Here is a 144179-nt window from a genome sequence, read left to right on the forward strand (position 1 = left end):
GAGGCAGAGGAGCTGGGGCTCATACCGGACACTATGATATGGGATGCCAAGTGGTGGCTAAACCTCTGTAATGTTCTTGAGTTTTAAGCTAAACGTGATATAAATAAGTCAGCACAAATTCCATTTTGTTCTTAGTGTAGTGTCTGCTATCAACCTATGAGCGGAAATCCTGTTTGGTTGACCTCACAATCCTTGCTTTCTCCCTTAGCCATTGAACCCTTTGGAGGGAAATACATGTAGGCGTTCTTTGATGCAGTCTTTTATTGTCCACTCCTCCTGTCAGTCGAACGACTCCGTGGGCACCTTCTCTTGGGGGCTCTGAAGGTAGCTTAAAAAATCCATGCGCTCCAGCGTGACATGCTGAGCCACCCTAAGTGCCCCAAGGCTGACATGGGGTTCCAGGCAGACCATCAGAAGCCAAGATCGGCACAAAGAATGAGGGAGGCTGCAGACAGAGGAGGCTGGGGAGGTGTGGTGTGGGACAGCGGGCTGGGCCCTGTTCTGCTAAGTAGGTGTTACTCAGCTCACCCGGGAGAAGCAAAACTTCTCAAGAACTCCTGTGCTGCACGCCTATGCCATGACCTTGAACCGTCAGTGCCCTATACATGGTTGTTGCTACGTCCCCAAGGTGACTCACTTCTGCTGGCATAATTGTTACAAACACCAATTCACCATTTCAAAAGAAAGTTTCAAATCACTGTCATAAACAAAAAAGCAGTATCTTGCCATTCTTGGGAGGAAACCACAGAAGTCGATGCCAAAGCTCGATTATTAAATCTCAACTCAGAAAATGGAATGAGTTAGGACGCCTTATTAAAAATACAGGCCGGAACATACGCTCCCTACTGAGGATGGAACATGCTATGCTTCTTCACGCAAGAACACTGGGCCTGATGTCGTTCAGTTCAGGATGAAATGAGGTCTGGGATCAGCATATTTTTACTGTTTGGTTATTACGCAGCACCAGCACACCAGCAGCTTACTGAGATGGCCTAAACTTCGTTAGCTTTTTCTCTTTAACAGGGTTGAGCACTGAGAAGTTAATTCTTTTTTTTTTTTTTAAAGATTTATTCAGTTTATTACAAAGTCAGATATACAGAGAGGAGGAGAGACAGAGAGGAAGATCTTCCGTCCGATGATTCACTCCCCAAGTGAGCCGCAACGGCCGGTGCACGCCGATCCGAAGCCGGGAACCTGAAACCTCTTCCTCCAGGTCTCCCATATGGGTGCAGGGTCCCAATGCATTGGGCCGTCCTCGACTGCTTTCCCAGGCCACAAGCAGGGAGCTGGATGGGAAGTGGAGCTGCCGGGATTAGAACCGGCGTCCATATGGGATCCCGGGGCATTCAAGGCGAGGACTTTAGCCGCTAGGCCACGCCGCCGGGCCCTGAGAAGTTAATTCTTAGCCAACATGAAGTAAAAACACTTGGAAAGTTTAGACCCCTCAAAAGAGGTGTAAGAATTTTCTTGCTGGGAGGTGCTGGGATAAGCTGCTTTTCAATTTCATTGTTTGTTAAAATTTACAGCGAGTCATCTTGGAGAGGTCAAGTTCAAAGATTTCTTTCATAGTAGAGACATTTTTGAGGCAAAAAACACTTTGATAATCTCTACTGACTTCTAGATAAAGTGTATGGTGTCTGGCTATGGATGTGGCTGGTGTAAGCAGGCGGGCAGTCTCAGAAGAGTTCTCATCTGGACCCATAAAGACACACAGGAATTTCATCAGGAATGCTAACTTTCTCCTTCCAGAAGGTTCTATCAGGAATTTCTCCTTCATGAAACGAGGGGCAGCGTGAGAAGGTATTATTATTGGTAATAATGCGTTAGAAACACTGAGCTTTGAACCAGGTTCAGGTGGCTCATTGTGTAAAAGAATTTAAGGTGGTGGGCATTTGTGACATGGGAGCTACAGTGCCTATCTGAAATGCCAGCATCCCATATGGGTGTTGCTTTGTGTCCCAGCTGCTTCATGTCCTGCTAACACACCTTGGTATGCGGTGAAAGCTGGCCCAAGTGCTTGGGCCCTTGCACCCACACTGAAAACCCAGAAGCTCCTGGATTCGACCCGACTTGGTGTGCTGGCTGTTGTGGCCATCTGGGTTCCCTTCTGTCTGTCACACTTTCAAGCAAATAAATCTTTTCTTTTCTTAAAGAAAGAAACCAAGGCTCTTTAGAAAGTGTGTACCTCGAGCTACCGTCTTTTAACTAAAAGCAGAAAGCCTACTGGCTCTCTACTGACCCCTGCCATCTGACTTGAGGAAGTACATCAAGGGTTTTCTTCTGTAAATAACTCAAATATTTCCAGCAAACTTCCTAGATGAGTTCAGAAGTAGGAAACTGAGGTTTCTAGTGGCTTGTCCATATGGATTGATCTCTGGGATTCTAAGCACGGAGGCTACAGGGACTGGCAGTGAGGACTCCGCTGCAGCCACCACAGGAGCCACGGTCAGAGCCAGAGCAGACACTGCGTGGGTACCTGAGTCACACTTCCACCGAATCCTCCCCAGCATGCCACACCACACACAAATGAGAGAAAAGCCTTGGAGTATTCACATAAGACTATTTGGAATGCAACCTCTTCCAGACGGCCTGCACTGCTGCAGAAATGGTAGTCTGCAACAGAAACCGGGAAGAAGCAGTCGCCCTCCCAACACCACGGGCCACACTCGGGGACAGGTGAACGAAAAGATTCTCTCACCTGATGGTTTCGGCAGAAGACCTCCAAACAGACCAAAGCCGCTGGCTCCTTTACCAGGTGGGCAGCAAGTCCTGGGGTACTGGGGACTGTGAGAGGAAGAGGAAAAAGAATGACAAAGGATCCTGCTTGCCGGTCAGTCCCCCAGCCTTGCAGCCTCTTGGGAAATGACTTTCCAGAATTTACCACTGCATTGGGGTTGGGGACATTGCTGGATGAACACAATGACTGTGGGACGAGTGGCACCACTGGAGGTCAGCATGGACCACCTGCCACTCCCTCCGGGTTAGCTGGACAGACGACCTTAGTGCTGGGGACAGTCCACAAGCCCACCTCCCCCGGTCTTCTGAGGTTAACGTGCCTGCAGCGCAGTCAGGGCACTACCTTTTGTGGAACAGGAAAGAGCTTCAGTGTCCTGCGTGCCTGTTGTTGGGCAGGATCCTTCCTCGCTGCTGCTCGCACAGCCAGCGCTCCTGCAGAACCAGCTGCAGCCATCATGCCCAGCACCACAGCTCCACATCCTGCAGCTGCTTCACGCTTCCTCTCTTCTTGAAACACCGGCTACAGTTTTTGACTTTTGATCATCTGTGGTAGTGAAAAGCCTTTCCCATGAGAAACCATCTACGATTCCTTTGGTAGGTTGTATTTCTCATTAAACAGATCTCTTTCAATCTTTTTAACAAGATTGTAGGATTTTTTTAATCTAAAAAATGCGTTAAGTGCCATAATGGAGTATTTCCATTTTCACCCTTTCTTGATCAATGGAAGCTTTTAAGATTTGTTTGAAAGGCAGAGTTGCAGACAGGGAGAAGCAGAGGTCTTCCATCTGTTGGCTCACTCCCCCAGTGGATGTGATGGCCTGGCATGGGTGGGCTGAAGCCAGGAACCAGGGGCCCAGGCACTGGTGCCATCATCTGCTTAGCAGGGAGCTGGGTCTGAAGCGCGGGAGCTGGGACTTGAACCGGCACCCACACGGGATGTCACTGTCTAACACCAGACCTGGAACTTTATTCTCAGAACATTCTATTTGTTCCTAGGGCTGGTGTTGTGGCACAGCATATTATGCAGCTGTTCAAAACACTGGAATCCCATATCAAAACACGGGTTCAAGTTCAGGCTGCTCTGATGTATTTGGATCCTTACTATGCATGTGGGAGACCCAGGCGGGATTCCTGGTTCTTGACTCCTGGTTTTGGCTTGGCTCAGCCCCCAGCTATTGTGGCCATTTGGATAATGAAACAGTGGATGAAGATCCCTCTCTTGTCTTCCCTGCTTTCAAATAATCCTAGGAAAAATCAAATTATTCCTAAGACATCAGGAAACATATTGGCTGATGCCAAAATATTGGAGTGTGAAATTGAGTGGCTAGAGCTGTGGCAAAAGCAAACAGCAATCACACTTGTAGGTCTGGATGGAATAAAAGTTGGGGTCGACTTTCTCAATGGGCTACCAGGGCAACCCCAAATATGGGTGGCAAGGCTGCTTCACCTCCCCTTGGAAGGCTTTCAGTGACCAGGAGGGTGTGCACCTGCCTCGGGTGGTTTGCTATGGTGCGTCACTTGAAGCTACTGGACAGGCACTCTGTCCACAGAATTGGGCAGATGTTACTGGAGTTCTTTGAAAGTTCACAAAAAGCAAAATTTAAAGAAGCTTGTCAAAAATTTAGAAATGCAGTCTTCTAAAGTTTATGGAAAATGTGTGAGATGAAAAAACAAAATGAATGGACAATTTCAAGACATAGTGATAGCAACAGAGGAGTGTGCAGGCCCACAGGGAGTGACTTGCAGGAACCTGGAGCTGGGAACTGAACCAGAGCTGACATGTAAGCACCCCCATGGTGTCCGAGTCCCAAGCGGTAACTGCACTCCAAATGCCTGCTGGATGCCCACTTCTTATTGTGGTTTGCCATGATTTATTTCACGTCCTAGGAACCCTCTACTTCACCTTGTAGTCTTCACTGAGTCCCCTATCAGCAAGATCATGCCAGGCTGTTTTGGTCTTATAAGACTCAAACTATTGCTAACTATCCGCATTTTCCAAGGTGTTTGTATTTTATGACAATTGATTTGTTATGAAGATATTATATGAAGCCCCTTCTATCTTTCCAAGTATTTGTGCCCTTACATGCAATTCTGCTAGGCACCGCTCCTGCTTTCTACGCTATCTCAAACCTCTCAAACATGCAGGTGGCTGTTAACTTTGTCAGGGAATAGGGGACGAGTAGGGAAGGCACCCGGGGAGCAAGGTTTCCACCCTCAGGATGGCCTTGACAGTGACTCATCCTACACAGATAGCACATTCAAGTCAGCACAGGGGTGAAAGTACCCAGTGACACTGAGCTGTGTCCAGAACCAGCTTTCAGTGTCCTCTCCCGACACGGCCAAAGTACCCTGTGATTACGGAGATCCAGGTAAGGCTGGCGTGCTTAGAGGACAATGTCATTTTAACATCAAATATCTTCAAATACCAGTTCACATAAGCTGGTTATGCTTCTGAAGCAACTTACAAAAGGCTACTTACGCCATGTTTTGGGATGGTAATAGGACTAACGATAGCCAACACTCCATGTAGCAGCTTCTCTCCTAAACCTTCTGTGAAGTGTAAACAGGACTAAGGAATACAGGGAAACCCAAGTGAACACAAGCAGCCAATGGTCTTAACTGGCTGTCAACAAGCAGCCTGCCGGGTCTGCGTAATCCCAGTGGGACACAGCCACACCTACTGGCCATACTGGCTGCAGTCCAGCTGCTCTGCCGACTCCAGGGCTGACAAGCCTGCAGTGCTAATGGTCCTTTTATCAAACAGGTTGCTCAAGGCTTACTTTGGGACTACAGGACCATGCTGTCAGGTGGCAAAGGACAATTTTTGTATTTTCTATTCATCTGTTCTGGAATTAGGACTATGTCGTGAAGACTTAATTCTGATCCACAACCCATGTTAAGAGAACAAGATCCAGCACATTCCAAATGAGGAAAACATTCCAAATGATACTCTGCTGCCTCAGCTGCAATTGTGAGCTACACCCTTGGGATCAGCAGCAAAACACTGCTCCACTTTTGGATGGATTTTGATATGAGTAATTCAGCCTCAAACCTGTTTGTCTGAACTTGGCTTCAAAATTTTTTTTTTGTGAAAATAGATCAAGTATTGTTCATCCTTCATTAGAGTTGTGTATCACAAAACGGGGAAGTCTTTTCACTCCTCCTCTCCCAACTCCATCTCAGAACTGGTGTTGGACACGCGTTCCTTCCAGGTCAACTCACCTTCCGCAGCAGTGCTGCCCAGGTTTCCAGAGCTGGAGGAGGAAGAGTCAGCTGCTCTGGGCTACTTCCTCCTTTGTGCCAACACTACTAACAGGCAGAGCGATTTCTACAAAACACAACCGAGGCAGCCAGATTCCTGGAAAGCAGGAGGCAGGACACACGAAGCCAAGCTTCCAACCCCTTCTGCAGTCCTCCTGCCTCCAGGGTAAGGGGCCACCGCCATCAGCTCACAAAAAATAGTGTTGATAACACTGTTATCTATGCACCCCCCCATTTATTTCAACACCAAGTGCATCAACAAGATTTATTTGCTCATAGATTTACTGATGGCTGTGAGTCACACTACAACTCCAGAGTTACGATAAAATGGCCTCATTACAGAAATGTCACATCAGCCTTAACACAATTTTACTTTGAACTTAACAGCATTAAAAAAATACTCCAAGTTGAATTTTGCTAAAAATTTCTAACACTTGTGCGTGTAACTTGTTACAAAATTTCTGGAAAGTGTAAGGGCCACACACATTTATTTCTCCTTCCACAAATAGCTTGGATTCATAAACAACATCACCCAATGACATGCAAGGTCACTACACCTGGTACAAAGGCCAAGGAAAAACAGCATGAAGTGTCATCTTGCATAGACAGAATGAGGTATTGAGAATGCGTCTCCGCGTGACTTCAGTGGAGTATCAGTTCACGGAGCAACATCTTCTAGTTCTGAGCCCTGGGCTTTGGGATCCTGGACATTCCCCTCTCTAGGAACTGGACTCAGTTCCTCTCACTCCTCTGCTCGTCAGCTTGGTCCGCACAGACCCCGGGACCACACCGAAGTACTTCTTTTCGAAGGTCTTAGACTTGCTACATCTCATCAGCCCATCTGTGCGTAAACGTGAATGTAGGGGGAAATTCTTGCTTCAACAAGGGCTCTCCAAAAACACCCTAGTCTTCCAACCACAGTGACAGCTCAACTCAGGCACACTTGTCACTTTTCCATTTTTCTTCTTAGGGCTGCAGTACTTTCAAAAACCACAGCACTCCTGCTGACTGCTCGGGCTGCTCTGACACATGGATCTCCAAGTCCCCTCCCTCCCACAGGAACACAGGTATAAAGCAGCTGCAACCATCCCCACACACCACAGGGGTCCCAGACGTCCCCAAGGAGCTAGGAACTGCATTATCACGCCACTCACTAGCCGCTGCTGCCTGAAGCCTATCTCACTGAAGGGTGTCTGCTCCAAGTGAACCATCCCAACACAATCCACTCCACTTTCTATTACATTTCAGACTGAGTCTTAATAAAGTAATACGAATCATTTAAAGAAAACAAATCTTTAATTTTAAATTCTGACCTATGCATAAAATTCATTTTTATATCACGGTTAAATTTAGTACAAACTATAAAAATGTTAACACTGAAATTTTCAACAGAAATCTAGTTAAGATCCCTTAGGAAAAAAAAATATACTTAAGGAAAACAATAGCAAGTCATATACTGTTATGAGGTGAACACATAAAAACACTCGGATTGTACTGAAATTTTAAATAATGCCAGCCATTACACATCATAAAATTAGAGTTCAAAGGCTGTATGTGACTCTATAGCAATTACAATTTGCAATGAAAATTCCAAATCCAAATTGTTTTTCTCATTTAACCAAAACAATTCCAGGAAAAACAAGTATCGGCTGGAAAATTTGCAGACTTTAAAAAGAATATCAACTGCAAATGGAAAGGGATATCATAACTTAGCTTAAGCCGAAGCAGAAGATGATAAAAACGAGATGTCCTTGTTTGAATTGTATAAGGAAAATGGGGGGAGAGGAAGGGGAGAGGGCCAGGGGACCATTCAGAGCCACAGGACTACTTTAAAAAAATACTAGATCATTCTTAGAGAAAAAACATTAAATGAATCAAGGCCAGACAGTACTGAACTTTTACACATTACTCTTGTGTTTCAACTTTGTTTATTGAGGAGTGAATTAGACTACTGCCAGACATGCCAACGACACTTCACATTCAAGGGCTGGAAGCTCAACGGCCTCCACACCGAGTCACTGCGCTTAGTCTTTCGGGAAAAAGAACCGAAAAGTGGCATCAAATAGGACATCCTCATGCTTGCTCTTTGTCACTAGGTCTTTCAACTTTTGGGTCTACTGCTTTGCTGGGTAGGTTTCTTCCTACCCTACCAAAGAACTCATTCTCCAATTATGGAATGAACACTAGGTGTAGAGCAACTGGTTTCAACACACATCTGCACTGAGCAACTGATCTTAAAGCTGTTTTTTCTTAAAATTCCTTACAACTAATGAGAAAAATTAATTTTCTTTCCCTTTCCCTTCACTTGAGTAGCTTACACCAATAGAAAAATAGTCTTCAGCGCTACTGCAGGGCTGACAGGGAACTCTTGAGTGGTGTGAGAGGAATCCGCGGGCTCACTGGGCAACACAGCGCTGCTCCACCTGCTGCGGCTCCCGGAAGAATGGCCTACACAACTCTACCGCTCTCCTTTGCTCAAAAACAAAACAAAGAAACCTAAACAAAAGGGTCAACGTTTATTTGGAGTTAGTTTCGCGGTGGGTGGTGCCAAGCCCTTCAGGCCGAGTGGAGGAGCTCCTGGATGGCGGCCTGCTGCTCGGGGCTGAGCTGTGCGATGCACTCGGCCCACAGTCCTCCAGAAGTCTACAAGAGAACACAAACATGGGCACAGACTCAGGGTGGGGATCACCCACGGAGGGCGTCGTCACCCACACGGGCACTAGCAACAACCAACAGCTTGATGAACATCAGGAAAAGCAACAAATTTGCCGATTTCTTAAAGCTCCATTGGCTCACTGGCACGTGAGTTTCCTTCATTTCTGCACTGACACAACTTCACTGGAAGATGGTAACTTAAAGTCACCTACACATCATGGGAATTTAGAAAGCAAAAACAATTTAAGTAACCTTTTTGTAGCTGATAACTTTTTCGGACTTTCCCAGTCAGCTTACCTGGACTTGGCGAACCACATTAGCCAGGCGCTTGGCACAAGGGTCTGCATGTTTAATTGCTTCGTGCATTTCTCCCTCTGCAATTATACTGAATATCTTGGGCAGATTGGTATTGTTTGGGCCAAGAACGATTGGGTGATTACTGACAAAAGAAAGAAAACTTTCATAAGTGAAACTTGTAGGGAGAAATCATTGAGGTTTTTCTATTTATACACAGTGCATTTTGTTCTAAGGTCTCTACAAATGATTATGTATTCAGTAAAATCAAAGCTCTTCAGCTTTTTCCTATTTGAATTAGAAAAAAAAAATCCTGGTTCATCTTTTTGGATTACAGTAGAAAGAAATCAACTGAACGAACTACTTGAGAAACGGTTTTGCAATGTGCTATAAAAACACAGTATTTACCAAGAACAATTTCTTACTACAAATTTAACTTTGCTATTACAAAACAATCTCTAGAATAAATCTGATGTTCAAAGAGACTATATGGGCATTTCCAGAGTAAGCAGTAATGTAACAAAGTCTAAGAGTGAACTGAGTAGAGTTCTTGGTTTTTTCATTAAGAGAATTTCATAACAGTCAACTCCAAAAGAGACACTCCAACAGCATGCTGGAAAACTGGCCATTTCAGATGCAGGAGCAGGTGACAGTGTGGCCTGTGGGATGGCTGTTACGTTCTTTCATGATGTTCTCAATGGAAGGACACAAAATACAAGCATCCCATGAACTGGAACTTCAACAGATGGGAAGGCATCTATGCCTGTGGGCCACTTGCCCAAACTCCAGAGGTTCAAGAGCTTGGGTTTATTTACAAACAGTAGAAACACTAGTCAACAGGAGAACCCAGTTATGACTAATATTTAGGGAAACGTGGACTTAAGAAAACAAAATCCTGGATCCTCATGGCCTGGCCAGCATAGCGCTTCCCTCTTCCCACTGATTCTTGAATCCAAAGAAAAACAACAACAAAAATTTTTTTTAGTGTTAAATGATGACACTAGCAGTGTATGCTGATCTTATCCTAAAAACTGTACTCAATGAAACAAACATGATGCATCAAATGGAACAAAGCACTGTCAGAACCATGACAATATCCGTAAAACAGATTTTCTCAAAATAATGTCTCCAGAATCCAGTTTCATTCCAATAAAAACCCTAAAAATTAGGTATTATAAGTTAACATACTCTCAACTACAGTTTCTTTTCTAAAGATTTATTTACTCCCATTGGAAAGGCAAGAGACACAAAGAGAAAGATCTTCTGCCTGCGGGCTCACTCCCAAGCAGCTGCAATGGATGAGCTGAGCTGTTCTGAAGCCAGGAGCTAGGAGCCTCCTCCAGGTCTCCCACCTGGGTGCAGGGTCCTAAGTTCCATGGCTATACTCCACTGCTTTTCTAGGCCACAAGCAGGGAGCTGGATGGGAAGTGGAGTAGTCGGAACATCAGCTGGTGCCATATGGGATTCCAGTGAGCATAGGGTGAGGATTTAGCCACTGAGCCATTGTGCTGGGTCCTCAACTACAGTCTGTTCACATGATTTATAAAGATAGCCTCAATATAAACCCATAAAACCACAGGGCATACAGAGATTGCAGAGTTTATCAGATTTTAGGAGATGGCCAGGGTTGCCAAGGTAAGCTAGGAAGCACTGTTCTCCATCCAGGGAAGGAAATGGGGCCAGCCTGGGGTTGCTTACCTTTCAATCAGGTCACACAGGTAATTGAAAGTCTGAACAGCTTCTTCTTTGTCTTCATGCAGTGGTAGCCAAGACAGCCAGTGCGGTAGCACTTCCTCCACATTCACACAATCGGGTTTGAACTTCATGATTTTTCCCACGGCGGAGATGCAGTTCTCGGTAGCATTGACATTTTCTTTGGTCTTAGAATCTGCAGACTGAATAACTCTTACAAGCAGTGGAAGGGCTTCTGAAACACCATGTGGAAAATGAGGTCAGTTGAAACCTTACGGTTGCATGTAAATGACCACAGATAGTTTTATTTTTTGTTCAGTTACTGATCACAGCGGTTCATTTTAGTCAGTCAATAAATCTCATTTCAGCATTTCAGAAAACATGCAGCATTAAAAGAAGTGGGAGTCAAGTTTTTACCTTCCTGCTCCACCATCGTTCAGCGGTCACAGGCATGGGCAGCACTATTACACTGCTGCCTCAGAAACCCCACTGCTTCCAAAGCAGCTGACCCCCACCCCCAAGGCTGGGGTGTATGTCCCCCAGCTTTCAATTAAACACACCTGGAAGGCTGGACAGGGCAAAGCTTTGATCACTCTCATTTTACTTTATTATTATTACTTTTTAATCACTCTCATTTTATTTCCACTTCTATGAGAAGACAGTAAACTTCTAAATGCTATGGAAGGGGGTTTGGCAAAAGGGGAAGAGAACAAAGCAGAAACAGACAGAGAATGTCTTGGGTGTGGCAGAGGAGGAGGTAGGGATAAAAAGGATGCGGGAAGGAGACGCAGGTTATCACCCCGGTACCTGTACAGAAGGGGCGGTAGTTATCTCCCCCGTACTGCGCCATGACGCCCAGGCCGTAGGCAGCTGCCTGCCTGACTTCCGGGCTGCTGTCACACACGTACTGCAGCATCGGCCTCAGGAAGTATTCTGCATACTTAAATGAGGCTGGACTACAGTGCTCGATGACATCATCAAAGATGCACAGTCCCCACTGTCTATCTGGCCAAGGCCGATGTGGACACTACAAAAAGAAAAATTTCTGTTTTAATCTCCAATACTAGCACTGAGCAGGAAATATGCCAAGTCCTGTGTGTATAATCTTTTATTCATTATGAAACAAATACTTTTCTGGAAGAAGCTACTGATACTAAAGGAAATTATGAATGAGTAGGTAAACTTTGTATTTTCTGATCATGTTGGTTGTTAATCTGAAACTGAACTATAATGTCTATAAGAACACAACAGTCCTTTATCCACAATTCCCGACTTGTGGCCATTTCATTAGCAAGGGTCATAAGTGAATTTCCACATTTATTAATGTGGCAGGGCACAGATAATCTGAAATAATGCAGATCACTTGTAAGCCTTTATAATTGGCCCATGGAAAATTTTCACTGGCAACACAGCAACCTTGATGACATTTTAAGATACTCAGTGGAAGACTTGGAGGTAAACCACCCAAAATAACCATTAAAGAGTTATCACTTACAATCAAGTTGACAATTAACGGGAGCAGCTGTTCAAACCACGGTAACACCTTTTCCTTGTAGCTACTGAATATTGAATGTAAAATATCTGACACTTTGGTCAGAATATAGACATCATTATCATCCTAAAAAAAAATCCATATGGATTAAAAATTAATCTATTAACAATGCAGCATTTATGAAAAGTACAAGAGAGGTAGACACATTTCTCATTCCTGTCTTAAGGGTTTATTAGAAACTAAAGATGGTAGTAACCTTAAGATTGGGTATTGTGCCTCCTACCTGCCACGTGGCAAGTACTGTACTCTCTGAAACCCAAGTGTTCTTATTTGACCATTACTTTTTGTTTTCGGCAGAACCTTCTCCTGGATGAGAGACTGGGGTCTCACAGTTGGTGCCAGTTTGGGCCTAGCAGGAGAGCACCTGCCAAGATCTGGGAGCCAGTCCAGGGCAGCACTGGCCTTGCCAGGGACAGGCCATAGGTGCCTATGTGACACAGTCCACACGAGTTGGGTGCTACCATGCAGACTTTGGACAACCATTTAACTAAGGTTTAAGGTGATTTACCCTTAAGATGGTTTTGAATGCACCACCAGAAACAACATGCAAAGAAAAACAATGGGTAAACTTCCGAGCTGAGGTGTAAGGGAATGCAACAAAAGGCAGAGAATTAAAAACAAAACAAAACAAAACAAAAAACCCCCCAAAACAAACAAAAAAAAGCCTCCTAGTTAATTTCAAGTTACTTATTATGCAAAATGAAAAAGATCACCCTTCTAGCGATCACTGGTAATGCCTCAGACACGGAAGCCCTGAAGATGCACACACTGAGCTCTGAAAGGAACGCTCTACCTCATCTTGCAGTGACTCTTCCACCTGTTCGTCATAGTCTTCATCTTGTCTTTTCACTAAAATGTACCCAAAGAAACGTTTTAGAAGGATTGCCAAAGTGGCGCAGGACCACATTCAGAAACAGAAGCATGGAGAACATACCTTGCCGCAATTCTTGATTTTTAAAATGTTCTTCAAGTTTTGCTTTCAGTATTCCTCCCAGTTCTTCAAAGTGTTCATTATTAAGGCAGCCATCTCCCATTACTTCAACGCACTAACGAGGCAGAGGAAACAAGGCAATCTATAAGGGGTTTGAACAGCCAAAAGGCAAGCTTCATTAAGTGTCAACTGGGGAACTGAGCTGTGGCCCAGTGCATTAAGCTGCCTTCTTCTGCAACACCAGTATCCCCAGTCAGGGCCAGTCTTCGATCCTGGCTGCTCCATTTCTGACGGGCCTCTGACATGTACGGGGAGTTCCCGACTCCTGGTTGTGGCCTGGCACAGCCCTGGCCACTGCAGCTATTTGGGAGTGAAACAGCAGATAGATAGTCTGCATTTGTTCTCTCCCACTCATAATTGCAAATAAATAAATACAGAGCACTGAAGGGTCAATCTGTAGAGGGAATGATCTAGGTGTGAAAGGAAGCACAAATGAAGGCAGGGGAAGAGCCTTTGTACCTGTGTGGAACAAGCCATACAACGTGCCATGAGGATGGCAGGTGGCATTGGGAAGGAATGTTGATTCAAAAAGAGCAAGTTTAAGCTTGGAAAAGGAGGATCAACGAGGAGGGAGAGATTTGTAGAGTGTGCTGAGGACGTTTGCATAGCAGACAGGAGAAAAGCTAACCGGTATTAGGAGTGGGAATAACAGTTCAGGAGGGAGACTTGAACTGGTGATGGGCCTTAGGCTGCGGTGGCTGGACCTCAGGTGACTGATGACTGAAGCCAGTGAGATGGGCAGAGAGCCAATCATGCCCTCCACCTATCTAATACCAGCTTCCCGGGCAGATTTACCCTGTGCTCAGGGTCTTCTCTTAAATAACACTCTTCACTTACGTTCTAAGAGGCAACCAATTACCTTTGCAAATGAATGCATAATTTCTGAGAGGACATCCGAGTCTGGTTCTGTGCCGATGGCCTTGATGAGAGCATCACACATGAAATGCCACATCTGTGTGAGATACTCTGGCCCCCGGACCCGGGCACACTCCAGGAGAAGGGGCATGGATTCTGCGGCTGCTACACGAACACGTTTGATTGTTAAGGAAATGCAATCATCAGGGAGGCTCAAAAGACTTTCTTTTTGTTATCTGGTTTGTTCACTAAGTTAACGGAAGTGCTAGGTAAGAGTTTGTTAAATATAAAGTAGGCATCCAAGTGGAAAGTCTCCTTCCCCTGGAATACACTCCCTGCCTGTCACCTACAACACAGCAGGAAGTTGGGCAGCTCACATGTACCAACACAGAACGCCCGGGGGGAGGTGGGGGATAAAATGCTGCTCGCGTGCCAGCACCTCACACTGGGGTTCTGGCACCCACAGGGAACACCAGATGAGGATGGAGTTTCTGGCTCCCGACTTCTGCCTGACCCTAACCTGAGTACAGTAAGATTTTGGGGATTGAAGGAGTAGCTGGAAGATCTCTCCATCATCCTGCCTTTTCAGTCAATCAATCAATCAATCAATAAACGGTAAAGTAACTGTGAAAGGGCAGAATGTTGGAGCACATCTCAAAAGACAAGTCCCGAAACTTTCGGTAATGTTTCAAACAACGCAACCAAAGCTATGAATTTCCTGAGACTACTGATCTTTTCCTAGCCTAGCTTTGTCGGTTTTCAATGAACATTAAGTCGCATCCCTCTCTCTAACACCAATTAAACAAGAGCCTGATTCATTTCCTCAAGGAAGCACTCTGATCTGCCTGTGGCACCATGGCATGTACCTGCTGGACAAAGTGGGCTGGCTTCAGGAAGCCCACAGATAGAGGAGCAGCGACAGCGGAGCTTTCAAGACAGGTACAGGTAGGTTTGGCTCCAGGTTCTCACTCCTCTGGCTTATCTCTATTTTGCCCACCCATGAAGTTGCGTTCATTGCAAGGGCTTAAGAATGCACCCATAGACATTTCAAGATGAAGATCTCCAGATGTTGATCTGCTAAAGGTGCTATATTTGAAACACAGGGTTATCTCTGCACTACAGGATGTTAAGTTCCCAACTCACCATGAAAGCATAACCTAGGAAAGTTAAAGCAGCAACTGTATAGAGTTGTAAACATCTGCTAGAACATTCACCCTTACAAATCTGAAGGCATGACAGAAAGCTGACAAGAAACACTACTCCTTTGTATTACTGGCACAGGTGCAAAGGGCACACACAGAGTTTACAGTCCACAACTAGAACCACTTATAGTGAGAGTAAAACATACTCCAGTTAAGTCGAACACCTAAAGAACAACCAGGAGCAGGTCTATGCTTGGCAGCTGCAGGTGGGGCAAGTGCTCGGCACAGTGGTTCAAATGGTCACGTCCCATACGAGCGCGTCCTGCGAATGCACATCCTGGGAAGCAGCACTCCTCTCTCTTGGAATTGAGACCTGGAATGTGCTTCCAGCTTAAGCCCAGAACTGGCCATTTGTGGGCATTTGTCTCTAACAAGTAAACCAACAACATGTAAGAGTTGCAGGATATCATCATGGAAATAGAATTTCAGTAATGGGACCATCAGCTTGACAACCTGTTCGGTATATTCCACAAAGCCTTCCTTTAATTCCTTAGCATAGCAAACCTGAAAACAAAGTATCGGGGTGAGAGGGAGGAGACAAGCAAGATGCATGTTACTTTTTAATAGCAAAATCATAAAACTGTAATTTAGCTCCATTTAAAGTACATAGAAGATTATCAAATTAATCCTCCAGGCAGACAACTTTTTCAAATGAGCAGGGGTGTTAAGTGACTACATAATATACAATCATTCAAAAGCTAGATTTGTTTTTTATTTCTTGCTTGTAGCAGAATTTAATAAGTTTCAGCACCATAAGAATATTTTAAATAAAATGTAATAGTTTTAAGATTTAAAGAAAGAAAATTTCAGTTAATTGTATTCATCACTTTTGTGCATCTACCAACACTTGTATTGTGTTTTTTATAAATAATCAACTGAGAATGAAAAAGATGGTGCAGTTTTTCAACAATTACTTCTTCATTCTCTTCTAGTACAGTAATAGGTAACTGTCTATGAATGTTCGTTTTATTTGCTTTCTGGCTGAGGAAAAAAGATACTACAAAAATTCAAAATGTTTATGGAGTACAAGATTAGAAAAATTACAAGACACTTTTAAATGTCAATGAAAACACAGTAACCCATTATAAGGCAAAAAAAAATTTAAGGAACTTTTACTTAAGTTAATAAATTTGTAATTACCATCATTTCCTAATTCGAAAACATACTTCACTGTGACTAAAGTACACAGCAAAAAAAGAAAACTGGAAGAGAATATAAACCACATACTCCTCCTGACAATTACAACACTTAAATTTTCCCACTGGGCTTTTTTTCTTTTGCACAACTAAAATTATACCCATTCGTTTTACCTTTAATATCACGCACATGCACACACTGTACTGAACTAAATGAGGACATAACTAAATGACTGGTAAAAGTATGATCTCTTACCAACATCTGACAAGCAGTGGATTTTTCTTCTAGTCCTGCAGTTTTAATACCAAAACTCTGCTGATCTCCAAGGTTTACAAATTCCCAACCATCATCATCACTCATATTCTCCATGTCTTGTGCTATTAGAAGAAAAGAAAATTGCATCCATGAGCTACACCAACGAAGATGAACTGCACCACTGGCACACGCTCCCAAAGACACCTACTATCTAACAGGGCTACTTCAGGCTTAATGGAAGCGGTCTTCATCAAGGGCCCCATAACCACAGGAAGGTACTGCTGAAATTCTTTTCCAAGGATTTTGCACATTCTGGCCCATGCTGAGATCATGTAAGAGATCTGGGGAAAAATTTAAAATGAAAATTATTTTAAAACAATGGGTAAGGCATGATAAAGAAAGCTCTCTTCCCCTTTATAAGACAGCATTTTACTGGTATGTCCATGGCATACACAGTCATACACTTAAAATGTTCAGACTCAACTAGGAATCCCCTGTGAACACTATTAAGAAATGGAAAGCAGGTGAGGCAAAAACAATGCCCTCCCACCCCCAAAACCAAACCAGGCTGTGCTCATTTCTGCCCAAGAAGCAAATACAAGTAGCTTTCTCTAGCATCATGTCAACTCCGAGACACTAATTTGCCTTGCCTTCTGTGTCTATAACTTGGTTAACCTTAATGTCTGGCACTCTATTCATTAAACATTATGAAAACCCACCAAGAATACCCCTAATAGCTGCAAGGGTTTTCTGAGTTAAATGGCTGGGTTCCACAACTGCGCTTTCTGTTTGCAAGGCACTTGAGTATTTGCTGATACAAAGGTAGGCTGCAGCCACAGTCCTTAGCCCTCTTTAAGTTTACAGTCCTGAGTCTCCCCCCAGTGAGCAATTTGACAAATATTCACCCAATCATTTATCTGTTACCCCTACATGCAACGCTATGTGTACATTTATATGACATTTTCCAAAGAAAGCAGAAAAAGTTTCTTTACAAAATATTTTCTTACGTAAGCTTTGAGTGTACTGTTACATCAGACCCCGTGAACAGTAGTATTAGGATGAGAGATATTTAAGCAACATTGAGACCAATCCATCAGCGAAAGCAGAATCGCATGAGTCTGTGACAAGAGGGATGCAGGCCCAAGCGTGCCCAAATGACAGTTCAGTGGGGAGGAAACCAGGGAAACCTCAATTCACAATAGAGGTCTGGAAGTCAGAGGCACAAGGGAAACATCTGAAGCCAGCAGTGTGGAGAGTGGGAGAAATGACTCCAGAAGGAAAACTCCAGAGCAGCTCTCTGAAACCAGCAGCTGACAATAGTTCAAGAAAGCTATGCCCTATTTTTTAAGTACATGAAACCACGTAATGCCTACAACATGTGAACAGATCGAGGCCAATGTATTGAGACTGCTTACCTGAGGATCGTCATCTTCCATATCGTTGAAGTCTGTCTGAGTCTTTAACAACAGCTGCATCACATCCGACGCGTCCTGCATGAACTAGAGGAAAACAGGTGGGAAAAGCAACACCAGTATTATCACAGTCATTATCAGAAAGGTATCTGCTGATACCAAAATTTTGTTCCTGGGTAGTAACAAATGATCCTGGTAGTTCTGAGGGTCAGAGCGTGAGGGGGGTCTATGAGGGAGCACCTCTGGATCAGCGGTGCTCGCAAACCAAGCACAGGAGACCCTTCTCAGGACACTTAATCCCTTTTCCATCAACAGGAAAGCAAGTGGAATGTTTCCAAATGGAATTAAATGTACAGATACTGCATTCTACATGTGTCATGGAAGAGAGACTGTATGTGGGGTAAAGAAAGGAGGTACCAAGATCATACCTGAATTAAAAGAAACCTTAACAGTGAAAAAATGAAGGCAACAATTGGTTTACATACAAAACAGGAGTAGCGTGAAAGAACGGACAGTCAGATGAAGGAAAAAAGCGGCTTTTCAGGAAGTCTGCTTTTCAGTGTCTGGGGCCCTCAATGCTCTCACGACCACAACATGCATTCAACGCAACGACAACACCGTTCTCCTCACTTTCTCCTTCCCAACGGCCAGGCCGATGAGGCTGATACACTCGATTGTCTTTCCTCTCAGAAGGCGGAGCTCCTTTTGAACTGCATTTTCAACAATGTGCTTCAGTGATGGCATAAACAAATCGTAGTAGGGAACAAATTTTTCTTCTGCAGTATCTGCAACTGATGCAATGGATGTTACAACTTGCTCCAAAACTAACTTGGTGCCTTTCTGAATCAACTAGGAGGAAGAAACACAAAATAAATTACTTCAGATGATAAGCCAGAAGAAACATATCTATAAAAATAATCCATGTTCATGTGGAGCAATCTGCCATGGGGGGAGGGTGTGGGGAGGGGCAGGGGGAATCCCAGTGCATAAAAAAATGTATCACGTAATGCAATGTGATTAATTTAAAAAAATGAAATGCAATAAAAATGTTTAAAAAAAATAATCCATGTTCAACTATTTATGTGGAATTGGCTTTCTTCCCTTGAACACAGCCCTCCCTACTCACTTCTGCTTTATCAACGCACAGCCAGCTGTGAGCCACAGCTCTGGACTCCTCCTAACACCGACTAGTCTCCTCAATGGAGCTCTTGGCGGTGAATCACACACCCTAACACTTGGTCAGCCACTCCTCTCCTGGGATGGTCAAGGTTCCATCCTTGCTGCTGATCTCACAGCAGTGTCCTTCCTCCTCCACAAGGTCACCCTTCTTGGTGCAAATCCTCCTCACAAACATAACCTTCCTCCAAACCATCTCAGCAGCTCCTTCCTAAATCTTACTTGACACCCAGACAGTGCCCAGAGTGTGCTGGATCCATCTATTCCCACTGTAACTGGCTGAACACGGGTCACCTGTCTTCAGACACAGGTACTTTCCTTTATCTTACTCTGCTGAAATCTGAGATCGAACCCTTGGGCCCCTGTTTGGAACTCCTTTTTCCTTGGCATTTCTTGCTCTCCTCTACTCTCTGACCAGTCACTATGTCTGTGAACTGTTATAGTCCACAATGAGTCAAACAGAAGAATCATAACAAAATGACAGTAGGTGTGTCTGCTGAATACAGCAGTGCAAAGAGGCCCTTTCTGTGCATGTTCCTTAATAACTCACTTCCCGCGATGTCTGTGATCTCATCTCATTATCTGACATCAAGCCAGGCTTCGACCCTTGCTTTCTCACCCTCACCTCTCCCAAACGGTGGCACTCACATCCTTGGATTGTTTCCAGGCTGCATCCAATACGCAAACTCTAACTATAAACCATCCTCTACCTGGCTACTTAGTCCTTGTTTTAAAATTCAACATCCAGGGCCCAATATGGTAGTCTAGTGGCTAAAGTCCTCGCCTTGCACATGCTGAGATCCCATATGGGCGCCAGTTCATATCCCGGCTGTTCTACTTCCCTTCCAGTTCCCTGCTTGGGGCCTATTAAAGCAGCCGAGAATGGCCCAACACCTTGGGACCCTGCACCCATGTGAGAGACCCTGAAGAAGCTCCTGACTTCAGATCAGCCCAGCTCTGGATGTTGCAACAACTTGGGGAGTGAACCAATGGATGAAAGATCTTTGTAAAATCTGACTTTCTAGCAAAAATAAAAATCTTAGAAAACAAAAGAAAAAACATGGAAAACAAAACAGATACTGTTCCTTCTATCCTCTCTATTTCTGTCACCTTGTTTAGATGATCACTTCTTCTTTTTCACTGTTTAAAATTCAAATTGGCAGAGAGAAATTGTTAATGGTTACTGTGAAATGTCTTACAATTTCATCTTTTTCCCACATTCCCATTATCATCATCTAAGCTACTTGGACAGCAATCCATAAATCTGCTTCCTCTTCTGTTGATCTGTTACAATGCTACCACGCATATTACCTTAACCATTTTATCATTTCGAATGGTATACGCGAGCATAGGATGGTTCTTCTACATTTACACAAACCAGAACTGAGAAACTTCTCTGCCATGTTTTCAAGGCAATTCATTCAGTGATCTTATTTAACCCATAGCTGCCCTCTTTCTCAGCTCTAGCACTTGCTCAAGCTGTGGGGCTAATCTGAATCACTCTACTAAAAACATCCTGCAATGTCCCTCTTGGATTTTCTATTCTGTATGACCTTGCTCACCGCTTCTTCTTCCAGTTCTCACCTATCAAATCAGCCCAAATTAACCTCTAAATATGGAGAGAAAAGATCTTTTGGCTCACCTCTTGAAGCTTAAGGACCATAATAGAATGCAGATGCTTCACCAAGTTGTCTAGGTACGGAATAAGCAGCGACTTGGGGCAGTCTTCAGTGAAGTTGATGAGAGCCGCGGCGGCATGCGCCTGCACCCGCTGGTTGCCTTGGTCTTCCATCGTCTGCAGCAGGGCTGCAATCACCTGGCAAGTGACACCAAGTACACGAGGCTCTTGCAGCTCAAACATCCCTTCCCAGCATGAAGATATGCCAGCCCAGGGATTTGCCACTTACCTTCTCATGAAATTTCTTTTGGAAACAAGGGGCAAAATCGGTGGCCATCTGTCCCACAGCATTACAGGCTGCATACCTTACTCTGGGATGCTGGAACAGAGTTCCTTTTATTAGTTCAGGGCATAGGTGACCATGTGAAACTAGGGCAGTAACTGTGAATCAAGTATCTACTGATACTTACAGGATCCTGAAGGAAAAGCAGAACAAAATTTACAATTTCGTTTAGAATTCCTTCCATTTGCTGGTGACAGCCTTCACCGATGGCAGACAACGCCATCAGTCCCGCATGCCGGTACTTCCAGTCAGCTACAACAAACATCGACACATGAAGGACAGCTGAGAGACACCATAAACATGCCATTCCGGTAGCGACGTGTCAAAAGAGCTTTTACTTTTAAAAATATCAGAAAATAATTCCCATAAATGAATATCTTTAAAAATCTTTTTCAAATAAATAGTAAAATAAAACAGAAAACCAAACTTGGTTTCTTGGACTGAAAAAGCAGTCAGCCGTATAGAAACAAGACTATTTTCGGCATAAAAGCTGAAATGTTTCCCTCAATGACATCACTACAGAAAAATAAGCCAGTCTCAAAAAGACTAATGTCATGCGCTCTCTGAGTGGCAGTTACTACGGAAGAGAGGGGCAGGCCAGGAGCCCTGGGGAAGCAGTGGAGCCGAGTGAAGTGTGACTATGCAATTTATACGTATCAACAGAGCAAATCTGTACCCTTCACCGCCATACAAGAGCTCCAAGCACAGTGAACACACTTCTGGGTCTGAACTCCCATGCTGAGGGTAGGGCACACATCACTTTTCTACTTCAAAATGAGGAGACTGAGGTGTAGCACTTTTGCTAAGCCATCTGCTCAGCAACAAGCGGCTCACACACGCAAACAGCTTTGCAGTGAGCTGGACTAGCTGAAGTCTCTAAGTACAAATCACAGCCTCTTCCAGCACCTCTGAAGAGTAGCGTGAACATGTGCAGGGACTGACTCCTAACTGAGCTGCTCCAATCACCTAGTGACTCTGGGCCTCACTAGCACCATCTTAAAAATGGAATGTCAAAAACAGGTTTTCCAGGTCTTACGGATCTTGCAATCTGGCTTTATTCAGATGCCTGAAAAGTGCAGGCTATTCAAGACCCAGATATGAAAAGGTGAGGCTTCTCACAGTGAAATGATACCCTGCTGAGTAAAAGCTTACATCGTCTCTATCATGCATATAAGAGGTCGGAGAAAAATCTCAGCAACAGGTTCACAGTGAATCCCTCTCAGTACGAATAAAGGGACTTATATACCTCTATATTTTGCGGATAATTAACACATTAATTTTATAATTAAAATTAAAATATGCAATACTCTTTGCTACTGATCCAGACAACAGGGTCATTATTAGGAAAATATTCGTAAAGAAACAAAGTGGCCCCTCACTAAGGAACAGTATATGAATCAAGTATACTTCGGCAGTAATGTAGAACATTCTTTCTGGCCTAAGACTAAAAGGTCCCAAAGATGATTTAATGGCATTTTATCAAGACAACCTAAGAATTTGGTTAAATATTGATCGAAAAAGGCAGAGACATTTTTCAAACAGTCTAAGTATGTTAAAATTCCCATGATCTGAAGGACATGTTGCTTACGATTTTGCAGCATTTGCATAATGTGTTCCTTAATCATTGGCAGAACGAGCTTCCCACCAAGTCCACACGCCATTCGGTCTAAAGCACTCTCACCAGCAACTGCGTTGCTAAGCATAGAACAAAGGAACATATTTAATACATTAAAATTTGCCAAAAATTACACCGCAGAGTTTTAAAAAAAAATCCTAAACTAGCAGCAAGGAAAAAGCTTAGTCTTTAAAACAAATATTTGTTCATTTTTTTTTTAACCAGTAGAATCACAGACAAGAGATGGGAGAGATCTTTCCTCCACTAGTTTATTCCCCCAAATGCTTACAACAACTACAGCCAGGTCAGCTTGAAACGAGGAGCCAGGAACCTCACTAAGGTCTCAGGTCCAGGACTTGAGCCATGACCTGCTGTGTCCTAGGAGGACACTTGCAAGAAGCTGGAAGCCACCCATGCACTCTTTCTCTTGGTCTTTCTCCCTGTAAACCCAAGCTGCTTTTCCAATAAAACTAAAATGTGTATTTATTTTGACTTGAAAATAGAAGATTACATTTGCCATGGACACGATTTATAACTCCTTGAGGACACAACTGCAAAGGTGAAGAAGTAAATAATCTTGCAGCAGGTTGTTAGCCCTGAAAATCTGATTTTGCATGGTCTGTACCAGCAATGTCGGGGTACGCTTAAATAAGAGACTGATGGAATTATGATTCCTTATGAAGGACTATACCACTGTAGTTACAGGGGGAAACTCTGTCGGGGGGGGGGTGGGAGTTTGGGGGGAACCCCAGTCTACACAGAAAAAGAAAAAAGAAAACCTGATCTTGAAGGGCGGATGTACAGAAAGACATAGGGAAAGCTCTTCCATCTGCTGGTTGACCTCACAAATGGCCACAATGACTACTGCTGAGCCGATCCACAGCCAGGAGCTTCTTTAAGGTCTCCTATGCAAGTGCAGGATCCCTAGGTTTTGGCCATCCTCAGCTGCTTTCCCGGGTTACAAACAGGGAGCTGGATGGAAGTAGAGAAACCGCAAACAAACTGTGGCTCTCGAGGATGCCAGATCTTGCAGGTGAAGGATTAGTCAACTAAACCATCATGCCCGCCCTGAAGGATCACTTTCATATATATATTCTAACAGTCAGGGGCTGGTGGATGTCCTGGTGTAATCGGTTAAAAACCTCTGCCACAGAAAGGATACCGGTGCCATAACATGGCAGGTTGGCTGCTGTGATGTCAGCATCCCATGTTGGGTTCCAATATCAGATGCTTTGTCTCCAATCCAACATCCTAGTAAGGTGCTTGGGAAGGCAATGGGATGATGGCTTGGGCTCCTGCTATGCATGTGGGAGACCTGGTGGAATCCTAAGCTCACGGTTTCAGATTAGCCCAGCCCTGGCTGCTGTGCTCATTTGGGGACTGAACCATCAGGATGGAAAATCTCTCTCCTCCTCCCTTTCACTCTGTCTTCAAAGTAAATAAATACATATATGCATTTTTTAACTCACAAAAATGTACACAACAAAAAGCAAAATGTTCCATGTTTCAAATGGAAGTTCAGCTCTCAGGGAACCACGGTGGAGCACCGGCCTGGAAGCCCTGAAGCGTCCTCCGCTCCCTTAGGCACACCCTATTCATCAACCACAGCCACACAGCAGCAGGCATGGGGTTACCTGTCAAAATCGTCATCTTCTAGTTCATCAGCATTTGCCCAGTCCTCATCTTCTTCCAGGTCAACCATCATTGCTAACATCTGGGGAACTAAAATAAGTAATTATTTCATACCTGAGAACCAGGACTTTACGATGTTGTCATTATCACCACTCACAAACAAGAATTTTACAGTATGCTACATCTTGCCTCCAAAAGAGAGACAAAACCATTAGTCAGCTGTCTGTATGTGCAGCTCACATTTCAAATGCATGATGGGAAACAAGCTATGTAATCAGCAGGCGCAGACCTTCCCCCTTTCTCTTAGTCCCGCACTCAAGCAGTGTAATGGTACACACAGAGCGCTGACATTGTAATCTAGACACACTGAAGTGGACTACGCACACAGGTTACATGCAATGCTCCGTATGTCATTTCATGTCAAAGACTTGAGCATCTGAGTTTTGATTTCCTGATGGGGGTTTCCTAGAACCAATCCTTAAGGGTTCCCTGGGAAGATTATATTTGCCCATGCACCTAAAATATGGTTTGTCATATTTTAACCTTTTGTTATAATTGCTTTAGTATTGCTTAAAACAAAAAACAAAACACCCTAACATTAAAGCGTTGAACTAATCCCAAATCCCACTACTCTTTCCCTTGCTCACCAGATAGTACCACAAATTAATGGTCATCATTCCAAAAATACTTCTAACCCTTCAAGTATAGATTTCTGCATTCACATACACAACCATGATGTTCTACCTTTGGCAATTAAGTTTTTTCAACACATACAGATTCCAATAATTACTTCCTATCATTCCAGAATACAGACATATTATCCGCTGCTGTCCTAAGGAACCCTTTGGTCCTGCAACAGTGATGCCAAATATATCCCTCCTGTATTTGGCCTGATGAAACTATCACACATCTTGACAAGCCTGAGTCTGGACATGAAATCATGGCAAGTATGCTCAAGATTATTTAAAAATCCCCAAACTGCTCCCTACCATTCTTGAGTAATCTGCACTCTAAGAAGAAGTGCCTTTGTTCCCAGCACTGTGTGAAGTGACCTGCAGCTAGAATCAGATTTCTTGGACACCAGCACCTACCAACACCTTATACAGCCAAAGTTGCTGACAACTTGTACCCACAATCACACTTGCTAGTTATTTTACATCTGTTAATTTCCTTTTCAAAGCCTCTATTTCCTAGGTACCAAAATTTTGTTTATAGTATATCTTGTAATTACTTTATCTCAGTTTGTGGTTTATCTTTTAATTTCACTTATGATATATTCGGCTGACAATTTTTAGTTTTTGCAAATTTAACAATATCCAAATGGTTTCTGAGTCAGTCTTTAAAACAATTCTATGCCATTAAGCTTTACTTGTGACATACATTCATAACAGAGTAGTGTTTTTTTAAATAGGACACTGAGGCTGGAACATGCTTTTTTTGCATAGAAATAACTGAATGTCTCAATAACATTTCACAAATTATCCTAACAGCTTATAGGGCAACAGTTCTGCTCTGTGCACCAAAGTTGCTTTAGTTACTCCAGGCCAGGCCCATGTTCTGTCGAGAACTTCACAATCAGCTCTGTAATGAGGCCATCCTTGCTGGAGTTTTGACTGAAATGGCCCTGAATTTATGCAGCTGAGGGAAACTTAGTTCTTCCATTAATTAATCAGTAATGTTTAACTGCTTCCATAAAGCTCTTCCACATTGCTTGGTTTATCCCCAGACATCACAGGCTATGCCTAGCGAAGCTTTTTTTCCCCCTGGTAAAATTTCCATCTGATTATTATTGATATATAGGAACACTATTTTTTAATGATTTCATAGCTAACAAACTTGCTTTTGACCCTAAAAATTTATCTGTGGATTATTTTCTTTTTAATAGAGAACGACAGAGCCTACAAATAAGGAATAATTTTTGCTCGAATCTCTTTATTCATATTTTATCTCAGTGTATTGTGTGGGACTATCAGTATGATATTAGCAGGAATATTTTTCTTGCCCCCTGAGTTTAACAGGAAAGTTTCTGAAATGCTAGCCACATCTCGGTGTAAGTTGTAGGTGCCACTACATACTACACAGTACATATTTTGTTGAAATGTGCGCTAATGCATAAAGAAATGGCCAGGACACAACATGGTCACGCAACTTTCTATGCGATAAACCCCCGCAGGGAGCCTTCTAGCATTTCTCTAGCACACTAATCACCGAGTTTCTCCTGCAGAGAGCAAGCCAAAACACCAAGCCCAGCGAGGTGAGCCCAGTCCAGCAGAGCTGTGTCCGGAACCATCCTGACCGCTATGTGCCAGTTACCTTACCCCAGTCTTCAGTTTGTTACTGGATGTCTATAAAGTACCTTAGAATTACTTCGCTCAGTATTTGACCTGAATGATAGAATACAATTTTAATCCACAGAACATTTTAAACACCAGGTTTTGGAGGCTTTGAAAGCATAAAGTGTTGGACATGTACCCATGCACGGAGATTGATTGCTCCAATTCTGAGGCTACTCCTATTCTTAACCAATCCGGGAAATGACACAGTTCTCTGAGTTTACGCCAGTTGTACTACATTCCCATAGCAGCACGACCCCGACTTACTAGTTTGTGCAACAATATTAGTGTGCTTCCTTAACATAGCAGCTGCAGTCTCGGACAGGGTCACAATGACTTCAAGGGCGAGCTGGCGTTGCATGTTATTGAGGCTGGTGTCTCCACACAACTGCAAGTAAGACAGATTTGTCTGCATTTAATAGTGTGAATTCTCTGCAAGCCACAAACAGAGCTGCACAGGGCACTTCCCGCACCTTCAGACTCAGCTGCAGAGTGGCTTCCAGGTGAGGACGCAGGTACTTCGGAACGGTGTCTGCAATCTCCACAAGGGACTTGAGGACTGAATCGTCATTCTGGTAGCACGAGTCATTTACAGCCTAGCAGAAAAAACACAAGTGTGTAAGACGCACACTAGGATAGTAAAAATATTCCTCGGAGGTAGACACAATAGTCCATTTTTTCATTCAATACTTCAGCAATCTACATTATGCAAACATTCTACCTACAGCCTTATGTACTGTCTTTTGATGAATGTTAACTAGAAACAAAAACCAGAATTCCAAGTCAAAATTGATACCCACAATGAAAGTTAAGGCTGTCAAGGAATTCTTTGTTGTAACCACAAGGAATCCCTTGTCTTTATGTTGTAGGCTTTTTTTGTCTCCACACACAGCAGTATCACTCACTTTTTTTCCCTTTTCAAAAATGGACTTATTTTATTTGAGGGCTTGGTGGCATGGCCTAGCAGTTCAAGTCCTCGCCTTGAATGCCCCAGGATCCCATATGGGCGCTGGTTCTAATCCCGGCAGCTCCACTTCCCATCCAGCTCCCTGCTTGTGGCCTGGGAAAGCAGTTGAGGACGGCCCAATGCATTGGGACCCTGCACCCGCATGGGAGACCCGGAAGAGGTTCCAGGTTCCTGGCTTTGGATCGGCGCAGCACCGGACGTTGCGGCTCACTTGGGGAGTGAATCATAGGACGGAAGATCTTCCTGTTCCTGTCTCTCCTCTCTGTACATCTGACTTTGTAATAAAAACTAAATAATCTTGGTGGCCTGATCCACCATCTGCTGCACTCCTTTAAAGATTATTTTTATTTGAAACACAGAGCTGGAGAACAGGATGAGATCTTTCATCCACTGTTTCACTCCCCAAATGACTACAATGGCCAAGAGTTGAGCCAGTCAAAGTCAGGAGTTTTTTCAGGGTCTCCCATGTGAGTACCAAGAACTCTGGCTATCTTCCGCTGCCATCATGGCCATTAGCAGGGGGCTGGAGTGCAAGCGGAGCCATAGGCAGCGGCTTAGCCTGCCATGGTGCCTCCCCCTGCCTCTCTCTCCAGCTGGTTGCTCTGCCAGGCCCGGATCCAGGTGGAAGCATTTTTAAACTACCAATGTCTACTCCAGAATAACACATGTTAGGGAGTCTTGAGCATTTTAATTCACTCTAAAAATCTAGAGGAAGAAAAAATATGTAGGGTTAGATTTGAACAATAATTTGAGATTTTTGGTAACAGCTAAAATGACAGCATGTCACAGTTACCTAAACTATCTTTTCAAAATGACAGCAGGAGAGAGGATTCACCAAATCCTGACAAACTTTTTATCATACAAGGAAACCATTCCAGCTCCTCACAATCCCTCTTGGCTGTCACGTGGCCGAGTGGGCACAGGCCAAGGGGTCCAGATGTCCTGCATCCCACACAGGCATTTTCCCAGGAACTCACATAATCTTATCAGCATGTGTTTTGTATAACCAATGTCAGTAAACATGGAAAAACTTATGAATAGTTTAAACTTAATCCACAGATTGCTTATTGTCTGGTTTTAATGTACAGCTGGCCTTCCTTATTATCTGTAAAATAATGGGGAGCTGAAAATATATGAACAAAAATACTGCATTAAATATTGACCTTTGTTTTTTCTTGTCAGTATTCCCTAAAAAAATACAGTTTAGCAATTACTTACATAGCATTTACAATGTACTAGGTATCAGAAGTAACCTAAAGAATATTGAATGCACACAGGATGATACACAAGGCTTAAATGTAAACACTACACATTTTAGTATAAAAGATTTGCGCACTCTCACATTTTGGTATCCATGGGGATTCTGGAACCAAACTCCTTTGAATGCTGGGAGACAACTGTGCTATGATGCCCCCGGCCTCCTATTCATATAGGAGTAACGTACAGGAAATGTTACTTGTATATGAATCTGCTTCGTTCAGCAAATCTCGTCACAAGAGTAGCTGTGCTGCTATCCACTGCCCTTGTCCGTCCAGTTTTAGCTGCTGCACTGACTCACCCAGCAGTCACCTACTCCACTATGCCTTATGTATAGTAATGGCTCAGCTTTCACACGTGGAAAAAGCAGCCCTTTTTAACATGATATTCTTTTTAATTCTTCATATTTACTCCTCTCCAGGTACCTGAGTTACATTATTTTACATTTCATTTTAGGATGGCATGTGGGAAGTTGTAAGTATCTGTCACAAAGGAAATTACGTCTGACAAGGTTGAAAATCACCACTCTAAGCTGCCCAACCCTGCACTACTTTAAGGGTTAAGCCAGAAGGCATCTTCCAAACACTGACTTATCTTGGGAAACTATTAGTACCAGCCAATTAACCATAAACCATTCACTCCATAATACAAACTGCTAGAAACCAGGACATAATGGCAAGAACTCTGCAGCCTGACGTGAGCTCCGGTTGGGATTCTAGCACTTCCTGAAGCTGGGATCCTGGATAGGTTCTCAATCCTTTGTCAGTTTCCCTTTATGTAGAATGGGTATTAAACCTCATGACAATGCTGTTTATTTCATGAAAATAAACCATGATTCATTCAATGATAAGCATGACTGTTTATCCCATTTGTATGAAAGGGAAATGTTCTAACTAAATATTTCAAGAGATTAGCAAAGTTCTTCTGAAGTAACACATGTGTGCTCAGGGGACAAGGGCTACGCCTGCTTTGTTCACTGCCAGGTCCTGAGTGCCACCACGTGACAGACAACACCTACTGACCAAATGTATTGCAGAATTCGCATGAGAATTTATACCAATTAGGATGAAAAGTAGGATTTGTTCTATACTGTTTCCTCACCTGTAAGAATCCGGGTAACAAGTCTGCAAAATGTTTGAAAAGAGTAACATTATGCTCATTTGCAAGTATAAACGCAGCAGTAGCTCTAGCAGATAACGTCCTGATCTAAAATGTAGAGTAAAAAATGGAAAATATGAGATATTTTTGATGGAGACAAGTTAAATTTTCTTAACATTATACTTTTAAAATCAGTAAAGGTAGCATGTGTATTATAAAGTTCAAAAGTAAAGCCAATCAACACACTTACAGGTTTCACAAGTCAGATTAAATCATGTGCTATTATTAATGGGGCTCAAATTACTTACTGATGGATGCTCCTGATCTTGCATACACTGAACTAACATTCGCTTGATGACGTCTAAATAGTGCTGCTGTTGGTTCCCAAAAATTCCAGGAAAGTTCCTAAAAATGATGCAAAGCACAATTCATCTTAGCAACACGAGAGCTAGATCCAGACTGCCAACAGACCTTCCCGACTCAAGTGTTCCTGGGCTGACCATCGCTGCCCTGTGCTCTGGCTCCAAACCAGGCCGTGTTTGAGCTGGCCGAAAGGGAACAAGCACCCTGGAGAAGGCGGCCAGGACCGAGGCCCTTGGCAGCCCATTCTCAGCCCCACATTCTAGTCTGACCACCAGTTCTGCTGGGCACCGACCTGGAGGTACAGGACAGGACAAGAATGACCGTGTTTTTTGATTATCTGCTCCTAGTCCTGGTGACCCAGGGAACCCAAGTTCTGCTCTAGATCAGAGTAAGTGTGCACTAGATGAACTCTCTATCATGGTTGGCTGATACAAACAAGATACACCTGACAACTAAAGCAGAGAATCATGTAATGTCTAAAACGGATATGATCTTGAAAAGTAGCAAATCCAACGTCAACCCTAACATAAATTTCACAGAAAATTTTAATATAGCAGGGGGCAAAAACAGTCATCTAATTCTAAACCTAGCCAGTTTGTTTATAAACATGTAGGAATTTGTTAAAACATTACAAAGCTTAGGGTTGGCACTGCAGAGCAGCAGGTAAGGCAGCTGCTTCCTATTCAAGTGCTGGCTCCTGTTCTGGCTGTCTGCACTTCCAATCCAGCCCAAGCTAACGCCTCCAAATGCACAGAAGGCAGCAAACATGGTCCCTGTCAGCCACATCCAAAGCTCCTGGCCCAGCCTGGTCCAGCCCTGGCTATCTGACTACTCTGGCCATCTGGGGGCAGGGGAAGTGTGACACCAAACGAAAGACTTCTTTCTCTTTGTGTCTTTCTTTGTGACTCTTCAAATAAATACATCTTAAAACAAAACATTTACTTATTTGCAAGCCAGAAAAGAGAGAAAGAAGAAAAAGATCACCCATCATTTGGTTCATTTCCCAGAAGGCCACAACTGCCAGGGTTGTGGCAGGACGCAGCCCAGGTCTTCCATGGGTGCCAAGGGTCCTAATGCTCGGTTCCTCTTGCGCTCCTTTCCCCAGGGCACTAGCAGGGAGCTGGCCTGGAAGTAGAGCACCAGGCATATACAACTGCACCCATACGGGACACTAGAGTTGCAGGCAGTGGCTTACCCCGCTGCATCAAAACAAGCCCCTAAAGTGGTTTTCTAAAAGCTATTATTGGCAGGGTGTTAATCTCCAAACACAGGGTGAAGAAATAATTTTTAAAATTTTCAGATCAAAAGTAACAAAAAGAACTTTCATAGCAAAAAAAAAGATCACAGTATGAAACTGCTTTCAGGGCCCGGCGGCGTGGCCTAGCGGCTTAAGTCCTCGCCCTGAACGCCCCGGGATCCCATGTGGGTGCCGATTCTAATCCCGGCTGCTCTACTTCCCATCCAGCTCCCTGCTTGTGGCCTGGGAAAGCAGTCGAGGACGGCCCAAAGCCTTGGGTTCCTGCACCCACGTGGGAGACCTGGAGGAGGTTCCAGGTTCCTGGCTTCGGATCGGTGCAGCACCGGCTATTGTGTTCACTTGGGGAGTGAATCATCGGACGGAGGATCTTCCTCTCTGTCTCGCCTCTCTGTATATGTGCCTTTCCAATAAAATAAGTAAATCCTTAAAAAAAAAAAAAACTGCTTTCAGAATTTTTTTCAACACAAATATAAACCTTACTTCAAGAAATCATTCTAGGGCCCGGCAGCGTGGCCTAGTGGCTAAAGTCCTCGCCTTGAAAGCCCTGGGATCCCATATGGGCGCCAGTTCTAATCCCGGCAGCTCCACTTCCCATCCAGCTCCCTGCTTGTGGCCTGGGAAAGCAGTTGAGGACGGTCCAATGCATTGGGACCCTGCACCCGTGTGGGAGACCTGGAAGAGGTTCCAGGTTCCCGGCTTCGGATCGGCGCGCACCGGCCGTTGTGGCTCACTTGGGGAGTGAATCATAGGACGGAATATCTTCCTCTCTGTCTCTCCTCCTCTCTGTATATCTGACTTTGTAATAAACTGAATAAATCTTTAAAAAAAAAAAAAGAAATCATTCTAAAAAATGTTTAGTACTAATTTAAAACCTTATTTTTACTTGAAAGAGTGAGTTTCTATCTGTTGGGACCCTCCCAGACCGAGCTGTGGTCTCCCATCTGAGCAGCGGAGAGTCAAGCCCCGGAGCGATCATGTGCCACCTCCCAGCGCTCCATCAGCAACAAACGGGAAGAAGTGGCGTAGCAGAGACCTGAACCCCAGGCACGAGATGTGGACACAAGCGTCTCAGGTCAAACACTGACCCCTAAAGGCAAGATTCTGCTAAAGCGATTCACTGAAACGCCATTTCAACATAACATATTGCAGAGCCTCAGTTAACTGCATTTACCAGAAAATGTGCAAGGCAGCCTCACGCAGACCCATATTCTGAGAGCTGACTGACTCGAAAAGAAACTTCAGCCCTTCAGGCCACTGGTTGTTGCCGTCCTCATCTAAAAAGTAAAGAAACCTGGGCATAAGGTACAGGGGGCAAACTTCACAAGGGCAAAGACAACTTCCTTCAAAACATGCAGTAATGGAACATGTCACTTCCCTCTGTTCCAAAACATTCGGGAAAATGAAGTTTCTGAACTACAATTCAGTCCCAACTTAGTTAACAAAACTGTGCATCTGTGTCAGGAGCACAGACACAACAAGTGAGCTCATCTGGAAAGGGAGCATTCTTAACTGCACAGAAATGCACCTGGATGCTTCCTTGATACACACTACCGTAATCAAGTTTCATCAACCAGGTTAAGGTGCCACTGGAAGCCACCATGATGGTTAGTTTCTAACTGGGGCAGGAAACCCGGGACCCAAAGAGGCTGCTTACACTTTACAGACACTCTCTTAAAAAAGGATGGAAAGGGCCCGGCGGCGTGGCCTAGCAGCTAAAGTCCTCGCCTCGAACGCGCCGGGAATCCCATATGGGCACCAGTTCTAATCCCGGCAGCTCCACTTCCCATCCAGCTCCCTGCTTGTGGCCTGGGAAAGCAGTTGAGGACGGCCCAATGCATTGGGACCCTGCACCCGCGTGGGAGCCCCAGAAGAGGTTCCAGGTTCCTGGCTTTGGATCGGCACGCACCGGCCGTTGTACCTCACTTGGGGAGTGAATCATCGGACGGAAGATCTTCCTCTGTCTTTCCTCCTCTCTGTACATCTGACTTTGTAATAAAAAATAAATAAATCTGAAAAAAAAGGGCTGTAAAGTTTTTAAAGAAGCTACAAAATCCACGGCACTATTTATGAGACTCACTGGTTAGTCACAACTCGTTGTAGCAATTAAGAGATAAGCTATAATGTTTTTCTTATTAAAATGTTCCCTGTAGTCACTGAACCTTCCAAGAAAGGATACTTCTGCTGCTTAGCTGACATTTAAAGAATAAAACATCTTTTACTCTGTCTCTTCAACATATAGCTAATGCCTTGAGGGGGGCTAAAAGAATGCTTAAAAATAATCTACCAAAGCGGGTGGGGAAATAAAAGTACTTTGAATTACTTTCGGGAACATTTCCATTAAGTGAGTTCTTTAAAAAATATGTTTATTTGATAATGAGAGAGAAAGAGAGTGTCCATCTGCTGGTCCACTCTAAACACCTGTACCAGCTGGGCCCGGGCTAGAATCCCAGCGCAGAGTCCCCTCCCGGGGATCACTTGAATCAACACCCCTATCCCCGGGGTGCATCAGCAGCGAGGATCAGCAGAGTCAAGGCCGGAAGCCAGGCACTGCAATATGGGATGTGGGTCCTGCCCCGTAAGTGACTTTGAATGAGAAATAATGTCACCTATAAAAATTCCTACCTGCCTCTTAAAATCTGAGGAATATCCCGAGTTACCCCTTGTATTGGTGAGGTATCCTTTTTAACTATTAGTAATTTCCCTAAATGAACTAGGTTTACAATTAAACATATGGATCTTGTCAAAGGAATGTGCAAAGAACATTTGATTATATTTTTAGTTGACTCGAAGGATTATGATGTGTAACTGTTTTTAAAATGTTTTCCTTTTATGCCATTATTTAAAAATAATTTTGTACATCTTATACATGGTGGCAATAACAGTCACATATAATTGATCATATACACATATAATATCAAAAGCACTTGATGTGCACAGATCCCTTTGCAACCTGAAGTTACGATGCAGGTGGTATCATTAAGTAACTCATGCTTGTAAAGCTACAGATTGAGGAGGAAACTTAGCGGTAACTTTTAAGCAAATTATTTTTCCATATGTATGTTTGGAATATCAATTAAGTATTATGACATTTCACAAACATCTGCAATTTTTGGCATCAAAAGCACAACTCAAAAACACTCCGCGACGTGAGCGGTACTTGACGCCATGAGTGCATTCTCCAAGGGACACAGGGAGTACCTATCAGGTTCCTGGCCAGCTCGGCAGCGATGTCACAGATCTTCTTCCTCATGCTGGACTGCGTCTCCAGCTGTATGATGAGCAGGAGCTCACTCTTGATGGCGGCCTGGACCTCGGAAGGCAGAGCAGGGTAGACTTCGTCGAAGGCAGAGGACAGAAGGCGCCTGAGGAGGACTGCAGCCATCTGTCTAGCCTAGAAACGGGCAACAGCGGCGACCACGTCAGCTCTGGCGGGAGCGAACTGGGTTCACTGTGCCACCGAGGTACTGCACCGCTGCTATCTTTACAAATCATCTTCACAAGCACTGTTTCTACACAACAATGTGAACTCTATACAACTCTTAGTCTGTTGTACAGCCAAGTGCCATCCAATGAGCCTCTGTGGGAAACTCGCGAAGTGTTCACTTTAGAACAGACACGTCTTTACCACCTCACCTCAGGCTCAGAGCCTGGTCTGTCCTTTCATGCCCACCTTTGATAAAAGGCTATGACATCCATCTACCTTCACCCTTTCATGCAAACATGGTAAGTTCCCCATACCAAAACAGTGTCCACCAATCTGAATACTTTCAGAAACTGGCTTGACACTCTGTAAAATCTCTTGAAATTACCGAAAGAGAAGCTGAGACAAGTACAATTCTAGAAACGTTTCCTGTCAGGCCTAGCCTCTGAGTGAACTCTACCTCTCCCATGGAGTTTGCCAGCTGCTGCCGCTCAGCATTACCATGCTCTGGGACTGTGACCAGTAAGTGAAGCTTTACAAACAAAATCCGCTATCTTACTCCTCCATTACTTTTCACCGAGAAATCTTCTGAGGCAGGTAGCCAAAAGTTTTTGAAGTCTAATGTATGATCCATATGAAGAACTCAAAATGGGGCCCAGCGCAATAGCGTAGTGGTTAAAGTCCTTGCCCTAAACGCACCGGGATAACATACGGGCGCCGGTTCTAAACCCAGCAGCTCTACTTCCCATCCAGCTCCCTGTTTGTGGCCTGGGAAAGCAGTCAAGGACGGCCCAAAGCCTTGGGACCCTGCACCTGCATGGGAGACCCAGAAGTTGTTCCTGGCTCCAGGGTTTGGATTGGCGCAGTACTGACTGTTGTGGCCACTTGGGGAGTGAATCATCAGATGGAAGATCTTTCTCTCTGTCTCTCCTCCTCTCTGTACATCTGCCTTTCCAATAAAATAAGTATATCTTAAAAAAAAAATTCAAAATGGTTAAAATTATTATAAAAGTGTTTAATGATCACAAGCAATTCTCACACACACTAAAACCCATTAAGCCACAATGACTTAATAGTTTCATACAGGCTAATCTTCAAAATAGGCTCAATATTTATTTAGTACCAAATTTAATTTTCAAGTATTAAACTAACCATCTACCTTTGGTTACTGAAGTTACCTAGTACATCTCTTCTGCATCCAGTTCACTTATAAAGTATACATGGAACCAGTATAAAGGGGAAAGTGGCTGCCAGGACTGCCAGCATCCCGTTTTGGCACAGGTTCAAATCCCCACTGCTTCACTTTTGATCCAGCTGTCTGCTAATGTGCCCAAGAAAGCAGTAGAGGATGTCCCAAGTTTTTGAGCCCCTGTACCTATGCGGAAGACCTGGAAGTAACTCCTGACTCCTGGTTTCAGCCTGGCTCGACCCAAGCTGCTGCAGCCATTTGGGGAGTGAACCAGCAATGGAAGATCTTTGTCTCTCCTCCGTAAATTTGCTTTTCCAATAATAAAAAATAAACCTTTAAGGGCACTTGTTCAAGGCCCAGCTCCACTTGCCAGTGCCTGGGAAAGCAGTAAAGGATGATATCAGCGCTGGGGCCCCAGTACCCGCTCGGTGGGCCTAGAAGCTGCTCCTGACTAGCTCAGCTCCTGCTGCTGTGGCCATCTGGAGAATGAGGTAGCTGATGGAAGACTGTCTCTCCTCTTTCTGGAAATCTTTCAAATAAAAATACAAACGCATCTTTAAGAAAAAAAAAAAAAAAAAAAAGAAACTCTCAAAAAAAAAAAAGAGACCTAATTTATCAAAAGGTAAGAAAAATCTTAAAAATTCAATCAAATATGATTGAAGCAATTCACTAAAATCCACTCAAAAGATTTACTTACTCATTTGAAAAAGTGACACAGACATTTTCCATCCACTATTTACTCTCCAAATGGCTCCAATGGACAGGGGCTGGACAGGTGGAAGGTGGGAACTTTAGCCAGGTCTCCCACATGGGTGGCAGGGGCCCAAACACATGGGCCATCTTCCGCTGCTTTCCCCAGGCCATTAGCAGGAGTCAGGAACTCTATGGGATGCTATCAACAAAGGCAGCAGCTTTATCCACTAGCACCAGTCACTAAGATGCATTCCTAAAGAATTTTAGAGTGTGTGTTCCTAAGCATATCTCCAGCACACGCTTCAATCAGAGAACGCTCCAAGCACCAACTTTTACAAACAAGAAGTATTTTTTCAAAACATCCGGTAGAACTCATTATGTCAATAGAAATAATTTCTAAAGCTGTAGAAATTACTTGAGCTTATTTATAAAACTGCTCAATTCCTCTACTCTGGGAGTATCATCTTCCATGGAGAACATTCCCACACAGCTTGTAGCAAAGCCTGGTAATGTCTGCAGTAAACCACACTCGGTCTCTGTCCCGATCCGTCTACCGTCCCCGCATCCAGGCAGTACCTCCTCAGCGGCAGCTGTATTTCTGATGGCTTGTAAGAGGAACGTGATCTTTGACTGGCCTGGGATATTCTCGTAGGTTTCCTGCAGAATAAAGGAAACTGGAGGTTAGAGTTGGTCAGAAAACCTCAAATAGTAAACTAGCAGAAGAGATGAAAAGCAGAAGGGACCGGTGCCTGAGAACATGCGTCCCTCAGCCTGGGCCTGGTGCCTCTTCTCCCACGACTGCTCCAGCGACATTTGCTATCAGTTCCTTTGTGCCCATCCCTCCTACATGCACAGTCGGCATGTGCCTGCCTTCCCAAGGCAGACACCCTGGCCAACAAAGCTCGAGGGCAAGAGGAACAAACTACCCAATGTGGTTTCAGCTGTTGAGCTAGAAAATATAAAATATGGGTGCATTTAGTAGCAAAAAACAATATTCAAATTCTTAAAGCTACATTTTTTTTCAAGCATGGATTATACTAAAACCGTAGCAAATACACAGATACATGAACACAGAGGGGAGAAATTTGGCAATATCAAGTCTACATATATTTAACTAAAAGTTTTCTGTGACAGGATATATTTTCACTTTCCCATTAATAATGTAAAATTAGGACAAATTAGCAACAAAAAGTTGACATCAAGAGATTATTAAAATGGGCCAAAAACCAAAACATTAACTGTATGCTATCTGACACAGTTAAACTGAGGCAAAGCATAAATCCACGTGCCACTCCAACAATAGCAGCCCTTGCTCCGAAAAAGGAGTGAAGTGAAGTACACAGGAGTCGCCTTCCCTCTGCAGCCTCTTGCCACGTCCTGGGCCACTCTGGGCTACCCAGCCAAGGGTGCAATGCAGACGGCAATTTCTTAGCAGTTGTGTGATTACTGCCATTCTGCCATCTACCTGGCTGCCCTGGACAAAAACGACAAGGGAGGAAGACTATGGCTACTTCTGACTCCATCTTTTTATGCCATCTAAGTGCTCCCTGCCATCCCGCAGACAAGGTAACAAGACTTCCATGTTAAATGACTTGCCAGGATCCCAGGTAATAAGCAGCAGCAGGCAGCACCCTAGAAGCCAATCACACTCAAACCCCGCAAAAGGCGAGCGCTGGGCTTTTACCCCACTTAGCCGTGCTTCTGAAACACAGCTCAGTGTGGGAAGAACAGGTCTAGGGGGAAAGGAGAAGCTCTCAAATTCTCCGTTTCCATTCTAGTAAAAATCCCACAGTATCCTAACGGTGCTGAAAACTGCCGAACAATGTTCACAACTGAGAGACAGTCTGAAATTACTCATCCAGAAATGAGACAATTTATGTAAAGATGTTCACATATCAATTCCAAAAATGATCACGTACCTTGACAGAATTCTCAATTTTTACCAAAGTTAAATAAGAACAATATAACTATTATTTTTAAAGTGTCTCACAGTGCAATACAAATCTTTTTCTTGGGGCCAGTACTGTTGCACAGCAAACTAGGCTGTAGACTGCAGCGCTGGCATCCCTTACTGGTGCCAAGTGCAGTCCTGAACACCCCACTTCCAATCCAGCTCCCTGCTAGTGCGCCTGGGAAAGCAGTGGAAGACGGTCCCAGGACTTGGGCCCCTGCACTCACGTAGGAGATCCAGAGGAAGCTCCTGGCTCCTAATCACCTCAGCTCTGCCCGTGGCGCTGAGGAGTGAGCCAGAGCACTGAAGCTCTCTCTGTAAGTCTGACTTGCCTTTCCAGTAAAAAAATGATAAATCTTAAAAAACAAACAAATGGCTGCACAGAAAGAACACAGCACGCAATGAAGTACAGCCGAGATGTCCCGCCCTCGGAGTCCTGCAGGGCTCAGTGAGCACCAGTGTGGGGGGACGGCCACAGCAATCCTGCTTGATCCCAACTCACGCTGCCGGAAAGACGGTCCCCCACTCTGCCCTCATTCCATACCTTCTACGGAGGTGAACCTAACTCGTGTGAAAAAATAGGATAAGCAACTTGTCCCTCCTGAATATCCTGGCTCCTCAACAAGCAGGGATAGTTTCCTTACATCACCTTCTGCCAATTCAAAGAACAATGAAGCTCTACGTCAGAATCAATGTTCGAGCACTAGAAGAAATACACAGTCCATGCAGGCTTAATACATGAGCTCAGGTCTCACAAGACTGTGCGGGGACAGGAGCAGGGCTGACGGTCCTAGGCCGGCCTGCAGGGCTCTAGTCCTGCCTCCAGGCCCCGACTCCAGCTGCCCGCCTCACAGACCTTGTGAGGCACACGGCTCAGGTCAGGGCATCCCTGCACCCCTTGGCAGAGGCGGCCTGAGCTCCTGGCCTCCACCAGCACTGGGGGTGAGCCGGTCCCGGGAGCTCTAGTTCTGCCTCTTGAATGAAACCAGTCCTGAACGCCAGTCCCCAACACCATGGACAGTAATCCCTGGACTGCATGTCAGTCGTTCAGTCACATTCATTGCATCATCTTGTGAGTCACAGGAGCATTCAAAGATGAGAAACACCGCCTGCAAAGCTAAAAAAACATTTCTTGGAGATGTTTAGTGGAATAAAGTATGGTTTATCAAGTGCTGTATACAAGGGGAAATATTTTGATTTTGCATAACTTTAAAAAGTATTAAACCCTTCAATGATATTAACCAAATTTAACAAATGAAAGTCTTTTATTGTATTAATTTCATATTAAATACAAAAGAAATTATCTCAGTCAACAGTTTGGTATTTATACGTCAACTATTTTTGACTGAGTGAATTACAAAAATATTTACAGAGTCCTTGCCAATTCTTTAGCTAAAAGAGAAATTCTCTTGGTATATCAATGACTTAATGTTTTTTAGGTTACTGATATATGGTTTATTTCATGTCTCAGAAAGAGTGGGATATTAAGTTGTGTTTATGTGCAGCCATTTCTTTTCTCAAGTATTTTTCTGTCCTAAGAAAGTATTTACTGACCAACTTAGTGCTACAATATATGGCAGAGGGGCCTTCCTTCTGGTGTTTTCTGGTCAAATTAAGAAAATTCTCTGCCACATGACTTCTTTTACAAATCAATACATTCTCAAGTTAAAGAAAGAACATAGTAGACGACTGTTTGCACTGACAGTAACAGCACCTATGTCCAGTTGCTCTTTATAAGACACTGCTGAATGCTGCTAGTTCTCCCCAAAGTGATACCAGGCTTTACAGCAGGCACCAACCGGATCTGGGAACTGAGGCTGAACCAGACCCTGGCGTTAGGGTCAAGAGATTCCCCACTAGGCTTGACCATGGAGACTTGAGGGAAGGGGGGAATTACACTAACTTTCTAATTACACTTCCTTTCTGCTTTGTCCAGCACGGGCATTCTGTCACGGGCTGGGATTTATAACTTTTTTCTGGCCAAAATTCTCTACAGAGTTAACAGAAAGCCATCAAAAGCCATTTTTTAAAAAGCATCATATCCCAAGTGCTAACTAACTCCTGCCTATCACTTCCACAGATACAAAGAAACCCAGCAAAGCATGCAGAAGCAGGTAGACTCAGGGCCACGTAGAGAACCAGGCTTCGGAGTGCCCACTGCGAGGAGACCCAACACCATCCAGCCCGCTCCAGCATCAAACAAGACTCACGTGGCCAGGTGAAACACACACCGAGCTGGAAACCAAAGCTGCAGGACATGGGGGAGTGTTCCCATCCAGGTACAAATGAAAGGTGCGGGGAGGGGAGTTGGGAGGAAGTGGACTGTCAATTTTTACCTTTAACTACACACCTAAGAGAATGGAAACTTCCTAGAGTCAACAGCTTAACGTTCCTCCTGCAGAACCCAGTCTCGAGGGTCTTGAGGCAGCGGAGTGGCAGTGGCGTGTGCCTTGGCTCATCAGCCGCACACCCACAACCAACCCCGGCTCTGCCCAAACACTTCGCCGCACATCCTTCAGGGAGTCACAAGACTCTTCACGTGGCTGCCACAGGCTCCCCTCCCGGGCAGTGCCCACACAGCCCACGGGCACAACTGGCACTGACAAACGCACCAACAATCTCGTAGGGGGCTGAATCGCAAACTGCTACTTGGTAAAAGTGCCTGCAGGTTGCTTGGAAATAGTCTTTCTGGAAATTAGATGCCCAGTTGCACGTGTGGAAAGCCGGCAGCCAGAGGCGGTAAGAGCAGAGACCGCAGACACTGACCGAGGCTACAGCGAATGGTCCGGCTCAGTTACACAACAGAAGTTGCAAGACATCCCACGTATGTTGGGGGACACGCGAGTCTACAGAGTTCAAAGACCATCTGTCTCCGGAAGCCGCAGAATTAAGAAGGAAACTGCTTAGAAAGAAACCCTGAAAAGCAACTTTGGGGGGCTGGGGAGACGGGGAAGAGGAGGGCCAGGGGCACGGCGGGGACCGGCAGCGGGGCAGCGCCGAGCCGGGCGGGCAGGGCCGGCGGGCGTGGGAGGCGAGCGGGGTGCCGCTCGGGTGGCCGGCGGGCTCCGGGGGAACGGGGGACCGGGCCCGGGTCCCCGCCGCCGGGGTGTGTGTGTGTGTGTGTGTGTGTGTGCGCGCCGGGGGGCGGCAGCGTGGCAGCAGCGGCCGCACGTGTGCGAGAGGCGGCCGGGGAGAGGGAAACGGGCTCCGGGAGCCGGAAGGGCCCGGCCAGCCGCCGGCCGCCCTCCCACGTGGGCTGCGGGGCCGCCGGGGCCGGGCCTGGCGCGCCGCCGCCGCCGCCCGAGGGGAGCCGAGGCCCGGCGGGGCCGGGCGTCCGCGGAGGCCGAGGGCGCGGGGGGCGCGGGGGGCGCGGGGGGCCGGGGACGAGGGCGGGCTCCGTTACCTCTGCCTGTTTCCGGACCACATTGTCGGGGCTGAGCAGGTTTCCCAGGAGCAGGTAGAACTGCTGCTGCTCCGCCGCGGCCGCCGCCATTGCGCTAGGCGTGAGAGAGAGAGGAGAGAAGGAGGGAGGGGAGACGGGCGCGGTGAGGCGCGCTGGCGGGCCGCGGGAGGGGCGGGGGCGGGCCCAGCGCGGCGACCGGCACCAGCGGCGGCGCGGGCCGGGGCGGGGCCGAGCCGAACGGGGAGGCCGGGGCGGGGCCGCGCGACCCCTCACCCCGCCGCGGCGGCCGGGCGCGAGGGGCGGAGCTCGGGCGGCCCGGTCGGGGGCCGCGCCGATTGGCCACGCACCGGTGCCGCGCCGTCACTGGCCGGGCGCGCCGGGCGGCGGCGTGAGGGGGTGGGGCGGCGGCCGGCGGCGGGGCCGGCGGGCCCGCGGCTGGCCGAGCCGAGGGGGCGTGAGGCCGGCCGCGGAGGAGGGGCCTGCTCCTCAGCGCGGGAGATTTCGGCGCCGCGGGCTGGCCGGCCGGCCGAGTGCCTCGCCGCCGGCCCGAGCGGCGGGCCCCACACCTCCTCGGCTCCCGGGGCTCCTCCGCCCGTCTGGGAAGGGAAGCTCCGTGGAGGCCCACTCCCGGCCTCCCCAGACCCCGGCCTCCTCAGGCCCGGGGCTTGTCCGGAAGAAGGGTTACTCAGCTCCCGCCCGCGGTCATCCCGGGCCGGCCACGTAGCGCACTCGCCACCGCCCCCTGGGGTCCTGGTCTCTAATGGCTGAGCGTTGAGATACAGAGACACACCGGTTGGTGCGGCTGAGCTCTCGGGGTTCACAGACGCTCCCCGGGACTGAGGGACCCTGGGCCCTGGTCGGCGGCGACCCATTATACAGAAAAAACAAGCTTCCTTGCTTTACCGTCGCGGCGGCTAAGCGCCGGACGGCAGTCCAAGTCAGCGTGCTGTGTCCCAGGCCCTGGACTATGCACCAGGCGATTCCTGGTGAGGCAGTGTGATTCTGACGCCCTGGCAGCTCTCTGTCCTTATTTTAAGGAAATTTAGTTTCTGGCTGCCTATGGTAATGTGGTTCTGGCTCTTTGAAGATCATCTTAAAGCTTTTCCCCTGAGATCACTTTCAACTTTGGCTGTGCTTTGGAATCACCCAGGCCACTGTGTCCAAATTGGGCCGAGGCTTTCGCGCACTCGGGATGCCCAGCCAAGACTTTCTTTTTTAAGGACTCCGATAGATTCATAAAGAATATTTTCTCAGTTTTAACTGTGACCTCAGGAGTTCCCTACAGGAGGCCTGCAGACTTTTCTTTGCAGAATTTTTCTTGAATGTAACACTTCATTCTTAAGATTTCTTCCAAAGCAGACCTTTCATTGGGGACTGTTTTTTGGTTTGATTTGGTTACAGTTATTTTGGGGGTGCTTAGCATCCTAGGATTCTGGGATGCTGACTTCTTACCGAAGGTTAATTTTGGAGGGGTGAATTTCAATGCAGAAGTTACCTTGGACTCTGGAGTGCCCGTGTCCCACAAGGGAGTGTCTAGGCTAGAGACCCACTGGGCTGCCTGCTAAGGTGCACCCTGGGCAACCGCAGGTGATGGTCCCTGGATGGTCCCTGCCACCCACATGGGGGATCTGGATGAAGCTCCTGGCCTTGTCCATACTCAGCCCTGACTGCTGTCAACGTTTGGAGAGTGAGCCAGTGGGCAGGAGATTCCTGTCATCTCTTTCTGCTTTTTAATTACCAAAAACCAAACCCTTGTATTTAAAGGGTGATTTTTAAATACCAGATTAACAGTGAAATAAATCGCCTGGAGGCAGATTGAAGAAATTTTTTAACACCTGCTATGGTATGTATTGTTGTTGGCCGTGAGTCTATTATGTTCACTTAATATTTGATAAATAATACAATTTTGACAGAAGTTTGTGGATATGTCAAAATAGGGGGTTGGTATTTTTTGAATGTAAATTTAGGATTACATCCAGCTAGCAACAGAACAGTGTTACCTCAGGCCCTGATATCAGCCTCTAGGTCCTGGGATCCCTCAACCCTTTGTTAGCATTCTGGAGAATTTCAAGGTTAATGATAAAGAGGTCGAGGTCGCCCAGTGGGAGAAACCAGATTAAACTTGAGGCAGATAGCAGATGTCCTGGTGGTGGAGATCAGCCAAAGAGCCCTGAAGACTTGGCTGTGCGGGAGTACGTTTCCAGAGTGTGTTTTAGGGAAATCACTCCACTGAGAAGCCCATTTTCCATGGACAGAATCCTGTCTGTTTGGTAAGAGTATACCTTCCTCTAAGAAAACAGCTCAAGTGTTATCTAAAGGTAGCCCATAGGAATCGATGTATCAATTTTTAAAATTTCATCAAACTTCAAATTTTTCATCTCTAAAGTGGGATTGATAAGAAACACCATAATATTATTACCCACAGACATTCCAATATTAGGGTAGAATTGGGCGTGGAATTCAAGGCTGGAAAACTCGAGTCTCCCTGGCTCCTCACCAGCTGCCATTGCTGTTGGGAGATGAAGGGAACGGCCAGCTCAAAATAACTTCCCCGCATGCCTGTGGGGCCTGGCAGGACCTCGGCTACAGGCTGTCGCCATGCTTGCTTAGGTCACCTTGCAAGAAGTGTGAGGCTGGGAAAAGGGAGACTGGCAGTTCTCTCGGTCGGTTCATGTCATCAGGTGGTTGAGGATTATTTTTTTAAACAAAGATTTAGTCATTTGAAAGGCAGAATGGCAGGGAAGGATAGATTTTCCATCTGCTGGTTCACTTCCCCGAATTCCCGAAACAGCCAGGTCTGGGCTGAATCAGAGACAGGAGCTCCTACATATCGCAGTTCCTGAGTTGGTGTAATATAAATGAAAGTCGTAAGCTGAAGCTGTTCACAATGTGAGGCTGTGGTATTATTTACAGCTTCTTGGATTTGACCTGGTACATGGACAGAGAACATTGCCTTTGTTTTGTCATCTGTGAAGTGGAAGGAATAGTTCTTCACAGGGTGTTGTAAGATTGTGGAGAATCCATGTGAATTCACATAGTGTGGTGCAAAGCAGTTAATGTTATCAGCTGTAATTAGGTGAATCTAGGAGTTAGATAAGAGGAAAATCTTAAGTCCTCCTAAACCTACACATGATAGGGTAGTTGTGTGCCTCACATTTAAGTGTGTATAAAGTATATTTCTATCTTTTCTTTTAGTTTTCTAATCTGCAGAGAAAATGTTTTGTGGAATATGTTGTGACTGCTAAGTCTAAGGTTGACGTCATCTCCCGCCAGTAAAAAAAAAAAAAGAATAAAAAGGAAGTGTTAGTGAAGTTTTTTTTAACTGAAAATAAACATTCCTAACTCTTCACATTTTTAAGCTGATTCTTATCAAACCTTCCAAACTCCTGCTTTGAAGTCCTCCGTCCCAGGGAGAGCAGAGCAGCCTTGGGCAAGTGGGACCCTGCCATTCCTGAACCCTAATATCTCACACAGTGGGCCCTCAGCCAGCTGCTGAATTGAACAAGCAGGAGCCATTGGGACTCAGGTGCACCCTTTTACTCTCCGTATTCTGGCTTTATATTTGGGGTTCACTGAATATCTGCGGGTGGCTGAATTTATTTTAGGGGGGCAGGAAAGCTTGGAGGCTAAGGATAGAGGCTCCAGAGTCACCCCAGGCTGAGAGTTCAAATAATGGGTGCACGATTTACATACTGTGTGACCTTGTCCAAGCAAACTGACCTTGCTCAACCTCAGTTTCCATTTCTGGGAAACAGAGATATTAGAATCATTTTTGACCACTTATTCAACTTTGGCATGGGGCAAAGGCTTAATAAGGGTTAGCCGATTTTACTAATGTAGACTTAAATTTCTAAAGTTTGTAAACATAAATCTGATTGCATGTTGACCTGTTGGATTTTTATATTTCTGTTTTGTTTGTGCTTCTATTACCTTTATTATAGAAATATATAATTACAGAAAATTAATTTTTATTTTTCAGGGGACATGTTTAGGCCACTTCTATCTTGAAAACTACTTATACTTGCACTCCAATATGGTAGCCATTAACCACTTGAAATACAACTAGTTCAAAGTGAAATGTGTAAGTATAAAGTGCGCATTAAATTTTAAAAACTAAATAGGAAATTGTTACCAATTTTTTATTAATCACGTGATACTAGATGTTAGATCATTTGATTTATATTAATTTTATTTATAACATACTCTATTATTAAGATATATTATTCCCTTTATTTTACTTGCTAGCATATGGCTACTAGAAACTTTAAAAATGATATCTGATTTACATATGTAGATCACATTGTGTTGTATTGGACAGTGCTTTCCTAGAGAAGGACAGCCACCCAGCTCTACAGGGGGTCCCACATCCTTTGCACATTTACATGGAGGGAAGGGACTTTGCACCCAGAGAAATCACTCACCTTACAGTTTCCGTGGCTTCCAGTTTTTCAACTTGACCCTCAGGGATGTAGAGACATGGTACAGTACTTTTTGAGCAGTGTTCCTTGCCTGGGAATTTCCTTCCCTGCTGGTGTGATAGAAACACAATTGTGTACCTTTATGACTCTAGATTTTATCTTGTGGAATAAATGCTTATACATTAAATCAAGGACCTGCAATCCTGTGTTTACAGCAGCACAATCAATAATCACAAAGACATGGGAACAACTCAGGTGCTTGCCAAAAGAGGAATGAATAAACAAACTGTGATACATCTACTCCAGGGAATACGACTAATATTTTTAAAAAATAATAAAATGGTTCCATTTTTAACAAAATGATCCCATCTTGAGACTATTATGCTCAGTGAAACAAGCCAATCCCAAAAGGACAGTATCATATGTTCTCTCTGATAAAAGCAAACTTTCATGCAAAATACAAGATAAGTAAACACATACATACATATATTCACTTAGATGAAGTATATAATTTTCACTTACTGGGAAATGAAGATACTTTGCAGTATGCATCTCTACTCCAAACTAAAAGGAGGACTTCAGGTGAAACTGTTAAATATATCTTGGCTATAGGATACTGGACTTTCTACTATTGTCTGTACCTCAGTGTGAGTATACACTTAAATAGCAGAATTATGGACTTGTGACTGTTGCTGAAGGACTATATTATTGTAAACTCTGGGAGAAAACAGTGATGGGGAATGAAGAAGTGGGAGGGGAAATCCCTGTGCCTATGGAACCACATCATGAAAAATAAAAAATGAAAATATGAATGAAATAGGTTGAAAGCAAGAGAACAAAAAAAGATACATCATGCAAATGAGAATTGATATTGTTATATTCATATCAAACAAAATAATTATGTGTGTTATTAGAGACAAAGGAGGAGATCTTTACAATGGATTAACATAAGGATTATAAAGTAGTTTTATTATTTGCATATACCTCATGGTAGAACCTCAAAATACATTAAGCATAACCGGATAGAATTAAGGGAATAGACAAGTCAGCAAAATTAGACATTTCAGTTCCTACATTCAATAACTGCTAGGAACACTGGGTAAATCAATGACACATGGAAGACATGAAGAACTATAAAAGCCGTAACACACCTGAGAGATGTAAGACTACCCAGCAAGAGCTGAACACACATTCTTCTCAGATACAGAGGGAGATACTCCAGGATGGACCATGTGTTAGACCTTAAAACCATCCCAGACATACTCTCCAACCACAATAGAATGAAATTAGAAATCAAGAGCCAATGGATATTAGAGAAATTCACATGGATGTGGGAGAATAAACAAACACTCCTCTAAATAACAAGTGAACCAAATAATCACGAGAGAAACTAGAAAATACTTTGAGAAGAACAAGAAAAGAGCTGTAAAATGCAAAATGTAATGGGTACGATGATAGCAGTGCTGATAGGGAAATGTAGTTACAAAATTCTAAGAAAGGGACTTATGAGAGAGATAAGATGACCAACTGATCTCCTAAGCTAGTTTCCCAGAAAATGAGAAATGAAGAGAAAAGTCAGATTTTCAATAAAGACTGCAGTGGAAATAAAAGAGATGGAAATGGAGAGGTGAAATATAATGAAGAAAATGGGAAAAAAACAGGTGAAATTGTTTCTCTGAAAATATCAACAAAATTGACAGACCTTTGACTATATTGACCAAGAAAAAAAGAAAGAAAGGAAGAACATATCCCAATACTAGAGTGGGGGATGAAAGTGAGGACATAACTACCAAGCCTTTAGAAATTTAAAAAAATGTATAATAAGTGTATTCCAACAAATTAGATAGAATAAATAAAATGGATAAATTTCTAAATGACAAGTTTTCAGCACTGTTAAGAGAGAATAGGAAATCTGAATATACCTGTAACAAGAGATAAAATTAATGGTCTAAAGACTTCACCACCACCAAAATCCAGGAGGAGATGGGTTTCACTGGTGAATTCTTTCAAACAAATCCAGGAGGAGATGGGTTTCACTGGTGAATTTTTTCAAACATGAGAAGGATTAGCACCAGTCTTCTCAAATTCTAGTAACAGATAGAAGTGGGGTGAACACAGACTAAATCATCCTATGAGGTCAGTGTGGTTCAGATAACGAACCCAGGCAAGAAAATTGTAGATCAGTGTCTTTCAGGAATATCGATAGAAAAATTCTCTAAAAGGGTCAGTGTGGTGGCACAGCACATGAAACCATTGTGTATGGTGCTGGCATCCCATGTGAGCAGCAGCAGTTCAAGTCCTGGCTGTTCTGCTTCCTGTCCAGCTTCCTGCAAACATTCCTGGATGGCCAGTGGAAGATGGCCTTGCCACTGATGTGCGAGGCCAGGTAGGAGTTCTTTGTTCCTGGCTTAGACTCAGCCGTTATGGACATTTGGGAAATGAACCAACAGATGAAAGATCTCTCTCTTTCTTATCTGTCTGTCACTCTACCTTTCAAATAAATAAATCTATCACAAACTAGAACAAAGTATAAAGTCTGTATAATCATCTCAACACAAAAAGCTTTTCACAATATTTAATACCTTTTCATGATAAAAATACGTAGCAAATTAAGAATCAAGACGAACTTCCACCACCTCAGAAAAGCTGTCAATGACTAGCATAATCCATGGAGAAAAATAATGCTTTCTCCCTGAGATAAAAAATATGAGAATGGCCATCCTCACCATTTTTTTTCAACATTGTACAGGGGTTTCCGTCTTTATTAATAAGCAGCATGATTTTTTACATAGAAAATATTAAGCATACACACACAAAAAAACAGATCAAATAAGATACAGCAACGTTGCAGGAATCAAGATCAATATACAAAATCAATTGTATTTCCAATAGAAATAAATTCAGTTGGCAATAAGCTAAAATGAATTAGGGAAGCAATTTGATTCGCAATAACATTTAAAAAGGTGGTCAGAATTGTTGGTATAGTGGGTAAAATCTCTGCCTGTGTCATTGGTCTTCCATGTGGGTGCCAGTCATGTCCTGGATCCTCCATTTGTTATCCAGCTTCCAGCTAATGGCCTGGGAAAGTAGTGGTTGCTGACCCAAGTGGTTGGGCCTCTGGTACCCAGTAGGAGACCCAGTTAAAATTGTTGCTCCTGGTTTCAGCCTGTCCCATCCCTGACCATTGCAGCCATCTAGGGAGTAAATCATTGATGTAAACTCTTTCTCCGTTTCTCTCTCTCTCTGATTAGCAAATAGATAAAGTGAAGCTTAAAAAATTAATAAAATGCTCAGAAAAAAAATTTCACAGAAGAAATCTAATACTTTAGAAATTAGAACACATGGTTGGAAGAAATGAAAGATCTAAATAGATGGGAGCATGTTCTGTACTCATGTCTTAGAAGATTTAATGTGATTGATCTGGGAATATTCTCTTCGATAGGTCAGTACACACAAGGCAATTCCTATCAAAGTTCTAAACATGTCTTTAGTAACAGAAAAGTCAATGCTAAAATTTATATGAAATTGCCAGACTCAGGGTAGCCGAAACAATTAAGAAAACAAGACAAAACAACAACAAAAACACCACACAACAAAGTGTGAGTTGGAAGACTCACACTTCTGGAATACAGAAATCGCTATAAGAAAACAGCAAACAAGAACCTGTGGTACTAGCTTAATGACAGACATATCGATCGAGGGAATGCAATGGATAGTCTAGAGATAAAACTTCCTTGGTTGTCAGTTGACTTTGGCAGTTATGATGATGGCTTTTGTGCTTCAACTTGGCTTAGCTATGATACCGAATTCATTGGTCAAAGACTAGTCCAGATGTTACTGTGAAGGTATTTGTAGATGTGATTTAACATTTGTAATCAGTTGACTTTAGGCAAAGCATGTTATCTTCCAGCAGGTTCTGGACTTGACAGTGTTGTGCAAGTTTACTGTGTTTTAAGAAATTTGTATAACACAGAAGGAATCCTCAAAAAATCATAGAAAATCCATGTTGTGAAAAACTATGCATGTATTTAAAAATGTACTGTAAAAAAGTATCTATTTGCATGAAAGGCAGAGTGATGGAAAGTGTTAGAGAGTGATGTTTCATCTGCTGATTCATTGTCCGGATTCTGCAACAGCCAGGAATAAGCCAGGTGCCAGGAAATCCATCCTGCTCTCCCGCGTGAGAGTTAGGAACTCAGGTGCGTGGGCTGTCTTCCATGCCTCCCAGGCACACAAAGAGGAAGTTAGATCAGAAACCTGGAGTAGCCAGGATTCAAACCAACATGCTCTGATGCGGAATGAAGGCATTCAAGATAGCAGATTAACCTGCTTCATTGCAAATACTTACGCCGCTAAATAAATTATTTCATTGAATTTTCTGCAAACATGTTTAAGTATGTGTGTGTGTGTTTTATGTGTAAAAGTTCTGTTTTTCTAGAAAACTTTAATAAATACAGCCGTCAAGATCATTTGATTTGGAAAAACGACTGTTTTCTACAAATGTTTCTGGAACAACTAAATATCCATATGCAGAAGAATGAAGGTAGACCCACCTACCTCATAACATGTGTACAAACTTCAAAATGGACCATGGGCCTAAAATGTGATAAACTGCCAAAGTTCTTAGAAGGAAACATATAGGATTTTTTTCCATTGATCTATTATTTATTTATTTATTTATTTATTTATTTATTTTATTGATTACATTGCATTATGTGACATAGTTTTATAGGCACTGGGATTCCCTCCACTCCTCCCTAAACCCCCCATATAGGATTAAATATCTTCATTACCTTGGATTAGGCAACTTTCTTAAAGAAATGAAACCAAAATCAAAACAGACAAAAAAAAAAAAAAAAAAGAAAAGAAAAACTGGACTTCACAAAATCAAAACCATTTGTATGCCTAAGGACAGCGTCAACAAAGTGAGAAGACAGCTCGCAGGATGGAAAAACGCATATGCAAGTGGTGTATCATACTAGAGACTTTTACCCAGAATCTATGGAGGATTCTTACACAATGACAAAGACAACCCAATGAAAAATGGACATTTGAATGGACATTTCTCCAAACCAAATGTGCAGATGGCCATCATTAATTATTTGGGAACTACATATCAGAATCAGGATGAGATCACTTCATATCTACTAGAACGACTTTAATAAAAAGGCAGTAACCAATACTGGCAAGAGTGTGGAGATATTCGGCCTGTCATTCTAGAAGCTTCCTGCTTCACTGATGGGAATGTAAAATGTGTAGCCAATTTTGGAAACAGTCTGACAGTTCCTCAAAAGGTTGAACACAGTCGCCATATGACTTAGCAGTTCTACTCTTTTTTTTATTATTATTATTGATTACATTGCATTATGTGACACAATTTTATAGGCACTGGGATTCCCCCTACCCCTCCGCAACCCGCCCCCCCCATGGTGGATTCCTCCACCTTGTTGCATTACCACAGTTCAAATTCAGTTGAGATTCTTTCATTGCAAGCATCAACCAAGCATACAGTCCAGCATCTTATTGTCCAGATAAGTTCAACGGTTTCTTGGGGAGACCATCTCTGGTCTGAAGGTAGAGCCCGCAGAGTATCATCCCGATCAATTAAAAGCCCCGACATAACATCGGTAACAATTTATAACGTTATGGAATTAGTTGACATGGTATTGAGTAACCAATATGTTAAAAGAGAAAAAGAAAAAAAAGAATATAAGTTCTGAACCACATCCTGTGACTTCTACATTGATATTTCTTTTCTCTTCTTTTTTTTTTTTAGATTTTTTTTCTTTTTATTGTATTGTTGACAATCTACATAGTTAATTACAGTTAAAGGAAAAAAGAAGAAAAGAAAAGAAAAAAAAGAAAAGAAAAAAAAAAAGAAAAAAAGGTTCAGGGGGATAGGAAAGTGGGTAATGCCATTATGTCCATATTGTTTCCATCATGCATCTGAGGTAAAGGGGGACATTGAGGGAGAAGCCCCACCCGGTTTCCCGCCCACCCCGAGTCCCGGATGTGGGGCATGCTCTGAGATATGTGCCCAAGTGGTGTTAATAGTTCTCCAGTTATGAATCGCTGCCAGTTTCGCTCGATGAGGTCGTCCACTGATTGACATGGTCCATCATAAAGTCTCCGTTTGCCCCATAATTTGCTGCCAACATATAGCTGAGATGAATGACCCGTTCTGTCTTCTGTCTTTTCTTGGTTAGAGTTCTGAGTCCAGCAGTTCGATTGGGGAAATCTCCAAAGATACTTTGAGGTATTCCCAGATTAGTTTTTTGTATGTTCTAGCAAGCACAGGGCCCGGCACAGTCCATCACCCCGATCGGCTGGTGGTTGCAATTGCTGGGTTGGTTCTGTTTTCAGTCCCGAGTTGCACTGGAACCAATGGGTGTTGCAGTCCAGTCTGGTTCGGCCCTTACATCAACCAGTGGGAGCTGCAGCCTAGTCGGGGCGACCCACAATAACCCCCACCAAGCCTGCCCCCTACCCTGGTTTGCCAGTATGTGTAGCAGAAGACCAGTCTGTCCCCCATCCCATTTGGCTCTGGTACTTGTCAATGGGTATTAAAGCTTAGTTCTATCTAATCAACTCAACCATCCAGCCCTCACAGATGTTGTTGAGTGCCTCTCTATCTAGCCATCCCAGCCCCCGTCCTAGTTTTCATGCCCTCCCACAGGAATAGTGATCCAGGAAGGGGGAACCCACTTTTTCCCTCCCAGGTCTCTCAGTTCCGGTTTATGCACTCTTTAGGTGGTCCTGTGATTTGACTCTACAGAATTAGTCCCCAGTGCCAGCTTCTGCCAGCTGATGCTGCGGCCCTGATCTAGTCCACATGCAGCGCACAGGTGTTATAGCCTTGCTTAGTCGGGTACATTGATATTTCAATTATTAGTTTATATACAACCGGGTTCTATACACCTTAAAATGGCTATAGATTACTATTCAGCTGTCTCATGTCTATTTTAATTTTAGTATTTAGCAGTTTATTGTGTTGAAGCATGATTTTGCTGAACCTGGCTGTTTTTCGGGTAGTCTAACTCTGTAACTCTAACAAGACATATGTCAGCAGTTTAGGTGAACAGTTTTAGGAGGGGTGTGCAGAGAAATCTTCAATACCCCAGTGAGGAGTAACTAATCTTTGTGTCCCACCCAGTGAGTTATAAGTGCATCCCTGCTGTTTCCTGTCTGTTTCTAAGCTTTCCTTGTTGTTCTCTATTCTAGTTTTTTTGTTAATTTGTTTGTTTTGAGGGGTTTCTGGAGCGATCCTGATGGTCATTAGGAGAGAGGATGGGGACCCAGAGTCGGAACCAGGCAAGGACCAGAGAAAGCTCCTCTCCCTAGTCCCTAAGGAAGTTTATTGTTCTTCTGTTTCTGCGGACTACTCAGTGCTCCTGGTTGTCGTTCCAATGACCTTGGATCCTGCAAGGCAGGATTTGGGTTTCTTCCATCCCATGTGGTAGATCCAAATGGGGGTGGGTAACCTCAGAGTTCTTGGCACTCCGAAGGCACTCCAATTCCCCATGGTCTCCTTGGCAGTTGGGATGTAGTCCTGATAGTCCTTGGTGAGGATCTGGGAGTCTTCAGGGTTGGGATACAAGCCTCCTTCTGCCTGCCTGCTCCACTCTGGGGTCCCCCCTGCTCTGTGCTTATGACCTCCTGTTAAGAGGTTGTTAAGGAGCCTGTTAAGGATCGCTCCTGATTCCTGCCATATGCCTTTGTAGTTTTACTATTGTCTAATGCTGATTCGAGTCTGTTGTCTATGAGTTACCAGTTATGATCCTGATAGGTTATACTTCCTGTCTTCCTCACACCTTCTAGGGTGATGAAAGATTTTTCTGCTCTCCCTCCTCATTATGGAACAACATAGGGTATTAAAAGTATGTTAGGTTTTACAGTTCTTTGATGTAGAACATAAGCAGTCTGACTCACATTGATTGTTGATTTATAGGTTACATCACATTATCTTATTGCATTAGATACAGGCTGTTTGAGGTTGAAATAGTATTACAATGTACAGGTACTATTTTCTGGATTGACACAATTTCATCTTATATTAGGGCAAACATGTGGTATTTAACTTTTCGGGATTGGCTCATTTCCCTTACCATAATGGTTTCCAGTTGGGCCCATTTGGCCACAAAAAACTGCATTTCATTTTTTTAAATAGCTGAGTAATATTCCATGGAGTCAATGAACCATAGCTTTCTTATCCAGTCTTCTGTTGATGGGCATTTCGGTTACTTCCAAGTTTTTGTGATTATTGATTGTGCTGCTATGAACATGGGGGTGCATGTAGGTTTCTCGTGTAACAGGTGTTTTGGATATATTCCTAGGAGTGCTATTGCTGGATCATATGGTATGCTGATTTTCAGTTGTTTGCGTGTTCTCCATACTGATTTCCATAGAGGCTGTACAAGTCTGCAGTCCCACCAGCAATGGAGTATGGTTCCCTTTTCCCCACATCCTCGCCAGCAAGTGTTGTTGGTGGTTTTTTATATGTGTGCCATTCTTACTGGCATTAGGTGGTACCTCATTGTTGTCTTAATTTGGATTTCCCTTATTGCCAAGGAACTTGAGCATTTTTTCATGTTTGTTTGCCATTTGGGTTTGTTCCTTTGTGAAACGTCTGCCCATTTCCCGTGCCCACTTCTTCAGTGGTTTGTGTGTTTTGGTGTTTAGGTTGTTCTGGAGATCTTTGTATATTCTGGGGATTAGCCCCCTATCACCTATGTAATGTGCAAAGATCTCCCATTCTGTGGGTTGCTTTTTTACTTTCTGGATTGTTTCCCTTGCTGTGCAGAAGCTTCTTAGTTTGATAAAGTCCCATTTGTTTATTTTGGCCTTGATTGCTAGTGCTTTTGGTGTCCTTTTTAGGAAGTCAGGGCCGACACCTAGCTCTTGCAGGGTGTTTCCAACATTTTCTTCTAAAAGTTTGAAGGTTTCTGGGTGTAGGTTAAGTCTTTTATCCATTTAGATTTAATCTTAGTGTATGGTGAAAGATGTGGGTCTATCCTCTTGTTTCTGCAGGCTATCAGCCAGTTGTCCCAACAGCATTTATTGAAGAGACCTTCCCATTTAGCAGTTCTACTCTTAAGTATATTTCCTGGAGAAGCAGGAACATGTTTACACAAAAACTGGTGAATATTCATAGTAACATACTCAGGACAGCAAAATAGTAGAAGCAATGCAAGCTTCCATCAACTGGTGAATTGAGAAACAAAATGGAATAAAACTATTCAATGGAATATTATTTTTCAATGAAAAATGGAATAACAGATACATGGCATAATGTGGATGAACCTTAAAATCATTATACTAAAGAAATAAAACACACAAAATACATTTGAGGGGATTCTATTTTATATAAAATGTCTAGCATAACCAAGCCTCCTGAGACAGGATGTAGGATTGTGGTTGTCATTGTGGGGCTGTAGTGGGGTAGGGGAGAGCAGGGAGGGAATGAGTAACTGCTAATGGATATGGAATGTCTTTCACTCTTTTTCTTCTTTTCCTTTTAATGCTTATTATTATTTGTTCTACTTGAAAAGAGCAACAGAGAGAAAGAGGTATTTTCCACTTGCTGGTTCACTCCCTCATTGCCCTCACTAATCAGGGTTGGACCAGGACAAAACCAGGAACCAGGAACTCCTGGGTCTCCAGTGTGGGTGTCAGGGAGCCAAGTTCTTGAACTACCTGATGCTGTCTCTCAGGAAGCCTTAGCAGGAAGCTGGGTCAGTAGCATGGACTCAAGTTAGAGCTCTATTGCTGGTGGGAATGCAGGCTAGTGCAGCTACTATGGAAGTCAGTACAGAGAATGCTTAGGCAACTGAAAATCCACCTACCATATGACCCAGCAAAACTACTTCTAGGAATATATCCAAAAGACTTGTTACATGACAAACCAACATGCACCCCAATGCTTGTTGCAGCACAATCAACAATCGCAGGAACATGGAAGCAACCTAAATGACCATCAACAGAGGACTGGATAAAGAAACTGTGGTTCATCTACACTATACTACTTGGCGATTAAAAAAATGAGATGCATTACTTTGTGGCCAAAATGGCCAAGCTAGAGATCATTATGCTGAGGGAAATGAGCCAACCCCAAAAGGTCAGATACAAGATAATATAATGTCAAATCTAGAGATATTATATATGAATCTTACTCTATGTCACTTCATACTTACCTGTACCTTCTGTAACAAGATCTTGTGATGTAATTCATTAATCAACCATCCATAAGAGGTTGATTGTTTATAATCACCTGAGATAGTCAATGTCCCCTTTATCACTATTATTGGTACAGCCCATAAACAACGAAGACCTAATCCTCACTGTACCTACATTAGGGCCTCAGGATACAAAATTAACCTACAAGGAAAAGTTATTCTCCTACATGGCTCCAGAGGAAGCATGATGGACTTTGGAAAATTCATGATAGACACACGTTATGAACCTAGAGGGGAGAACAGAGTGGGGGGGGAGTTTGGGGGAGAAGGAGGGGAGAGCCACTGCCAACTAAATTGTATCAAAAACAATAATAATAATAACAATAATAAAAAAGCTGTATTTGTAATGTGGGTGTCCCAATCTGCTGTGCTACAACCCTAGCTCCAATATGGATTTTATCTTTTTGGTGAAGAAACTATTCTTGATTGTGATACAGGTTGTGGGTGTTAAATTACAAATTGTACACTTCAAAAGGTTGAATGTTATGGTATGTAAGTGGTGTCAATAGAGTGATTTTTCTAAAATAAAGTGGTCATTAAAAATATTTTTTTTGTTAGAGATATGGAGCAAGTTGAACCAGACCTTAGTGACTGAGTTTTTCTATATTCACAATGTTTTTATCTGATTTCAGAATATATGGATGATATTCATGACCTGCATTTTTAAAAGATTTATTTTTATTTGAAAGATCAATTATGGGCCCAGTGCAGTAGCCTAGCTGCTAAAGTCCTTGCCTTGCATGCCATGGGATCCCATATGTCTGCCAGTTCTAATCTTGGTTGCTCCGCTTCCCATCCAGTTCCCTGCTTGTGGCCTGGAAATGCAGCTGAGGACGATCCAAAGCCTTGGGACCCTGTACCCACATGGGAGACCTGGAGGAAGTTCCTGGGCTCCAGCTGTAGTGGCCGCTTGGAGAGCGAATCATCAGATGGAAGATCTCCCTTCCTCTCTATCTCTCCTCCTCTCTGTATATCTGGCTTTCCAATTTAAAAAAAAGTCTTTAAAAGAAGAAAGACCAATATATGAAGAGAAGGAGAACAAGGAAAATATATTCCATCCACTGGTTCACTCCTAAAATGGCTGCAACAACCAGAGCTGAGCTGATCCAAAGCCAGGAGCCAGGAGCCAGGAGCTTTATCTGGGTCTCCCACATGAGTGTAGCGGCCCACTGCCTTCCCAGGCCACAAGCAGGGACCTGGATGGGAAGTGGAGTAGCCTGGATTTGAACTGGTATTCATATGGGGGTGCAGGCACTTGCAGGTGGAGGATTAGCTTATTGAGCCATGGTGCTGGCCCCTATGGGGCCAATAATGAGAGAGAAAAGAAATAGGAATATTCAAATACAATTGAGCCTATGTGTCTTTCTTTTCACCTTTTTGCTATTTATAAATATGGCATCTACATTTTTCCTCATGCATGAAGTTGACATACTCAGTACAGTATTAATTGTAACATCAGTCCCCATCTCAAATTCATAGCTACAGGCCTGGCACAGTGGCCTAGCAGCTAAAGTTCTCACCTTAAAAGCGCTGGGATCCCATACGGGCGCTGGTTCTAATCCCGGAAGCTCCACTTCCCATCCAGCTCCGTGCTTGTGGCCTGGGAAAGCAGTCGAGGACGGCCCAAAGCCTTGGGACCCTGCACCCGTGTGGGAGACCCGGAAGGAAGTTCCTGGCTCCTGGCTTCGTATTGGCTCAGCACTGGCCGTTGTGCTCACTTGGGGAGTGGATCATAGGATGGAAGATCTTCCTCTCTGTCTTTCCTCCTCTCTGTATATCTGACTTTGTAATAAAAATAAAAATAAATCTTTTAAAAAATTCATAGCTACTGGCAGCACAGATGTTGAGAAAGACTATACTAACTGTTACTGAGAAGGAAATGAAAAGGACTTTACGGAGGTCGGTATCTTGTAATGCCTCCTCTCCTATGTGTAGTACTTCTTTCTGCTGCGCTTGACTGCACATGTATCTATTTAGTGAACCTTTCATTCATTCATGTGGCTGGGAGTCCTGCTGGGCTCTGGGATTCGGTGGTGAGCTTGCTGATAGGATTCCCATCTTCATGACCTTACATCTTTTGAAAGAAGTGAGACACTAATCAAAGAAGCCAGGAAGATAATTGCATGCAGTGATCAGTGGAAAATGGATGAGGAGCTCAGAAAAGACGAGTGTGCTTGGAGTGCTGCTAGGGAACATAGTCTTCTGAGGGATAGTGATGTCTGAGCTGAAAGATGAGACAAGTGAAGAAATAGGGGAGGTTCTACCAAGCAGAGAAAACACGACAAAAACTCCCAAGTCCCAAACAAGCTTCGAATATTCCAGGAAGGAAAAATACAGCTGGAAGAGAATGAGCATGGAGGGAACGAGCTGGGAGGTAGAGGCCAGCATTGCCATTGGATGGTTGAGTAAAGGCTGTGATGTGTGTGGTCACACCTGGGCTGTTATATAGGACACAGGACCTAGAAGGGGAAGTAAGGAAGCTGCAGGAATTGTAGGAAGCCATTACTGTGTTCCATAATAGATGATGGCTTGGACTATGATGGAGGCCTCTGATGGTGTCCACAGTGGTCAATTTTAACTAGCTTTCTTCTGAAAATGGTGTTGGCCTTGGATTGTAGAAGCAGACCCAAGTTCCATGACATTTGAAAGTTACTTGGTTTGGATGGCTCTTGAATAACTGAGGGGGCCCTGATGCTGTTCAGCATTAGCTCTTTGGCAAATCCTTTGAAAAGGTTGAGGTTCTAGGCAATTGGTGAGGAATCCTGAGGTTTTAGGCAACTTGTGAGGCATTATGTTGTGCAGAGGTGTAGGGGGAGATCTGGAGAGACGAAAAACAAGAATTGGATTTCCTTCATGATAACCTGGGATGCCCAGCAGACAGTGCAAGGGTGAGGTCCAGCAAGCAGGTGGACAGAGAAAACTCCTGGAGTCCAGGGAGAGGGCAGACCTGGAAATGTCCGTCAAGCCATTACTTTTACGGCACTGAAAGGTGTGGAAATGGGTGACACCTTGGGATGAGAGGAAAGTCAAGGTCTTATCCCCAAGGTCGCTGGTGATTTAAGATCAGACTCAGGAGGTTTCCAGATAATTATAAAACTCAAAGATCTTAAAAGAAAACTGGGGATGATACACTTTACATTAGTCACTGAGGTTCCAATTCCCGGCATCCTCCTGATTGCAAAGCTTGCTGTCACACTTAGAAAGCCACTAGTGAATGTAAAGTTAGTTGGCTAAACAAGCAAGCATGAAGGATAAGAAAAAGTGAACTGTGCAAAAATCATCAGCCAAGAAATTTGTTTTTATGTTTTCCCTGGTAGACTTGACTTGGTGCTAAGGAAGTAACCACCATCTAACTTACTTATTCACCTTCTCACTTAGAAACTGCATTGACAATATGGAATTTTGTTGATCACTGAAAGAATTGTATGACAAAATAATGCTGAAATATCAGACACTGTTTTCATCCTTCTCAATGTAAACATTTATCTAATTAGTTTTGTTTATGCTTAAGTTTGTGTTTGATTATTCAGAGATATAATAGCCTGTACTTTTCGGATTATGGAGAAAAATTGGGAAAAGGAAGAGAATGTTTTAAGGCTCATCTGCTATGTAGAATCGTGATTCGGGGTAAATCCACGCGTTAAAATGCAACGGGTACATGGATTCTGCTATTCTCAAAGAAAAGTGTTGTCTCCAGAAATGTAACTACATACTTGATGGACTAGAAATATTAGCGCTTGTTCCCAAATGTCTTTACTAGAAAGGGATCCCCTTATGTTACTGTTCAGACTGGTTAGGCTCAGTTTGCAGAATCTTGCTCCACAAGTGACTTGGTCCATAGTAAGTTGACTATTTAGTGCTTATAAAATAGTGAGTAAAAGCTAAATCATTTCTGTGGAAGTATGATAAATACTCTAATTTAAAACTAGAAGAAAATGAAAGTGGTTAAGTTATTAATCATTATGTAATGTTTAAAGATCATATATATTTATCCAGCATCTTACATGGTCGTAGATTCTAATACCAAGTCAAGATAAAGAGGTTAGACTGTGAAATAAGCCAGTTGAAAAGGACAAATACCATATGTTCTCTCTGATATGAGACAGTCTTCATGCAAGACACATAACAGATAGATAGACAGGTGAACAAATATATACATATATTCTCCTGGGTGAACTGTGTGATGGGGGCTAACACATGGGAAGTGAAGGTACACTACAGGATGCATCTGTACTCTTGAATAAAAGAGGACTCCCAATGAAACAGTAAAAAATACCATGGCAATGGGATGCTAGATATTCTACATTTGCCTGTACGTAGCTACAGTGCCGTGATACACTTAAATAACAGAATGTTAAACTTGTCACTGTTGCTAAAGGACTACACTACTGTCATAATATGGGAGAGGGCAGGATTGGTGAGAGGCAAAATGGGAAGGGAGGAAGGGGAAGGGAAGGGGATCCCTAGACCTACAAAACTGTATCATGGAAAATAGTAATGACAATTTTTAAAAAAGAAAAGAAGGATACAGTGACCAGAGTACACATGAAAGCTCTTCTAAGAACACCCTTTGCTTCCAGCTATTGATTGCTTCCTGAAAAATTTTCTGGCAGAGTGAAATACTTTAAAGTATTATTATTAAAATGTTAAATAATTTTACATTTCAGATTTTTTTTTTAAAGATTTATTCATTTTATTACAGCCGGATATACACAGAGAGGAGAGACAGAGAGGAAGTTCTTCCATCCGATGTTTCACTCCCCAAGTGAGCCGCAACGGGCCGGTGCGCCCCGATCCAAAGCTGGGAACCTGGAACCTCTTCCGGGTCTCCCACGCGGGTGCAGTGTCCCAAAGCTTTGGGCCGTCCTAGACTGCTTTCCCAGGCCACAGGCAGGGAGCTGGATGGGAAGTGGAGCTTCCGGGATTAGAACCGGCGCCCATATGGGATCCCGGGGCGTTCAGGGCGAGGACTTTAGCCACTAGGCCACGCCGCCGGGCCCACATTTCAGATTTTTAAAATCATAATGACAGCTAACAAAAGTTGGGCCTCTTTCTATGCTTTAGAATCTTCTATGTTATCTGGTCTAATTCACTTACATAACCAACTCAACTGCCATAGCATAAAAACATCTTAAACAGTGCATTCTATATAGTCTTTAGAAACATGAAATTACTTCTGAGGTCGTGTGGAGAGGATATGAGCTGGCCTTCTGTGTCCGGAGGGCCTGACTGTCCTTGTCATGTCACCGCTCACCCACTCTCATCCTGTACAGGGACTCCAAGCGCATCCTCAGCTGTAAACTGACGGGGCTGGACAGGGTTCCAAGGGTTTCTGTCTAGTTCCAACACTACATGGTCCCTTATCAGTTATCACAGCAAAGTGAAGACTATGGGGGCCACACCACATCACTCTCCATGTGATGAGATTACTCTAAATCTCTTGCATCTGAGCTCTAAAGTGTCTGGTTTAAAATGCTTTTAAAAATTCATTTGAAAGGCAGAGAGAGCTAGAGCTAGCAGAGTGAGAGTAAGAATGAGAAAGAGAGATCTGCAGTGTGCTGATAACTCTTTAAACAGCTTCTCTAGCTTGTCCAAGCCCATGCTGAAGGCAGAAGACAGAACTCTATCCAAATTGCCTGTGTGGGTGGCAAGGATGCAAACACCTGCATCGTCACCTGCTGCCTCCTGGGGTGAGCGTTAGCAGGAAGTTGAAACTGGGAGCAGAGGTGGGACTCAAACACAAACACTCCCGTATGGGTGTGGGTGTCCTGAGCCCAGGTGAAGCTTTGCAGCTAGTGAATTCCCCGTTTGCTTGGTTTTTAGAAGTATTTTCTTTCCAGTGCCCCTGCCTGTCAGCTGTCACTGTAGCTGTAACCTAAAATGACAGCTGTCTGCACTTGTCAATGCTTTCACTCCCTGCTTTGCTGTGTGTTTGGGAACCTGGGTAACCAAGCACAGCAGGAGATAAAGGAGCAGGACACAGGGAAGGGACGGACTCCGAGAGACCTACACCAACCTCATGGGAAGTGCATGTTGTAAAAGTACTATGCATGGGGCCCGGTGCAGTAGCCTAGTGGTCGAAGTCCTCCCCTTGCATGTGTCAGGGTCCCATACGGACACTGGCTCATGTTCCTGCTGCTCCACTTCCCTTCCAGCTCCCTGCTTGTGGCCTGGGATGGGCCTTGGGACCCTGCACCTGTGTGGGAGACCCAGAAGAGGCTCCTGGCTCCTGGCTTCAATTGACTCAGCTCTGGTTGTCGCAACCACTTGGGGAGTGAACCAACGGATGGAAGTCCTTTCTTCTTAATTGCATTTCCCACCATGCACGTGTTGAAGTACCCTCCTGTTTCCTATCGATGTAAGTAGTTTTCATTTGGGATTTATAACTGTGTCCCAGAAGTTTAGCTCCTCTGGAGTACATGTTTCCTGTAGTGATGAGGACGCCCCTTTAGATGCTGGCGTCCGTACTGCAGGTGCCTGTCCCTGAGTCCCTGGTCTGCCCCAGATCCAGCTTCCTGCTGGTAGGTAGGAAGCAGGCAGCCAATGCTGGCTCAAGGGACTGGCTTCCTGCCAGGAGTCCTGGTCCAGCCCTAGCTGTGGTGGGCAGCTGGGGAGTAAACTGGTGAATGGAAGATCCCTGTCTTGTTCTCTTCTGCCAGTTGCTCTTTCAAATAAATAAACAAAACTTGCTTTAAAATGAACAGTACACACACACACACACACACACACACACACTGAAAGTACCACTCATACTAGTGCCGTTAATGTTTCTACATGGATCTGTTTGAAGTTTTGAATGATCGAGGAATAAAGCAAAATTTGGAAGGTCTGAATTAGACTGTATGTAAGAAGGGCATTGTCATTTTGCAAATCCAACCCAACTCTTTTCTTTGTAAGATGACATTTTGGCTTTTTCACTCCCACTGAGGGGTAGTTACATAGTTGCCTCATTCCCCTGGCTGGCAGGCTTTTGATCACAGAGCAGTAGGTTTCTTCACAATGAGATGATGTTTTCCATGTTTGCTTGGTTCCCGGCTGCTGAAAACTAAGCTGAAATGTACTCATGTTCAGCCTCTCTGAGGACTTCCCTGTAATGCACGCAAGCCTAACGCACTGAAACGGGTGAGCAAGAAGAGCCACTGAGGAGCAGAGTACTTTCAGGCGGTCGATAATCCTGGCTGGTTGGATTTTAGTGAACTGGGCAGTAACAGGTGAAATGAGCAAGAAATGGTTACCGTAAGTCTAGCAGATAAGAGCAGGAGCTTTTGGTTCTAAAGGAAGTGAGGACCTGAGCTTGTGGTGGTCAGACACGATAAGATCTCTGAAATAACTGCACTTACGTGGGTGCTGCAAGGACCCAGATCAGGGAAAACAGCTGTGGCCGTACATGGGTCCTGGACAGGTTTCTCCCCGGAACCACCTAGAGGAAATGAGAACGCATCTCTGAGGATTTTGCGATTTGTGGACAACAATCTTGGGCTATGGAATTGAGTGATGCTCTTTAGGCCCTCAGAGGCCAGCCCCTGCTCATTTACAGCCCAACACCCAGGCAAATGTGCAACACTCCCCTCTCTCATTCTGGGTTTCTGTCTGGAGCTTCTCAGAATCATGTGCTCTGACCTGCCCTCCTTCCCAGGTAGCGGCTTTGGTGACACCAAGAGCGCTAAGGGGACCACCTGGATCTGCTAGAGAGACACCTGCCCCTCCAGGGGTCGCCGCTCTGTGCCCAAGCATGGTGCACATTCTTGGCCTTTTCATCCAAGTGTGAGGCTGGGGGATTACTTACAGTAGTCCAAGCTGTTCTCAGCACTCTGGTCACTCCAGTCGTGGATGTCATTAAGCCGCAGTTCCGACCTCATGGCTTAGAGAGGTCACCGTGGAGACACCTGAGGACAATTGTGACCCGCTGCAGCAGGTCAGCAGTGTCAGGCTGTTGGCTACTTCAGCCTGAGCAGCACCCCAACCTCACAGACCTGAGCTGTGCAGGGGTTCCCAGGCTAACCCAAGTGCCCCTTAAACCGGAGAAGGAAAAGTGTCGAGATTTGAAAGCCATGCTCTGAGGACTGCTCAGACTGGTTGCTAGAACACCTGGCATCAAGTTTACTTTAGAAACCATGAGTACCCGGCCTGTGGATTTCTGTTCTGTTCACTGCTCAATGCTGGAAAGGGAAACTGATCTGAAGACAGATTTAGATGGGAGCAGTGGGAAATTTCTTGTTAAGTTTATCGCATTCTGGTTTGTAATGTAACTGTTAGTGACAAATGATGGGGAGGAGGTAGAGAAAGAGGAACCATTACATACTAGTGGTGGGAATATAAATTAGTGCAGCCGCCGTGGAACACAGTGTGGGGATTAAAAAACAAAAACCAACGGGCCTGGTGCTAAAGCCTAGTGGCTAAAGTCCTAGCCTCGCACGCACTGGGATCCCATATACCTGCCAGTTCTAATCCTGGCTGCTCCACTTCCCATCCAGCTCCCTGCTTGTGGCCTGGGAAAGCAGTTAAGGATGGCTTAAAGCCTTGGGACCCTGCACCCATGGGAGATCCAGAAGAGGCTCCTTGCTCCTGGTTTCAGATTGGCTCAGCTCCAGCCATTGCGGTCACTTGGAGAGTGAACCATTGGACAGAAAATCTTGCTCTGTCTCCTCCTCTCTGTATATCTGACTGTCCAGTAAAAATAAATCTTTTTAAAAAACAAACTAGAAATAGCCGTCCTATCACTGGGTACGTGCCCAAAGTCTTGAACAGAATGAATCAGAGACACCTGCAGTGCCATGTTCACAGCAGCATATTCACCATAGCCAAAATCTAGTATCAACTAAGGTGTTCATTGTCAGAGGAATGGAAAAGCAAAATGTGGTTGTATATGTACAATTGAATATTAGCTGCTTACAGGAAAAAATGAAAGTCCATCATTTGCAGAGCATGGAGTCAGTGAAATAGGCCAGACCGAGAAAGATTCACACTGCCTGTTCTGTTATATGTAGGAGCTAAAATTAGGCACAGTAGCCTAGAGGTTAACATCCTCACCTTACATGCACCGGGATCCCATATGGGCACTGGTTCATGTCCCGGCAGCTCCACTTCTCATCCAGCTCCCTGCTTGTAGCCTGGGAAAGCAGTCGAGGACGGCCCAAAGCCTTAGGACCCTGCACCCGTGGGGGAGACCCAGAAGAGTTCCTGGCTCCTGGCTTCGTATTGGCTCAGCACCAGCCGTTGCGGCCTCTTGGGGAGTGAACCACCTTTCCAATAAAAATAAATAAATCCCCCCCAAAAAAGACTATTAGATGACATCCTATCAGTTTTGGCCCATGACATGCTAGTGCTTCACAACCTAGTTTTGGGGTACCTGATGCTTAATTATTCCATTTATTGACTAAGCTGATGAGTAAACAATAAATTCCATGTTTTCTATTTTTTAAAAACATTTATTTATATTGGACAGCCAGATATACAGAGAGGAGGAGAGACAGAGAGGAAGATCTTTTGTCTGTGCCCATATGGGATTCCAGCGGATGTAAGGCAAGGACTTTAGTTACTAGGCTACTGTGCTGGGCCCATGTTTTCCATTTTTAAATTGTTTCATGGGAGTCCTGTTGATCCTTCTTGTGGGACCTCTTCGTTCCTTGGAAACGCAAGGGTTAAGCGCTGTCCCTCTCTACTATCTCTGCGAATCCTCAATGTTCTGAGGTGCCTCCTAGCTTTTTCATCTCCACTTCCATTCTGTGCTGTGTGGTAACCTTTTTGCTCTTGGGCAGTGTTCCTTATAACATTTTACTTCTGCAAGAGTCTGAAATCAGAATGCACAGAGTTTAAGAATCAATAAATGGGGCCCGGTGGTGGCGTGGCCTAGCGGCTAAGGTCCTCGCCTTGAACGCCCCGGGATCCCATATGGGCGCTGGTTCTAATCCCAGCAGCTCCACTTCCCATCCAGCTCCCTGCTTGTGGCCTGGGAAAGCAGTTGAGGACGGCCCAAAGCTTTGGGATACTGCACCCGCGTGGGAGACCCGGAAGAGGTTCCAGGTTCCCGGCTTTGGATTGGCGTGCACCGGCCCGTTGTGGCTCACTTGGGGAGTGAAACATCGGATGGAAGATCTTCCTCTCTGTCTCTCCTCCTCTCTGTATATCTGGCTGTAATAAAAAAAATGAATAAATCTTTAAAAAAAAAAAGAATCAATAAATGACTAGAATCAAGATGGCAGAATAGGGTAAGGACCTGTTTAAACAGATGGAGAAATATTAACCAGGGTGAAGCAGAGAGGGCACATTCCAGAAGACAGGAGAGGACAGGCGGATGGCAGAGGGGCACCTGGAGACTGACGGACGTGGGAAAGTAGTGGAGACCACGGTGTGGTGTTGCAATGACAAGATACCCCAGTGGCAGTCAGCAAGTGACGATCTGAGCTCCACCAGCGGCGACCAGAACCCCACAGCAGCTAGTAAAGGCGGGGAGTTCACTGGAAGCTCAGTAGGTGAACCCAGGCCAAGAACTGTCTGTCCTGCTGATTTGTTTGATTCGACCAGGAACAGAGAGAAAGCAGCAGTTCCTATAAAGGCTGTGTGGAAACAGGCTGGATTCACAGCCCAGACCCCCAACAGAGCTGCATCAGGCCACCATTTTGTGTAGGGAGGCAAACATTGTGGGACAGGACTGAGCATGCATTGCGTTTGGAGTGAACTCATTTCTGGCTCAGTGCATTGCACCAACTTAGCAAACTACAGGTTCTACCCAAAATAGGTCCGGGTAGCTCCCAGACCTAACAGCCAGCAGATCCAGATTTCCACCAGTGGCACATCAGGTTCCCATGTTGTACAATGTGGCAAAGGCTCTAAGACTGCAGGATTAACAGTGAGCTGTGCATGTGCTGACCTGGGAGTAAACTCAGTTCCAGATCAGAGCATTGCACTTGTACCCTATGGGTCAAAATAGGTCCGAGTATCACTCAGACCCAATGGCCAGCAGGTTTCAACAAGATGAGCACCAACAAAAACCTAGTTTTTTAGGATATCTGGTGTCTCCCTAGCCCTGGGAACTGCTCAAATTGGGAGTGGGAGAAAGGTTGTACAGACATGGTCAACCTCAGCATGGGATCACAGGAGAAGAGTGGTAAGCCAGGAGCTGGGCCTACAGAGACCATGATAGAAGCCTAATACAAGAATGCAGACCTGAAACTCACTGGAGGGAGTGGCACAAGTGACTGCAAACAAAGAATTAGGTATCAACCACAATAAGTAAAATCAAATAGTAAACCATTTAGAAACCTGCCCTAAGAATCTGTAACCAGAAATACAATGACCAAGAGCAAAAGAAGAGACAGAGGCACAATGAATATTGCTAAAGACTCCCGTTCAAGGGAGCAAAAGGCTTTGTCAACCTCTGAGTTAACTGAGGAAGACATCGAGAAAATAGCGGAATACAGAATTCAGAAAACTCATTATAAAGTTTCTTACAACAATGAGAAGCATATAATGCAGGAGTTCAAGGAATTTAAGGAATATATCACACAGGAAATAGCAACACTGAAACAAAATCAAGCAGAATTATTGGAAATGAAGGATGTAACAGAGAAAATTAAAAATTCAGTGGAAAGTCTCCATAACAGAATGAACAAGACAGAAGAAAAAATTTCATCAACAAAGATTAGCAGAAACTATATCTCATGGATTTTGACGTTTCTTTTTTATTTTCATTTTTTCAAAATAGTGTTTTTTCTCATATTAAATTCTTCATTGACATAAAAAAAGAATCAATGAATGGTTATAAGGTGATTATGAAATATATGAACAACCCTTTAAAAAATCATTATTTATTTGAAAGGCATTAATGATAGAGGGAGGGAAAAGGAGAAAGATAGAGGGAGATTCTTCCACCTGCTGCTTTGTGCCCCAAATGGTTCCAACAGCTTCCTGCCGCCATCAACTTTCAGTTTTGGGAAGGTTAAGTTTGTACACTTAGAAGAAACCTCAGATATTGTCACGTTCATATTTTAAGTGGAACAACATAACAGCTCATGACAGTGATGCGCAAAAGTGTCGGGAAGCCCAGTGCTGTGTTTCCCCGTCGGAGACAGCGCCCTTCGTGAATGTGGCTCCACGAGACCCCACCGCCCTGCTCTTCTTAGAAGGTGTAGTTGGTGCTGCACTGTGTGAAGCAAGGCAGCTTGAGCAGGGGTGCAAGGTAGATGCCCCATCATTCCGACAGTCAGGGGTATTTTCTCAGGTAGCAGTTTCCAAGGACTCCAAGAGTTCTAGCACGTTTGTTCGCTGGTTTCTCTCTGCACCGCCTTTTGTAGCACGATGGAGAGCCTGTTCTGCTGGACTTGCCTGTCACACAGGAACTGCCCATCCACAGACCTCCTCTCAGAGGTGAGGCTCCCTGGGGAGCCATTTCATTCATCTCCTTTTATGTGGAATGAATAAAGCATAGCAAGATTTAAAGCAAACATAAAAATCCAAGCTTGACGGTACCACGATGAATAGGACCAAAGCCAAGAACATGTAAAAAATGAGTGATTTCCTTTTGAATCTGTCTCTGTAAAAGATCTTGTGAATGATAACATTAATAAGCGTTTTTCTATTTAACTCTTCCCCCAAGTCTGTTTTGGTCTCATTGTCAGGTCGTCCTATCTTTCTGGCGAGACTCAGACTCAGAGGTCAAGGGAGCATGTGTGATGTCTCCTTTGTGATGCCCCACTGCCTGTAACAACGCCATGTACCTGGTGTTCAGTGCATGCTAATTCCATGTGTTGCCCAGTAATGTGAGTGGCATGACTGCTAAATGTAAACAGGGCAAAAGAAAAGTTTGCAGTCTTAGGTAGAACTTGTAGGTCTGATGATTTCTGAGACCCACAAGCTAACTGAAAACACCTCAGTAATGACAAGCATCTCATGATAGTCAAGAGTTGACACCATCATAATGAGGGTTAGAAAACTCATAACACAGAGTTTTCATGACTAAATGAATAAGGATTTCCAAGGCAAGGATGCCCTATGGAGTTTCCAGTGATTTCACCTTTGCTTTCAACAGCACGGGAATTCTTGTGTTTGGCACTTTGTTGAGAGTCCGATTGCCACCCTTGTGGAGGATGAACCTTATCACTTACAGTTCCAAATGCAGGGAGTGGTGTTCCTCTGTCCTTTCCTGTAAGCTGTTGAATTGCCATCAAACGTGTTGCTGGGCACAGGTGTCAAGGGCACCATTCCTGGATGGTTGGCTTTAGACAGGCCTACCCGGAGAATGGAAAAGTGGCATCTGAAGAGCTGAGGTCGACGTGGTGCCAGACACTGGCAGGTGCACTGTTGGTACTGAAGCAACCCTCGGTCATCGGTGGTGTTTTCCTTGGGAATGGGACCCCATCCAGGGACACAGGCACATGCTCTAGGCCATGGGTGGGCCCAGGTGGCCTGTGCCAAGTCATACTGACAGGTGTCTCTCCTGCAGCAGGTCTCCTGGCGCACTGTTCACTGTCTCAGGATGTTCACACTGGACACAGAAAGCCACCGTGGCTTCTTAGCACAGCTGAAAGCCATGGTCACTAACAGCAGTTGGTTAAGATGCTGGCCTGCTTGCTGGGGGTGGAGACTCAAGGTGGAGACCCTGGGTGGGGGTTGGAAGTCCTGAGGCTGCTCTCTGTTCCCATGGGATTGGAAAAGCTGCTGTTTTCCCTCCCCAAATCCTCCAAGTTCCCTTTTCCTCCCTGGGGCGAACTCACCTTTTCCAAGTCCTTGTTTAAGGACATGGTTCAAAAGCTGCCTCTTCAGTGGTTTGTTCCTGACTCTTTTAAAAAACAAAACAAAGCAAAACAGAAAACAAACATGAAAATAAAACCCAGATTTGGATTTTAAATTGTTTGGGCTAATTGGAAACATTGGATTTTTTTTTTTTTTTTTGCTCTACAACAAAACAGCTTTCCAAACATATGCACAGGCTGAAGTCATTTCCACATCCAGAAGGATCTGCAGCATCACAGCGAAGGTTGTGGAAAAGGAAAAATTCTACATTTTTGCTCCTGTATGTCATCTATTTTTAAAACACGTTTTTTACTCCTTTCCATATCATTGCAAGTTTAGTTTAAATAGTGATGGTACTAATAAGGATTTTTTTATTGTGATAAAATATACATAAAATATACCACCTTAAACCTTTAAGGGTACAGGTCAGCAGCATTAGGCACATTTACGGAGTTCTGCAACCTTTCCTACTGTGCAACACCAGACATCTTCTCATCTTGCAGCATAGAAGCTCTGCACTCATCAAACGAAAACTCCAAATGCCTTCCCACAGCCTATGGCAACCAGTGGTCCACTTTCCATTGCTGGGAATGGGACCTCTTCGGGGACCTTTATCACACAACATTTGTCTTTTCTGACTCGCGCATTTCATTTTACAGAGCGTCCTCAAGGTTTGTCAGTCTGGTAGCCTTGGTTAGAATTTTCTTCCCTTTTAAGGATGAATGTTTTTCTGTTGTGTCAACGTGCCATGTGTCTATTCATCTGTGGATGAGGCCTTGAGTTGCTTGCTTCTACAGTTTGGCTGCTGGGAACATGGTGTAGCTAAGGGATTTTTCAAGAATCTATTTAGGAGATCAAAATGTAAACATTGGCTTTTTTTTTTTTTTTTTTTTTTTTGCATTTCTATTGCTGCTTTTCTTTTTGCCTGAGTTAATGGGTGCCTTTGATTGAAACTGGGAGAGGGTTAAGCAAATTGATGTGGCAAGCGAACAGGGGAAGAGAGAAAAGACAAGCTACAGACAAAGGATTTGCATAAGACTCCTTACAAATCTGGAAGGAAAAGAAATAGCAACCAACAGGAAATGGACAAAGGCTTGAATAGACATTTCACAACAGAGGAGATCAAAACATTCAGTGGATGAAATGACGGGCCATGGAGAAGTCATCAGGAAAATGCAGATGAAAACTATATACACCCACCATCTAACATCTCTCTTCCAATACCAGAAAGGAGTCAGAAGAACGACAGAAAAGTGGTAGAACTCTTTGCAAAATAATTTATCATCCTTTTGTAAAGCTGAAAAGAAACACATCCTCTGAATCTACAGTTTCTTTCCTGGGTAAATTTTCTAGGAAAACGCATACTTGGGTGCATCAGGTACAAAAATGTTCATAATGGCTTTAGTCGTAAAAGCCTCAAACTGGAATCAGTCCAATAAATCACTGGCAAGAAAGTGCACAAATAAATGATATAATTCTCATTTTATGGAATACAGAGCCGTAGCCATGCACCCTATGGATTAAACTCACTGCCATGCTGTCTAGCGAAAATGGTAGATGGAAAAGATTATTTTCATCTGTATGAAGCTTAAATTAGGCAACAAAATATTAAGTGTGTACGTGATGATGTACAACAGGAAGCAACAACTGACCATTACAATGTCACTGTGAAGGAGGAATGGGTGGGGAGAAGACACGGGTCTGGCCTCTGATTTTTTTTTTTTAAAGATTTTATTATTATTGGAAAGCCAGATATACAGAGAGGAGGAGAGACAGAGAGGAAGATCTTCCATCCGATGTTTCACTCCCCAAGTGAGCCACAACGGGCCGGTGCGCGCCGATCCAAAGCTGGGAACCTGGAACCTCTTCAGGGTCTCCCACGCGGGTGCAGGGTCCCAAAGCTTTGGGCCGTCCTCAACTGCTTTCCCAGGCCACAAGCAGGGAGCTGGATGGGAAGTGGAGCTTCCGGGATTAGAACCAGCGCCCATATGGGATCCCGGGGCGTTCAAGGCGAGGACTTTAGCCGCTAGGCCACGCCACCACCGGGCCCATGGCCTCTGATTTTGATGGTGGCTATTGATTTCAGATTTATTCATTTTGAAAGTCAAAGTTATATATAGAGAGATCTTCCATCTGCTGGTTCACTCTCCAAATGGCTATAATGGCAAGAGTTGGACCAGGCCACAGTTAGGAACCCAGAGCTCCATCCACATCCAGGTCTCACACTTGGGAGACTGAGGCCCAGGCACTGGGGTCATTTCTGCTGCTTTGCCAGGTCCATTACTGGGGAACTGATGGTAAGTGGAGCCACCAGTACTTGAAGCTATGGCCATTTGTAGAGTGAGCCGGATGGAAGATCTCTCTCTCTCTCTTGCAATTTCTGTCTCTCTCATTCTCTCTCTCTTTCTGTCACTCTTTCAAAAAATACATAAATATTTTAAAAACATTTTGAGGTGGGCCCAGTAGCGTGGCCTAGCAGCTAAAGTCCTCGTCTTGAACGCCCCGGGATCCCATATGGGCGCCGGTTCTAATCCTGGCAGCCCCGCTTCCCATCCAGCTCCCTGCTTGTGGCCTGGGAAAGCAGTTGAGGATGGCCCAATGCATTGGGACATTGCACCCGTGTGGGAGACCTGGAAGAGGTTCCTGGTTCCCAGCTTTGTATTGGCACAGCACCGACCGTTGCGGTCACTTGGGGAGTGAATCATCGGACGAAGGTGCTTCTTCTCTGTCTCTCCTCCTCTCTGTATATCTGACTTTGTAATAAAAATAAATAAATCCTTAAAAAAAAACATTTTGAGGTATTATCTCTCTGCACCCTTTTTTTAAAAAACAAGGGAACCACACATAAGGCATGAAGTAACCCGTGGGTGGTGGGCCTGAATGCGACGTGCCTCTGTTATTTCCACCTACGACAGCACCTATGTGGAAAGGCTCACCAGCGTGGACTGCAGTGTTGAAAACAGTAACATGGATCGTGCACATTCATTGCCTAGATGTTTCACAACCTGTAAACTGGGACACACATTAGAGTCACAAGTGAAAAACTCTCCAGGTATTTCAGAAAGTGGGTATTGAAGAACCAGGCCAGAGTTCCTTTAGGTGCGATTGGGAACAGGTGGGGAAGGGGAAAGTTAGGAATCTTGTCATTAGGAGCATTTTAAAAAAAGTTTATTCTTATTTGAAAGGCGTATTTACAGACAGAAGGAGAAACAGAGCGAGACAAAAAGTGCATCTTCCATCTGCTGGTTCATTCCCCAAAGGGCAGCAATGGCCAGAGTTCAGTTGATCTGAAACCAGGAGCCTCTTCTGGGTCTCCCATGTGAGTGCAGGGTGCCAAGGACTTGGGCCCTCTGCTGCTTCCCCAGATCATAGGTAGGGAGCTGGACCAGAAGGGGAGCAACTGGGACATGAATTGGTGCTCATATAGAATCCCATGCTTGCAGGTGGAAGATCAGCCTGTTGAGCTACTGTGCTGGTCCCCATTAGGAGCATTTTGCAACTAAGACTTATTTGAAATAGACAGGACAAAGCCAGGAAAGAGAAGGGAATTCAGCATGATGTGTTGTGTTAGTTTCCTAGGGTTGCCATAACAAAGCATCACTGACGGGGTGGCTTAAGCAACAGAAATATGTTGTCTCATTGTTTTGAGGCTACAAGTCCAAGATCAAGGAAATCAGATTCCCAGAATTTAGAAAAATGCTGACCTCCCCCCACCCCACCAAGTATCAGGAGTCTATTTGCCATTATCACCAAATCCAGGCCCGTGAAGGGCTGTGTTCACTCCCTCCATGCAGCCCTTGGGATATTCAGAGTGCGTTCCAACTAATCACTCTTGCTCCTGCGTATGATAACACTTCCCCCCCCCCCCCCATCCTCCTCTTTTAGTGTTTTGGATGCCAACACTATTCATTGTAATTAAACAGTGCTGTTAACCCTTCTATTTCAAATAACACAGCAACCTTGTGAACACAAAATGAATCAATTTTATTTCACAGCCGAAAAAACAAAGACATGGAGAATAACCTGTCCTGCATCTCAGAGCTAACTAACAGTGTACTGAGCTGTAAACTTTTACTCTCTGGTCTTGCATCTGCATTGCCAGGTGCCAGGCAGCCCCATTGCTTGTGTATTTAAAACAGTAACAATTATTGTAAAATTTCAGCAAAGTACTTTCTGACGTTCTTTGTCACATGGTAGATCATATGCAAGTGCTGTTTGTTCTTCCTTCTTATATTCCTACTTTTTCTATCATTTGTTATTTTGTAATGCAGATACCATCTGGGAAACATAGAGTTAAAGGTGACTGTACTTGTTTAGGAATTGCATCAAGCAGTGGAGTTGGCTAGTTTTTGGAATTTTTCTTGCTAGATCAATGAATGACCGCAAAGACAAAACTTCTTTGATGAAAAGACAGTTTTCTACAATTCCACAGCATTTTGTATGATCCCAAGCAATGCTTGCTCTATTCACACAGTAAAGAAAGCACAGTTTCTGAGTGTTGTTACAAAAGTCATTTCAGAGGATGGAGCTGTGGCGTATCAGGCTGAACTCCTGCCTGCAGTGCCAGCATCCCGTCAGGATGTCGTTTGGTTTCCTGACTGCTCCACTTCTGATCCAGCTCCTTGCCTACAGTCTGGGAAAGCAGCAGCAGAAGGCGCATGCTCTTGTGCCCCTGCACTCACTTGGGGAGTGAATCATCGGATGGAAGATCTTCCTCTCTCTCTCCTCCTCTCTGACTGTTAAAAAAAAATTGGGTCTTCAAATCCATGTCCTTCTCTCAATGCTAGATCCATTCATTTCCCTTGGATTACTTGGATTTGCTGCGTCCTAATTCCTCAGTTGATGTCCAAAGCTCTCCACCACGCAGGGAGACCCATCTTCAGATTTTTTCTGTAGCTGCCTGAGTTGATGTCATGGTTGGTTCTCAAGACCTTTGTCTGTCTTTGAGCAGCAACAGTACAGCTTGGGAGATTAACCTCACCGGGAGGCATGCACTTGATGGAACAGGTCCACCTGACAAGGAACAGGTCCACCTGACAAGCGATTTGGCTCACAATCATGTACAACTCTAGTCAAAAAGCTGCAAAGAGATGTTGCTGAAGACTTCCAGAAAAGCTCCCTGTGTGTTCCTAAAACAGTAGCGGGGAGCTGCTTAGTCTGTTGCAGGATGGGAGCATATAGCTACATTGCTCCAGATCTGAGGTCAGCCATTCTTGGCTGAGAAGCCAGCTCAGAACAGCATCAGAACATGGAGGGTGGGAAGGGCCACGAAGTGGAAGCAAAGCAGAGGAACTGACAGAATTCCTTCCCTCTACTATTTTTTTTTTTCTATTACTTACAGGGCAAAACATCTAACAGGTACTGAAAAAAAAAAACATTAACACTGGTCTTATCTGTTTTAGAATGGCATTACCGTTTACTTACTTGTAAGTCAGAGTGAGAGGGAGACACAGAGAGAAAGAGATTGAGAGGGATCCTCCATCTACTGGCTCACTCACCAAATGGTCACAATAGCCAGGACTGGTCTAAGTGGAAGATGGGAGCTGAGAATTCCATCTGAGTATTCCATGTGGGTTGCAGGGACCCAAGTACTTGGGTTATCACCAGCTGCTTTCCCAGGGGCATTAGTAGGTTAATGGGTGGGAACTGTATCAGCTGGGATGCAAATCAACATTTGCATGGGATGCTGGTGTCTTGGGCAGAAGCTTAAGCTAATGTAGTGCAATGCTGACCCATGGTTTCCGCTTAATTTAAAAAATCTTGGGCCCAGCGGCGTGGCCTAGCGACTAAAGTCCTCGCCTTGAATGCACCGGGATTCCACATGGGCACCAGTTCTAATCCCGGAAGCTCTACTTCCCATCCAGCTCCCTGCTTGTGGCCTGAGAAAGCAATGGAGGATGGCCCAAAGCTTTGGGATCCTGCACCCGCGTGGGAGACCTGGAAGAGGTTCCTGGTTCCCGGCCTCGGATTGGCACAGCACCAGCCGTTGTGGCTCACTTGGGGAGTGAATCATCGGACGCAAGATCTTCCTCTCTGTCTCTCCTCGTCTCTGTATATCTGACTTTGTAATAAAAATAAATAAATGTTTAAAAAATTTTTTTAAATCTTATTTTAACTTTATGTGAGAGACAGAAAGTCAGAGAATTGCAGGAAAAGATCCTCTATTCAGTTGTTCACTACTCAAACCACAACAACCATGGCTGGGCCAGTCTGAATCCAGGAGCCCAGAACTTAATCTTGACCTCTCCTGTGGGTGGCAGGGATGGTAGTGTTTGAAGCATCACCTGCTATACCTGAGCAGGAAGCAGAGCCAGGTATTGAACCCCGGGCACTCTTGATCCAGGGGATGGATCAAGGCACATCCTGGGAGGCAGCAACCATCTCGTGGGAGACCCAGGTGGAATTCTTGGCTCATGGTTTGGGTTAGCCAAGCCCTGGCTATTGAGAGCATTTGGCAAATGAACTGGCAGGTGGTAGGTCTCTTGTGTCTCTCTGTTTTTCTGCCTTTTAGATTGGAATAACAAAGAAATAAAGAAGCAGCTAGATTAAGAAAAAAATACACTAGAATGTGATGTAATTCTGAACTCTTGAATTTTTTTGAGAAGTCATCATTATGTTAGGATGGTTCAATGATGTGTTTTCGTAAAAGCTTAGCCTTTGTATGGCCTCAGATGCAGTTAGAGAACTTTGCAGAAACTCCAAACTGGGTTAACTGCTGATCTGGCTGACAACTCCGGCCCTCTGGTGAGTTTTGTCCTTTCCCCTGAGATCTAAAGTTCTCCAGATGGTACTTCAAACTAAGAAATCTGAACGCTACCAGGGACCCTTATCCCCACCCTGTTATAATTATCATGATGTAGTGAAGGGGAACATTTGGGATTGGAAGGACAGAAGGATTTAATTTGCTTTTTCTTTGCTTTCTGTATTTTGCTTGAGGTGGAGGACAGTGAATAGCTGAATGAACATTTCATGATTAAGTTTAGATAGAGCCTGGGAGCCTGAGAGATAAGGGGCACCTGCAACTAGCCTCCGCCCCTAATTGAGTGGCCCCCTTCCTGTTTATGTTTATGGTTTTGCCCTCCATGTTTATATTTATGGTTCCCCCTCCCTGTTTATGGTTATGGTTTTAGCCTTTGCCCTCCCCGTTTATGGTTTTATGATTTTAGCCTTGGTTTAGCCTTTAAAAAGAATACTATACAATGATTCAGGGTCAGTGTGTCTAGCCTCCTGCGTGAGGTACTGGCCCTGGCCCCAGCGTGCTGGTGATCGAATAAAGCCTCTTGCTTTTGCATGAAGCCTCGTCTTCGGCGGTCACTGGGGAAACTCACTCTCTCGAGACAGATGGTAAGGTTTTCCCTGTTGGGGGGCCTTACAGTAGTATCTTACAACCCAATGAACTAAGACTTAGGCTCCCATGTTTTGGAATGAATAAGCAATTTGTTCAGGACTGGTCCATGTGGAAGAAATGGGATTCAAATTTAAGTTGGCTTGGGCACCAAAGCCAGGCCCATTCCGTTACACAAAAAGTTGGGGATTTTTCAAGCAACATCCCATTTACTCTCCTCAGTAGTCTTGTTGTTTGACTTCTGACAATGTGGAAAGAGCAAGAAGGCTTTGATGGGATGAAAAGCATCAACAGCCAAAACATGATATGAGAGAGGGTTTGAGAAATTTGGAATACAATTTGTTTTGCCATGGTTTTTATCAAATGAGAGACCTGTAGGTATCTACAGGTCTTTTTAAGCTGTCCAAGGGTCACTGGAATTACCTAGCAAGATTGGATTGAGGAGGTTTTGTGCTTTTCTTTTTGTATTTCTTAAACTCTGCTCAGGTCATTGTCTCTTCTCTTTCTTCTTCATCTCCTTTTATGGTGCAATGCTCAAAGGTTATAAACATGTCAGCATTACAGATGGCACATTCAAGTGAGCCTATGCGAGATGTTTAATAAATGGATTATTTCTAAAGGTGTTGGCAGGGTGAAGGCTGACTAACAAGATACAGTGATGGATTGTGAGAACAAAAACAGCTGGAAACCAAAGCTGCCCCTGCACCTGAAGAGGCAGGTGAAGGCCATGGTTCCTAGTAGACTATGCAGACAATACCTATAGGTGAGGACTGCCCAGTTGGACTTGACCCCTTTTGTGGAGGAACTCAAGACATTGTAAGGACCTGGCAGCACGGAAGACAGGAACATCTGCTATTACTGACAGCCTCTTTCTATGCTTGATGTGTGAAGGCGATGGTGGCTTTTGGGGGAGCAAATATGACAGCGAGGTTTCTGTGGTGTATGTGAGGGGGTGGGGTTAATGATGACAAATGCTGAATGTGACTATGGCTATTAGACATTTCAATCTACAGCTATACATATGGAAATAGAGAGTTTAATAACTTCCCCAAGGTTATGGAACTGGTGATTTGAGATTCAAACGTGAAGTTGGGTCAGTGGTTCTTAATTCTGGCTGAATGTTCACACTGCCCAGGAGGAGTTACAAGCAGGACTGGAGTCTGAGATCCTGATGTAACTGGTTTGGCCTGGGGCCCAGGCAACAGATTCCAAGTTCCCCAGATGATTCTAATGTGCAGCCAGGGTTGAAAACCATGGTTTGGTTGAGTTCCAGTACGAGTGATATATCTACTGCAATGTCATTATCTATTGCAATGCTCTGAGCTGCTATGCTCAGAGGGCCAGTGACAAAGGAGACGGGACCTGAGGGAAACCACATCTAGTGCCTTGTAAACCTCACAGCCCAGCAAGACCAGGAGAATGGGCAGGGATTCTGGCTGTAGTTTGGAGGAATGAGGAAAACAGACTTTCGAGGAGATAGATTGTTCCATGCCGTGATGTATTACCATTGTGTTCTGTGCCAGACTTTGTTCCAAGCATTCGCTAGTATCAGCTAATTTAATGTGTATTACCACTCACTCTCTAAATAGTATTATTATTGTTTTGATTAATACTTGCTATTTACATAAATATTTAGTTGATACATTAGAAGCTTCATTCTAAGCTACAGAGAGATTCTGAGCCTTGCTCCACAGGCCTCAGAGGTTTACAGCTAAGGTTAAGACCTAGTGTTTCGACTTGAAAGCCCTCCTATAGTAATACTGAATGGGCAAAGGTGAGAGTGGAGGTCAGGGAGAAAAGGGGGAAAATGAGGGAAGAAGAAGTTCCAACTTGGGCAGAACCCCAGCAGGTGAAAAGTGGGAGCTGTTAGATGGCAGAAGCATTTAATTAGGAGAATCTGCAGAGCTCAGGCTGGCGGGAGCTTATGGTGTGTTCCGGCACCGGATGCTGCTTTTCCAAGATGCTGTTGTATCATGTTGTTCTACAGGCAACAAGCAAGCAGCCAACAGGAGTGACTTGGTTGGATTAACATTCTAGAGAGCTCGAGAAAGGATGGAACAGGTAGGGATCCTGGGGAGCTTGGAAGGAGAAAAAGATTTGGGACTGGATTTAGGGTGAGGGTGAGTTGCAACAGCATTGAAGCAGAAACGCAGTAGAACTGAGTGTTCAACTGAGTGTAATGTGACGAAGCATGTTTCTTTTATTTTTCTTTTCGTCTCAAAAGCAATAAGAAACGTAAACTCTGCCTGCAAAGGGAGACCAGTAAAGAGATGAAGGTCAAGGTTGAGTAGCACTGTGGACTTACTGTTGGTGTCTGTCCATTTACGAACTGATAAGACTAAATGCCAACTTGTGGTATTCGGGGTGCGACCTGTTAAACAAAAATCACAAGAGGCTGTTGTTTTGGAATAGGCTCCTGTACGGGCCCCGATAGACCAAACTGAAAATGAAAATAGAGTCACCATTGCTAAGTTTCATATCCCAAATGAAACTAACTGTTTATCTGAGAGACAGTAACTGAATTTCCCAAACAGGCTCCTTCCATGACAAGTAAGTTCCCCTGTGCTCATCCTCCCACAAAAGGAGGGGAGAACCGGGCGCTTCCCAATCAAGCACGCTTCCTTGGTTTTGCCAAGCTGTCCCCACCTTTCAATGAAAGGGACTCTGGAATAATCCATCTGCTTTTTTTCTGTTTCAGCTTTTCTTTTTTCAGCCTCTCTCTTTCTCAGACCAGTATGTTCTGCCAGCCTATCACAGTGTCTATTTTACAAAACGAAGTGCTGCTCCGTTCTAGAAAGCAAACAAACGCAATCACGATCTTCAAGCTACCTGGGCATGATTGAGTTCTTTCTGCTCTTTGACTGGCTTTGGGGAGGCGATGACGTCAAAGGGCTGTGCTGCTGTGGGAGGGATTAACGCGTGAGGGAGTGCACTCAGCTGCTTCCACCCTCGGCCTTCTGCCACGTGAGAACACGTGGGGGTGGGGGTGGGGAAGTGGGCCTTTTGTGGAGCAGGTAGGCCTTGGCTCACACCGGTTCTGCCGGTGCTTGGGTCCCAGCCTCTGGACCTGGGAGCAGTATTTTTCGGCGGTTATAAGTGACTTCACCTGAGCTATTTTGTTAGAGCAATTCAGATGAGCTAGGGCAGGTAGCGTGGCAGGGTTGCCTTCTAATGGAACACATCTGCTGTGGCACCTGCAGTAAGTCTTGGGTTAGCTAAGAATGGTGGTAGCTAGGAGTTCTGGGAAGAAGTCTACACTCCTGCAAAGGGGGCCACTGAGGGAGATCCTGGTCTGTCTGACATCTGAAGTTCATCAGCACCAGGGGACCCCACCAGCAGCATTGAGGGAGCCCGGCGATAAAGCGAAATCAGGACCAGCTCTCTCCGGATTTGCAAACACCAAGGTTCTTATCTAATTCTGTACAAAGTGGGAGCTGCCCACACTGAAGGGGTGGGCAGGACTGGCCTGACTTAGAAAAAGTGGATTGACTTGAGAGAGAACTGTGAAAATGCTCGTGTTTTGATGTAACTCTCGTTTGATTAGAAAACAGGAGGTAACCTGCCCCTTCTGCCTCCCTCACACTCCCCATCCCGTGAGACTGGAGGGAAGCAGTGAAGGCGGTGGATGAGCTCAGCTTGCCTGTGGAAGGAGGGCTGGAGGCTGAAATCTTAGGGTAAAGACATTCAGGATCTGGTAGGAATGTGGCTGAGACAAGCTGAAGGACAGTGGGGTCAGATCTCTAACAACTCTGTATAAATTAGAGTCCTGTGAGTTCTGAGTTTTCAAAAATGTCCCCAGGGAGGGGGAGATGCAAGCAGCCATCGCTTCCTTCACCTCCTCTGTAAGGATCGTCAGGTGAAAGCCCATGACTGCCGTCTGGTAAAAACGTGATCCAATCTGTGCATGCGCGTTTCTGGTCTTGTGACCCCTGAGACTAGTTCCCATTCAGCTCTCCAGCTGAATGAAACCAATGGATTAAAAATTTAAACCTGTATTTAGGTTGGAAGGTTTTTCTTTCTTATCTCACAGGCTGTCTCATTCTTTGGATGCCATTCTATGGATGAAATTTTTTGAAAATTTCTTGAATATTTTATCGTATTTCTTTCCATATTCTTTGAAAGGCAAAGAGAGATTTTCCATTCATTGGTTCATTCTCCAAATGCTTGCACGTGCCAAGATGGGGCCAGGCCAAAGCTCAGAGTCAGGGAGGTAACCCAGGTCCTCCATCAGGGTGTCACGGGCTGTCACCTGCCGTCTCCACAGTGACCATTAGCAGAAAGCTACAATTTGAAGTAAGGACTTGAATCCAGGCACTTCGATCTGGGAAGTGACCATCCTAAATAGTGCCTTTCCCCACCCCCCACCCCAAGGTTTTATTTTAGTTATTTGAAAGGCCAAATTACTGAGAGTGAGGGGAAGTCAGAGAGAATGATAGATTGAGGTTCACTCCTCAAACACTGCAACAGCTGGGACTGGGCTAGAACGAAGCCAGGGGACCAGAATTCCATCCGTGTCTCTCACATGCATGGCAGGGGCCCGAGTATTTGCTGCTTTCCCAGATTATTAGCAATGAGTTAGATCAGGAGTGGAGCAGCCAGGACTGCAGTGAGCACTCATGTGGAATACCAGAATCATACGGACACCCGCTGTTCCACAACACTGCTCCCACCCAAGTGTTGTCTTCATTATTATGCAAAGCCCCCAGCTCCCAGGGTTGGTTTTTTTTTGTTTTTTTGTTTTTTTGTTTGTTTTTACATTGAGTTGATTGGAGGCAGGTTGAAGGACTTTGTGGACAGACCCCTTCATGTAAAACAGTGACAGTGATATAGACCTTGGCTTGGCTGCTTTGCTAAGATTAGACTTCCGAGGCACAGAGTCGCAGAGCCTTCTTTCAAACCAGGGAATCTAATTCCTGGGTAAAAGGAGGAAAATGTAATCTTGCTTTCAAAACAGAAATCTGAGTTCATGTCCTCAAGTCACAGTGATTTCATATGGCCATAAGTAGGCAAAAGAAGTTTCCTTTTGCTCCAACTAATTGGAGTAGAAGAGTTATTTCCTATGTGTACAAAAGATAGAATAGTATAGAAAGCACCATTTTCTTACCACCTAGAATTGACAAAATATTTCTTCATATGTGTCTTTTTCAACCAAAGTGCAATACTGTGAATAAACCTTAAATGACACTTGACGTGGGTTCCCACTCGCGTTCCCACCACCACAATCATGGATTTCATCTCTATTCAACACTTCTAGGCAATTCATAATGTGGTTTTATGAGTAGGTTGTTGCTATCAATGTACATAAATGATGTCATACAACATATGAGTTAATCTGCATGTTGAATTTTCCACCCAATGTCATTTTTTTCAAATATATCCATATTAATATAGGTAGATGTATACAGTCAATGTACTTTATTTTGTTTGGTTTCACTATTTTAGCAGTCTTGTCATAATAAAAAACATTATAATGAACATCTTTCCATATGTACTGTTGGACCTCTATATTATATGTATCAGCAATGGAATGCTAACGTGGAGTGTGTACATTATCAGCTTTTCCAGAGCTTACCAACATCTCTATGCAAGTACACCCTTTGATAGGAAGTATTTTGTTAGAAGCTCATTTTTCTCTGCTAAAAAGAACAAGAAATCTAGTTTTGCAGCTCTTCATTGGCTTCATGATTTTCCGGTTGGGCAACAGTCAAAAACAGTTGAGAACAATCTACCCAACCACATGGCAAAGTTTTACTTACGACCAGAGAAACAAATGTGAGGTCCAGAGGCAACCCGACTGGTGACAGTTTGCTCTACTTTCTAGGATCCTACCTGTCTCAGACAGTTGGTTGCTCATGACTGGCTGAGATGCAGCTACCTGTTGTGGAGTAGGTTATAGTGTGCTTACACATCAAGCTAGGCTACAGATCAAACCAGCAGGTGAAACCTTTCGGCCAAACTCAGAAATGCATGGCAGAAGAACAGTACCTTGTGCAGGGGGCTGAGCCACTGCCTGCAGCACAGGCCTCCCGTATGGGCACCAGTTTGTGTTCCAGCTACTCTGCTTGTATCCAGCTTCTTGCTAACGTGTCTGGAAAGATGACCAAGTGCCTGGGAGACCTGGATGAAGCTCCCAACCCCTGGCTTCAGTCTGGCCTAGACCTGGCTGTTACTGCCATTTGGGAAGTGAACCCATAGATGGAAGATCTGTCTCTGTTTTCCCTTGTTTTTCTGTAACTCTATGAAATAAAAAAACAATTAAATTTTAAAAAATCATTCTTGGAGGCAGCTTTACAGCAGCCTTAACACCTCCATTCACAAAAGTTGTGTTCTCTGGAATTATGTCAGCTCTAGCCCTTCGTGTGCAGTGTAAGGGGGAGGCTAAGCTTGCTAGTCGAGCACTACTGCATCTCCCCACCTCAGCCCCCTCCTCAGCTCACTCTGCCTCAGTGCTGCTGGCTTCCTGATGCCTCTTGACATTCCAAGTGTATTCCCCTGTCAGGCTTTCTGCGTTTGCTTTCTCGCATTGCTGGAATGTTCTCTGTCTGATTTTCTCATGGCTTGCTTTATTATTTTAGGTCACTGTTCAGATATTCCCATGGTAGGACTATCTTCATGATCACCCCGCTGAAAATACCCACCCCTCTTCCTGATGTGCTGCGGCCAGTCATATCCTCCTTACTTCATTTTATTCATGCTTAGAGCATATCTCATAGTCAGAATTATGCTTGTTGTTGATTTAGCTTTGCTTGTCCTCCCTGACAGTAGTGTGTGAGCACCGTGAGGCAGGAGTTCTGCCTCTTGTTCACTATTGGCTCTTCTTAGCTAGAATAGTGCCCCAAAAGGGCCTTCCCTGGTACTGAGTGAATCAATGGAATCCTGCAAAGCCGGGATGGGGGATGACTTGTGCCTAGCAGAGTGATGTTAGGCACCCTTTGCTATCCTCTGTGTGTTTTGGAACATTCAGACAAAAATTCAGAAAGGAATAGAGATGTTATTGAAATATTGGAATTAAAATGTACACACAAATATTTTCTTTTATTGAACTTGACTAAAACAGGCCACTACTTGCCCAAAATCTTGGAGGAGTTTCCACGTACAGTTAAGCTATTCAAGAATTGGTGTCACGTTGATCTTTGTTTAAGTTCCACTGAAGGCCTCGGTCATGGATGTATATTAGTTATCAGTTGCTATGGAGCAATTATCCCACAGTGTAGTAACTTAAGAAACATATATTTAGTTTCTCATGGTTTATGTGGATCAAGAATCTGGGCAGGCTCAGTGATGTCCTTTGTGTCAACATCCCTCAGGGGCTGTAAGCAATAGCCACAGAGATAGTTATCACAAGGCAACTCACGCAGGATCCACTTCCAGGCTCACTCCTGCAGTTGCTGGTGGGATTCACTTCCTTATGAAACACTGACTAATGTCTGTCTGTCTGTCTTTCTTTCTTTCTTTCTTTCTTTCTTTCTTTCTTTCTCTCTCTCTCTCTCTTTCTCTCTCTCTCTCTCTCCTCCCTCCCTCCCTCCCTTCCTTCCTTTCTTTAAATATATATATATTTTTTATTTCAAAGGCAGAGTTACAGAGAAAGTGAGGCAGAGATCTTCCCTCTGCTGGTACACTGCCCAAATGACTGTGATGCCTGGAGCTGGGCTGGTCAGAAGCTTGTGGCCTGGGAAAGCAGTAGAGGAAGACCCACAGCCTTGGGACCCTGCACCCGTGTGGGAGACCTGGAGGAAAAGACACAGGTCCAGCCATTGCGGCCGCTTGGGAGTGAACTAGCAGACAGAAGATCTTTCTCTCTGTCTCTCCTTCTCTCTGTAAATCTGCCTTCCCAATATAAATGCACCAATCCTTTAAAAAAAAATGTAGTTTGTAAGCTTGAAATGTTATCTTTTGCCATTTGAATGGCCCCAAATGGCAATTTGAGATTATGCTTTACGTGATGTTTAAGAGAAGCAAGTTTAACACTTGCTAAGAATGTCAAGGAACACTTAACTAAAGATTATTGCAATAGTAGGGAGAGAGACTGAGCTCAACTCAAATACAACAGGGACAAGTGGGAAATTGTGTCCCATGGGCAAGGTAAGGGAATGAATGGAAAGTTACTAAGAGGATTCATTCATTAGATAGCAAGGAGGCCGGGGAGAGGAATTTGTCAGTTTCAACAGTGAGAGAAAGGGAGCCTGACTGGATATCAGTTTGGGGAGGCCTTCTTCATAAATTGGCCTCGTTAAAGTCTCTGCTGAACCTGAGTTCTGCAGGGTGAGCCCGAGACTTGTAGAAAAAGGCCCCCTTTGTGTCCTGTTAGCATCTGGATGATCCGGAAGCCCTCTGGCTCGTTTAGGTGACAGCAGGCTTTTGGCAGTCCACCCATAAGGGCGGAACCCAATCCCAAAGGACTGGTATCTTTATAACTGAAAGAAGAGACACCCAAGCTTGCATGTAGAGGAAAGGCCAAGTGAGGACACAGTGAGAAAGCGGCTGTTTACAAGCCAGGAAGAGAGATTTCACCAGGAACTGAACTCATCGGCACATTGAACTGTGGGCAATGCTCCTAAGTATCTTGGTCCACGCCACTCAGCCTGTGGGGTCTGTGGCAGCAGTTGAATGCACAAAGCTGTCTATCTCCACTCTCTGCAAACACCTTCCTGGCAATCCTTAAGGACAGTTTTAGCTGTGTCTTCTGGCTCTTTTGCTGTTTCATTATTTTGAATAATATATAGGTATCTTTTGACTCATTCAATATGGAGAACACTTATTAATTTCCCGTATGGCAGACAGATATTAAGCCTCAATGTCCTTTTACCTTTCTCCTATTTTCCCACTGGAAAGTATGCTGTAGGTTTACTGAAAAAATTTTTTAATTGTTTTATGATAGAGTTTAATAGGCATTGGGGTCTTCTTCCCCCTCTTCAAGTTCTCTCCACTCCCCACTGTTCTTCCCTCCAGTCTTACAATGGGTGTCTTTCATGAATTTTCACAAGTCCGTCTCCCAACAATGTAGGAGACCATCAGCCATTTCGTTGTGAGTCCGTCCTTGTAGTGCATGGGGACTTACTTCTCTCTGCTTCCACCTATGAACATTTGAATCTCTGCTACATTTACATAATGCATCCCCTTGAGTTCAGTCCATCATGGGGGGAGAAATTAGTGAAACTTCATCCACATGAAGTTAATGAGCATATAACAAAGGTATCAATGTGACGCTAGGATGGTGAAAATAGTGTCCCACCTCTTCACATAGGAATACATGCCAGGGTGTGTCCCAAGGCACTAATGAAGGTACAATGAGGACTAGATCCTCTTTACTTATGGGCAGTAGCAATAACAGTGGTAAAAGGTACAAATTACAAAAGGTACAAATAACTAGGAGGTGCAATAAGGTAAAATTCACAGGTAAAATCCTTAGATTTGACATCATATTATCTTATATTAGAGCAAACATGATATCTGACCTTTTGGGATTGACTCATTTCCCTTAGCATAATAGTCTCTAATTTGGCCCATTTAGCCACAAACAATTGCATTTCATTTTTTAAAGTAGCTGAGTAGTATCCCATAGTATAGATGAACCACAGTTCTTTCTTTTTAAGATTAATTTTATTTTTATTGGAAATGCAGATATACGGAGAGATAGAGGAAGATCTTCTGTCCATTGATTTACTCCTCAAGCGGCCGCAAAGGCCAGAGCTACGCCAATCTGAAGCCAGGTGCCAGGAGCCTCTTCTGGGTCTCCCAGTGGTTGCAAGGTCCCAAGGCCTTGGGCCATCCCCTACTGCCTTCCCAGGCCACAAGCAGGGAGCCGGTTGGGAAGCGGGACCACCGGGACCAGAACCAGTGCAGTATAGGATCCTGGCACATTCAAGGTGAGGACTTTAACCACTACACCATCTCCCCAGCCCTGAACCAAGTTTCTTTATTCAGTCTGCTGTTCATGGGCATTTAGGTTACTTGCATGTTTTTGCAATTATTGATTGTGCCGCAGTGAACATTGGGGTGCACATTGCTTTCTCAGGCACGAAGTCTTTTGGATCTATTCCTAGAAGGGGTATTGCTGGGTCATATGGTAGATGGATTTTCAGTTGCCTAAGTATTCTCCATTTTGTCTTCCGTAGTGGTTGTACCAGTCGGCAATCCCACCACCAGAGGAATCGGGTTCCTTTTCCCCCCATACCTTCACCAGCAGGTGTTGTTGGAAGTTTTCTGTTTGTGGGCCATTCTTACTGGCATTAAGTGGAACCTCAGTGTTGTTTTTATTTGAGTTTCCCTTATTGCCAGGGAGCTTGTGTTTTTTTCATATGCCTCTTAGCCATTTGGATTTGTGCCTTTTAAAGTACCCATTTCCTTTGCCCATTTCTTGACAGGCTTGTTTGTTTTGATGGTATGATTGTTCTGAAGTTCTTAGTATATTCTGGAAATTAGTCATTTGTCTCCTGTGTAGTGTGCAAAGATCCCCTATTCTGTTGATTGCTTTTTTACTTTGTTGATTGTTTCCTTTGCTGTGTAGAAGCTTGTTAGCTTAATGTAGTTTCATTTGTTTATTTTGGTCTTGACTTCTTTTGTTTATGATGATTTTTCTAGGAAGTCAGTGCCTACACCTACATCTTGCACAATATCCCTTTTTCCAACTTTTTCTTTCAAAAGTTTGGTGGTTTCTGGGTGTAGGTTTAGATCTTTTATCAGTACTCTATGCTTTTTAGTTAAATCAATTATTTAGCTGTTGGGAGACTGTTAAGACTGTTTTGACATGGATAAGAATAAGCCACCATAGCAAGGTGCCTGTCACGTGGAGGAGGAGAGCATCTCTGTCCCCAAAACAGAAGACAATGGAATAAGTGGAAATGGTTGAGTCATTCGTGTTCCTTTTTCCCACAAACCTATCAGACACTGTGCCCCTCTAGCCCACTGAAGAGTGGACAAGGAAGTCAGAAGAAAATTGGAGGAATTCTTTTGTGTATTCTTGCCTCCAGGGGATGAGAAGGAAAAATTTCATTCCATAGTGGAAATCTGAGGCAAAGGATGGCATGTTATCCTCTAGAATCCAAATGAGCTGATTTTTGTAAGCCTGTGGCTATGGCAGAGGCTCCACCACATACCAACAGCCATGCTCAGTGTGCTCAGGCAAGCTCAAATAGCCATCAAAAATTGAGTGTAGGCAACTAGGAGCTAAACAATGAATGGCTTAACAAGGTCAAAGTGAAGTTGGAGACAGGTCAGTTTCTATGGTCACTTGTTCTTGAATTGGACTCTACCATTAATCTGCCATGTGGAGTGTCCTGCTAAACAATAGACTTCAAAAATGATGCACACACAGCCTTAAATTTGCTGAGCTATTCCCATACTCAGCCGAGCTCATTTCAAAGCATTCAGACTGTACCACAATCAGTTGCTGACACTATCCTAAAATAATATCAAGCCCATCCAGTGATTATACACTGGAAGAAACTATGTATAGAAAAGCTTATGAAGTTTTGGGCTAGTGCAGCTTTCTGAGCTGGGAACATTTCAAACAGAATGGTAGCTCTCATTTTGGTGTGGTTACAAACCCAACTGCAAATCCTTAGCTAAATGTGTAACAACTCTTGTTTGAAAAGCATCAAACAAGTCTTCAGACTTCATAATTGAGGGACTGAAGGGGTGGGCTACACCCTTCCCAAGTTTAACTGCAGGTGGCACTGTAAGAGTAGTCAAGGGAAAACCTATGCTAACACACTGGACTTAGCAGTTACCTCAACTGTCATGCTTGTTGCGATGATCATGATGGTGATGATCATGATGATGGCATGATTGTTAGTATCATTCACAGTGAGACAATGACATGCAGTGAGACAATGACTTGCAATATGTGTATTACAGCTCTTGTTTTTTTCTGATTCTTTCACCTCTCACATGCATGCATTTGATATTGAGATTTCTACTTATCCTCCTGGTCTTTTGCTTCTGTGATGTCCCCTGCATGGGACATCTTTGGTTGGATATGCTGCCCCTGCCTTGCTTCAAGTGCCTAGAGATAGCTCAGTCAGGGCCCCTGTCAAACACCAATCTTCATCTAGGGACTTTTGACTTGTTCCCAGGCAACTGTCCAACTCTACAAAGGGTTCTTATTGTTCCTTCCAAAATCAACTTCTAAGATCAGTCTTTAGCCCACGTCTGCTAGGTACCCTTTGTCCCCTGTGCTTTCTTTGCACCCAGGTCTCCAGAGTGGAAGATAGCTCCTGTTGTTGTTCATTCACTGCAGTCACCCAAATCATTTTATCTGGAGTGCTGCTCACTGTCTTCCCCTTGACAGCACCTGGTAAGCTTGGGGAATTTAGGGTCTTTGCCTTATTTGTTGCTAAATTTATTTTGTTTTTCTTATTTGAAAGGCAGACCTATGGGGTGAGGAGAGGGAGAGAGAAATAAAGAGAGAGAGAGAGAGAGAGAGAGAGAATCCTATTCATTGGCTGCAATGGCCAGAGCTAAACTGATCCAAAGCTAAGAGTAAGGAGCTTCTTCCAGGTCTCCCACAAGGGTGCCAGGGCCAAAGGACTTGAGCCATCCTCTGCTGCTTTCCCAGGTCATAAATAGGGAGCTAGATTAGAAGTGGAGCATCTGGGGCATGAACCAGTGCACATACGGGATTCTGGTGCTTTTAGGCAGATGATTAACTAATTGAGCCACTGTGCCAGCCCATGCTGAAGGCTATTGATGTGGGCAGAACTACAGCCATGGGCCTATCTGGCTAGGCTACTGCACCCATAGGGCCATGGGAGGATTTGGAAGAGAAGCCTAGAGGGCTAGCACCATGGTCCTCTTTGGGTCAGGCTAGTGTACCTACTAGTGCATGTGAGAGCTGGGACTCGGAGCAGGCCAGACAGGGTCATAGAAGACCAGCGCTGTGGGCCTCCTGCACCTGCTTGTGCATGTGAAAGCCAGGACTGGGGGTGGAGGTCTGGGCAGGGAACCAGACAGCTAGTGTGCCAGGGGCTCCCTGGGCCAGGCCATGACACCTGCTTTGTGGGCAGGCACACCAATGGCTTTTGGCATTGGCAAGCAGCACGTCCTTTCATTTCACGATGCCTCATGAATGTCAGATCTCCAGTCTCAGGGACCAGAACCCATGGGTATGCATGGGTGTGTGGTCTGGCTTTGGCCCACATGTTGCATTAGACCAATTTAATTTCTGGCTCCTGTGCAAAGAAGCCAATAACATCTCAGAGTAATGATGAACACGAGGGCCATATGATCATTGGCACTGGTTGAAAGTTGTCTGGCTTGTGAGAGGGATCCATTTAGATGAGATAGAGAGTTTCAAACCCAGAGTGGGCAAATCCTACATTCCTAATCAGCAGGAGGTAAGTACAGAACAGGAAATGAATCTGCACGTTTCAGTAACTCTTAGATTAAGAGTTGAAAATCCCTGAAAGGAGAATGAGATGAGACAAGTTAAGTTGCTAGCTTAGGGCTAGGAGCTATATGTCACACCTGCCCGCTCTTTGTAAATCCCACTCACCTGTTAGTCAATGATGTCCTCACTGGGGACTAGGGTGATACTGTGGAACCACACCGCTTCTCAAGATCATGTGAAGACTGGCAACAAGGGAGGCAATCTCTTCCCACTTTCTCCTCCTAACTCACTCCACCTCCAACATGCCTCACCTGTATCTGTGATCTCCTCACCATTTAAGTATATTTTTAAAAAGTAAAAAGATGGTGGGGCTCAAATGTTTTCAACATTGCTGATGATCTACCTATTATCCAGTATGCTTCCTACTTTTACCATATAGATGCAGTTTCATATCCAGCAGGTCCTATACAACCTATACATCCCAAGGAATGATTCCACATTCCTGGAGCCAGTGTGGGCCCAGTTGCTCCAAGAGTGATCTCTTTTCCTTGCCTGATGTTGGTTCAGGTAGTGACACCATTAAGGATGGGGCAGCTGCGATGTTTGCTAAAGCCTCCTAGAGAGTTCCTTATTCTTTTGCTGTGGTTTTGAAGCAACATTTTGGGTATCATTATACATGCAACTAGAACTCCTGGAGCCTCACCATACCAGCCCAAGAAAGAACCCACAAGAGAGGAGGACACCCTCAATAATGTTATGGAGACTGAACAAGAATCTTGTCCAGGCCTACCCTACTTCTAGATGACAGCCACCCAAAATGTAGGAAGGAAACCATCTGTGAACAGTTGGTCACCAGACCGTGATGACATAAACACAGACATTGAAAATAAGTGCTTAGCAGGACTTCCCTAGGAGTTTAACTTGGTTATCACATTTCAGTGTGTGGCCAGTGGACTGATTTAGCCAAATAGGCTATAGTTCAGTTTGGTGTTGTTCAACAAAAGGTTGAGTTGCAAGTCATGCAAGGTGTGTGTACAAATGCTGAGGTTAAGATCATGTAGCAGTCTACACTGGATTGGAAAAAGTAAACGGAAATACAAGAACACAGCAGGTTAGGCTTCACTGGAGCTATGTTGGAGAAGCATTGACTTAGACTCCAATAACTGCGTGAGGTGCCAGAGCCGGGACACAGCAGGTTAGGCTGCTGCTTTGAGGCCTGCATCCTATGTTAGAGAGCCTAGTGTGGGTCCTGATCATCTGCCTCCAAGTCAATTTCCTGCTAAAGTTTCTGGGAGGCAGTAGATGATGGCCTAAAACCTTGGGTTCCTGCCGCCTATTTGGGAGATTCCAATGGGGTCTTTGGCTTCCTGCCTCCGTCTGCCTCTCACCCGCACTGTTACAGGCATTTGGGGGAAAAAGGGAGCAAATGGAAACTCTTCCCTCTCTCCATCACTCTTTCAAATAAATAAGTAAATATTTAAAAAAAAACACATTATGTGAGTCAAATAATATCCTCCCTATTTAAGACAAAACAGATTTTTGTTTTCTTCATTTCACAGCCCAAAGCATCTTAACTGCTGTAGTGAGTGCATCCAGTAGGAAAAGCAAAGACTATCACTTTTGTGGGATGTACATGTTAAGTGAGTGTGTGTACGTACATGCATATTCTAGTCACTCTCACTGATACTGGGTAAACATTTCTCAGTGTCAGAGACTGAAAAACTTTAAAGAAAAGAAATTATCTTGGTGCCTCTTGCCAGCTGCTGGCATTTCCAGTTCTTGTTCATTGGTTTGCATGTGAAACCGCGTGAGAGAGGCATCGGGGAACATGTGACTCTAGAAGAATCAAGTTCTGTTTGTACCTCCAGGGGGAGCTCATGAGCAAGAGGTAGGTTCATTTCTTGTCATTTAAAAAAAAACTGTTTTTACTTTTGTATTTCGAAATGTTTCTCATATTGGGATAACATCAGTGTGATTTTTCATATGCTTTTTTTGGCTGTAGCTTTCAAGAAATTATCAGAATTGTATGTTTTAACAGCATTAGTTATATATTATTAAAATAGAACTTTCCATTATTCTTTTTCCAGTGATGTCAACTAAGAAAAGCACTATAATAAAATAATTATTGTATACACAGAAGCAGAATAGATGCATTGATTGAGACATGTAAGCTTTATTTCATGACTATTCTCTCTGGGTATTATTTTGCTCTCAATGGAGTGTTCTACAAAAGCTGGAGAGGTTTTCATGTAGGGAAAGACTGCTCACACATACTATGTCAGAGATAGTCTTGGAGTGTCTACAAGTTGCTGTATGAAATTCAGAAGTTGATTGGTGCAACCACAGTGAGATAGTCTCATCTTTATATCTTTGATGAGATGCGGCCATGTGACAATTGATTCATAGTGTGCTGTACATCAGCCATTAAGCAATTTGGAAGGACTCTTGGTGTTGAAGGATGAGACAGATGGGGTGTTCTAGAGAGCTAGAGAGTTTATTTTGGCTTCAAATCTGGTTACTATTATAGGAGGTAAAAACTGGGCAGTAGCAAGCTGTAGCAGAAGGGACAGCCTTAACAGATGAGCCTGATAGATTATTTTAAGAGCTTTCTTCCAAAGCCAAGTCACAACACCTCATGGCTTTGCAAGAAGCACAAAGCACATTTTCTTTACAGGACTCACTTTCCTTGAAAATGCCGAGGATCAAGTGCATAAATATGGATCCTATTTTAATATAAAAGTGTGGAGCCCTTGACTTAATTATGCAATGAAACATCACATCATTGTCTCATAACTTCTTGGTACAGCCATAACTCTTTACATGTGGAATTCTGTAACTCACCCTCTGGGTTCATTTGTAATTGGGATAGTGAAGCTCATTGAATATTCCATAGGATTCCCAAGTTCTCAAAATTTCCTATAGTTGAACTTAGACATAATAGGCAGTGGGAAGGATTTTTGTTCACTGCTGACATGAGGCAGTTAAAAATAAGCTTGAACTTCCCACAACCTTCTTCCCTTTTGGAGTCTGGGTCCATGGAAGACCACATCAAGGAGAACATCCCTGTAAGGCTCACCCATGGCATTAAGCATTTTATGAGCAGGAAAGAAATTTGTGCTGTGGTAAGCCATTGAGAGCAGGAATTGATTTGTTACTGTAGCACAGGATAGTGTCATGCTGACTGCTACAGTGGTCATGTCTATGTAACCATCTTTGTTGGTGATGCTAACTAAAATACCTGGCCTGGAGAGTATATAAAGAAGAGAAATTGATTTTCTGAAGTTCTGGAGCCTGGGAAGTTCAAGATCATAGTGCTGGCAAATCTGGAGCCTGCTGTGGAATGGTCTCTTTGCTTTCAAGATGGTGCCTTGTTGCTGTGTCCTCACATGGCAGAAGGCAGAAGGAAAAAAAAAAGGCCAAGTCCTGTGTGAAGCCTTGTTTTTTTTTTTTTTTTGTTTGTTTTTTTAAGATTTATTGGACCTGGTATCGTCTCCTACATGGGCGCCAATTCTAATCCTGGCAGCCCTGCTTCCCGTCCAGGTCCTTGCTTGTGGCCTGGGAAAGCAGTCGAGGATGGCCCAAAGACTTAGGACCCTGCACCCGTGTGGGAGACCTGGAAGAAGCTCCTGGCTTCAACTGGCAGAGCTCCGGGTGTTGCGGTCACTTGGGAGTGAATCAACGAACAGAAGATCTTCCTCTCTGTCTCTCTTCTATATATATTTGACTTTCCAATAAAAATAAATTTTTTTAAAGAAAAGATTTATTTATTTGTATTGGAAAGGGAGATTTGCAGAAAGAATGAGAGAAAGGTATTCTATCCGATGGTTCAGTCCCCAAGTGGCTGCAATGGCCAGAGCTGAGCCGATCTGAAACTAGGACCTACCAGGAGCTTTCTCTGGGTCTCCCATGGAGCTGCAAGTTCCCAAGGCTTTGGGTCATCCTGTGCTGCCCTAACAGGCCATAAGCATGGAGCTGGATGGGAAGTGGATGAGCTGGAATACGAACTTGTGCCCATATGGGATTCTGACTCTTGCAGTTAGAGGATTAGCCAGTTGAACCATCATGCTAGGCCTGTGAAGCCTTAATTCAGCCACAAGGGAGGAGCCTCCAATCACCCCCTCAAGGCTCTGCCTGATAATGCTGCTGAGTTGGAGTTCAGATTTCAGCTTGAAATTGGGCGGGGCCATACTTAACCATGACAGAACCGAGGACAATAAACACATTCATCACCAGCTGTGTGGACACCATGCCTGGAGGCAGAAAGATTGATGTTTGCTGTGAGCATACAAGGTGGGAGTTCCTGGAGTGCGGGCTGGCTCTTGCTCCTCTGGGCCACACTGTTGTCACCTTTGTTGAGTGGATAGAACCATGCTGGGAAGGATGATGACATACGCAGGAGAATGAGCTGAGCGCTGCATTGCTGCAGAGCCAGGATGAGGCCACACTTCCTTCTCTGAATAAACTTGCAGATTATTACAAGAGCTGGGATGGGTACCCAAGTAATTCAAATGTAAGGTGCAGAGTAAAGAAGGGTTTGTGGATGCGGGGAGATGCTATGTTGAAAATTGTCCAGTAGTTGGAGAAGACAGGTCACTCACAACCACCTGCAATGTTCCTATCCAAGCACTACCTCATTCTGGAATATGGTACTCTCCAGGTTTAAACCTGCCAGCAGCCCCCAAAATTCATCGAGGGTGAGGCAACGGTGTTCTTCGCCCATAAGAAGCACCGGAGACAAGCTGGTGATGAATGTCTGCTTTATTATGCACAGGTTATAGCTTTTAAAGGTTAAGAAAGTGGAGGGCAGGAGGACATCTTCCAGCAGGCCCCCTACCCACCAAAGATGCTGTGATTGGCTATACAACGTGTCTATTTCCCTTGACCTTCCGGTCATGTCAGAGGTCATGTTCCACGTGTATTCCTCTTGACCTCCTAGTCATGTTGGAGGTCACATTCCACATGTAGGCCTGAAGCTGTGCCTCACATCCTAGGCAGGTAAGCTCTAAGCCACACCTACCAAGCAGCAGGGCAGGGATCTGGGACAAGGTACAAAGCAAAATGGGAGGATGAAGACATTTTTATGAGATTGCTTTTGTAGAAGACACTCACTTTTTATTTTTAGGAATAGGGAAGGTAGTACTGTACTTTCTTTTCTTTTTTTTTTTAGTATTGTACTTTCTTTTCAGTGTGGTCACAAGTTGTTTAGTTGTTTAGCCTTTGCTTTTTGAGCTTGGCCATGCGGACATAGATCTTGGGACTAGAATGCTCCCTTTCCAGTGACGGCAGATCTCATCAGACTTGGGTTGTAGTTGGTCCCAATAGCTTTTGCCAGTTTAGCTAGAACTCTTTCATCCTCGGAGTCAACCTGTGTAAACATGACAGCGGTGCAGGTGTTTCTGCAGACAGGACATCCCAGCCTGGATTTGATAAGGAACTGCAACACTCCTATTTTACAGTGAAGATGGGCAGATGGGACATCAGGCTCAACAGCGTCTGCAAGTGTGCCAGCACTCCTGGGGGAGCCTTGTCGTTCTCTGCCAATCCTAGGAGACTTTGGTGGGTACATCGCTGCTGTGGCTTCCTGGTTTTCTTGTTGTATTTGGCTGCACTTGAGCAGCGCACTGGTGTTTGGCACAAGGTCTGCATGGCTGGCTAATCTCAGGAGATACTTTCAAATGCTTAGGAAGGAGGACTGTTTCCTACATATATGGGTCAAGCAGAGCCATTTGACAAGCAAATGACAGAGGTGGATATTGGGAGTCATGTCAGTATCATTTTGACCTGAGCACCTGAAAACATTTTAGTCAAAATAACACACATCATTGCTTAAAACCACCAGCTGCCCATTGGGCCTCTTACCACCCTGCAACCTGGGGTTTACATTGTATTGAGGTTGTCTTGACTAGTCTCACAAAGATAAACCCAGCCCTCTCAAAGATCACTTGAATCTATACTTCCTGAACAGAGTCTGTAAATACAGCCACAGCATTTTTCCTCCCCCACTCCACCCTGCCATTAGTGAAGATGTAGGCTTTTTTTAATTCAGAGAACTGCACCGAATCAATTTCCATCATTTTTCTTCTTGGGAAGCAAAAATAAGTTTTCATCTGCCACAAAAGCAATACTAGATCTTTCTGTCTCCTCTTGCTTAGAAGTATTCCATTAATAACACCATGACATTTATCTTCAGGACAATGAGAATAATTGCACTACACCATGTGTGGCCTTTCGTCTGCACTGCTGGCTCTTCCCTGACATTTGAATGAACTACTGAGGAAGAGTTCAGGAAGAATAAAGATGGAGACACTGGATTATTACTATATGCATATATCCCAAGAAAAAACCCAAGTCTGATATAATTTTCATAAGAAATTATTCTAGGATCATTTTACCTATGCACTACATAAGCTCTAAAGCAAATTCTCTAATTTTTACTGCATTTTTGCCTAGGAGAGATAATAATGAGGCACTACACACAGAGTAAAGATTTGATTTTCAGGCATTGGGAGCACTCTGGTGAAATGCGAGTGCTAAGCTGCAAGGCTTGCAGAATTGTTCAAGTCAGCAAATGTTGAGAAAACATGATGGGCGAGCTCTGTTCCATTGCTTCTGATCATGTAGCAAAGCAGGTGTCCCAACGGAGTCTCATTCCTAGGGCAGTTTGTAAGAAGGACTGGGGTGCTCCCAGGGTTGAGAGTCGTTGGCTGCGTAGTAAGAGAGGAAGGCAAAGGGAGTAATAGTCGCCCAGGTTTGGCCACAATGCACCCTCCATCTTCTTGTCCCCAGTGGAAAAAACATTTCGCCAGGAGGATGGCTCATAGCTCTGCTCAGGAGCCACAGGTAAATGATGATTTCAATGGAATTTGCTGAAGAAATGGAAGGTGATGATTTTGAGCAACTTAGTTCCCAGTAATGAGCGAAAGTGTGTTTCACCTCTCTGTGGTTGAGGTTGTCGTGGCGGGGATGGAGGTACATTCCCAAGAAGGTTCCAGACCCTGAGACTCTTTGGGATTGATGCTGAATGGGCAAGTCCTGGGTGCAAAAGGGGGGATTGTTGCGGATGAGGCTGTTACACATCTACAGGGCTCAAGCTCAAGTCCAATGACTTGGTGCATAATGACACGCGTGGACTACTGACTGGTGGTCGATAGTCAAAGTTTATTATCAGCACCAGACTTTTATTTTTTTATTGTTTTTTTAAAGATTTATTTTTATTACAAAGTCAGATATACAGAGAGAGGAGGAGAGACAGAGAGGAAGATCTTCCATCCGATGATTCACTCCCCAAGTGAGCCGCAACGGCTGGTGCTGTGCCAATCCGAAGCCGGGAACCTGGAATCTGTTCCAGGTCTCCCACGTGGGTGCAGGGTCCCTAGGCTTTGGGTCGTCCTCGACTGCTTTCCCAGGCCACAAGCAGGGAGCTGGATGGGAAGTGGAGCTGCCGGGATTAGATATGCGCCCATTAGATATGCACCCATATGGGATCCTGGCAGTTCAAGGCGAGGACTTTAGCTGCTAGGCCACGCTGCCGGGCCCAGCACCAGACTTTTAAAAGAAGGTTGTCACATAGGCATCCAGGGAGGAGGGGCTTGAGCCATTTACATCTCAACAGCTAGGTACAGTTGCCCAAAACAAGTCTTGTTCCTCTAGCAGGTCCTTTATTTAAACCTGTGAACCTAGAGATTTCCTGCTCATTCATTTCCTTATCAATTGCTCCTGGTGCCCGCTGGAGGAATTGTTGCGAGCTCTGGTTTTGCAAGGCAAAAGACTCACCACGTCCTTCTACAAACTTTGATTTTATTCCAGAAACTTTGATTTTAAGAATTTACATTTCAGAATACAAGTTGAGCAGCATGTCTAATTGGATATGCTTGGGACCACAGTGTGGACCACGTTTGGAACTTGTAAGATTTATATGCACGTAACGAGATATCCAGGGCATGAGACCCAAGTTCAAACATGAAATTAATTTGTTTCCTATACATCCTATACACATCTCAAGAGGATAGTTTTAGACAGTGTTTTACAATAATTTTGTGCATCAATAAAGTTGCTTGGCATTGAATTTTCTACTTGAAGTGTAATGTTAGCCCTCAAAATATTCTGAATTTTGAAGCACTTCAGATTAGGGCTATACAACCCAAATATGTTTAAATAATAGAATTTCACTGAGAGGAAATGTTTTTAAGAACTAGAATCTGATTAAATATAAAAGATCCCATAGATATATTTGTGCACAGAGTTGCTTAGACTGGAATATCACACCTAGCATTCAATATTCCCAAGAGCACTGAGCAGGCTTCCCTTCATCCGTTCTTATGGTCCAAGTGAGCCATGACAAAGGCCCAGCTGTTTTTCAGGCAGACAACAAAATCTTAGAGGAGTCTTGAGCTCTGGACTGTTATAAAAACAAAAAGAGAGAGATTTCACTGTATTGCATCTTGTGTAATATGTACTAAATATCTAACCACTTTTGTCTCAGAAATGTATTCCTACTGAATATATCAGGTAATTCTACAAATTAAAAAAGTTTGCAGAGAAAGAGGAGAAAAAGTAAGTGCATTTTAACCCAAAAATTTGCCTGATTTTCTGTTTAAAAAGCCTAGTCATACTCATTTCACACTTTCCTGTGTTTTATTGTTTTAATTTGAGATGTAAGTTATGTGTGTGCAACTAAGTACATAAACCTCATGTGGTTTGGGCATTGAATTTTGTGCACCTGTGTAGACAACGCCCGGATTCCCTTTAGCATATTTGCAGCACCCAGAAGGCTTATGTTTTCTGTCAGTCATTCTCGGCAAATAAAATATATCTCAGGCATCTCCCTGTCCCTGTAGATCACTGTTACCTGGTTTGAACTTCACACGCATGGAAAATTTTGGGTTTTGGCTTCTTCAGCTTAACCTTAGCCTTTGGTACTTGTCCCTGTGTGTCATTTGTTCATTCACAGACCTGTGCAGTGTTCTATTGTAAGAGTTCATGACATTCATCTATCCAGCCATCCCTAGATGGACACTTCTGCAGTTTGATTCAAGACTATCTTTGAATAATGCTGCTCTTAGTATTTCTGTACCTGTTTTTAGTAAAGATCATCATTTCTCTTGAGTTTATACCCGGAAATGGAAGTGCCAGGTTGTAAAACAACACTCTGCAGAGGTCAGTAAGTAGGTATGCCAAACAGTTTTCAAACAGGTGGGAGAGTTTATCTTTCCACAGCCAAGTATGAGAGTTCCAGTTGCTTCACATTCTTTCAACATTTGGTTTTATTCATCCTTTAATTTTAGGTGTTCTGGGGCCAGCTTTGTAGCATAACAAGTACAGCCACGGGTTGTAACACCAATGTCACATATGGGCCCTGGTATGTGTCCTGGCTGCCCCACTGCCGATCCAGCTCACTGCTCATGGCCTAAGAAAAGCTGTGGTAGATGGCGCAAGTGTTTGGACCCTGAGTCCCACATGGGAGACCTGGAATAAGTTCCTGGCTGCTGGTTTCTGCCTGGCCTATTCCTAGCTCTAATGGCCATATAAGGAGAGAAGTAGTGGGTAAGTCTGTCTCTCCCTCTCTCTTTATAACTCAGACATTCAAATAAATAAATAAATAAATCTTCAAAAAATAATTTTAGGTCTTAGGGTGATGTGCCTTGTTACTGTGACTTTAACTTGCATTACCCTTGTAAATAATTACGTTGATCACCGTAATGAATTTTTAAGAATATTTGTTTATTTTGCTTGAAAGTCAGAATTACAGAGAAAGAGTGGGAGAGACAGAGGCATTTTTCATCTGCTGGTTCACTCCCCAAACGGACTCCCCAACCAGAGCTAGGCTGGTCTGAAGCTGGCAGCCAAGAGTTTCTTCTGGATCTCCTGCATGAATGCAGGGGCCCAAGGACTTGAGCTTTCGTGGACTAATAAACAGGGAGCTGGATCAGAACTGAAGCAACTGGGACACGAACTCACATCCATATGGGATGCCGGTGCAGCAGGCAGAGGATTAGCATGTCACTGCACCGGTCTGCATGAGTTCTCTTAGGATAACTCAGAGCCAAGTGTCGGGGTGGACCAGAGGTGACTTTTAGCATGGTGGCTCCTGGCATTCCAGTGTCAGACAGAGCCAGGGACCTGGCCTTTCCTGAACTGGCTCATTGCTATTACCTCAGAAGCCCGAGCCTCTCCTAGGCCCTGGGTGAGAGTCAAACCCAGTGTTGTGGAAGTCTTCCTCTCTACACTGTGCATGGACAAGCACTGGCTTCTGCTGCTTGGGAAGGAGAGCTGCTTTGCAAGGAGTGTTTGTAGTACAGAGGCAGGGTTAGGTGGCTGACTCTGGACCGTCACATGAAGGGAAACCAGGGTGCAGTGCTCCCCTTAACCTGCTGTAGTGTTCCCACCTCCTGGGAGGGAAGGAACGAAGTAAGACAGCACGTGAGCACAATTTCATTTGTAAGTGCAATAGGAATGCAAGTTATCATAGATGACGAGCCTCCTAACCATCTGTCACAACACGCTCATTCCTTGGGAATACGTCCCTGGTTAGTGTGTTGTAACATTTTCATTTCCTCATTCAGGGGAAGCAGTGGCATGCAACTCCAGTTTCAGAACGCCATGCTGGAATCTAAGCTGTGTGCGTGGTATCAGTGCGATGCTGAACAAGCGGGGAGCTAGCTGGAGCCTTCATCTTTAACCTATGCAGTCGGGGTTGGGGTCTGAATGTCTGTCTGCTCAGCAGTGGTGTTAAGAGATGGCTCTGTGGGGGTAGTCTGCAACCTATACAAGATGCCCAAGGAAGTGTTCTTTTGTGCCTTTTCCCATGGCAGTGTGTAGCAAAAGGGTACATTCTACATAGAGAGTAAGCCCTTACTAGTGCCTTTATCTGCTGGCACTTTGACCTTGAATTTGCCAACCTCTGGAACCATGAGCTGTAGCTGTGTGTTACTTAGCCACTGTCCAGTCTGAGATATTTTGCTATTGTACCTTGAACAATGACAGTGGGGATCCGTAAGAGCAACAGAATTGCCTGAGACATAGAGTGATTATCAAGATTATAGAAACAGTCATGAAGAGCACCTAGGTAGTGGTAAAAAAAAAGTCATTCATTGTTTATGTGTGTGTGTACACCTGTCCCACTGATCTTATCAACTTTCTCTTCTACCTCTCGTGGCCACACAGCCCACACAGCAATGCCCGGGCTCACGCTGCCCGCCATCTGGGGCTACCTTCCTCCCCACTCCCTCTCCTCCTTTCAGAAGCAGTTCCTGGAGTTGGGAGTTCTAGTTTCTGGCTGCTGACGCTACCTGATGCTTGGCTGACTTCCTTCTCATGGGTTCTGTGAGGTACTTTGCAGTATCTTTACTGAGTGAGCTGGAGCTGTGGCTTGATTATGTTGTGTAATCTCCACAGCCAGCAACTTGATTGCCAAGGTCATGGCAACTCGAGGGACAGCAGGACCTTTCAAGGGAGCCTCACCCCCATGAATAGATTAGTGCTACGTTTGCAGGACTGGATTGATTCTCACAGAAGCTAATTGTAGGTCTAATCAGAAGAGCATGTTATTTTTTTAAAAGATTTATTTATTTTTATTACAAAGTCAGATATACAGAGAGGAAGAGAGACAGTGAGAAAGATCTTCCGTCCAATGATTCACTCCCCAAGTGAGCCGCAATGGCTGATGCTATACCGATCCGGGGCCAGGAGCCAGGAGCCAGGAGCCAGGAGCCAGGTCTGCCACGCAGGTGCAGAGTCCCAAGGCTTTGGACCGTCCTCGACTGCTTTCCCAGGCCACAAGCAGGGAGCTGGATGGGAAGTGGAGCTGCCGGGATTAGAACTGGCGCCCATATGGGATCCTGGTGCGTGAAGGGCGAGGACTTCAGCTGCTAGGCCACGCCGCCGGACCCGAGAGTATGTTGTTTTAAGGCAAGGCTGACCCTTGCTTGTGCCTGCGTGGCAAACTCTTGCTTCCCCTTCTGCATGACACCGTGCCAGTGGCAATACTGTGCACTTACCTCTATTAGCCCTGCGTCTAACAGCCCTGTTCTTTAAAACTTCATGCAGTCTTTGATATTCCATTACAGCAACAGAAAATGACCAAAGATGGCTGGACTTATGTTTCTCTCTCTTTTTAAAGATTCATTTATTTTTTATTTTTTTTTAATTATTTATTATTTAACTTCAGTAATTACATTGTATTATGTGACACAGTTACATAGATACTTGGGTTCTCCCCACCCCTCCCCAAACCCTCCCACCATGGTGGATTCCTCCACCTTATTGCATAACCACAGCTCAAGTTCAGTTGAGATTTCCCCATTGCAAGCGTATACCAAACATAGAGTCCAGCATCCTATTGTCCCGTCAAGTTCAACGGTTTCTTAGGTATACCCTCTCTGGTCTGATGACAGAGCCAGCAGAGTATCATCCCAGTCAATTGAAAGCTCCAACATACCATCAGCAAAAATTTACATCATTATGGAATTAATTGACATAGTAATGAGTAACCAATATGTTAAAAGTAAATGGGGGTTCCCAGCCACCTTCTGTGACCACCTCACCTATACTTCAATTTTAGTTTATACACAACATATAACATTCAAAACATAACATGTTATACATAACATCATATCATCTTAAATTAAGGCAAACATGTGGTATTTAACCTTTTGGGATTGGCTCATTTCCCTTAGCATTATGGTTTCCAGTTTGGCCCATTTGGCCACAAAGAACTGCATTTTGTTTTTTTTAATAGCTGAGTAGTATTCCATGGAGTAGATGAACCATAGCTTTCTTATCCAATCCTCTTTTGATGGGCATTTTGGTTGTTTCCATGTTTTTGCAATTACTGATTGTGCTGCTATGAACATAGGAGTACATGTTGGTTTCTCATAGAACAAGTGTTCTGGATATATTCCTAGGAGTGCTATTGCTGGATCATACGGTATGTTGAATTTGAGTTGTTTGAATATTCTCCATACTGATTTCCATAGAGGCTGTACCAGCCTGCAGCCCCACCAGCAGTGGAGTAGGGTTCCCTTTTCCCCGCAACCTCGCCAACAAGTGTCGTTGGTGCTTTTATTCATGTGGGCCGGCGTTAGGTGGTACCTCATTGATGTTTTAATTTGGATTTCCCTTATTGCCAGGGAACTTGAGCATTTTTTCATATGTTTATTTGCCATTTGGGTTTGTTCCTTTGTGAAGTGTCTGCCCATTTCCCGTGCCCATTTCTTGAGTGGCTTGTTTGTTTTGACATTTTGGTTGTTTTGTAGCTCTTTGTATATTCTGGATATTAGCCCTCTATCACCTATGTCGTGTGCGAAGATCTTCTCCCATTCTGTGGGTTGCCTTTTTACTTTGTTGATTGTTTCTCTAGCTGTACAGAAGCTTCTTAGTTTGATGAGGTCCCAATTGTTTATTTTGGTCTTGATTTCTACTGCATCTGGAGTCTTTTTTAGGAAGTGAGGGCCTACCCCTAAGTGTTCCAGTGTGTTTCCAACATTTTCTTCCAAAAGTTTGAAGGTTTCTGGATGTAGGTTTAGATCTGTTATCCATTTAGATCTGATCTTAGTGTATGGTGAGAGATGTGGATCTATTTTTTTGTTTCTGCAGGCTATCAACCAGTTGTCCCAGCAGCATTTATTGAACAGACCTTCCCATTTGCCTGGGTTGTCGTTTGTCTTTTTGTCAAAGATTATTTGGCTGTATCTGTGTGGGTTTCCTTCTGGCGTTTCTATTCTGCTCCATTGATCTTCCTCTCTATCTTTGTGCCAGTACCACGCTGTTTTGATAACCACTGCCCTATAGTATGTCCAGAGGTCCGGAACTGTGATTCCCCCTGCTAACTTCCTGTTCTTCAGGATAGTTCTAGCTATCCGTGGTTTTTTGTGCTTCCAGATGAATCTTTGGATCATTGTTTCCAGTTCCATGAAGAATATTTTGGGCAATTTGATTGGGATTGCGTTGAATGTATATATTGCTTTTGGCAGTATAGACATTTTAATGATATTGATTTTACCTATCCAGGAGCATGGGATATTACTCCATTTTTTGAGGTCTTGTTCAATTTCTTTTTTAAGCAGATTGTAGTTTTCTTCAAATAAGTCTTCTACATTTTTGGTTAGATTTATTCCCAGATATTTCATACTTTTCTCTGTTATTTTGAATGGTATCTTGCTGGTTAAGTCTTTTTCCATCTTGGGGCTGTTCGCATACACTATGGCTGTTGATTTTTGTTCATTAATTTTGTACCCTGCCACTCTACCAAACTCTCGTACAAGTTCTAGCAGTCTCTGTATTGAGTCTCTTGGCTCTTCTACATAAAGAATCATATCATCTGCGTATAGTGAGAGCTTGACTTCTTCGTTTCCCATTTGGATTCCTCTGATTTCTTTTTCTTGTCTTATGGCCTCAGCGAGTACCTCTAGGACTATGTTGAATAGTAGTGGAGAAAGTGGACATCCCTGTCTTGTTCCAGATCTCAGTGGGAAGGGTTCCAGCTTTTCTCCATTCAGTATGATGCTGGCGTTGGGTTTTTCATATATTGCTTTAATTATGTTGTGGATTTTTCCATCTATGCCTACCTTGGTTAGGGTTTTTAGTAGGAAGTGATGTTGGATTTTGTCGAAAGCTTTTTCCGCATCTATTGATACTATCATGTGATTCTTGTTTTTCAGTTTTTGGATGTGGTGTATCACATTTATAGATTTTTGAATGTTGAACCATCCCTGCATTCCAGGGATGAATCCTACTTGATCTGGATGAATGATCTGTCTGATGTGTTTTTGAATTCTGTTGGCTAGGATTTTGTTGAGAATCTTAGCATCAATGTTCATCAAAGAGATAGGTCTGTAGTTTTCCTTCTCTGTTAGTTCTCTGTCTGGTTTTGGGATTAAGGTAATGTTGGCTTCATAGAATGAGTTTGGAAGGGTTGCCTCTTTTTCTATTGTTTTGAAGAGTTTGTAGAGGATTGGGGTCAGCTCTGTTCGGAATGTTTTGTAGAATTCTGGAGTGAAGCCGTCTGGGCCTGGGCTTTTCCTTGTTGGGAGGTCTTTAATCACTGATTCAATCTTTACTTCAGTTATGGGTTTGTTCAGGTCGTTTGTTGCCTCTGGGCTAAGTTTTGGCAAGTGGTAGAAGTCTAAGAACTTTTCCATTTCTTGGTGATCTTCTGATTTGTTGGAGTACAGTGCTTTGTAGTAATTTCTGATTATGGCCTTAATGGATGCGGTGTCTGTTGTTATGTTGCCTTTTTCATCTTTGATGCTGTTAATTCTTGCCTTCTCTTGTTTTTTCTTTGTCAGTCGGGCCAGTGGAGTGTCTATCTTGTTTATCTTCTCAAAAAACCAGCTTTTTGATTCATTGATTTTGTGTATGGTTTTTTTTATTTCTATCTGGTTGATTTCCTCCCTTGTTTTGATGATTTCTTGTTTCCTATTGTGTGTGGGGCTCTTCTGCTGTTGTTTTTCCAGTTCCTGGAGGTGTGTGTTTAGTTCCTGTATTTGGCGCCTCTCTTGGGCCTTGACATGAGCTCCAATTGCGATGAGTTTACCCCGTAGCACTGCTTTGGCAGTGTCCCACAAATTTTGGAATGTTGTGTCAGAGTTTTCATTGGTTTCCATAAATTTTTTGATCTCATCTTTAATTTCTTCTCTGATCCATTGTTCGTTTAGTAGCATATTGTTCAGCCTCCAAGAGTTTCTGTATTTCCTGGGGCATTTTGAATTGCTGATTTCCAGCTTCATTCCGTGGTGGTCTGAGAGGGTACATGGTATGATTCCTATCTTTTTGAAGTTATTTAGGTTTGCTTTGTGTCCTATCATGTGGTCGATCCTGGAGAAGGTGCCATGTACTGCTGAAAAAAATGTATAATCTGTGGCCTTAGGGTAAAAAATTCTATAAATATCTATCATGTCCAGTTGTTCTATTGTTTGTATGAGCTGTGTTGTTTCTTTGTTGAGTTTTTGTTTTGTTGATCTGTCTATAGTTGTTAGTGGGGTGTTAAGATCACCCACTATTATTGTGTGCATATCTATGTCTCCCCTTAAGTCCGTGAGTAATTGCTTCACGTAGCTAGGTGCGTTTGAATTTGGTGCATATATGTTCACAATGGTAATTACTTCCTGATGGATCAGTCCCTTCACCAATATATAATGTCCTTCCCTGTCCTTTTTGATGTGTGTCAGATTGAAGTCCACATCATCTGAAATTAAGACAGCTACCCCAGCCTTTTTTTCTCGTCCATTGGCATGAAATATCTGTTTCCAACCTTTCACTTTCAGCTTCTTTGAATCTCTTCTGGTTAGATGTGTCTCTTGTAGGCAACAGATAGTTGGGTGCTGTTTGATAATCCATTCTGTTAATCTATGCCTTTTGACTGGTGAGTTCAGGCCATTTGTGTTGAGAGTTAAAATTGAGAGGTTGTGATTTTGCCCTGCCATACTTGTTTTTGTGGGTGTTGATATCTGTGTTATTGCCCTTCCTTGTGTGGACTTTAGTGGGGAGACCTTCCTGTTTGCCATCTTTGCTTATGATTCACCTCCTTTTTTTCTGGAATTAGTGCATTTCTAAGGAGATTTTGTAGAGCTGGTTTTGTGCTGGCATATTCTTCTAATTTCTCTTTGCTGTGGAAGTATTTGATTTCGTTCTCAAATACGAATGAGATCTTTGCTGGGTACAATATTCTTGGTTGACAGTTGTTCTGATTCAGGATTTGGAAGATCTTTGTCCATTCTCTTCTTGCTTGTAAGGTCTCTTCAGAAAAGTCAGCCGTGATCCTGATTGGTTTTCCCCGGTATGTGATCTTTTCTCTGCTTCGTACTTGTCTCAGGATTCTTTCTTTGTCTTCGTTGGAGTGGAACTTGAGCACCATATGTCTGGGTGAAGATCGCTTTGGGTCATATCTGCTGGGAGTCCTCTGACCGTCCTGGATTTGAGCTGGATTCATGTTCCAAGTGTTTTGAAAGTTTTCCTGTATAATTTCGTCGAGCACCATTTGCATTCCTGATTCTTTTTCCGCTCCTTCAGGAAGGCCAATAATCCTAATATTTGATTTTCTGAGGTTGTCTTTCATTTCTTGTATGGTCTTATTGGCTTTGTTCAGACTTGTCTCCAGCTGTTTCATGAACTGGGTGTGTTCGTTTTGTGTGTCTTCCGTTTCAGAGATCCTCTCTTCTGCTGTATTTGTTCTGTTGGTTAGGCTCTCAATTTTGTGCTCTAAGTCAAGGATTTTACTTTTCATTTGTTGTATTTCTGAGGCTATGTGGTTCTTGAATTCCTTGAAGTCCTCCCAATTCTTCTCATTGTCTCTGACATATTTTAACATTATTTTTTTGAATTCCTTGTCTGGTAGATCTTCTATGTCTTCATCTCGCATCTCCGAAATAGACATTGGCTTTCGATCCTTTATTGGTAGGGTGTTGGCACTCTCATCTGGATCATTACCTTTTCTGGTATTTCTTCCCATTGTGTTAGTGTTTCTTTTTTGAGAGACCTAGGCACCAGTGTGCTGAGGGGTCTCCAAGCACTATCCTGTAGAGATCGGAGTCTGCAGGCGTGGAGTAGCAGGGTGTGGGAATTTTCAAGGCACTTTTGGTGCGTCCAGGGCCCAGAGGATTCAAAGCGCACTCTCAGCTCGTCCCCTACAGGTATGCTACCACAGGGCGTGGGGGAGTGAAGGCACTCTCTGTGCGCGCGCACCCTGTTTACTGGATCACAGGGCTCGGAGCAAGGTACTGTAGGGCGTGGGGTGTTCCAGGTGCTCTCTGGAAACGCCTCCTGCGCAGGTCCGCCCACCCCAGCACTTGCAGGGGACCGACCGCCCCTGCGCTAGCAGGGAACTGCCCAGCCCAGAGGCGTGCTTGGGTTCCTGTGGGATAGCACCGCCCAGCTGAGTGCCACACCGCAAAGGCACAGGGGAGTATCCAGTGTGCCTTTTGCCTTTCTCCCAGACACAGTTTTGGCAGTCTCAAGGCACTCGCCCTGTGTCTCTAGAGGCTGGAGCCTGGGGGGGGGAGGGGCGGGGAGGCCAATTGTGTTCAGGCTCTGTCCGTGCCCCTGGGGGGCCAACTCCCGAAGCCTCCAACCCACCACTGTCCCCACCCAACTCACTCAAACCTCAGGTTCTTGCAGTCTGCCTCTTCCTCTGGTGGGAATCCTGGCCGCCAGTGCGTCTCCCGACTGCTGCGTCCGTTGCTGGTCTCCGCGCGGGTCGCGATGGAGCCTGGAGGCTGCGGCTGGTGCAGGTCCCGGGGGTTGGCGACCAGGGTGGGCAGATGCCGGCGGGTCCCGGTAATTCAGGGTCCTGGTGTCCGCAGCGGGGCAGGTCCTGGCGAGTCCTGGTGACCAGGGTGAGCAGATGCCAGCGGGTCCCAATCACCTCCGGTCCTCACGGCCACAGCGTCTTCAGGTCGGTCTTTGGGTGGGTTCGGTGGCTTTCAGCGTCTGCACTCAGAGGTGACTCAGCAGGTCAGGAGCGGAAAGTCGTCTTCCCTGTCCTTTGCTTTGTTTTTCCCTGGTTGCTCTTCCGAGTTGTGTGGATTTTTTTGGCTCCACACTGTCCAGGGAACTTCACGTTCTTCTCCCTGTAGTTCTATGCTGCTCCACTTACGCTTTTGTCGCGTTCTAGCCCTCTCTGTCTGTGAGCTCTCTCACAGTCTTCCTCCTATGTCGGCCATCTTGCGAGTCTCCCGATTCATTTATTTTTATTTGAAAGAAATGTTTAACAGAAAGAGGAGAGACAGGCAGTCTTCCATCTACTGCTTCCCTCTTTGAACGGCTGCATTAGTCAAAGCTTAGCTGATCTGAAAAGCTGGGAGCCAAGAGCTTCTTCCCAGCTCCCCCTGGGGGTACAGGGTTCCAGGGACTCGTGCTATCCTCCACTACTTTCTCAGGCTAGAAGCAGGGAGCTGGATCAGAAATGAGGCAGCAGGGCATGAACCGGTGCCCGTATGGGATGCCGGCAGGGACTTGACCTGTGTTGTATGGTGAAGTCTGTTCTCTGACTCTTCCATCACTCAGAGACTGACAGCCTAGGTCACCATAATAGCACCAGGAAGGGCTGAGATCTGTGCAGAGCAGAGCCACTCCAGCTAGCCTGCAGCTGAGACACCGTTATTTCAGGTGTCTTATCAACTTGTCAACAGATAGGTGTGACTTGATCATGTCTACGACAACGTCTCCCAAGGTAGACTGAACGCAGTCCTAGAGAGTGAATTTCATTAAACCTCTGACCAGCGTTGGTCCTCTCTGTCGGGGTTCCAAAGGCCACAAGCACACCTTGCATGGGTGCTTCCTTGGTTGGAGAGCTCCCTCTGCCCAGAGGAAGTCCCATCACAGCCGTGGACATCACTAAAATTCTAGGGACAGGCAACCCCACTTGGGCCTCAGATGGCCACTTTTCCGAAGACAGTTTTCTCCAGAGGTCTTTGTCTTTGAGACATCCTTGGACATTTACCAAATCATTAGAAAAGGCAAAGTATTGGTCCTTTGGATGAATGGTGCATGTGAACTTTGGATCATGATTGAGTTTGAAGAATATCAATTTCATATGGGTCAATGCATGTGTCAACTGATCGAACCCCTGAAGAGGGAAGAGTCCCCTCCCCAACCACACTTTCCATTCAGAAGGTCTAGGAAAGCCCAGGCTCTGGAGGGAAATGGGCCAAGCCAGGCTGTCAGAGTTGTTGGAGATTTAAGTGCACTGGATGGTGCAGCCACTCTCTGTGCGGGCCTCTGACGCTCGCTGGTTGTGGGCTGTCAGAAGGAGTGGAGCTGCAGCCCCACTTTCACCTGGGAAGCCGTGCTCCTGTCCAAGGTGCAGTTACACCATGGGTTTGCTCCATTGGAGGTGACTGTGTGCTGCCATGGGCCCTGTGTCAGAGTGTGAGTGTGTGTGCATGCTGGTGAACACAGCTGATGATCAGGCTTGAAGGAGGGACTGCAAAAGCAAAAGGCAAACACAGGGGTCCCCCAACTGCTTGGCTGACAGCCTTCTAAGGACACCCAGGCCCCAGCGCAGACCCAGTTTCTAAGATAGCTCAGGCCAGTCAAGCAAGGAAGGTAGGTCAGAGCACATCTGTACTCCCCGGAGAGCTGAAATCATTCTGTTCCCTGATCGGGCATGACGCAGAGCGGACAGAGCTATTTTTTTCTTTTCTTTTCTTTTTTTTTTTTTTAGTACTTTCTCAAATGGTTTTCAGATCTGGGAGTTATGGTTTCTAAAAGAAAGCACAGTGGCTGGTCACCATCTGATAGAACCACCAAGGAATTCCCACACAGCCCTTGATCCTCAACTCCCACTACAGGCTATAGCATCCAGTGAGGACCAGCTGGGGAAAAGGCCCATTGGACTTTGTGGAAATTGTGAATAATGGACCATTGTAAAACAAGTGGCATTTCATTTGATTTCATTTGTTAGGTATGCACAGGAATTCACGATGTTCTTAGAGTCACTGTGAGTTGAGGACCCATTTTTCCTTCCTCTGACGCATCCCCACCACTCTGCTGCTGAAACCATCTGCCCTCCCCCGGGGGCTTCTCCCCTGCACCTCCTGGCCCCCAGGAGGCCGGCCTCAGTGGATGGCAGCACCGGGGCTCCTTTAGCTTCCAGCCTCCAGTGAAAGTTAGGTTGGGTAGAGGGGAGGCTGGGGGTCTTAGTCTGTTTTGTGTTACCATAACGGAGTATCACAGACTGGGTCATTTATAAAGAAATCTGTGTTTTTACCGTCTGGAAGCTGGGCAATCTGGGATGCAGGGAAATTATCTAGCAAGGGACTCTGTGCTATGTCATCCATGGCAGAAGGGGGCTGGGCAAGATAGCAAGGAAAAAGGAAGAGAGAGCCAGACTGATTTTGGTAACAAACCCACCCCAGTGATAGTAACACGGATCTCTTAAAGGCCTCATGGGTAATCCTAAAGGTTTCACCCCTTGACAGTGTTGCTATGGGGATTAAGTTTTCAGTACACGAACTGTGGGGGATGTGTTCCAATCCTCACAAGGGGGGATGGGAGGTTGGGCTGGGGGAGAGTTGGTGTGCTCCTCACCTCACCTAGAAGGACAAGATCGGCTGCAGTTGTGCCACCTACAGCAGGGCTTGAGTTTGTTGGATGGGCCGCTTCCCTCATGGTGCCCTCTGAGTCGTGGAGAACCTGCTCAGCTCAGTCCCTCGGGCCCCAGAGTGGTTGTGCCTTCTTGCTGCTTCCGCTTGGCCATGGCTGCTTCCCCTAGCTCTGCCCAAACCTGGCACAGTCTCTTCATGAAGCTCTATTTGGAGCCACCTTGCATTTCCTATGGAAGTCCTGACTGATCTCAATGGCCTTCTCGTCCACTAGTCACCTGCACATATCTCACACCGGAGTGTGGAGGCCTCCGTGTTCACACACTCATTCTCCTCTGGCACCTGCTCTTTTGTCCGGGGTACCACTCATCTCCTTCCCTGGTCCTTGCCTCTTTGCACTTTATTCTCCCCTGGATGATCGCAACCACATGTGGCTTTAACCCTGAGGGCACTATTCCCTATGGAGTGCCTCTGTGAGTGGCAGGTGCATTATTGCATGCTCATTGGAGCGCTGACTCTTCACTGAGCATCAGGGCAGTTCTGGGGTTGACTCTTCATGACAAGGGCTGTGCTGTTGTCTTCATGTGTTGACAAAGATTCCGAGCCTCAGATAAGCTGAACTCCATTTCTAAGGCAGAGCTGGGGTCAGAGACAATTTTCCTGTCTCCAAAGTCTAAGCTCTTCTTTCCATATGGCAAGGCCACTGAGGAAATTCCTCATTTACAGCACTGAACTTGGGTTGAACCCAGCACAGCTTTATGCATTCTAAAAACAGCCTCTTGTGACTCTGGGGGTAGAATAACACATTTTTATTTGCCAATTCAACATCAAAGATATTTGCCTGACTCTGACTTTGAGTGTCTCCCTGCCCTGTCATTCACCGTGATTCTAAAAATTATCCTTGGATCCACAAGTGCAACTTTAGACTCACGGCATCCTGATAACATAATAGTAATCTAGAACCAGAGTAGCAGGATTTATTCCATAGATTTCTCTTAATACGAAGTAGCAGTAGGATTGCTGTTTGCGTTTTCCTCCACCCTACTAAAAGAAAATGCAGATCAACCCTTTGCAGGCAGAGGGCCAGGGCACCCTGAGCTGTGGCCTCTGGAGCTCAGCCATCATCCTTATTCAATCATTACAACCCTGTTAAAAGGACCAAGCAAATGATGCTTAGCATGTGGATACCTGGACAGGCTGGGCTTTGGAATCAAGTAGACCTGGTTTTAAAATCGAGTTGGATGTTAGGTAAGTTACTTAACTTCTCTGAGTTTCAGTTTCCTCAGCTGTCATGCTGGAATGATAGAGATGACTCAACAAAGTACGTGCTCACAGCAGGCTTAAGGACGCAGGTCCTAAGACCATGGCCAGCCACTTTTAGCAGAGACCACATTGCTGGGGTCCGTGCAGTGGATGTGGGGACACAAAGGTGTGAAGAGTATTGTTCCATTGCAGGCAGGGCCGTAAGGAACTTCCCGCTGTATGGCAGGACCTGGCGGATGTCTCTACAACCACCTGAATGCAGCTCCACCTCCCTTTGCATGGACACCCTGTGGAAGAATTCTAATCTATTCAGGCATTCTTTGCTGCTAGCTTTTTATTATCAATGTGAGCTTGGAGGTTAATGTTAATAATAATGTCTTGCAAAAGGACCTTTTATTATTCTTGCTGTCTTGGCTGTCCCCATAGACCTTATGCTAATCAAGGGATTTGTGTTTAAGATTTATTTATTTTTATTGAAAAGTCAGACAGACTAAGCAAGGGGAGTCTTGGTGTCCTTCATCCCTGGGGTGCTCTGCTGTCTACTTGTTCCCACTCAGCCCTCCTGGAGACAGACTTCAACTGCAGAAGAAGAGCTTCTGAGCATGCTGTAAAGAAGGGACTCTGGGTAATTACTGGGGTGAAATTTTGGTGTGAGGAGACTGAGTAAGCAGGTCTGCCTGGAACCCCACTCCACATGTGTGAACTCCCAGAATCTTATCTGTTGGGTAGGGATAGGGATCAAGTAGTGGAAGCATTTGGTTGGGGACAAGGGATTGGTTGGACACTGGGCTCACAGCATTGTAACTGTGAATATTCCTTAGCATGAGTTACTAGTTACTTATACAAAGCATTAAGCACAGTCTCTGGCATGTGCCTGCAAGGTAGCTGTGATGATTGTCCCACCACTAAGAGAGAAGTTTGATGGGGAGAAGAATGCGCCCCTGTGGCTGCAGGAAGGCGCAGCACTGCATGCCAGTCCCTCTGCGGGTGTTGCACTGCTCTTGGCTGTCATCCCAGGCAGCGATGGGAACAGGCTGCAAGAATCAGCCTGATGCTGTTCGTATGTTTTTGCCTCCAGCAGCTGATGCTCTGTATTTTTGGCCAGAAGCTTGGTTGGGAGAAGTCAGGCATGTCTCAATTCCCCACAATATAGTATTTAGGGTCTTGGACTCTTATGAGAAAGCTAGAAGTCATCTACTTGTGGTTAGCAAACACATTACAGCAGCCAAACAACTCTTTCCCCTTTTATTTCCGCCAATACAATTTCATAGCACATCCTGATGCATAAAGCAAACAAAGTGGTGTTTTGTTAATAAAATATTTCTAAGTGGGAATTCATTCTATTGACTTAAAGTAGCATCACTCCTTGGGAACAGTAAAGCTGTTTTGAAGAAACAAGTACAAGTGGAACCCCAGAAGTCTCCTGGTGATGCTGGGCATACCCGGATCCACCTCACTGCATTAGTCTCAGTCCCAGCAGGAAACACTCTGCACTCTCAAATGAAAGTATCTCAAGGAGAATTAAAACTTGTTAAACCATTTGCAAGAATGTAGGCAGGGATGGGAAATCACACAGGGTGGCATGATACCCAGGGCTCGTAGCAGCAGAGTTGTTGCCATTCCTGGGGCACAGGGAGGCGAGCGCGTTGTCGCTGGAGGTGAGAAGGCGATGACTATGTAGGCAGAACTGCCTTGAGGGGACAGAGACCTTGGTCTTAGTAGACTGTGTGAGAAGATCAGGGGCCCCCACAGTCCATGCCCATTCTCCTCTGATTTCTTCCTGGGACTTCCTGTTGGACGATTCCTGCCTGATGCCAGAAAGCAAACCAACCCTTTGATGTAATTCCTGCAAGTTGGTGGCTCAAGACAGAAGGTGAATTGAAGGGTGAAGAGTTAACACATGATGAGCCAATGAGAACTGTCCATCTCACCCTGATCATACTCTGAGAGCAAGCAAGGATGAAGGCTCAGAGGGTTTAGATGACTTACCTGAGGCCCGGTGATGAGGAGCATGCGCATACTCCAAGTCCTCCCATCCCAGTTGGCCCTCTTTCCATCGTGCATGTCTGTCCTCGTAATTCTAGTACTGCTCTCATTACAAAAATGCTAATGTCACTTACTGGATTTTTGGATCTGTAGTTAAGGAGACAGGCTCAGCTTAGTCCAGCAACTTCCTTTATTAGGGTCAATCATGGCCCATTGTTGCTGTGTAGGCCAGATGACTTTGCAAGTCTAAAGAGACAGCACAGCTGTTTAGGGAACTAACACAGCAAGGACAGAAAGGATGTCAGCCAGACAATGTAAGACAGTACATGGAACATGGGCACTAACTTCAGCCGGAAATAGCCAGGAGGGTTGGCGTCCATGGAAAGCAAACAGCTGTAGAGCCATTTGGGTCTCCAGTGACATCTGTGCTGTATTCAACTTCTCTAATTTGCCTACTTCTTTTTTTTTTTTTTAAAGATTTATTTATTTTTATTGGAAAGGCAGATATACAGAGAAGGAGAGACAGAGAAAGATCTACTGGCCACTGGTTCACTCCCCAAGCAGCCACAACGGCTGGAGCTGTGCCAGTGAGAAGCCAGGAGCCAGGAGCTTCTTCCAGGTCTGCCATGCAGGTGCAGGGTCCCAAGGCTTTGGGCTGTCCTCAACTGCTTTCCCAGGCCACAAGCAGGGAGCTGGATGGGAAGTGGAGCTGCCGGGATTAGAACTGGCGCCCATATGGGATCCCAGGCATGCAAGGCGAGGACTTTAAGAATTATGCTATCGCGCCGGGCCCTAATTTGCCTAGGTCTTACAGATGTTTTGAAAAGATCTCTTATAAAAGAACAAACCTACCAAACTGGTGGATGACCACCACTGCCTAGAACTTTCTAAGGTTTTGGAGACAGTGGTGAGAATCTCCGTAATCCACGAACCCAAAATCATCTGCAACTTGAAGAAGGTTGTATGTGGTGGGTGTCAGAGCCTAATGATTTCTTTGATGTAATTGAAACTGCGGATAAGCATGCTTGGTGGTGAGTGGAAAGCTATTTATTTACTGATATGGGTCAACTTACTAAGAGGGTGTACAGGCCAGAGTCTTTGTAAACCCTAAGTGCCATGGGTATTCTTTCATAATAACTCATTGCCACAAATTCTGGCCAATTTTCCCAACTGTCCCGGAATGCATTTGCCTTGGGTTGACCAAACAGCCCTTTCCATGGCTGCCATTCCTCCTCGTAGTGCTGGTGGATTCACTAAGTCTGTTAATGCTCTACCTGTCTGTTGCAAAAACTACTTACCCCTTCATGGTTGAGCAGGCTATATAGATGTAAAGTTCGGACACTTTTTCCTTCCATGCACTCATAGGACACTTGAGTAGCCTTGGAATCCCAGGCAACTTGGGGGCTGTTTCTAGCTTCTTCTCTCTCTTTTTTCTTGAACAACAGTTCACAGTTTCTCAGACTAAATAACATCGGTTTGTGGTTTGGGTATGTTGTGTGAGTAGTTCTCTAGTTAGCAAGGCCAATACCATTCACCTATCGCTGTGCACAGGTCTAGTGGGGCTGAGCCATGCAGGGTCCTTGCATTGACCCCTTAAATACTGGAGTGGCTTCCCCAATCGTCTGGGGTTGTAATACGGTCTTGCCACAAGCCATTTACATTTAATTGATTTGGCCACTAAACTATTCTGTGTTCGAGCAATTTCCTCCGCTTTAACCGAGGGTTTTGGAGAACTCCTTGCTGTGTGTAGGCACCGCCCAGAAACTTCCCTATAGCACAACCCTCCAAGGCTGGTATACATTTTTTTAAAGGATTTATTTCTTTTTATTGGAAAGGCAGATTTACAGAGCGAAGGAGAGACAGAGAAAGATCTACTGGCCACTGGTTCACTCAAGTGGCCTCAACGGCCTGAGCTGAGCCAATCTGAAGCCAGGAGCCAGAAGCTTCTTCTGGGTCTCCCACTAGGGTGCAGGGTCCCAAAGCTTTGGACCATCCTTGACTGCTTTCCCAGACCATAAGCAGGGAGCTGGATGGGAAGTGGAGCTGCCGGGACACAAACCAGCACCCATATGGGATCCTGGCATGTGCAAGCTGAGGACTTTTGCCAGTAGGCTACTGCATTGGGCCCGGCTGGCATCATGCTAATGCTTCAGCCCTACCCATGATGTGGTCCATGATAAATTCATGTTGTGCAAAGGCAAAACAGAAACAAGTAGTGTGTCTTGTTTGCAGTAGGAATATTAGGTAGCGTGGGGTTTGAGCCTATGGGCATTGTTGAAGTGGATTACTTGGCCTAAAAAAGGTCGAAGGTGAATGAGTCTGGAATCTTGTTATAAAATTCATTCTCTCCTTTGATGTAAAGATGATAAAAAGAAATCCCTTAACAATACAATTAAATGGGCTTTTTTTTGTTCTCCCTTAGTAAGTCTTCAGTGTTATCTCTGATATTTAAGCCCTTTAGAATTCTGATGAATGTGAATGAGCTATTCTATACTATAACATTTATATCTTAAATATTTATTTTCTTCTAAGAACCTTTATTTACATTCATAAATATGTGCTTTCATTCTCAGTTTTCCCAAGTTAACAAATGTTAAGTAGTACCTTGTTAGTAGGAGGTATCTATTCAACCATATTGAAAGTTTGTCAATAGGATTAGAATTTAAGAATAGACTTAAACATTTTAGCAATGCTTTCTTAGAAAGGGAGATTTACTGACTAAATCTGATTGTTTCACTTTTTAAAATTAACCCAGATGGAAAGCACAGCTGAGACTTCAGCTCATGCACTCTGACTGGGATGGGAGCGTCCCAGATGGTGATTTAGGTGCTGACCCAACGGCCAGCTCCCTCATGTCCTTTTAACCACTGAATAGTACTCCACCATAGGGCTGTATCAACTTCATTTTCTCCATCTGTTGAAAGACATTTTGGCTTACTCATGACTGAATTAATTATCAAGAAAAGGAGTTTAATTGGGAAGGGAGGGAGGCGAGGGGACGAGCTATGGAGGTGACATTAGTTCTGGTCTGCTCTATCACCGTAGGTATCCGAAGTCTACAACAATTTGTGATATATTTCAAAACAACTAGAAGAGTCTGAAGATTTTTAACATGTAGGAATATTGAATATTTGAGTGAATGAAGATTGTAATTACCTTGATTTTGTTATTTCACTCTGTGTGTGTGTGTATGTATATATATATATATACATATATATAGAGAGAGTATTATTCCCATAAATGTTCACAAATATTTTGTGTCAGTTAAAATCATAACAAGTAAATAAATAAGTATATTTTGGTTTATACTTCTGTAGTCTGGCTGTTTTTAGTGAGAGCCTTGTGTTGCTTCAACTCATGGCAAAAAGCAGAAGGGCCAAGTGGGCCCAGGCGAAAGCGAGCAAGTGCAAGGGGTGCTCTTGCTTCGTAACATCCACTTCCTGACCCTCGAGATAATCCACTCATGCAAGGTCTCTGCCCCACAAGACCATACCCCTGGCAGCCCCCACCTCCCAACACTGCTGCACTGGGAGCTAGGCCTCAGTAAGAATTTTCATGGAGGATAAAACATATATAAACCATAGCTGGACATGAACTTTGAAATCCATTGAGTTGACATGTAGAAGATCCATGATGATCCCAGTGGTAGACGAAGTTTAACTTTGTAGGGGATTGCCAAATTGTCCTCCAGGTGGCTGTGCTATTTTATGTTCCCAGCAACGTTAAAAGAGGGTTTCTTTGGTCCTACATCTTCACCAGAAATTGGTATTGTTAGACATCTGGGCATTAGCCTTCCTGATGGATGTGTAATGTCTAGCTGGCATCTTTCTTTGGTATGTACAACAGGAAGTCTCTTCACTGATCTTGGCTTCACTTACTGATCTTGACGTTCACTTCAGAGATCCACAGTTGAAATCATGCTATCTCCTGAGAAGCCTACAATGTGCTGCTCCTCTTTGGCCTGCCTGTGCAGCTAAACCTTCAGCTCTCTAGATTACCTGTTTACCAAGCACCAGTTTTGTCTAATCCTGCACTTGTTTGTGCCAGACATATTTGTTATTATAGTTATGTAATGGGTTGAAATATTAAATAAGCATATCAATCTTCAGGGTAAAATGAGAGCTTATTTTTAAGTAGTAAATATCTGGTTACCTTCATTAATTAATTTTGCTGTTTAATTCAGATGATTAGATGCTTTAGTTCTCAAAATTCATGGATATATACTTCAAACACACCAACAAGCATAATACAGACATTGTATTTTTCCCTCCTAGTAGTATTTCTATTATAGCTGATCTTTTCCCCAAATCTTAAGAAAGGCCTGATATACTATAATTGTATGCTAGCACACTGAATTTAGATATTTTACAATAGTCATGGAGGCTGGGACTTTCTTTTAAAATTAGTTCACATATTACTCCTTTTTGAGAATTTTAACATGAAATTATGTAATTTAATCTTTCTTCTGTTCTACATTTTCTTCTTATTATTATTTTTCTATGATATGGTTTTGTAGATATGGGGATTCTCCTCTCCCTTTCCCCCTTTTTCCCTCCCTACTCCCCCTGCCATTACCACCCATGTTATTATAGTAGTATAATCATTCAGCAACAGTTACAAGTCCAACATTCGGCCATTTAAGTGTATCATGGCATTGTAGGTAGAGCCAATGGCAGAAAATCTAGTATTATATTATCAAGACATATATAAGTGTTTCACTGGGAGTCATCCTTTTATTTGAGAGTTGAGATGCGTAGTACAATGTATCTTCACTTCTCAGTATGCTGGTCTCAATGGTATACTTCATCTATGAGAATGTGTGTATATACATGTTTGCCTATATATCTGTTCTGTATTTTGGTTGAAGATTACCTTATATCAAAGAGAACATATGATATTTGTCCTTTTAGGATTGGCTTATTTCACTGAGCATAATGGTCTCTAGTTGGGATTATTTTGTTGCAAATGGTAGAATTTCATTCTTTTCATGGTGGAATAATATTCCCTGAAGTAGATGAACCACAGTTTCCTTATCTGTTCCTCTTTCAACAAGTAACTGTGTTGTTTCCATGTCTTTGTCATTGCAGATTGTGCTACTATATACATAGTGTTGTGGGTCACTTTCTCATATACAGATTTCACTTGCTTTTGATATATTCCTAGGAGTCCAATAGCTAACATTCGGTGTGTACAGTTATTTTTGTTGAATGGACCCCTTAATGATCATGTAGTGACCTTCATTTCTTTTAATACATTTCATGTCCAAGAGTGTATTATCTGATATTAGAATGGTTACCCCAGCTTGCTTTTCCTTTCCATTGTCATTTTCCATCCTTCACTTTCAGTTTTTGCATATCTTTGTTGGTGAGATGTGTCTTCCATGGGCAACAGATAGATGGGTTCTGTTTTTTTATCCAGTTTATTAATATATGCTTTTTGATTGATGAGTTTAAGCCATTTATGATCAAGGTTAATACTGACAGGTAGTGATTTGGGCCTGTCATTTTAGCATTGGGTTACTTGATTTAGTTTCTTTTGTGGTTTTGTTGAGATGTTCTCCACATAATGATTTTGGATTTGGTACGTGTCATTTTTTTTCTTTCTGTCTGTAGCTCATCTTTAAGCATTATTTGTAGGGCTGGTCTGGCAGAGGCCAAGTCTTTCAGTTTTTGTGTGATTTGGAAATGTTTTATTTCATTTTCAAATACAAAGGAAAGCTTTGTTGGGTATGTGCACATTGAAGCATCTTTTCTTTATGTTCAACTGAAAAGAGCTCAATTATGATGTGCCATGGTGAGGATCACTTCTAATCGTGTCTATTCTGGGTTCACTGCCCCTCCTGTGTTTGGTTTCCTCTTTCTCCATGTTGGGGAAGTTCTTGCTTATTATTTCATTGAATGTGTCTTTCAACCCAACTTCTCTTTCCTCTCCTTCAGGAACTCGTGTGACCCTTATGTTTCACCTTTTAATAGCGTCACTTAATTCTTGGATGGCTTTCTTAACTTTACTCAGTTCCTCTTCCAGATTTCTGTTTCAGCATTTTTGTCTGATCTTCCATTCCCTTAAATTCTTTCTTCTGTCTCACTCATTCTGTTATTGAAGCTTTCCATTGAATTTTTGCTTTGCTCTACTGAATTCTTTAGTTCAGTTTGATTCTGTTTCAATGCTGCTGTTTCCTTCGTAATGTATTCCTTTAATTCCTTGAGCTCCTATATGTGCTTCTCATTGTTTTTAAGGAGCTTTATAATGATTTTTAAAAATTCTTTATCTAGAGTTCCTTGGTGTCTTCCTCGGTTAATCCTGAGATTGAAACAGTCTTTTGCTCCTTTGCGGGAAGGTGTTGGTAGCCTCATTCACTATGCCTGTGCCTGTTCTTTTGCCCTTGGCCATCGCAGCTCTGGTCAGCATATTCTCCAGTTTTCAAGCTGCGTCACGCACAGGTCTGCAGGTTGATGTTATTGATCCTGTGCATTTCCCAGTTCTCCATTTGCATCATTCATTCCACTTCTTCCAGCAAGTTGCACTCCCAGGCTTCCATGCTACACTTTTACCATGGCATCTGCAGCCAGGGCTTCTGGGTTGCCACTCTCTGCCCTCTGCAATCCTGTATTGTGACCACACTGTCACCTGCTCAGCCTTTCTCCCACTCATGGTACAACAGCACCCAGGCTTAGGAAGGCACCACTTGTTACTTTAAACCAGATTACAGAAATGTCAGTGGCACCCATTGCATGGCTTTTTTGTTTGCCCCCCACCTCTTCTTGCCAGAACCTGCTAGCAGTTAGGTCTGGGGGCAACCCAGATGTATTTTGGATGGAATCTGTTGGATGTCAACTAGGTATTATTTTCCTTGCAAGACTAGTGCAACACACTGAACTGGAAGTGAATTCTCTCCTTACATGTGCAGCTTGCTGCTGTCCCCACAAGGGCTTTGCCACAGAAGTCGAAATGGCACCTGCTGTGGCACTGGTTGGGGTCTGGGCTTTGCAATCCACCTGATCACTCACCTGTGCAACAGCGCTCCTCCACTCTGCTTCTGCTCATGATTGGATTAAAAACAGAGGGATCTGCAGTCCCACAGCTGGATTCATCTCCCTTCCCAACCTGACCACCAGTGGAGCTCCGATTGCTGCTAGGATACTGTCTGCTGCAACATTGCTCTGCTGTCTTACTGCTCCCCTGTGTCCATGGGTCCCCAGGTGTCCCTCTACTATTGGCCTTCCCACTCCTATTTCTGAGGATCGTGCCCTCCTCTCTGCTTCTCCTTGGCTAATCCTTCTCTGTCCTTTTTATTGTGTCCTCACCTTATTCCACCATCTTATTCTTTTTAATGTTTAAAAAAAATTCTAAAGGAGGAATTTTAGCTGTCAGAAAACAAGTTATTGGGCTAGGCACTTAGTATAGTGGTAAGATGGCCACACCCCAAAATGCAGTTCTTGGATTCAAATCGAACTCTGCCCACAATTCCAGATTCCTGCTACCCTGGGAGGCAGCAGTTGATGGCTCAAGTAGTTGGGTCCTTGCTACTTACGTTGGAGATCTGGACTGAGTTCTTCGCTCTAGGCTTTGGCCTGGTCCAGCTTTGACTGTTGTGGACATTTGGGGAGAGAATTAGCAGACAGAAGATCTCTGTTTCTCTGCTTTTCAAATAAATAAACACATTTAAAAATCTTAGCAAAAACAAAGTCAGTTCTTAAAGTAACAGAAAGCAACGTTTGGGGATTTTGAGCTGCTTTACAGTTTATAATGGGCTTTTATGACTACTGTCTCCTGCCGGCACCACCTGTCTCCTTTGCCGGAGACTTTGCTCTTTGCCCTGTACTTGTAGTCTGCCCCACCCCTCATGTGTGCCCCCAAATACTCTAGTACCCTCCAGAGCATTGGCACTCCTTGTTGTCACCCTCCTTTGAGGACACGCACTGCTGTGAGATCTCCCTCAGTTGAGCGTCAGATCTGCTCCTCAGGTTGTGAATCGCCCCTCAGGAAGAAGCGCTCTGTGGGCAGCTCTTGGTATTCTGGCTGCAGCTGCAAAGGGCTGCTGGGCTCGGGGCGGGGGGGGGGGGCATCTATTTACTTTGCCCTGGCCTAGAACTTCTTCACCTTTGAAATCTCATTGCCAATCCTATCACCGTTGAACCACAACCTCCACTCTTTTCCAAACCTTTCCCTTCATTGCCAACCCGACACTTTCTCCTGGGTCTCATCAAGCCTCCCGGCATCTTGATCTTGGCATTTTTCATCAATCTCTCAGAACTCCTCTTTGTTAGTTTCCCCTAAGTAGCTTAGACCCCACTCTCTAATCTTTCAACTAACTCTTTTTTTCCCTTATCTTTCTCTAATAGGCTTCCAGGGAAACTCTAATCTTGCACCTAACCTATTCTTTTTTGGGGGAAAGTCATACAACAGATAACTTTTGCCCCTACAGAGCATTGTCTCCGACTTCATCTTCATGGTAAAACTTACCTGGCTGCCCATCTAAAAAACCCCTCATTAGCTCTTCACCCTCAGCAGTTAGGTCTGGCTTTCTTTCCTCTGTTTAAGCACCTGTATACTCTCCTGACTCTCAGACATGACCTTGACCTTTGCAGATGCCTAGTCACCCTTTGCAGACCCGGCTATCACACTTCCCCAAGCTTTCTTCTCTGTCCAAGGCATTCGCGGTGCCACAGGACAGTGATCATCAAAGGGTGGGTCTCCACCAGCTGACCCAGCAGCTCCGGGGAATTGTTAGAAATGCAGTTCTTAATATCCCAGCCCTCACCTGCTGAATCAGAAGCTCTGGGCGTGGGCTTCAGCTGCCTGGTGCTCAACAAGCCCCTCAGGCGAGTCTAAGGCATTAGTGTGAGAACCCTTGTCTTCTGCCTGAAGGGGGTTTCCACTTTCTCCTTTTGCTTTGTTTTGCCAACATTGCCAGCTCCTCCCTAACTCCCGCGCTCACTCCCCATAGAGAACTGCAGTACTAATCACTCCCTAATCTGATCAAACTTTCTCTTGGCTCAGGGATTTTTTTCAATTCTGCTGCCTCAGCTTGAAAGTCTCTGTCTCCTGACACCACAAGCCTGAAGGCTTCCAGCATGCTAGAGCTGAAATCCTAATGTGACCCCAGACCGACATGGTCAGCAGAGGTCACCAAGACTTTAAAACTTGGGATGGCGTTGCAGGGGTGGGGGCGGGGGGTGGGCATGGAAATGTGGGATGGGGCTTGGGAAGCTTGGGGGCTCGAAGATGAAATGACTCTTGTCAAACTCAGGCCAAATTAGAGCCAGGAACTATTAAAGGGGGTATTCATATGTGCCCATCTGTGGTCAACTTTGTTTCAAGAACTTTCTAAAGCTCTGAGAGAAATTCCTTCCTGTTCTAAGAAATTCCTCCCTGTTCCGTGCGTATGCCACACCTTGCCTGTATGCAGATTTCTGTAACAGAATTTGCTTTGTAAAATTCTTTGGGACTGCAGTAATTGTGATGAGATGCTAGCTACCTTAGACTTGTTTAGAAGTGTTAGTTCTGCTAAGGTGCTGACCCCAGGACCCAAGACCAGTGAATTTTGTGTTCAAACAGCTTGTGCGAGAGCCTTTCCCCCATTTTGCCCTCAGAGACTTTCCATGGACCTCAACTTCTGAGACACGCAGAGTTCACTGTGGCACGTGTATTCCCATTGCAATGCTGGGTCAGAGCCCAAGAAATCAAATTCATATTTTAAGAATCTTTGTGCATTATACGGGCTGACAGGCTCTAGTGCTGCTGCCTTCTGTGCCTGGAGTGAAAAGTCACTTTTTTTTTTTAATTGGAAAGTCAGATATACAGAGAGGAGGAGAGACAGAGAGGAAGATCTTCCATCTGATGACTCACTCTCCAAGTGACCTACAGCGGCTGGTGCTGCGCCAATCCAAAGCCAGGAGCCAGGAGCTTCCTTTCGGGTCTCCCACGCGGGTGCAGGGTCCCAAGGCTTTGGGCCATCCTCGACTGCTTTCCCAGGCTGGGAGCTGGATGGGAAGTGGAGCTGCCGGGATTAGAACCAGTGCCCATATGGGATCCCTTCAAGAGAAGGGCCTTAATCATTACGCTATCGTGCCGGGCCCCTGAAACGTCACTTTGAGGAAGAGCCTGTAGGGAAGGGGTGATCGTCATTCTAACAAGATGTGTCTTTCCATTATTGTTTTAAGGCCCAGACTGTGTTGCACATGGCATTCTTTGCATTTCTTGAACATGAGTTGGCTCTTGGCATTAATGTATCTGGATGTTAAAGAACTGACTGCAGGTCGGGTTGGGGCCCAGGGAGGGTGAGACAACTTTTCTCTCTGGGTTATCGAGCTCTTCCCACCACACTCCCTGTCCTACCCCCTCCTTAGCCTATGACTTCACAATAGTTTCCCACCAACGCGTGGGGGCATTTCTGGGTTGGATTACATGATTGTGTCATTCATATCAACTCCAAGAGGAACTGGTTTGAATAAGGAAATGAATCTGAGATGAATTACTCACCCCCTTTGGGTCATTCACCTCCTAGGAAGCCAAGCAATCAGTGAGAACTGAGAAAATGACTTTCCAGTGAATGCTTTGGCAGAATGGCCTTGCCTCTGCGGGGGAATCTCACTCACTGGGCTGCTTTGACGCCAGGCTAGTGGACTCCAACGGCTGTCTCTCCAGACGTTTCCAATAAAGTTTTTTCCCTTGAGGGTGCCAGGGTGGACATGGGGGCTTTTAGAAAGGGTTGTTTCTACCCAACTCTAAATGAGGCCAAGTTTTTCGTTGTCTCACTTTTCTTTTCTTTCTTTTCTTTCTTTTCTTTTCTTTCTTCCTTTCTTCCTTTCTTCCTTCTTTCTTTTCTTTTCTTTTCTTTTCTTTTCTTTTCTTTTCTTTTCTTTTCTTTTCTTTTCTTTTCTTTTCTTTTCTTTTCTTTTCTTTTCTTTTCTTTTGCCTTGTCTTGTAAATACAAGAATGCCCAGTTGAATTCTTGTATTTTCTGTGCCTTTTTCAAGTATGGAGGTCAAGTAACCTGAGCTCTGGGTCCAAAGTGAACAAGCATCTTCAGGGCTCCCTTGAGCCATTAGTTGGAGCTCCACTCACAATTTCACAGTTGTTCAGACTGAGACACCACAGTCACGTAGCCATTCGGTTTCATATTCCATTTCAGAATTATTATAGCATTGTTTGCAAATTACAGAAAAGCAACTATATTTTATACATAGCATCTTCCCAAATACTTAAATTCATGGAAGTCCCAATTTTTCTTTAAATGTTGCTTTTGCATTATGATTTTTCCTTGGATTATTTCAGACATAACTTTATTAATGGATTCTGACTGTTCTGCTACAGGGACAACTGTGTTGTTAGATTTTTATGTATCCTAGTTTTATGTTTTTAATCTATAAGTTATTGAAAATTTCACTAAAATGCTCTATGATGGCTGAAGTTTCAATTCCTTTTGCTAACACTTAGATTTTTGCTTTACAGATCTTAAGCATTGCTATTAATGACACAAAGGAAGAGAAATGACTGTAACAAGCATTACCAGTAGATTCTTAATTCAGTTTAATATCAAGCATATTTCAATTTATGTTAATACAATTATATGCAGGTTGAATATATCAAATCTGAAAATCCAAACTGTGAAATGCTTCAACACCTACCATGTCCTGAGCCGTGGTCACGATGCCCCACACGGCAAGTTCAGCACTGCTGAGAGGTGTGGCAGAGAGCCTGCACTGGGGCGCAGGTTGTGCTGCTGCTCGGGGGGGGGGGGGGGGGGCCCTCCTCTCGGAGAGGTTGCCTCCAGTCCTGCTTACTCCTCTTCCAATCCAGCTTCCTGCTAATTTGCATTCTGGTAATGTGGGTCCCTTCTTGCTACGTTGCATTCTGATACAGGAGACCTGGTTGGAGTTCCCAGCTCCTGGAGTTCTCAGCTGGTTGGAGTTCTCGGCTCCTGGCTTTGGAGTTCCCAGCTCCTGGTTGGAGTTCCCAGCCCCCAGCTTTGTCCTGACCTAGCCCTGGCTCTTGTGGGCTTTTGGGGAGTAAATCAGCAAATGAAACCTTTTCCTCTTTCTATTGTCACTCCGCCTTTAAAGTCAATGAAAATCAATCACTGAATAACAAACAATTATTTTAAAGAATATTGTATAACATTATCTTTGGCTATGTGCAAGCTTGGGTTTAGATTTGGACTCCAACCTCAATACACAGCTCACTATGCATACACAAATACAAAATACAGAAGAAATTCAAACCTAAAGCATTCTGGCCTGAATCATTTTAAAGAACATTCAACCTATGTACTTGTACTTATATAATTATTATTATTATTATTTTTACTAATGGAGCAGCTTACTCCAAGTTTGGCAGTGTAAAATCTTGGGACAGGTGTGTGGTAGATGCCTGACACAGCTCTCCTGGGGCTGAGCCTGAGGTGTAGACATGCTGTGTAGACATGCTGTGTTCTGTTTTGGAGCCCATAGGGTGGATCCACCTCCTTGTGCTTCTGGGCCTCCACAGGCCACTTGCACCCCCATTTGCTGAACAAACAATGTTGCCTCTCTCTGTGCAGCATCTAGAATTCAGCATCCACCCGTTATCTTCCATCTTTACCACTTCTCCTAGCAGACTTTCCTTTGGGCTGAATATTTGGATTTTTAAAGTGAAAACAGAAGAACTTTTGGCAACCCATTGAATTACAAAAATGTGTTATGCAAACCAAAAACACAGCTGTGGACTACATATGGTCTGCAGGCCACTGGTTGACAGCCTCTGAGCTGCCTTCTAGAACTTTCCAGGTTCCCGAATTCCCCCACGGCCATCCCATGGCGGCTGACGTACTCTCTCCAGGCCTGGCTGTCACATAGTATGTCTCATTTGTCAAGCAATATGCATTCTCAATTTCCCACCCAAACACAATTTTTTAGCATATTTGAGCAAATTTTACCTAAATGTTAATGATGGCAGCAGAAGATGGCCCGAATACTTCTGTCTCTGCTCCCATGTGGGGGATCCAGATGGAACTCCAAGCTCCTTGCTCTGGCTTGGTCTAACTCCTGGTTACTGCAGCCACTTGGAGAGTGAACCAGCAGACGGAAGATTTCTCTCTCTCCTCTTTCTGTCACTCTGACTTTCAAAAGATAAGTAATACATTGTAAAGCACACAAACAAAGCGATAGTATGTTCCTGACCCACAGCAGGGGTTGGCATCCCCTTGGGAAGATGGAGACTGAGTGACAGGGTCTTGAGGCGAGGGGCGCGCAGGTAGGCAGGGGGCAGCCCTCGACACTTCTGCTCTGTGTTGATGCCAGGCCAAATTCCTCCTTGGCACCATATTTCTCCCCTTATTTTAGAATGCACTGGGATCTGCCCTCAAGTGATTTCTAGAAGATACAATGAGCACATCAAGCAAGCAAAGCCGAGGGGTGAAGATGCCTAAGACACAGCTTGGCTCATTGGCTCAGGAAGGCATGATGGTCTTTTCCGCTCCAAGGTTGCAGTTAGGCTACGGATCACTGAATGTGAGCCGGCCAATGGCTGCAGCAGTGGGGAGGAGCGGGCAGGAATGCGAAGCTTTCAGGAGACTCGGGAAGTCTTTCATGAATGATTGGCTCTGGCTTGATTTGCATACGAGCCTTGTAGTGCTGACTCACTCTAGGTCGGCACTCACTGTCTAGGTGGGCACAGGCCGCTGAGCACTCAGTGGGTCTCTCGTGTGACCTGTGCCCACAGAGGCTGGCACAGTGGGGCATTGCTTCTTCAGGGGGTCAGTCTTTACCCAGAGTCCCTAGGGTATTCACACCCCCCCTGGAGCCACAGTAGATTATGACCAACAGTGAAGGTGGAGTTTTCTCTGTTTAGAATTCTAGCAAGACTGATTAATTTTTCTCACTGCTGTTGGAGCTCAGGGAAGTCAAAGCAAGGATTTAATGAAAAACACCTGCCAACGAAATTGATGCATCATTAACTTAAAGCACGGACTGTACAGATCCGTTGCCTAGCCTACCTGCTAGGTGACAGAAGGGTTGATGACTGCTCATGAGGAAGGAGTTCTGCTTATCATTCCCTTAGCTTGAATCTCATTCATTTCCTGTGGGCTCCAGGGCTCCACCAGCCCAGGGCTGAATGCGATGCTATAGCACCCCCTAGTGACAGACAGCGTGTACATCGCCCTTGGGGTACAAATGGCCTCCCAGAACCGCACCAAAGTTTTCTCCAAATACAGTCTAAGCCCTTTGTGGAAACCCAATTGAAACAAATCACATGTGACAGCTACACAAATAGAACATTTCTCATCTTAAAATTTTATTGGAGTCTATTTGAGAAGAACAGAAATGTTAATAAGACATAATAGGGTGTATAACATGTGGAAATAACAGCAATGATGGTATTAGCCCAAAGATCAGAGAGAAAGGATTGAAGCAAAGCGTTGTCACATTTGTACATTACAAATGAATCCGAGCATGGCAAGCAACAGCTCCAGAGCGGCACACGTAAGCGGCAAGTCTGTAAGGATGTTATTATTGAGAATAATAACTGTTCTCTTGACTATTTTATTTTCCTCGCTTTATTAAGGAATAATGACAAATAAAAACCACGCTACTGATGGTGTACAACGTGTTGTTTTGGTATTTGTGTGCTTTAAACGATTATTAAATCAAGCTAATTACCATATTTGCCACTTCGTACACCTTTTTAAAAGATTGGGAATAGTTTAGATTTTAAATTTAGTGCTTTCTAAGAATGCTATAAGTTATTACCAGTTATGGTCATGGTTGTACCCCTGACTCTCCGGAACGTACTCCTCCTGCCTCTTTGACGCCGTGTGTCTCCTGGGCTTGATGGCCCCTCAGCGTTCTGCTCCTGCCCCTCGTTGTCCTGCCTTCTGCTTGTCCGCACTGCGTGGGACATCTGCAGTGTCCATCTTTCTGTGCTTGGTTTATTTCGCATAGAATAATGGCCCCGTGGCTTATCCATGCTGTCATAAATGATAGGACTTGACTTTTTCCTGGGTGAGTGAGATTCCGTGTGTGTGTGTGTGTTTGTTTGAGAAAATAGAGTTGGGGTGTGCCTTGAACTTCAGGGGTCTGAGTCCATCCAGATGTGCTTATCAAGGGACACATTCATGGTTTCTGCATGCATTAAGTCCAGAAAGGCTTAGAAGGGGTAAGTTCAGACAGAGGGCCCTTGGGGGAGACACCCTTGCCTGGGCCTTAGGCCAGTAGGTTTTACTGAATAGTGAAGAAATAGCCCTAGAATAGCTAGCGGGTTTCTCAAAGCCGTTTCTCCCAAGTTTTGGCAGAACCAGACTGAGCGCTTCATCTTCACAGGAACAGCCAGTGCTCCTGCTGCTGCTGGGGGTCCTTACTTGGGGGTACATTTCCATTCTGTATAGACTTGGGGGCATCCCTGAGTAAGTTTGGTATAGACCCTCACACCTTACAGCATCTTAGCAGGCATGGAAGACACAACCAAAAATCAGTGGCTTCGACCTTCTGGCATTACCCCATTCCGGTCCAGGACTTGACGTTTCCTTTGGGGAAATAACTTTCTTTATCATTAGTTTACGTGGTCATGTGAGGCAGATCTTGCCCGCTGAAGCCAGGGTGGGCGTGTGTCTTGTACCTGGTCAGTGAGAAGTCCTGGCCATTGCCATTGGAACAGTGGCATGTGAGTGTCCATCCCAGGAGATAAAAGGGTACATTGCTTTCCAAGAGGGCTACTAACTGACCAAGGTAAGCCTCAAGCTTACCTTGTGGGCTAAGCTCACCTGAAAATGAAGCCAGCCTTGAGAGCATCAGCTCTGAGGGTCAGGATGTGAGGCGCAGGCCCGGTGGGCTGCTTTGCGTCACTCAACTTGTGCCTGAAGCTAGCCACAGCCCTGAAATTTCTAGCTGTTTCAAGAGCTAATCACTGGTCTGTTTGGACTCAGCCGACTTAATTGGGCGTCTGTTGATTGCACCTGAGGGAGTATGGCCTGGAATAGAAAGTGTCTCAGTTTGATAACTTAGGTGATTAGCATTGTACTAATGTGACCTCAATGACTAATTTGGTTACCACATGGTCCAGTTTAACCTTGTGAATGCGCCTTGAACATCTCTAATAGAAGCAGCATTTTGAGAGCTCAGGAAGAGCTAACTACAGGGCCTTCTTCGCTTCAGCAGAGAAATCTGATTCATTTCTTACCCAAGCAGGATCAGCTGGAGCAGTTCCTTCCTGTTTTTTTTTTTTTTTAAGATTTATTTATTTATTTATATTGGAAAGGCGGATATACAGAGAGAAGGATAAGAGACAGAGAGGAAGATCTTCCGATGATCCACTCCCCAAGCGGCTACAACGGCTGGAGTTGAGCCAATCAGAAGCTAGGAGCCAGGAGCTCTACAGGGTCTCCCACTCGGGTGCAGGGTCCCAAGGCTTTGGGCCTTCCTCGACCTCATTCCCAGTCCACAAGCAGGGAGCTGGATGGGAAGCAGGGCCGCTGGGATTAGAACTGGCAACCACACGGGATCCCGGTGTGCGCAAGGTGAGGACCTTAACCACTATGCCACCGCACTGGGTCCTGCTGGAGCATTTCTAATACAGATCATAGAATGTTCTGGAAAGAACAAGTGGTACCTTTAAGATAATAACGCTTTATGTTTTTAACTAAAAATGGTTTGACATTTTCCCCAACATGTGTCCTGAATTGCATTGAAAAGATCGGTATAATCAAACTATTGACAACATGATCCAGTTTCAAAAACCAAGTATTTCATGCATTTAGCCTCATGCCTACATTTCAAAATAGGATTCCAATAATGGTTTGGACTCCTGGTTTCATGTTAATGCAGGCCTTGTAGGCAGCAGCTGATGGTTGCCCAAACAGGTTTGGAATTGAGATTCTAAAGTGATATTTTCAACCATTTGAGAATCAGTGGAGGGGTTCCTGTCACACACGCAGGAGACATGGACCGAGTTCTGGGCTCCTGACACCTTCCCGGCACAGTCTTGGTCGATGCAGAAGTCAGTCAGCTGACAGAAACCCTGCATGTCCACTTGGCTGTCTTTCTCTCCCCCTTTGCCTCTTGAATAGAAAACAGAAGAAAACCAAAGAACAATTGGGTGATGGCCAAATACATTGGGCTAAATCCTAGTGACCCTTTTTCCCCCTTTTATTAAAAAACATTGCTTGATTGGTAGATCCAAGTTGACTGAATTGTGTGAAGCCATACTACCTCAGCCTCCGAAATACAAAGAAACACACCAGAAAGACAAAGAAAGATCCCATGTTCCCAGGAAACAGTTGGAAATTTTCAGTGGAGAATTGATGGAACAGAATAGGGATTCCAGGAAGCACTGAGGACAGGATCGACATGCCACTGCCGGCTATTCCGCCAGCCACCTCTGCGTCTTCCACCTCTGCGTCTATGTGACTGGCAAACACCATTGCGACAAGACAAGGTAGGGGGAGGGTGGTGCCATGCTCCTCCACCTGCAGTTGCAAGTGACGGAGTTCCTACTGCCTTCAAGTCCAGCCTGGAGAATTGATAGGGGTCTGAGCTACGACTTCGATTTGGAAGGGGAAGCCATACTGCTTCCTTCCTCTTCCTCCAACTCATGTGCCAGACTCAGTTTGTTGCAGTACAGTTGTTGAAGTCTGTGCTGGCCTCGGAGTCAGTAGCAGTGCTGCTACTTCTGGAGGTCAATGCTGCCAGGAACAAGGGCAGTTTTTAGAGTGGGAAGCAGAACCCCTGCACTCTGTGACTGTGGGAGTTCTAGACATAAGCCCTGGAGCTTAGGACATTGTAGGTTGAGACACCTAATCTGTCTGCAGAGAGTTGGAGCTCACTGATCGAGGAGAATGGAGGGATCTGGGGATACAGTACGGGATGGTGCTCACAGCTGTGTGAATGGTGTGCAGGAGCCATGAACTCACTGGGGTTTGCAACAGCTGGCTCACCTTGGCTTGGAGAAAAGCTGAGCCAGTGAACAAGCTAGCTGACACCAAATTCCCTTCCCTTCAGCGCCATTGATGGTAACCAGAAGTGCTCCAATATGCCCGTCGTGTGACTCTTGTGACATCCACGGACAGCCAGAGCTCACTGGCTCCAGCCAGCACACACCTTTTGGAAATCAAGTGTAAATTTGAGGTGCTTCATTAGCCTTCAGAGGCACACATTTCCAGAAACAAGCCCATCAATCAAATGAATCTGCAAACAGAACTAGAAAGAAGAAATTCTGCAACATGGAAATACAAGACCCATGAACAAAGAAACCAGTAATAAATTAATATTGGACTGCCAAGAAGGGTGTTTTGATGAAGTGCCTGAAGAAGCTTTCAAAACGATGATTGCAAGCCTTTAAGAAACACAGAGAAACAGTTAAATGAATTGAGAAAAGCAGTACATGACATGGGTAAGAAATTCTGCAAAGAGGTAGAGATACTGAAAAAAATAGATTGAAATGAAGCATTCAGGAGCCGGTACCATGGCATAGTAGGCTAGGTGTCTTCCTGAGCTGTCAGCGTCCTATATGGGTGCCAATGTGAGTCCCAGCTGCTCCGTTTCTGATCCAGCTCACTGCTTATGGCCGGAGAAAGCAGCAGGGGATGGTCCAAGGCCCTGGGACCCTGTACTGACATGGGAGACCTGGCTCTAGGCGTCAGATAGACTCAGCCGTGGCCATGGCAGCCGTATGGGGAGTGAACCAGCAGATGAAAGATTTTTTTCCATCTCTCATCTGTTACTCTGCCTTTTAAATTAAAAAACTCAAATCAAAGCAAAGCATTCAATGAGTCAGATAAAAAATACAGTGGAAAGCCTTACCCACAGTTCCAGTGAAGTAGAAGGAAAACTAGTGTATCTAGAGGACATTTTGAAATATCTGAAGGATAAAAACACGGAGAAGCAACAGCAGCAGAAGAAATTAACAAGACTGAACTGCATTTTGTTCCACAAAATACTCTCAAATGATCAAACATGCAAGTCTTAGGAGTTCCTAAAAGTATGGAAAAAAGAATGGCTTAGAAAACCTGCCTGGGAGGGGTTGGTACTGTGACATGGTAGATAAAGCTGCAAGCTTCAACGCTACCATTCCACTTGGGTGCTGGTCCAAGTCCTGGCTGCTGTTTCTGACCCAGTTCTTTCTGACGCTCTAGGCAAGGAGCAGGAGACGGACCAACTACTTGGATCTCCGACATCCATCTGCAAGACCTGAGTGAAGTTCTGTTCCTGGCTTTGGCCAGCCCAGCCGCAGCCATCGTGGCCATCTGGAAAGGAAATCAGTGGATGGGAAACTCCTCCCTCTCTCTTTCTCCCTGTCGCTCTTGCTCTGTAACCTTTTCAAATAAATAAATCCTAAAAAAAAACCTCAATAAAATAATGGCAAAATACTCTCCCAGTTTTGAGAAAGATACAGACTTCCAAATGCAGGGGGCACACAGATAGGCATGATCAGAAAAGACCCTCACCATTTTCAAAAATGAAGTGTAAGCAGAACATGTTAAAATACACAAAAGAGAAATCCCAGATCACATTTAAAGAAACTCCCATCAGTTTAACAGTGTATTTCTCAACAGAATCCCTACAGGACAGGAACAATGGAGAGATACAGTCCTGTCCTGAAAAGAAAAAAAATCCTGCCAACCCAGAATACCTTAGTCAAGAAAGCTTTCACTCATAATTGAAGGTGAAATAAAGGCCTTTTAGGACAAGCAAAAATTAAGGAATATGTCGCCACTCAGCCTGTCTTTAGCCGCTAGGCCACGCTGCCGGGCCCAACCACTCAGCCTGTCTTATAAATGCTGCTGGGATTACGTTACATACGGAAACTGAGAAAGACCTTCAGCAATATGAAAGAATGTGAAGGCAGAAAGCTGCCTCGTGAAATGACAAAGGAGATGCAAGAACAGCAAAAATACTCATGGAAAAACAAAAGAGTTTATCAATTAAATGTAAATGGACTAGCTCCGCCCCACCACCCAGCTTTCCCATTCCTGTGAATATATCCAAAGGGGATGAATTTTGGCCTATTAGAGTTACCCGCACTCCTCTGGGTATGGCAGCTCAACTCATAAAATAACAATGATATGGAAATCAAGCCAGATGTTTATCAGCTGATGACTGGATAAAGAAAATTTGATACACACACATCTGTGTACATAGATATACATGTGGCGTGTGGTAGAATATTACTCAGCCACGAAAATGAACGGCATCCTGACATTTGCAGCTGGTTACAAGTGGAGATTATTATGTTAAGTGAAATAAATCAGACATAGAGAGATAAATAACACATTTTCCATTATTTGTGGAAGTTAATATAAAGAGTGAGTATAGAAACAGGCTTGAGTCATATCATTTGGTAGTTACAAATATTGTTTCACTGACTCATACCATGTAAGTGACAATATACTTTTCCCACAGATGATGATTGTCATGAATCTCTCCTTGTGACATTAACAACTGTCTTTAAGAAAAAATAGTGTATATGTAATGTCCACATTTAAACAGAATGTGACCAAATCTTGAAAAAAATTAAACCGAGTAAGGTAAGGCCGAAGAAGATGGCCGTTATGCTGTGCTTTCTCTGTGCCGCTGAGCACAGCCAGAAGTAGACGTTGATCAACGACTTGGAATTGAAATGGGACCCTAGCCCAGAATTCCCACCCAAACCATGCTCAGTCTCCTCCTTAATAATACATTACACTGAAACAAAATGGATGGAATCATTGGTTTGAACTTAGAGTGAGAAATGAATAGAGATCTCTTTCATCCATTGGTTTACCCCCTTGGTACTCTCCCGCAACCAGCTGGCTGGTAGCCTGGGCCAGGACACAGCCAAAGCTAGGAGCTTCATTTGGATCTCTCAAATGAACGAAAGGGCCTCAACTACTTGGGACATCTTTCGTTTCTTCCCAAGCACATTAGCAGAAAGCTGGACTAGAAGTGGGGGGTGAGGGGTGGGATGGGGAGCTGAACTGGCAACGCAGTGTAGGATGTTGGAGTCTCTGACTGTGTCGTAGCCTGCTATGCCATAGCACACCTCCCCATGGTGAGCTTCCAAAGGTAGGTAGAGGAGGCATTGGGTTTTTTGGAAAGGAAATAAATTCAATGCTGAAAAGCAGTTTGATGTCAGTTTATGTCTTTGCATAGTAATTGCAATAACAAGTGGATCTCTTTCATCAGTAACTTTCAATATAAACAATACCTAAGTACGGGCCTGGTGCTGTGGCCTAGTGGCTAAAGTCCTCGCCTTGAAAGCACCAGGATCCCATATGGGCGCCGGTTCTAATCGCGGCAGCTCCACTTCCCATCCAGCTTCTTGCTTGTGGCCTGGGAAAGCAGTCAAGGATGGCCCAATGCCTTGGGACCCTGCACCAGCATGGGAGACCTGGAGGAAGTTCCTGGCTCCTGGCTTCAGATTGGCGGAGCACCAGCCATTGCACCCACTTGGGGAGTGATTCAATGGATGGAAGATCTTCCTCTCTGTCTCTCCTCCTCTCTGTATATCTGACTTTGCAATAAAAATAAAATAAATAAAGAAAAAACCAAAAAAACCCAATACTTAAGTACCTATTTGATTTCAGAATTTTGTTATTTTAAAACAAGTTATAACAGAATCAGTTTCAGTTATGTAATTCAAAACGATGTGGTGTAGAAAGCATATTAAACATGACACAGAGAATGTGTGAAATGTGTTCTATGAATAAATTTGGAATTTGTTTGATCAAAGATAGATTAGGACATGTGTCAATAATAGAAGGGAGAAATTTCTCTCTGGCTTCATAACCAAATAAAATGTCCTAATTTATGTCTTCAGAAGATGGGGCCTCTCAATTCTGACTGCTTTTTAAAGATGAATGTTTCATCTGGAGGTAGAATTGAAGTCCTTGAAGTGATTAGATATTTCCAAGCTTCTGAGAATCAGTGGGATTATGATAGTATTAAAAGCTGCACGTGAAGTGATTTACAACCACGTTTAAGGGAGAATACATTTACATATGAAATATTTTCAAAGACCCAAACGCCACTGAATTGTGGTATATAAATCTCTCAGATATCACTTTAGCAGCCTTTTTTTATTTTCCAAGAACTGATAAGTAACCCATTACTTTAAAAAATATCACAAAATTATCATGGAGTACAACACAGACTACCAGCCCGTCAAGCATTTTACTGACAGGTACATATAAAGTTTTTATGAGCTCAGAAGTCACATTGAAAATGTTAGTGACAGTGTTAGAATAAAAACACCCAGATAATTCAGTATTCTGTGGTCTGACTTCGTTTGGACTGCCTTCCAAGAAAATATTTGCCAAAGTTTTATCTCCTTAATCATACTTAGTGTGGGCTGACTCAAAGCCCAGTGGTGTTCTCTTTCTCCAGATTCTTAGAGGAAGAATGGTGAACTCCACGTGACCTCTGAGTTGATAGACATATTAATCATAGCCAATGCCTGGATAAGTTGACTGGCTGTTGTTTCTGCGTCTCTGTTACATTGCAAAATATAAGATATAATTTTATTCACTTATTTATTTATGTAGATGTTGGGAACGCCCGCGTCTCCACGTACCCCGAGCCGAGCGGAGGGACTAGGGTTGCAAAAAAGACAAGACAACACAAGGCAACACGCAGTACACCGAATGCCGATCGATGATAGATTGATCTTTATTGAAACTCCAGGCTTTCTTTTATACTCTGCCTTGCTCCTCCCAGTGTTTATCCAGTCCTCAAGTGGCCACCCTAAATCCTTCGAGTTCCTCCCAGTAGTGGCCACCCTAAATCCCTTGAGTTCCTCCCAGTGTTTATCCAATCCTCTAGTGGCCACCCTAAATCCCTTGAGTTCCTCCCAGTGTTTATCCAATCCCTTGGCAGATAACTTGACAAATAGGAAGCAGGAACTTGCGGTTAAGCCAGTGGCTAGATGTATTAGGCCAAAATTGCCAATCCTGTTACGCTCTGAGAAACAAGCTAAGCTGTGGAGTTAATCCTTGGGAGACCGGGGCCTGCATGTATTTTTATTTAGTTTTTCAGAGAGAGAGAGAGAGAGAGAGAGAGAGAGAGAGAGAGAGAGAGAGAGAGAGAGAAGAAACAGACAGAGGTCTTCCACTTGCTGGTTCACTCCCCATATGCCTGCAGCAGCTGCGTCTGGGCCAGCTCAAAGCCAAACACCAGGAGTTTGCGAGAGAAGCTGGTGAGCTGAGTGAATTGGAGGAAAAACAAAATGAGTGGCAAGTCGGGCTTTACAGCCCAGTGGAAACGTCCAGGGTTCAGATTTGCTCATTTGTTGATGTGGAATAGTAAGATGAGGGATTTATGACTGGCCACAGATGGTGCAAGTGGAGGATGGTGAAGTGGAGCTTGAATTGGGGAGGCAGAGACGGTCCTGGGACAGAGGAGCCCAGGAACTGACAGTTGATTGAAAGCCAGGAAGTTAAGGGGAGCCCTGAGACTTGAAGATAAAAAAATGGGAGGCAGGCTGATGCACTGGTTTCCGGGAGGAGATGTGAGAGCTACTGAGCCTGGCACAGCACCTGGTCGTGATCATAAATCCCAGCTTGTACACCTCTCATGTCTGCCAAATCCCATGTTCCTTATCTGCAACAAAGGGGTCTGACAAAAATTAGGAATTGATTTAAAGAGGGAAAAAAGAGGAGAAACAAATAAAAGGGGATGCAGAGGGTGTTGGTGGGGTTGGGGACACCCTTGCTTGCCAGTTCTGTGGTACTTGTAAGAGTTTTTTTGACATAGCTAGAAATTTCGCATACCAAGGATTGGGGCTCCTTATCAAATGACCAGGTCATAAACAGCTGTATTCCCCTTTGTCTTGGGATGCAGAGTTGCTTGGAGCCTATAGGTCATGCCTGATGTGACCATTCCCAAAAGAAGGTGCCAATCTCCTCTATCCTGCCAACTCCCCAGTGGCAGCAGAAGGCAAGTTGTATGGATTCTGCACTTAGTAAATGTAGAAGTGTTTGCATGAATGGAATAGCTTATGGGATTTGGGGTGGCATGGGAGGAATGTAGAGGTGATTCCGATCACTCAGTTCACTGATGAGGAACCTGAAAATTAGAGAAATAAAGCAAAACTGTATAAGCAGACAGAGAAGATGGTCAGGAAGTCTTATTTTATATCCATGTCCAGTCTTGGGAAGGTGGTATTTGTTCTGCCCCGATCTTGGAGGTGCCTCAGAGTGTCTCTTTTGCAGGCTCCAAAATGAGGAATGGAGGGAAACGGAGCGGGAGGATAGCGCAAAGAATATCGGTGGTTTCTGTCTTCCAACTCTGCAGGGAAGTAAGCTTTCTTCCCTTAAAAAATGATAATGATGGTAGTAACAATAGCTCATCTGTATGGAGGATTTTTAAAAAAATTCTTTTATTTTTGTAATCTTTATATAGTTGATTAGGGTACAAAGGGCCAAGGGCTACAGGAAAGTGGGTAAGACCATTGTTTCCACATTAATATTATTATTTTTTTTTGTATCCGGGATAAAGGAAGAGATAAAGGGAAAAGCCCCACCCAGGCTCCCACCCATCCCAGGTTCCCAACGTGGAGGCATGCTCTGAGGGTCCTGCTCATGCAGTTTTGATAGTTCAACAGGTCTGAATTGCTGCCAATCTTGCCGCTCCAAGCGTGATGAAATTTCTTCAGAATCCACTGGCTGACATAGTCTCTTCATGGTTGGGGTTCTGAGATCAGCAGTTTATTTGGAGGAATCTCCAGAGAAACTTTGAGGTGATCGCAGACCTGATTCTTGTGTGTGCCTGCCAGTACAGGGTCTGGCACAGTCCATCGCCCCTATCAGCTTTTGCACATGCTGGTGATTGCAATTGCTGGGTCAGTTCTGTTTCCAGCCCTGCCTTCCACGCGAACCAATGGTTATTGCAGTTCAGCCCGATTCTGCACACTTCATACTCAGCCCTCATGCAAACCAGAGGGAGCTGCAGCCTAGTTGGGGCGACTCCCCATAATCCCACCAGGCCTGCCCCCTCCCCTGGTTCCCATGCTTGTCAGTATGTACAGCAGACTTGTTCAGTCTATTCCACATCCCATTTAGCTCTCGTACATGTCCATGGGCATTGAAGCCTAGTGCTACCCAACCTGCCTCACTATCCAGCCCACACACATACTGGCGGGTGCTGTTCTGTCTAACCAATCCAGCCCCAATCCTGGTTTTCATGCTCTCCAGTGGGAGTGGTAACCCAAGAGGGAGGTGCCCACTATTTCCCTCCTTGGCCACTGCCACTCCCAGATTATGCACTCTCCAGGAGGCTCTGTGGTTTAATTTGACAGAATTAGCCCCCAGTGCCAGCCTCTGCCAGCTGATGCTGTGGCAAAGCCCAACCCAAATCTTACCCACTCTGATTTATGCTTGCACCAGTCGGAACAGTCAGCCTAGCCTGGCTTTTCCTTGATCTAGGTCACATGAGGCCCACAGGTGTTGTAGCCCTGCCTGGTCTGGTCTGCCCCCATCCCAGCTCATGCTCTCCAATGGGAGTGGCTGTCCAGTAGGGGAGCCCTCCACATTTCCCCCACTGGCTTTGCCCCCTCCCTCCCTGGTTCTCACATGTGCTGGTTGGGCACTGCAGCCCAGTCTGGTACAGCCCACCTCACCTTGGCATTTGTCAGTGGGTGTTGTAGCCTGGCCCAGCCCCGCCCACCCCCAATTCCAGCTGACGGTGGTGAGGGTTATAGCCTAACTCAGCCCAGCAGGCATCCAATCCCAGCCGCAATGTGCACTGGTATGTATTGCGACCATACCTGGTCCAAATCACACCCTGTTCTGTTGCTTGGATTTGCTAGTGGGTGATGTGAACTGGTTCAGCCTGTTCTGTTCCCAACCTATGCCAAATATATGCCAGTGGGTACCTTTCCCTTGCCTGGTCTGGGCTGTTCCCTCTCATGGTTCTTGTGCTCACTTGCAGAGACTGTGTCCTGACAGAGGAGTTGCCCAGTCTCCTCCATCAGAACCTCTCCCATTGCCAGATCTTGCACATCCCAGTGGGTCCAGCAGCCAGCCCTACTTAGTCTACCTCCTGTCCTACCTGGAACAGTGGCCTTTCCTGACTCGCCTTCACCCATTCCTGTTCTTACTGTTGGATGTTTCAGCCCAGCAAAGGCTCGTCCATACCCAGACACGGCTCACACATGGCTCTGAAGGGTCAGAGACCTAGCCTAGTCCATCCTACATCTACATGGTCCTCCAGAGCACCAGATGGTGCTGGAGTCTAGTCCAGCCTGGTGGGTTCAGTCCCAATCCACACTTGTGCCAACGGAGACTGCAGCCATGTCCAGATTAGATTGCAGCCCCCACTCCAGCCCTTGCACTCACCAGTGGGAACCCCAACCTAGTTAGTGTGCCTTCTTAGCTCCCCAATCAGGCCTGTTCCCAACCATAGATGGCGTGCATGCCAGTGGTTGCTCTGACCCAGCTTGGCATAGCTCCTCACCTGTCTTGGTCTTTGCCTTAGATGCTGTGTCCTAGTGTCCCTGGCTCATGCAGACCAGTTGGTGTTAGAGCCTAGCTCAGCATGACCTGTGCTCCATCCTGATTTTTGTTCTTCCTTGTGAGTCAAGGTTTACTCGGCCCTGCCTGGTCTGCCCTCTTCCAGTTGTAGCTCGGCCCACCCCACACGCTGTTTTAAGAAATACATTCGGGTGCTGCTGCCTTGACCTGCCTGTACTGTTGTTGATTCCTTTATCTGTAAGTGATGGCAGATTCCATGGTCACACCTAGCTCAGCCCATCACCACCCCAACTCTTGAGCTAACCAGCAGGACTTGTATTTCCTCAGGGTTGGGTCCACACTTCCCCCAGAGAATCTACCCCCAGATCTGTTTCTCTTGCATGTTGGTTAGTGTCCTGACCCTGCCAAGTGTGACCCATCCCTGTTCTGCCACTTGGTCAGGTACTGACTGGTACCTAGCCCTTCCAAACAGGCCCCCAGCCATAGCTTTTTTGTGGACTGGTGTGTGGCAGTCAGTGATGCTCTATGCTAACAGCCCATCTCAGGATTCCCATGAGGGCTGGCGAATCAGTCTGGTCCAAATAGAACATATGGAATCTCTCCTCCAAACCCTCATAGCTCAGTCCCCAGGCTTGTAAGCAAGTTCCGTGACCCCATTGCTAGGAATCACACAGAATTCATCCCTCACTACACTCACATTAGCCTTATCCCTGGATGTCCCTAGGCAGCAATTACATATCCTAAAAACTCTAGAGCTCACCGCTGGGTGGCCAGCAGTCAGGACTTGGTCACTGCGTGGTGACAGTGCCCATGGGTCACGTTCCGGGCACTGGGTCTGACCTGGCTTGGGTACTCTCCGTAAGTGAGTCGCCACCATGGCAGGGGGCTGTTGTCATCCGAGCTGCCGAGGTCAAACTCCCACCCCCTATTTTTCTGCTACCACAAGGTGGTGGTTGCAGGACGGGGCTAGAGACCTTAATCCTGTCCCAGGATTTCCTCATGGTGTACTCACCTTGGGGGGAGAAATCTCTCTCTCTCTCTCTGGCCTCCCAGCAGCCAGGACTCTCTCCCTGTGTGGTGATGGTGCCCATTGGCTGAGTCCAGGGCACTGGGTTCTACCTGGCTTGGGTACTCTCCACTGCGGAGGGCTGCTGTCACCTGAGCCACCAAGGTCGAACTCCTATATGGAGAATTTTTCAAGTGCAAGGTCTTTGTTTTAAATATGTTAGTATGGTAATTAGGCATGTACTAAGCAATCTTTTATAGATATAATTTATCCTCTTAATTTCCTTATTTAGGGCTAGTTAATATCCTCACTTTTGCAGATGAATAAATAGAAGTACAGAGAAGTAGAGAAGTTGGGTGGTCTAAGTTACCCTGCTAACAAAATTTGAACTCAGGACTTGAATCAGACTGTTCCGTATAAAGTGGAGAAGAAAGAATGAAAGTGACATGGAGAGAGAGAGCAAAGGGGAGAGAAGGAAGGATGTAGGAGGGAGGTAGGAAAGAGTAGTTGATGCATGTTAGAGATGTGTACATTGGACCACACCTGCCTTCTCCAGCAGATGCTCTACAGAGCATTGCTGCAGCTTTGGACAAAAAACTTCTTACAGAAAAACACACTCAAGGCTCCCTACTTACAATAGCTCCTTCACGTCAAAATCCCTAGTAAAGAGTCATCAAGAGTTTGGAACATGAATCCTTATGCCTGGAATCTATGGCTACTGAAATTTTGCCAAGGCTGCAGAACTGGTGGCTTTCCAATCTTTCTGTTCTGTGTTTTGGAGTCCAGACAGATGGAAGCGTGGGAGTGGGTCTGAAGGATGGCAGGAGGGAGAAAAATGGTATATTTAGTGAGCCTCTTTGCAAATTTCTGGGATTTATAACCAAAATAATTTATTTTTAAATTTTCTTATGAGCAAACTACTTATAAGACGTTTGATAAAATTTATTTTTATTTTAGAAAAATTTTTTAAGGATTTATTTATTTTTATTGGGAAGGCAGATATATATAGAGAAGGAGAGACAAAGATCTTCCATTCACTGGTTCACTCCCCAAGTTGC

The 144179-nt window shown here is 44.6% G+C and overlaps 1 protein-coding gene across 1 annotated transcript; it reads right to left on the reverse strand.

Moving 5' to 3' along the window:
- Positions 1–7888: 7888 nt before the first annotated feature.
- IPO5 (importin 5) lies at positions 7889–64429 on the reverse strand. Its single transcript, XM_058670516.1, has 28 exons — positions 64349–64429; positions 46781–46884; positions 42360–42453; positions 37582–37662; positions 34901–35093; positions 32874–32976; positions 30390–30486; positions 30085–30189; positions 27233–27355; positions 27027–27147; positions 24429–24516; positions 22768–22874; positions 21307–21431; positions 21126–21215; positions 20861–21034; positions 18673–18891; positions 18046–18129; positions 16839–16971; positions 16631–16752; positions 15646–15742; positions 14041–14213; positions 13125–13236; positions 12984–13039; positions 12134–12256; positions 11446–11665; positions 10645–10873; positions 8950–9091; positions 7889–8640 (listed from the first exon to the last, which is right to left on the reverse strand). The coding sequence occupies exons 3-28, from the start codon at positions 42447–42449 to the stop codon at positions 8554–8556; spliced, it is 3294 nt and encodes a 1097-aa protein (XP_058526499.1). The 5' UTR covers positions 42450–42453; positions 46781–46884; positions 64349–64429; the 3' UTR covers positions 7889–8553.
- Between the last annotated feature and the right edge of the window lie 79750 nt (positions 64430–144179).

The sequence above is a fragment of the Ochotona princeps genome, chromosome 12 (genome assembly GCF_030435755.1).
Source record: "Ochotona princeps isolate mOchPri1 chromosome 12, mOchPri1.hap1, whole genome shotgun sequence".
In the NCBI taxonomy this organism is placed as follows: domain Eukaryota; kingdom Metazoa; phylum Chordata; class Mammalia; order Lagomorpha; family Ochotonidae; genus Ochotona; species Ochotona princeps.

Bases quoted from the DNA above. Each gene is read 5' to 3' on its own strand.
- IPO5 (XM_058670516.1), bottom strand. From the start codon at position 42,449: ATGGCGGCGGCCGCGGCGGAGCAGCAGCAGTTCTACCTGCTCCTGGGA. The intron at 22,875-24,428 runs GTAACCCCATGC...TTCTATGCTTAG, and splicing joins GAAGATGACGATTTTGACAG to CAACGCAGTTGCTGGTGAGA. The intron at 18,130-18,672 runs GTGAGGAGAACG...GTTTTCCTCTAG, and splicing joins TGGCCGTTGGGAAGGAGAAA to TTCATGCAGGACGCGTCGGA.